The sequence below is a fragment of the Carcharhinus amblyrhynchos genome, chromosome 4 (assembly GCF_965287045.1).
Source record: "Carcharhinus amblyrhynchos chromosome 4, sCarAmb.v2.hapA, whole genome shotgun sequence".
NCBI lineage: Eukaryota > Metazoa > Chordata > Chondrichthyes > Carcharhiniformes > Carcharhinidae > Carcharhinus > Carcharhinus amblyrhynchos.
The window spans coordinates 350,235-494,413 of NC_137327.1; the positions used below are offsets into that span (position 1 = coordinate 350,235).

Here is a 144,179-nt window from a genome sequence, read left to right on the forward strand (position 1 = left end):
GAGAGATACAAAAGGGTCCAGAGTGGCAATTTTTTCACATAGAGGGTGGTGAGGGTCTGGAACAAGCTGCTAGAGGTAGTAGAGGTGAGTACAATTTTGTCTTTTAAAAAGCATTTTGACAGTTATATAGGTAAGATGGGTATGGAGTAATATGGGCCATGCGTGGGCAATTGGCACTAGCTTAATTGATTAAAAAAAGGCAGCATGGACAAGTTGGGCCAAAGGTCCTGTTTCCACGCTGTAAACCTTTATGACTGTATGGATGAGGGGGGAATCTCATAGAGACTTATAAAATTCTAACAGGACTAGGCAGGATAGATGCAGGGAGGATGTTCCCAATGTTGGGGGAATACAGGACCAAGGGTTAGAGTCTGAAGATTCGGGGTAGACCATTTAGGACGGAGATAGGAGACATTTCTTCACCCGGAAAGTGGTTGAGATATTAAGGGGTTAACATCGCATGCAACTAAGAACTTTTGAGTTGATTTCAAAATGACAAGCTTAAGATATCTGTGATTAACGAATTTACCCTTTAACTGTGATTAACGAATTTACCTCTTTCTTTCAACATAACGATATTATGACTTTAGATATGGTTAACCTGACTAGAAACAAAGGGTGTCTTGTGATTAGCTATATGTATCAGATTACACGTGATCTGAAGGATTGTAAAAGCTACATAAAGGAGGATTGTCCCATTGTTTGGCGCACTTTTGCTACCTAATTCCCAGCACTGGGTGGAAGTTATGTAGCAAAGATTTGCCAGCTTGCATATGTAAGAAGAATAAAGAACTTTTGAATCGGACAGCGGTTGGTGTTTGCCTTTGAATCAAGGATGGAAGAGTCTCACGAAAACGAACATAAGAATTGGCGCTGCAGAGCAGGATTCCAACATATACAGATGTCCTCCAAGGTGGACTGAGTAAGTGATTGTCCAGGTATCGGTACCGTGAGATGGACAGGCCCACAAGGTAAGATTAACCTTGGTCTCTCTCACTGAACTAATACCCAGCCAACCCCTCATCCACCGAGGCCCTGTATTGATGGAAACCTGGAGACAGCTTACATCCTTGAAACTGACTAGTCCTAGACATGGATATTTGAGTCCCCCATATGCCCTGTTGGTTAGAGTCCCCAGGTTTATTTGTTAAGACACCAGGTGGTTAGAATCCCCCAAGTGGCCTGGTGGTTAGAGTCCCCAGGTTTATTCAGTAAGAAAGTGGAGGGTTCGAGTCCCCCATATGTACCTGGAGGTTGGAGCCCCCAGGGTTTAGGTATATTAAATCCAGGAGGTTTGAATCCCCTGGTGGACAGGCTTCGAGTCCCCATGTCGGTAGAATTTGAGGTTCGCATCCTCTGAGATGTAGTAACAAGTGGGAATTACTAGGGAAATATTATAAATTAATTGGCAAGATGGAAAATTGATTAGAGAAAATCTAAGGTTGACCTAATAATTTGAGTAGTTTTTGTATTTCGGAGTGTTTGTGTGGTCCGGTTGCTTGTCGAATGTACATAGAACATAGAACATAGAACATTACAGCGCAGAACAGGCCCTTCGGCCCACGATGTTGCGCCGACCAGTTAAAAAAAAAACAACAACAATGACCCACTAACCTAAACCAATCCTTTTTCGTCCATAAACCTATCCACAGACCTCTTAAACGCCCCCAAACTAGGCGCATTTACAACTGCAGCAGGCAGGGCATTCCAATCCCTCACCACCCTCTGGGTAAAGAACCTACCCCTGACATCTGTCCTATAACTACCCCCCCTTAGTTTAAAGCCATGCCCCCTCGTGCTAGATTTTTCCATCAGAGGAAAAAGGCTATCACTATCCACCCTATCTAAACCTCTAATCATCTTATATGTTTCAATAAGATCCCCTCTTAGCCGCCTTCTTTCCACCGAAAACAACCCCAAATCCCTCAGCCTCTCCTCATAGGATCTCCCCTCCATACCAGGCAACATCCTGGTAAACCTCCTCTGCACCCTCTCCAAAGCCTCCACATCCTTCCTGTAATGTGGGGACCAGAACTGCACACAATACTCCAAGTGCGGCCGCACCAGAGTTGTGTACAGTTGCAACATAACGCTACGACTCCTAAATTCAATCCCCCTACCAATAAACGCCAAGACACCGTATGCCTTCTTAACAGCCCTATCTACTTGATTCCCAACTTTCAGGGATCTATGTACACATACACCTAGATCCCTCTGCTCCTCCACACTATTCAAAGTCTTCCCGTTAGCCCTATACTCAACACATCTGTTATTCCTACCAAAGTGAATGTAGGTGGTTGGTGTCTTAGATTAAGAGTAGGAATTGTTAAAGCCTGTTTGTCCTTGTGGAGTATTTATTAAATTGTTTTCAGAAAAAAAAAGTAAAGGTTGGGAATTAGGTGAAGTTGGAGACATGACTACTTGTGCCAATCGAAAGGAAGTAACCGAAAAATCAAAGCTGGCCAGCTGGGTGGATAACGCACATCGGAGAGGGATCAGTGAATGTGATGAGGGAGGGAAACCCAAAACTTGGGAAATGTTGAAGTGGGAATGTGAGAACCATGAGAAGGACAAAAGAGAGAGAGAGCAGTCAGGAAAGTGGCTGGATTAACTGGAGCCAAAGAAAAACTTCGTACTTTGGAACAACAATGGCATGCCAGATATGTCAGGAGGTACCTCTGGTTTTTTATCTTTCCTTTGTTCAGCATGTCGCTCTAGTTCTTTTTCTCGGTCTCGTCTCTCCCTTTGAGAGGTTGGAAAGGGAGAGACGAGACCGAGAAAAAGAACTAGAGCGACATGCTGAACAAAGGAAAGATAAAAAACCAGAGGTACCTCCTGACATATCTGGCATGCCATTGTTGTTCCAAAGTACTAAGTTTTTCTTTGGCTCCAGTTAATCCAGCCACTTTCCTGACTGCTCTCCCGATGACCTCCCACAATCCCCTCATGATTGCTTACTTCGGAACCACTTTTTGACCTCGCCTCGCCCAGACCTTACAGCCATCCCACTCCCTTCTCCAGACTTTATCTTATTTGCTGACGGCAGCTCATCTATGTCCCCCTCGGATACCCTCCTCTCCGGATACATGATTGTCAATGCCGCCTCCACCGTAGAATCAGCGGCGTTTGACGCCCCCCCTCCAGTGTCTGGTCAGAAAGCAGAACTTTTTGTCCTCACCCGTGCATGCATTCTAGCCTCAGGAAAGTCAGCAAATATTTACGCTGACTCTCGGTATGCCTTTGGCGTCTCCTACAACTTCGGCCAACTATGGTCTCAGCGTGGGTTTTTAACGTCCTCGGGCATGCCCATCCAGAATTCTTTGTATGTCCAAAACCTTCTCCAGGCGATCCTCCTCCCTAAACAACTGGCTATTATCAAATGCGCTGACCATGCCTCCGATGACTCTGCAGTTACTCAGGGCAATGCTCAGGCTGCCAAACAGGCTGCCACAGATCAAACTTTCATTGTGCCCTCTACGAGCAAGCAGGCGATAAATCGCTCACCTTCTTCGAACACGACGGGCATGCCAGATACTGTCACTGTTCAGCATTTGCAGGGGCACACCCCTGCCTCGGGAAAGGACATTTGGAAGGCGCATGAATGTTCACATTCTGTGTCATCAGGCGTTTGGGTTACTCCAATCAGCCAAGTGTGTTTACCTGATGTTACATAGAAAGGTTGAATAGGTTCGGACTTTATTCCCTGGAGAGTAGAAGAATGAGGGGAGATTTGATAGGGGTGTATAAAATTATGATGATGATTGAGACGTATAAGATGATGAATGGGATGGATAGGATAGAGGTGGAGAGACTCTTCCCACTCAGAAAGGACAGTAGGACTAGGGGGCACAGCCTCAAGATAAAGGGGGGGTGGTTTAGAATGGAGTTGAGGAAGAACTTCTTCACTCAAAGGGTGGTGAATCTCTGGAATTCTCTGCCCGTTGAAGTGGTGGAGGCTACCTCGCTAAATATTTTTAGGACGCAGGTTGATGGGTTTCTGATAAGAGAGGGGATTAAGGGTTATGGGGAGAGGGCGGGAATGTGGAACTGAGCCACGACAGATCAGCCATGATCTTATTGAATGGCGGGGCAGGCTCGAAGGGCCAGATGGCCTACTCCTGCTCCTATTTCTTATGTTCTTATGTTCTTATGTATAGATAGAGCGAATGCAAGCAGGCTTTTTCCACTGAGGCTACAGGAGAAAAAAACTAGAGGACATGGGTTAAGGGTGAAGGGGGAAAAGTTTAAAGGGAATATTAGGGGGGCCTTCTTCATAAGAACATAAGAAATAGGAGCAGGAGTACGCCATCTAGCCCTTTGACCCTGCCCCACCATTCAATAAGATCATGACAGAGAGTGGTGGGGGTGTGGAATGAGCTGTCAGATGAAGTGGTGAAAGCGGGCTCACTTTTAACTTTTAAGAAGAATTTGGACAGGTACGTGGAATGAGGGGGGTGTGGAGGGATATGGTCCAGGTGCAGCTCAGTGGGACTAGGCAGAAAAATGGTTCAGCACAGCCAAAAGGCCTGTTTCTGAGCTGTAGTGTTCTATGGTTCTATGATGCTTTGTTGCCTTTGCTCATTGATTGTCTTCATTCTGATACCCACCTTGGCAAGGAGGGAATATGTGGTATTATGCTCCATGCCTGGTGGCACCCCCTAACTAGCTGAGACAGCCCAGCTTTGTATAGCATGTTTGACACGCCAGCAAAACAATGTTGATCAAGGGGTGAGATGCTCACCAGGAAGAACACCCTTGCCAGGTGGACCGTTTGAATGTGTTCAGCTAGGTATTATTGAATTGCCGTGTGTACATTGCTATAAGTATTGTCTTGTGATTGTTGATGTATTTAGTAGATGGACAGAGGTTTCTCCAATGACAAACCACAAGGCCTCGACGATTGCAAAATTGTTACTAACTCCAAGGTTTGGGGTGCCTCGACAAATTAGTTCAGATAATGGCCCCCACTTTGTAGGAAAAGTCAATAAGGAATTGTATGATGTGCTACACATTCAACAACAATTCCACTATGCCTACCACCCCTAGTAGCAGGAGCAGTGGAAACAGCTAATGGAATTCTTAAAGCTAAATTGGCCAAAAGCTAAGCCAAGGCCGAAACCGGCCTTAACTGGTTAAAGATTTTGCCCCTAGCTCTGTACCACATGAGAATAACGCCCCACTCTACTACTGGACTCTCAGCAGCAGAGATAAATTACGGCTGACCCAGAAGAACACCCTGGGATGCAAATACAAGCCCGCCCACCTAGATAGATTTACATGTTATGGGAGACGAAATGCAGACGTACTCCCAACAACTAACATTGTTTTTAAAGTTTCTTCATTCACAGGTACAGTGCATCTTTGGATCAATTCCACGGACACCGGATCAAGATTCTGACCCACAGGACGACTTCCCTGGATCACAGGTAGGAAACCTTGTGCTAATAAAGAACTGGGATCAACTCAAACTTGGGCTATGGTGGAAAGGACCATTCCAAGTTCTCCTCCAGACTCCAGCTGCAACCAAGGTTCAAAGACAACCTCGCTGGATACATCTGAGTGACCATAAACAGTGGACACCAACATTCACTAACAAATCATGAAGTTTATCTTCACCTCTTCGGCTGTTCAGCTATTTTCCTGACACCAGGACAACCTGATCAACAGAAAGGAAGCCTAAAAAATGGACTGACTAATGGACAATTTCACTTTAACACCTTTTTGTACAAGTCTTATGAGTATGCTGCAAAGTTTAATGTAAGCAGATGTTGGGTCTGCTCACACATACCACCACAGGCCAAAGAGGGGATCCTCTTGTTCCCTATTCCTCTCAAGCCCCAGGAAACGATAGAATGGATTTTATATTAAAACGGGACTTATCACAGAAGAAGAAAGGGTGCCCAGACCACGGGAGGAAACTGACTAATTGACATCAGCAGTGATGTCTCTACAATAAAGAGGGGGGTGCACTCTATCAACTTTTAAGAAAATTACCAGCTCAACTATAATAGGTCAGACTCTCCACCTCAGTTTGTTGTAAACAAACAAAGGGGATCCATCTGCCTGATAAGAAACGGGACCAAACCGTTGGCCAAAGCTACTGCATTCAGCAGTTTAATGTCACTATTCTCAGTAGTATTATGGTAAAGCTAAGGCCTAAAGTCCATTGCCCTACAGCCAAATCATTTTGGATTACTGTGGGAGCTCCATTCCAACTCAACCCAGTTCTATTAAACGACATGGTAGTGTTCAATGGCACCTATTTTGTCTGTCGAAATAACGCCTATCCTTGGCTTCCCTGGGACTGGTCTGGATTTTGCTATCTAGCGTACGTGGTCTCCTATGTCCGGCATTATGGCTCCCTACATCTCCACCCCAAGATACACCTGTTGAGATCTAAACAGGCCATCACAGAAGCTGAGTGATTTCGGATGATAGCCTTTTCTACCTATGGGACAGCAGGGGTGGCTCGAGAACTGATCGATATGGCACCAGCACTTGAGAAAGTAGCTAATGATACTGCAGATGGATTAGAGGACGTCAGCACCACTATCTCCGAAGTTTCAGCTGAAATCGTAGCTATACGGACAGAGGCACTCCAAAATCGAATGGCTTTAGATTATTTGTTGGTGGCTAACGGAGGCACCTGCGCCTTAATAGGCTCTGAGTGCTGTACATATATTCCAGACTCCTCCGACAATATTACTGATTTAGCTGGGCACATTAAAAAGACAGCTGATAAAATTAGAACCGAGGGACAGAACTTGAAGGACTACAATCCCCCTAGCTGGTGGCCCTTTGGGGACTGGGGAGGAACGATAGTGGATTTGGGACTCATTATTCTGGTGGTTTGCTTATAAACTATTCTTGCTACAATGTGTTTGTCGCTGCCTGGCCTATGACAGAGCACAAACTCCTCTCTAAAGGTTAAAGTTATCATGAAATAATAAAAGGACGGAATGAGATATTAAGGGGTTAACATCGCATACAACTAAGAACTTCTGAGTTGATTTCAAAATGACAAGCTTAAGAAATCTGAGATTAACGAATTTACCCTTTAACAGTTCTCTTTCTTTCAACATAATGACATTATGATCTTAGATATGGTTAACCTGACGAGAACAGAGGGTGTCTTGTGATTAGCTATATTGTATCAGATCGCATGTGATCTGAAGGATTGTAAAAGCTATATAAAGGAGGACTGTCCCATTGTTCAGCACGCCTGTGCTACCTGATTCCCAGCACTGGGTGGAGGTTATGTAACAAAGATTTACCAGCTTGCATATGTAAGAAGAATAAAGAACTTTTGAATCGGACAGTGGTTGGTGTTTGCCTTTGTATCAAGGACAGAAGAGTCTCGCGAGAAATGAACTTAACATGGTGAGCCTGTGGAATTCATTTCCACAAGAAGTAGTTGATGCACAAACATTGAATGGATTCAAGAGGTGGCTGGATGTAGCAGCTGGGGTGAATGGGATCAAAGGTTATGTGGAGAAAGTAGGATTGGGTTGGACGATCAGCCATGATTGTAATGAATGGTAGAGCAGGCTCAAAGGGCCAAATGGCCTCCTCCTGCTCCTATCTTCTGTGTTTTTATGTTCTTCTTTTTAAAGGTACTCAGATTCTTCTTCTCAATGTTCTTCTCCAAGGAAGTTGGTCTTATGTTCTTATGTTATGTCTAGCCTGACAAGCTTCTGCAATGTGACCTGTTTTGCCACAATTCTTGCATTGATCGGGCATGGATAGTCATTCTTTTGCTGAATGATCCATTTTAGCAGATCTGTGACACGCTTGTTGCTGTTTTGACTTCTTGTGGATCCACTTGATCATCCATTTGAGAGCAGGAAGGACCTCAATTTAATATCTTATCCAAAGACAGGTTCAGAGGAAGCAGTTTGGTGAGAGAAGGTTTCAGAATTTGACCTGCCAAATTCAGCCAATCTTATCTAAACTGCTGAAGGTGAGAGGAATTTGCTAAAATCAAATATGGCTCCTCTCTTATCAATGACTAAAGCTGCTCATTACCTAATTCTTGGGGCAACTGTTTAAAAGGAAGAATGTCAGAGAATAAATTGGCTAATTTAAGTAAGATTATTTATTTATTGTCACAGATAGGCTTACACTAATGTTACTGTGAAAATCCCCTAGTTGCCACATTCCAGTGCCTGTTCAGGTACGCTGAGGGAGAATTTAACATGGCCAATCATTTAACCAGCCCATCTTTTAGACTGTGGGAGGAAACAGGAACACTGGAGGAAACCCACACAGACACGTGGAGAATGTGCAGACTTCACACAGACAGTGACCTAAGCTGGGAATCAAACCCACATCCCTCGCGCTGTGAGGCAACAGTGCTAACTACTGAGCCACTGTAATGCATATTACTTGCAACACTGTGAGCCTTTCCCTGGAGATATGATCTCTCAAGTGATACAGGGTTGTGTAATGAGACCTCCAGGCGTTTAACTCTCATTGCATATTGATGCAAGACTGCATCTTTGTGAAAGAGAAATTATGTCTACAGCGGCCTCTTCACGAAAGCAAACTGTAAGTAGGAGAGTGCCATAGGGATGTGTGCTGGAGCATTAATCATTAACTATCTAAATTAATGATCTGGATTAAGGCACTAACTGTGTGGTGGCCAAATATGCTGATGATACAAAGATAGGTGGGAAAGCAAGTTTCGAGGAGGATACAGGGTCCACAAAGGGATATAGTTAGACTAAGTGAGTGGACAAAATTCATTAGATGAAATACAATATGGGAAAATGTAAGGTTGTCCACTTTGGCAGGAAGAATAAAAAAGTAGAAAATTATCCATCTAGGAGGACAAGCTAGCAGATACCTGGGAAGACCAGCAGCTGGAGGTTCCCCTCCCAGTCACTCACCATCCTCATTGGGAAATATATCTCCGTTCCTTCACAGTCACCGGGTCAAAATCCTGGAACTCCCTCGCTAACAGCACTGTGGATTTACCTACACCACAGCGGGTTCAGGAAGCAGCTCACCATCACCCTGAGCGGTCATTAGGGATGGACAATAAATCCAGGCCCAGCCACTGAGGCCCACATCCCAGGATGGAATAACCTGAGGCAAACTGTGCAGGGGATGGAGAGACAGTCAGTCTCTAGGGGGCAGGGACTGGTCCCTACAGGAGGGGTCCGCTTTCTTGGGGCAGGGCTGTATCTGTGAGCGGAGTATGTTGCTAGGGGTGGAGCCCGATCTACAGGAGTGGGTCCTGTCGCTCGCAGCCCGACTTCTAAGGGCGGGGTCTCGGTCTCTGGGGGCGGTGTCTCAGTCTCTAAGGGCGGGGTCTCGGTCTCTGGGGGCGGTGTCTCAGTCTCTAAGGGTGGGGTCTCGGTCTCTGGGGGCGGTGTCTCAGTCTCTAAGGGTGGGGTCTCGGTCTCTGGGGGCGGTGTCTCAGTCTCTAAGGGCGGGGTCTCGGTCTCTGGGGGCGGTGTCTCGGTCTCTAGGGGCGGGGTCTCGGTCTCTGGGGGCGGTGTCTCAGTCTCTAAGGGCGGGGTCTCGGTCTCTGGGGGCGGTGTCTCGGTCTCTAGGGGCGCCAGTCCCGTCTCCGGGGGGGGGTGCGGCCGCAGTCTCTAATAGCGGAGTCTCTAGGGGCGCCGTTTCTGTCTCTAAGGACGGGATCTCTGGCTCTAGGGGCGGGGTCTCGGTCTCTAGGAGCATGGTCTCTGTCTCTAGGGACGGGGTCTCTGTCTCTAGGGGCGGGGTCTATGGCTCTAGGGGCGGGGTCTATGGCTCTAGGGGCGGGGTCTCGGTCTCTAGGGGCGGGGTCTATGTCTCGAGGAGCGGGGCCTGGCTCTAAGGGCGGGGTCTCTGTCTCTAGGGGCGTGGTCTATGGCTCTAGGGGCGGGGGTCTCTGGCTCTAGGGGCGGGGTCTCTGTCTCTAGGGGCGTGGTCTATGGCCCTAGGGGCAGGGTCTATGGCTCTAGGGGCGGGGTCTATGGCTCTAGGGGCGGGGTCTATGTCTCGAGGAGGGGGTCTGGCTCTAAGGGCGGGGTCTATGACTCTAGGGGCGGGGTCTCTGTCTCTAGGGGCGTGGTCTCTGGCCCTAGGGGCGGGGTCTCTGGCTCTAGGGGCGGGGTCTATGGCTCTAGGGGCGGGGTCTCGGTCAGGTCTGGGCATGTCTGCTTCGTCCACCACCCGGTTGCTTAATAATGGCCGCTCGATTCCGCTTCTTGGCCTCGGCACCTGGCAGGTAAGGACGGCGCTCGGTGACTGAGAGTGGGAGAGGCCCCAAAATCTACCAGTGCAGCATCATATACAGTCAAGAACATAAGAAATAGGAGCAGGAGTAGGCCATCTAGCCCTTCGAGCCTGCCCCACCATTCAATAAGATCATGGCTGATCTGTCGTGGCTCAGTTCCACATTCCCGCCCTCTCCCCATAACCCTTAATCCCCTCTCTTATCAAAAACCCATCAACCCACGTCTTAAAAATATTTAGTGAGGCAGCCTCCACCACTTCAACGGGCAGAGAATTCCAGAGATTCACCACCCTTTGAGTGAAGAAGTTCTCCCTCAACTCTGTTCTAAACCGCCCCCCCCCCCCCCCTTTATCTTGAGGCTGTGCCCCCTAATCCTACTGTCCCCAGTGTGAAGCCTTTCGGAGTATTCGGGTTAATAGTATGACAGGAACATCAGGCTGACTGGGTGACTGGAATTCGTTTGAAACAAGTGGAGAAAATGCTGGACAATCTCAGCAGCTCTGGCAGAGTTATCCAGGCTCTAGGTGTTGTCTCTCTTCTCCCGCCACAGATACTGTCAGTCCTGCTGAGATTTTCCAGCATTTTCTGTTTTTATTTCAATTCCAGCATCCACACTGATCTTCTTTTATCTTAGTCTTTTTATAATTCTCCTTAAGGCGGCACAGTGGTTAACACTGCTGCCCCTCAGTGCCAGGGACCCAGGTTCGATTCCCAGCTTGTGTCACTGTCTGTGTGGTGTTTGCATGTTCTCCCCGTGTCTGTGTGGGTTTCCTTCTCCCACAGTTGGAAAGATGTGTTGGTTAGGTGGATTGGCAATGCTAAATTCTCCCTCAGTGTACCCAAACAGGTGACAGAGAATTTTCCACAGTAACTTCACTGCAGTGTCAATGTAAGCCTACTTGTGACTAATAAATAAACTTCTCTTTACTTTGAGACGTGGGCTTCACTGGCTGGGCCTGGATTTATTGCCCATCCCTAATTTATTCCCCATGCCTGATTACCGCTCAGGGTGATGGTGAGCTGCTTCTTAAACCACTGCGGTGTAGGTACAGCCACAGTGCTATTAGGGAGGGAGTTCCAGGATTTTGACCCAGTGACAGTGAAAGAACGGAGATATGTTTCCAAATCAGGATGGTGAGTGACTTGGAGGGGAACCTTTAGATGGTGGTGTTCCCAGGTATCTGCCGCCATTGTCCTTAGAATCAGTGGATGTATTTTATTTGGATTTTCAGAAGGCTTTTGACATTGTCTCACATAAAAGTTAAAGCACATGGGATTGCAAGTAATGTCTTGAGATGGATAGAAAGCTGGTTGACAGATTATTGCAATGGAGAGGGATAAGGCGATACGGCAGGGCAAGGTTTATAATTGGGGAGGGGTAATTATGATGCAATTAGGCAAGAATTAGGAGCATAAGATAGGAACAGAAACTGTCGGGAAAAGGCACAAAATGAAAAGTGCAGCTTGTTCAAGGAACAAATAGTGCGTGTCCTTGATAGGTATGTCATAGAACATATCGAACATAGAACATTACAGCGCAGAACAGGCCCTTTGGCCCTCGATGTTGTGCCGACCAGTGGAACCAATCTAATGAACCTCCACTGATCATTTCAACGCCCTTAAAGTAGGCAAGTCCACGACTGCTGCAGGCAGGGCATTCCACGCCCTTACTACCCTCTGAGTAAAGAACCTACTTCTAACATTCGTCCTATAACTACAACCCCTTAATTTAAATTTATGTCCCCTCGTGTTAGCCATCACCATCTGAGGAAAAAGGCTCTCACTGTCCACCCTATCCAATCCTTTGATCATCTTGTACGCCTCAATTAGGTCACCTCGTAACCTTCTTCTCTCCAATGAAAATAACCTCAAGTCCCTCAGCCTTTCCTCATAAGATCTTCCCACCATACCAGGCCACATCCTGGTAAACCTCCTCTGCACCCTTTCCAATGCTTCCACATCTTTCTTATAATGCGGCGACCAGAACTGTACGCAATACTCCAAGTGCGGCCACACCAGAGTTTTGTACAGTTGCAACATGACCTCACGGCTCTGAAATTCATTCCCTCTACCAATAAAAGCTAACACACCGTATGCCTTCTTAACAACCTTATCAACCTGGGTGCCAACTTTCAGGGATCTATGCACATGTACACTGAGATCTTTCCGCTCGTCAATGCTACTAAGAGTCCTTCCATTAGCCCTATATTCTGTACTCCTGTTACTCTTACCAAAGTGAATCACCTCACACTTTTCCGTATTAAACTCCATCTGCCACCTCTCAGCCCAGCTCTGCAGCTTATCTATGTCCCTCTGCAAACTGTAACATCCATCCTCACTGTCTACAACTCCTCCAACTTTGGTGTCGTCAGCAAATTTACTAATCCGTCCTTCTACACCCTCATCTAGGTCATTTATGAAAATGACAAACAGAAGTGGCCCCAAAACAGATCCCTGAGGTACACCACTTGTAACTGATCTCCAGGTTGAATATTTCCCATCAACCACCACCCTCTGTCTTCTATCAGCTAGCCAATTCCTGATCCAAACTGCTAAATCACCCTCAATCCCACGCATCTGCATTTTCTGCAGTAGCCTACCATGGGGAACCTTATCAAATGCTTTGCTAAAATCCATATACACCACGTCAACTGCCTTACCCGTATTCACCTCTTTGGTCACCTTTTCAAAAATCTCGATAAGGTTTGTGAGGCACGACCTACCCTTCACAAAACCGTGTTGACTATCCCTAATCAATTTATTTCCCTCTAGATGATTATAAATCCTATCCCTTATAATTCTTTCCAAAACTTTGCCCACAACAGAAGTAAGGCTCACCGGTCTATAATTCCCAGGATGGTCTCTACTCCCCTTCTTGAACAAGGGAACAACATTTGCTATCCTCCAGTCTTCCGGCACTATACCTGAAGCTAATGACGACATGAAGATCAAAGCCAAAGGCTCTGCAATCTCCTCCCTAGCCTCCCAGAGAATCCTAGGGTAAATCCCATCTGGCCCAGGGGACTTATCTATTTTCACACTCTTAAGAATTGCCAACACCTCCTCCTCATGTACCTCAATCCCATCTAGTCTACTACCCAGTATCACAGTATTCTCCTCGACTACGCTGACTTTTTCCTGCATGAATACTGACGAAAAATACTCATTCAGTGCCTCTCCTATCTCTTCAGGCTCCACGCACAATTTCCCACTGCTGTCTCTGACTGGCCCTAATCTTGCCCTAACCAATCTTTTATTCTTGACATGCCTGTAGGAAGCTTTAGGATTTTCCTTGATCCTATCCGCCAAAGTCTCCTCATGTCCTCTTCTACCTCCTCTTAACTCTCTCTTTAGCTCCTTCCTGGCTAATTTATAACTCTCCAGTGCCCTAACTGAGCCTTCACGTCTCATCTTTACATAAGCTTCCTTCTTCCTCTTCACCAGAGATTCAACTTCCTTAGTACACCACGGTTCCCTCGCTCGACCACTTCCTCCCTGCCTGACAGGTACATATTTATCAAGGACTCACAGTAGCTGCTCCTTGAACAAGCTCCACATTTCAGATGTTCCCAGCCCCTGCATTTTCCTACTCCACCCTATGTATCCTCAATCTCACCTAATAGCCTCATAATTACCTTTCCCCCAGCTATAACTTCTGCCCTTTGGTATATGCCTATCCCTTTCCATCACTAAGGTAAATGTAACCGAATTGTGGTCACTATCACCAAAGTGCTCACCTGCCTCCAAGTCTAACACCAGGCCTGGTTCATTACCCAGTACCAAATCCAATGTAGCCTCGCCTCTTGTTGGCCTATCTACATACTGTGTCAGGAAACCTTCCTGCACGCATTGGACAAAAATTGACCCCCTCTAACGTGCTTGAACTGTAGCTTTTCCAATCGATATTTGTAAAGTTAAAAATCCCCCATAACAACTACCCTGTTACTTTCACTCCTATCCAGGATCATCTTTGCAATCCTTTCCTCTACATCTCTGGAACTTTTTGGAGGCCTATAAAAAACTCCCAACAGGGTGATCTCTCCTTTCCTGTTTCTAATTTCAGCCCACACTGCCTCAATAGACAGGTCCACATCAAACGTTCTTTCTGCCACCGTAATACTGTCCTTGACTAACAATACCACGCCTCCCCCTCTTCTACCACCTTCTCTGCTCTGACTGAAACATCTGAACCCCGGAACCTGCAACAACCATGTCCCTGTCAGGTAGGGAGGAAATGGCTGAGTGAGGGAATCACAGTTCACAGAAGACGTTGAATGCCTTGTCAAGAGGAAAAAGGAAGCATATGTAAGGAAAACAAGGTTCAGTTGGATTGCTTGAGGGTTACAAGGTAGCAAGGAATGAGTTAAAGAAAGGGCTTAGGAGAGCTAGGAGGGGGCATGAGAAGTCCTTGGTGGTTCGGATCAAGAAAAACCCCAAGGCTTTTTACTCATTTGAGAAATTAAAAAAATGACCAAGTGAGGTTAGGGCCAGTCAAGGATAGTAGTCGGAACTTGTGCATGGAGTCAGAAGAGATAGGAGAAGCGATGAATGAATACTTCATGCTCACCAAGAAGAGGGGCCATGTTTTTGAGGATGTGTGTGTGATACAGGCTGATAGGCTGGAGGAAGTAGATGTTCTAAGGGAAGATGTATTAGCCTTTTTGAAAAACCTGAGGGTTGATAAGTCCCCTGAGCCAGATGGGATATATCTTAGGATACTTTGGGAGGCAAGAGATAAGCTTGTAGAGCCTCTGGCTTTGATCTTTAGGTCCTCACTGTCCACGGGGATAGTACCAGAGGACTGGAGAGTGGCGTATGTTGATCCTCTGTTCAAGAAAGGAAATAGGAATGACCCTGGTACATAGAACATTACAGCACAAACAGGCCCTTTGGCCCACAAGTTGCACTGATCATATCCATACCTACCAGGCCATAGAACTATCTATAACTCCCAATCCTATTAAATCCCATGTACTCATCCAGAAGTCTTTTAAAAGACCCCGGCAAGTTTGCCTCTACCATCACCGATGGCAGCTGATTCCACTCACTCACCACCCTCTGAGTGAAAAATTTACCCCTGACATCTCCTCTGTACCTACTCCCCAGCACCTTAAACCTATGTCCTCTCATAACGACCATTTCAGCCCTGGGAAATAGCCTCTGAGAATCCACCCTATCTTCTTCTCAACATTTTATAAACCTCTATCAGGTTGCCTCTCAACCTTCGTCTCTCCAGGGAGAAGAGACCTAGCTCTCTGAACCTATCTTCATAAGACATGCCTCCCAATCCAGGCAACATCCTTGTAAATCTCCTCTGCACCCTCTCAATAGCTGGCACGTCCTTCCTGTAGTGAGGCGACCAGAACTGTGCACAGTACTCCAAATGCGGCCTGACAAGGGCTTTATAAAGTTGCAGCATTACCTCCTGACTCCTAAACTCAATCCCTCGATTAATGAAGGCCAGTACACCATACGCCTTCTTGACCACATCCTCCACCTGCGAGGCCGATCTAAGAGTCCTATGGACCCGGACCCCAAGATCCTTCTGCTCCTCAACACTGCTAAGACTCCTACCCTTGATATTGTACTCTTTCATCCCATTGGACCTGCCAAAATGGACTACTACACATTTATCCGCGTTGGTAATTATAGAACATAGAACATTACAGCGCAGAACAGGCCCTTCGGCCCACGATGTTGCACCGACTAGTTAAAAAACAATGACCCTCTAACCTAAACCAGTCCCTTTTCATCCATAAACCTATCCACGGATCTCTTAAACGCCCCCAAACTAGGCGCATTTACAACTGCAGCAGGCAGGGCATTCCAATCCCTCACCACCCTCTGGGTAAAGAACTTACCCCTGACATCCGTCCTATAACTACCCCCCCTTAATTTAAAGCCATGCCCCCTCGTGCTAGCTTTCTCCATCCGAGGAAAAAGGCTATCACTATCCACCCTATCTAAACCTCTAATCATCTTATATGTTTCAATAAGATCCCCTCTTAGCCGCCTTCTTTCTAGCGAAAACAACCCCAAATCCCTCAGTCTCTCCTCATAGGACCTCCCCTCCATACCAGGCAACATCCTGGTAAACCTCCTCTGCACCCTCTCCAAAGCCTCCACATCCTTCCTATAATGTGGGGACCAGAACTGCACACAATACTCCAAGTGCGGCCGCACCAGAGTTGTGTACAGTTGCATCATGACGCTGCGACTCCTAAATTCAATCCCCCTACCAATAAACGCCAAGACACCGTATGCCTTCTTAACAACCTTATCTACTTGATTCCCTACTTTCAGGGATCTATGTACACATACACCTAGATCCCTCTGTTCATCCACACTATTCAGAGTCCTCCCGTTAGCCCTATACTCGACACATCTGTTATTCCTACCAAAGTGAATTACCTCACACTTCTCCGCATTAAACTCCATCCGCCACCTCTCGGCCCAGCTCTGCAACCTGTCTAAGTCACCCTGCAAACTATGACACCCTTCCTCACAATCTACCACACCTCCGACTTTGGTGTCATCGGCAAATTTACTAATCCACCCAACTATACCCTCATCCAGATCATTAATAAAAATTACAAACACAGTGGCCCCAAAACAGATCCCTGAGGCACACCACTCGTAACTGAACTCCATGACGAATATTTACCATCAACCACCACCCTCTGTCTCCTATCTGCTAGCCAATTCCTGATCCAATTTCCTAGATTACCCTCAATCCCATACATCCACATTTTCTGCAGAAGCATACCATGGTGAACCTTATCAAACGCCTTACTAAAATCCATATATACCACGTCAACTGCCTTTCCCCCATCCACCTCTTTGGTCACTTTCTCAAAAAACTCAGTAAGGTTAGTAAGGCACGACCTACCCGCTACAAAACCATGCTGACTATCTCCAATCAATTCGTTACTCTCCAAATAACTATAAATCCTATCCCTAATAATTTTTTCTAAAACCTTGCCCACAACAGAAGTAAGACTCACCGGTCTATAATTCCCGGGGAAGTCTCTGTTTCCCTTCTTAAACAACGGGACAACATTCGCTATCCTCCAATCTTCCGGTACTATACCTGAGACCAACGACGACCTGAAGATCAGAGCCAGAGGCTCTGCAATCACCTCTCTTGCCTCCCAGAGAATCCTAGGGTAAATCCCGTCCGGACCAGGGGACTTATCTATTTTCAAACCCTCAAGAATATCCAGCACATCCCCCTTATCAACTGCAATACTGTCTAGTTTACACCCCTGCAACCCAGTGTTCTCGTCAGCTACATTCATGTCCCCCTGCGTGAACACCGAAGAGAAATATTGGTTCAATGCCTCGCCAATCTCTTCCGGTTCCACACACAACTTCCCTCTGCTGTCTGTAACTGGCCCTAATCTTGCCCTAACCAACCTTCTGTTCTTAACATACCTATAGAACGCCTTAGGATTCTCCTTAATCCTATCAGCCAAAGTCTTCTCATGTCCTCTTTTAGCCCTTCTTAATTCACTCTTCAACTCCCTCCTAGCCAATCTAAAGCTTTCTAGTGCACTACCTGAGCCCTCAAGTCTCATCCGGACATAAGCCTCCTTTTTCTTTTTAACCAACGAATCAACTTTTTTAGTGCACCACGGTTCCCTAGCTCTACCAATTCCTCCTTGCCTGACAGGGACATACCTATCAAGGACTCGCAGTAGCTGCTCCTTGAAAAAACTCCACATTTCGGACGTTCCCAGTCCCTGTAGTCTCCTAGTCCAACCTATGCTTCCTAATTCTCTCCTAATAGCCTCATAATTACCCTCCCCCAGCTAAAACTACTGACCCGAGGTTCATGCCTATCCCTTTCCATCACTAAGGTGAACATAACCGAATTGTGGTCACTATCACCAAAATGCACACCAACTTCCAAGTCCAGCACCTGGTCTGGCTCATTTCCCAGCACCAAATCCAATATAGCCTCACCTCTAGTTGGCCTATCAACATACTGAGTCAAAAAACCTTCCTGCACGCTTTGTACAAAAACTGCCCCCTCTATCGAGCTAGAGCTATAGCAATTCTAATCAATATTAGTAAAGTTAAAGTCCCCCATAACAATTACCCTATTACTTTCACTCCTAACCAGGATCGTCTCCGCAATCCTTTCCTCAACCTCTCTAGAACTTTTAGGAGGTCTATAAAAGACTCCCAACAGGGTGACCTCTCCTCTCCTATTTCTAATCTCCGCCCATACTACCTCAACAGACAAGTCCTCATCAAACTTCCTCTCTGACACTGTGACACAGTCCTTGACTAATAATGCTACCCCTCCCCCCCTTCTACCTCCTTCTCTACTCCGACTAAAGCATTTGAACCCCGGAACCTGCAACAACCATTCCTGACCCTGCTCTATCCACGTCTCTGAAATGGCCACAACATCAAAGTCCCAGGTACTGATCCACGCTGCAAGTTCATCTACTTTATTGCGAATACTCCTCGCATTAAAGTATACGCATTTCAAACCCTGCTCCGCCCCACCCCCGCGATGCTGTGCATTGCAGTCCCCATCTATGCTCCCCTCACTTTCACCCCCTCTACTCAGGATCCCACCCCCCCATCTGAATCAGTTTAAACCCCCCTGCATAGCCTTAGCAAATTTTCCCCCCAAGATATTGGTTCCCCTCTGATTCAGGTGTAGACCATCACTCTTATAGAGGTCCCACCTTCCCCAGAATGAGCCCCAATTGCTCAAGTACCTGAACCCCTCCCTCCTGCACCATCCCCTCAGCCACGAGTTCAAACTTTCCCTCTCCCTATTCTTCTCTAAACTATCCCGTGGCACAGGCAAGAGTCCGGAGATAACCACTCTTTCTGACTTGGCCTTTAGTTTCCACCCCAACTCCATGAATCTCTGCTTAATATCCCCTTCCCTAAACCTCCCTATGTCATGCGTCCCCACATGAACTATAACTTGGGGTTGATCTCCCTCTCACCTAAGAGTCCTGAATACCCTGTCCGATACATCCCGGACCCCAGCCCCTGGTAGGCAACACACCAGCCCTGAGTCCCTACCATTACTTCCGATTCTCCTATCCGTCCCTCTAACTGTGGAGTCCCCAATCACTAGGCCCAATCTTTTACATCCCCTAACCACCTGAGCTTTCACACTAGGCTCACCCCCAGAGACCTGCTCCCTTTGGCTATCCCCAGTTGATTCCTCCTCAACTGTAGCCTCCAGGACTGAAAACCTATTTTGGAGGGGAACAGCCCCAGGGGATTGTCCCCCCAATTGCTTCTTTCCCCTCTTCCTGGCATTTACCCAAGACTCATTTCTAGGAGTGACTATCTCCTTATAACTCCTATCGATGTCCGCTTCCGCCTCCCGAATTATGCGGAGTTCCTCTAATTCCACCTCCAGCTCCTTTACACGCTCCTCCAGAAGCTGCAATCGAACACACTTCCTACAAGTAAAATCACCTGAAACACTTCTGGAGTCCCTCACCATATACATCCCACAGGAGATGCAGCTTACTGCCTGAACTGCCATCCCTGAAACAATTACCAGCAGAAAATAAAACAAAAGAAGAAAAAAAAACTTCCCACACACTTATAATGAGGTGGGAGGGTGGGATTCTCTACCAGTGTAGAGGATCGGGTATCCCCTCTGCTCTAATTTATAGGGTCAGGGACCCAAGAAAAAAAAACTACAACTACCGGTAAGCGTCCTCGTGACGACTTCCGGTTTCTAACTAATTTTAAAAAAACCGCCAATACTCGCGACTTTATACTAGAAATAAAAAGTTAAAAAAAATAAACAGAAAATGTACCTTTCGTGCTGCCTCCTCACACGCCCAAAAATCGCTGCCTCTCGATGCTGCTCCTCAGGAACAGTGAGGCCGATACACGGAGGTAGGTGCTTATAAAACCGAGAAAAAAAAACTACAACTACCGGTAAGCATCCTAGTGACGACTTCCGGTTTCTAACTAATTTAAAAAATGCCGCCGATACTCGCGACTTTATATTAGAAATAAAAAGTTAAAAAATATAAACAGAAAATGTACCTTTCGTGCTGCCTCCTCACACGCCCAAAAATCGCTGCCTCTCGATGCTGCTCCTCAGGAACAATGGCCGGTTAGTCTTACTTCGGTGGTCGGTACGTTTGAATCATAAAAACCCTACAATACAGGAAAAGGCCATGTGGCCCCAACGAGTCTGCACTGACCACAATCCCATCCTGGCCCTACCCCCATATCTGTACATATTTATCCATTAATCCTTGGGGGCACGGTGGCACAGTGGTTAGCACTGCTGCCTCACAACGCCAGGGACCCGGGTTCAATTCCAGCCTTGGGTCACTATCTGTGTGGAGTTTGCACATTCTCCCTGTGTCTGCGTGAGTTTCCTCCAGGTGCTCCAGTTTCCTCCCACAGTCCAAAGATGTGCAGGTTAGGTTGACTGGCCATGCTAAATTGACCCTTAGTGTCATGGGGATTAGCAGAGTAAATATGTGGGGTTACAGGATAGGACCTGGGTGGGATTGTGGTTGGTGCAGATTTGATGGGCTGAATGGCCTCCTTCTGCACCGTAAGGATTCAGTGATTCTAGTCCCTCTAACCTACGCATCTCAGGACACTAAGGGCAATTTTAGCATGGCCAGTCAACTTAACCCGCACATCTTTGGACTGTGGGAGGGAACCGGAGCACCTGGAAGAAACCCACGCAGACACAAGGAGAATGTGCAAACTCCACACAGTGACCTAAGCCAGGAATCGAACCCAGGTCCCTGGAGCTGTGAAGCAGCAGCACTACTATGCTACTGTGCCGCCCACTGTGTTAGTGGAAAAGGTCCTGAGGGATAGGATTTATGACCATTTGGAAAGATGCAGCTTAATCCGGGATAGTCAGCACGGTTTCGTGAAGGATAAATCTTGCCTCACAAAGTTGATTAAATTCTTTGAGAAGGTAACGAAGTAGATGAAGTGATGAAGGTAGAGCAGTTGATGTCGTATCCATGGATTTTAGTAAGGCATTTGATAAGCTTCCCCATGGTCGGCTCACGAACAAACGTTATGAGATGAGGGAAATCTGACACCAAGATTGGTGGAGTAGTGGATGAGGTGGAGGGCTGTTGCAGGCTGCAAAGAGACATTGATAGGATGAAGAGCTAGGCTGAAAATGGCAGATGGAGTTTAACCCTGATAAGTGCGAGGTGATTCATTTTGGTAGGACAAATTTGAATGCAGATTACAGAGTCAACTGTGAAAGTGAGGGGGGCATAGAAGGGGACGGCATTGCACGGCATTGTGGGGGTGGGGCGGAGCGAGGTTTGAAATGTATATACTTTAACGCGAGGAGTATTCGCAATAAAGTGGATAAACTTGCAGCGTGGACCAGTACCTGGGACTTTGATGTTGTGGCCATTTCAGAGACGTGGATAGAGCAGGGTCAGGAATGGATGTTGCAGGTGCCGGGGTACAAGTGCTTTAGTCGGAGTAGAGAAGGAGGTAGAAGGGGGGGTGGAGTAGCATTATTGGTCAAGGACTATATCACAGTGTCAGAGAGGAAGTTTAATGAGGACTTGTCTGTTGAGGTAGTATGGGCAGAAATTAGAAATAGGAGAGGAGAGGTCACCCTGTTGGGAGTCTTTTATAGACCTCCAAAAAGTTCTAGAGAGGTTGAGGAAAGGATTGCAGAGACGATCCTGGTTAGGAGTGAAAGTAATAGGGTAATTGTTATGGGGGATTTTAACTTTACTAACATTGATTGGAATTGCTATAGCTCTAGCTCGTTAGAGGGGTCAGTTTTTGTTCAGAGTGTGCAGGAAGGTTTTTTGACTCAATATGTAGATAGGCCAACTAGAGGTGAGGCTATATTGGACTTGGTGCTGGGAAATGAGCCAGACCAGGTGCTAGACTTGGAAGTTGGTGTGCTTTTTGGTGATAGTGACCACAATTCGGTTACGTTCACCTTAGTGATGGAAAGGGATAGGCATGAACCTCGGGTCAGTAGTTTTAGCTGGGGGAAGGGTAATTATGAGGCCATTAGGAGAGAATTAGGAAGCATTGATTGGACTAGGAGATTACAGGGACTAGGAACGTCTGAAATGTGGAGTTTTTTCAAGGAGCAGCTACTGTGGGTCTGTGATAGGTATGTCCCTGTCAGGCAAGGAGGAATTGGTAGGGCTAGAGAACCGTGGTGCACAAAAAAAGTTGATTTGTTGGTTAGGAAGAAGAAGGAGGCTTATGTTCGGATGAGGCTTGAGGGCTCGGGTAGTGCAGTAGAAAGCTTTAGATTGGCTAGGAGGGAGTTGAAGAGGGAGTTAAGAAGGGCTAGAAGAGGGCATGAGATGACTTTGGCTGATAGGATTAAGGAGAATCCTAAGGCGTTCTATAGGTATGTCAAGAACAGAAGGTTGGTTAGGGCAAGATTAGGGCCAGTTACAGACAGTAGGGGGAAGTTGTGTGTGGAACCGGAAGAGATTGGAGAGGCATTGAACCATTATTTCTCTTCGGTGTTCACGCAGGACGATATGAATGTAGCTGAGGAGGTCACTGGGGTGAAGGGGTGTAAAATAGAAAGTATTGTAGTTGATACAGAGGATGTGTTGGATATTCTAGATGGGTTGAAAATAGATAAGTCCCCTGGTCCGGACGGGATTTACCCTAGGATTCTCTGGGAGGCAAGAGAGGTGATTGCAGAGCCACTGGCTCTGATCTTCAGGTCGTCGTTGGTCTCTGGTATAGTACCGGAAGATTGGAGGACAGCGAATGTTGTCCCATTGTTTAAGAAGGGGAGCAGAGACTTCCCTGGGAATTACAGACCAGTGAGTCTTACTTCTGTAGTGGGCAAGGTTTTAGAAAGAATTATTAGGGATAGGATTTATAGTTATTTGGAGAGTAATGAATTGATTAGAGATAGTCAGCATGGTTTTGTAGCGGGAAGGTCGTGCCTTACTAACCTTATTGAGTTCTTTGAGAAGGTGACCAAAGAGGTGGATAGGGGTAAGGCAGTAGATGTGGTATATATGGATTTTAGTAAGGCGTTTGATAAGGTTCACCATGGTATGCTTCTGCAGAAAATGCAGATGTATGGGATTGGTGGTAATTTAGGTACTTGGATCAGGAATTGGTTAGCAGATAGGAGACAGAGGGTGGTGGTTGATGGTAATTATTCATCATGGAGTTCGGTTACGAGTGGTGTGCCTCAGGGATCTGTTTTGGGGCCACTGCTGTTTGTAATCTTTATTAATGATCTGGATGAGGGTATAGTTGGGTGGATTAGTAAGTTTGCTGATGACACCAAAGTCGGAGGTGTGGTAGATTGTGAGGAAGGGTGTCGAAGTTTGCAGGGTGACTTGGACAGGTTGCAGAGCTGGGCCGCGAGGTGGCGGATGGAGTTTAATGCGGAGAAGTGTGAGGTAATCCATTTCGGTAGGAATAACAGATGTGTTGAGTATAGGGCTAACGGGAGGACTTTGAATAGAGTGGAGGAGCAGAGGGATCTAGGTGTATGTGTACATAGATCCCTGAAAGTTGGGAATCAAGTAGATAAGGTTGTTAAGAAGGCGTACGGTGTCTTGGCGTTTATTGGTAGGGGGATTGAATTTAGGAGTCGCAGCGTCATGTTGCAACTGTACACAACTCTGGTTCGGCCGCACTTGGAGTACTGTGTGCAGTTCTGGTCCCCACATTACAGGAAGGATGTGGAGGCTTTGGAGAGGGTGCAGAGGAGGTTTACCAGGATGTTGCCTGGTATGCAGGGGAGGTCCTATGAGGAGAGACTGAGGGATTTGGGGTTGTTTTCACTGGAAAGAAGGCGGCTAAGAGGGGATCTTATAGAAACATATAAGATGATTAGAGGTTTAGATAGGGTGGATGGTGATAGCCTGTTTCCTCGGATGGAGAAATCTAGCACGAGGGGGCATGGCTTTAAATTAAGGGGGGGTAGTTATAGGACGGATGTCAGGGGCAGGTTCTTTACCCAGAGGGTGGTGAGGGACTGGAATGCCCTGCCTGCTGCAGTTGTAAATGCGCCTAGTTTGGGGGTGTTTAAGAGATTGGTGGATAGGTTTATGGACGAAAAGGGATTGGTTTAGATTAGTGGGTCAATGTTTTTTTTTAAAAATAAGACTGGTCGGCGCAACATTGTGGGCCGAAGGGCCTGTTCCGCGCTGTAATGTTCTATGTTCTATGTTCAACGGCAGGATTCCGAAGAATATGGAGGAACAGAGAGATCTGGAGGTTCATATCCACAGATCTCTGAAGGTTGCCACTCAAGTGGATAGAGCTGTGAAGAAGGCCTATAGTCTGTTAGCATTTACTAACAAGGGGTTTGAGTTTAAAAGCAGTGGGGTTCTGCTGCATAGGACCTTGGTGTGATTACAGTTGGAATATTGTGTGCAGTTCTGGTCACCTCACTATAAGAAGGATGTGGAAGCATTGGAGAGAGTGCAGAGGAGATTTACCAGGATGCTGCCTGGTTTGGAGGGTAGGTCTTATGAGGAAAGGTTGAGGGAACTGGGGCTTTTCTCTTTAGAGCAGAGGAGGATGAGAGGCAACTTAATAGAGATTTATAAGGTGATGGCGGGGGGATAGATAGAGTGGACATTCAGAGACAATTTCCTTGGGTGGATGTAGCTGTTACGAGGGGGCATAACTATCAGGTTCATGGTGGGAGATATAGGAGGGATGTCCGAGGTAGGTTCTTCACATAGAGAGTGGTTGGGGTGTGGAATGCACTGCCTGCTGTGATAGTGGAGTCAGACACTTTAGGAACTTTCAAGTGGTTATTGGATAAACACATGGAGCACACCAGAACGATAGGGAGTAGGATAGCTTGATCTTGGTGTTGGACAAAGCTCGGCACAACATCGAGGGCCGAAAGGCCTGTACTGTGCTGTACTGTTCTATGTTCTATGTTCAGACAGTTGGCATAAATGAGTCTTTTTCTGATTGGCAGGCAGTGACTAGTGGGGTTCCGCAGGAGTCTATGCGAGGACTCCAACTGTTCACATTATATATTAACGAGAGGGAACTGAATGTCTTATCTCCAGATCTGCAGATGATACAAAGTTGGGTGGGAGAGTGAGCTGTGGGCAGGATACAGAGATGCTTCAGCATGATTTGGACAGGCTGAGTGTGTGGGCATCTGCATTGCAGATGCAGTCTAATGTGGACAAATGTGAGGTTATCCACTTTGCTAGCAGTAATAGGAAGGCAGGTTATTGCTTGAATGGATGTAAATTGAGAGAAGTGGATACTCAGCGAAACCTTGGTGTCTTATGCATCAATTGCAGAAAGTAAGTGTGCAGGTATAGCAGGCAGTAAAGATGGCAAATGATATGTTGGCCTTCATAGCAAGAGGATTTGAGTATAGGAATGGAGATGTTTGTTGCAATTGTATAGGGCATTGGTGAGTCACACCTCGAGTATTATGTCCAGTTTTGGTGTCCTTATCTGAGGAAGGATGTTCTTGCTATAGAGAGAGTGCAGTGAAGCTTTACCAGGCCGATTCCTGGGATGGCAGGTCTGTCATATGGGAGAGATTAAGTTGGTTAGGATTATATTCAGTGGAGTTTAGAAGAGTGAGAGTGGATCTCAGAAAATTCTAACAGGGTTAGACAGGTTATTATTGGAAAGAATGTTCCTGATGGTGGGGGAGTCCAGAACTTTGAGGACAAGGGATAAACTTCTAGGACTGAGTTGAGGAGAAATTTCTTCACCCAGATGGTGATGAATGTGTGGAATTCACAACCACAGAAAGTAGTTGAGGCCAAAATATTGTCTGATTTCAAGAAGAAATTAGATACAGCTCCTGGGGCTAAAGGAATTAAGCAATATGGAGGGTAGGGGGGGATCAGGTTATTGAATTCGATGATCAGCAATAATCCAATGAATGATGGAAAAGACTCGAAGGGCCGAAGGGCCTACCCCTGCTTCTAGTTTCTATGGTTCTTAAAGTTACAGCACAGAAGGGGGTCATTCAGCCCACCTTGTCCCTGCTGACCCAAAGACACCGAGGTGTCCTTTCTAATCCCATCTCCCTGCACTTGGCACGTCACCCTGGAACTTACAGCACTTAAGGTGCAGATCCAGGTAGTTTCTAAATGAGTTTAGGGTCTCTGCCTCTACCAAACTCAGGCAGTGAATTCCAGACACCCACAGTGCTCTGCATAAAAGATGTTTTTCCTCATGTCCCCTCTAACCCTACTGCCATTTAGCTTGAATCTATGACCCTTGGCTTTTGAACACTCAGCCAAGGGAAACAGGCTCCTCCTGTCTACTCTCTCCCCACTCCTCACAATTTTCTATACTCGATCATGTCACCCCTCAGCCACCTTTGTTCCAAGGAAAATAACCCCAACCTCTCCAATGTCCCCTCATAGCCACAATTCTCCAGCCCGTTTAGTATATCATCCCTTCTCACAACTCGCTAACTGATTCTTTAACCCTCCTTTTTTTTTGTCATGCACTCTATCCTCCCTGGAAAGTCTACATCCAGGGATATTAAGCTGCCACTTTTGCTCCCCCTTTAGCCAGATTTCCATTATAGCAACAACATTGTGCTGCCATCTGTATATCTGTGCCCTTAGCTCATCTGCCTTGTTTGTAATACCTCTTGCATTAAAGTATAAACATCAATTTGCTTTGCTGAATACTTTTTTAACCCTCATTTCATTTGTCTTTCAGAGTCGCTGATTATATCACTAACCAGTGTTCTATCTCTCATTTCCTAATCTGAATCAAACCCATCCAAGCCTACCCTTTGGTTCCCATCCCCCTGCCATACTAGTTTAAAACCTCCCCAACGGAACAAGCAAAAGCCCCCTTCTAAATGGTAGTGGTTGTGGATTTGGGAAGTGCTGACTAAGGGAATCTTGCAGAGTTACTGCAGTGCATCTTGTAGATAGTACAAATTGCTGCCACTGTTTGTTGATAGTGGAGGGATTGAATGTTTGTGGAAGAGGTAGCAATGAAGCAGAATGCTTTGTCCTGGATGATGTTGAGCTTCTTGAGTGTGTTGGAGCTAAACTCATCCAGGCAAGTGGAGAGTATTCCATCACTCTCCTAACCTGTGGATAATGAACAGGCTTTTGGCTGTCAGTCGATGAATTGCTCAGCACTGGATTCGTAGCCTTTGATCTGCTGTTAAACCATTGTGTATATGTGTAGTCCAGTTCGGTCTCTGGTGAATAGCATTTATCAGGATGTTGATGTTCGTCTTTAGTATTTTCCACTGTTTCCTCTTGTATATTAGTTTGAGTCCCTGACAGTGATTATTACCAAGATGTGAAACACATTCTAAGTCCAAGCGCTTTGCCTGTAGTGTTTAGCAAACCTTAATTTAGTTGAACGTTTGTGACTGAAGCAGCTATTTGATTTTGTAGTTGTTTGTGGCAGTACATTGAGTTAAGGCAGCAGTCTCTAATCAGATGGGGCGAGTGCCTATTGTTGTTTGGACAGAAAAAGTCAATGTTTACTGAGTCTTGCAACAGGTCATTGGCCCAAAAAGTGTAGATGGATTTTGCATGTTAGAAATTTGCTGCCTGGGAACAAAAAGTAATCTGTTAAAACATTACCACTCAAACCTGTCAAAGTAACAATTATTGATTGGACTAGTACAAAAACCCTACCTTTATAACCCCTGATATATGCCCTGACTTTACACCTAGGTGAACATATATCTTTCCTCCTAACTCCTTATACTCCCAACTCTACGGTTTGACCTAAACCTGTCCAGGCGGAGAAAGGCTCACAATTCTTTTACAGCAATTTATTGTAATATTGATAAATTTGCAAACAACTCTATTCTGCTCCCCTCACAAATGTCAGCTGACACTGACCAAGAAAGCCAGATACTGTCTAAGGAGATCCATCAAAGATGCCAAAAGGCAATACGGGACCAAGCTAGTGTCCCAGGTTAGCCACACCAACCCCCGCCGACGATGGCAAGATCTGCAAGGCATAACAGCCTTGATGAGCTCAATGCATTCAACGTCCGTCTGAGCAAGAGGTCAGTGAGAGCATGCCCTCCACCCTGGATTAACCTGTATCTGGGGTCACCGTTGCAGATGTCTGGGCAGCTTTCTTGAAGATCAATCCATGAAAAGTAACTGACCCAGATGGGGTTCTTGGACCTGCACTCATCCTGCGTGGATCTGGTAGCTAACGAAAATATTCACAGACATCTTCAACCTCTCTTTACAATAATCCAAGGTTCCTATCTGCTTCAAAAAGACGACTGTCATCCTGGTACCTGAGAAAAACCAAGCAGCGTACCTTAATGACTAAGCAATAAGGGCCAGTGTCACTGATATCCATGTTTATGAAGTGCTTCAAAAGGTTAGTCATGGCACAAATCAATTTCAGCCTCCTGGAATACCTGGATCCACTACAGTTTGCCTAAGCAGATGCCATTTCCCTGGCTCTGCACTCAACCCTGGAACACCTAGATATCAAGGACACCTATGTCAGACTCCTATTTATTGACTATAGCTCAGCCTTCAACACTATTGTTCCCACAAAGCTCATATCCTGGGCCTCTGCGACTGGATCCTGAACTTCCGAACTCACAGTCCACAATCAGTAAAGATAGGCAACAATACCTCCTCCACAATCATCCTCAACACTGGTGCCCACAAGGCTGTGTTCTCAGCCCCCTCACTATACTCCTTATGCACCTATGACGATGTGGCCAAATTCCCGACGACTTCGTATTTCAAGTTTGCTGACAAACTGTAGTGGGTCGGATGTCAAACAATGATGATACAGAGTGCAGGAGTGAGATAGAGAATCTGGTGAACTGGTGCGGCAACAATAATCTCTCCCTTGATGTCAGCAACTTCAGAAGCGTAAAGGACAAATGCCCCTGTCATCAGCGGGGATGAAGTAGAAAGGGTCAAGAGCTTCAACCCTTCTTATCTTATATATAACCCTTGAAAAAACTCAAATTTGTGAGACATAATTTTTTCTCACTAAGTCATGCTGACTGTCCCTAATCAGTCCTTGCATCTCTAAATGCCTGTAGATCCTGTCTTTCAAAAATACCTTCCAACAACTTACCCACCACAGATGTGAGGCTCACTAGCCTGTAATTCCTAGGCTTTTCCCTGCAGTCCTTTGAAACAAAGGCACAGCATTTGTCACCCTCCAATCTTTAGGCACCTCACCTGTGACTATCGATGATTCAAGTATCTCTGCCAGGGGACCTGCAATTTCTTCCCTAGCCTCCCACAATCTCCTGGGATACACTTAGAACATAGAACATTACAGCGCAGAACAGGCCCTTCGGCCCACAATGTTGCGCCGACCAGTTAAAAAACAATGACCCTCTAACCTAAACCAATCCCTTTTCATCCATAAACCTATCCACGGATCTCTTAAACGCCCCCAAACTAGGCGCATTTACAACTGCAGCAGGCAGGGCATTCCAATCCCTCACCACCCTCTGGGTAAAGAACCTACCCCTGGCATCCGTCCTATAACTACCCCCCCTTAATTTAAAGCCATGCCCCCTCGTGCTAGCTTTCTCCATCCGAGGAAAAAGGCTGTCACTATCCACCCTATCTAAACCTCTAATCATCTTATATGTTTCAATAAGATCCCCTCTTAGCCGCCTCCTTTCTAGCGAAAACAACCCCAAATCCCTCAGACTCTCCTCATAGGACCTCCCCTCCATACCAGGCAACATCCTGGTAAACCTCCTCTGCACCCTCTCCAAAGCCTCCACATCCTTCCTATAATGTGGGGACCAGAACTGCACACAATACTCCAAGTGCGGCCGCACCAGAGTTGTGTACAGTTGCATCATGACGCTGCGACTCCTAAATTCAATCCCCCTACCAATAAACGCCAAGACACCGTATGCCTTCTTAACAACCTTATCTACTTGATTCCCAACTTTCAGGGATCTATGTACACATACACCTAGATCCCTCTGTTCATCCACACTATTCAGAGTCCTCCCGTTAGCGCTATACTCGACACACCTGTTATTCCTACCAAAGTGAATTACCTCACACTTCTCCGCATTAAACTCCATCCGCCACCTCTCGGCCCAGCTCTGCAACCTGTCTAAGTCACCCTGCAAACTATGACACCCTTCCTCACAATCTACCACACCTCCGACTTTGGTGTCATCGGCAAATTTACTAATCCACCCAACTATACCCTCATCCAGATCATTAATAAAAATTACAAACACAGTGGCCCCAAAACAGATCCCTGAGGCACACCACTCATAACTGAACTCCATGACGAATATTTACCATCAACCACCACCCTCTGTCTCCTATCTGCTAGCCAATTCCTGATCCAATTTCCTAGATTACCCTCAATCCCATACATCCGCATTTTCTGCAGAAGCCTACCATGGTGAACCTTATCAAACGCCTTACTAAAATCCATATATACCACATCAACTGCCTTTCCCCCATCCACCTCTTTGGTCACTTTCTCAAAAAACTCAATAAGGTTAGTAAGGCACGACCTACCCGCTACAAAACCATGCTGACTATCTCCAATCAATTCGTTACTCTCCAAATAACTATAAATCCTATCCCTAATAATTTTTTCTAAAACCTTGCCCACAACAGAAGTAAGACTCACCGGTCTATAATTCCCGGGGAAGTCTCTGTTTCCCTTCTTAAACAACGGGACAACATTCGCTATCCTCCAATCTTCCGGTACTATACCTGAGACCAACGACGACCTGAAGATCAGAGCCAGAGGCTCTGCAATCACCTCTCTTGCCTCCCAGAGAATCCTAGGGTAAATCCCGTCCGGACCAGGGGACTTATCTATTTTCAAACCCTCAAGAATATCCAGCACATCCCCCTTATCAACTGCAATACTGTCTAGTTTACACCCCTGCAACCCAGTGTTCTCCTCAGCTACATTCATGTCCCCCTGCGTGAACACCGAAGAGAAATATTGGTTCAATGCCTCTCCAATCTCTTCCGGTTCCACACACAACTTCCCTCTGCTGTCTGTAACTGGCCCTAATCTTGCCCTAACCAACCTTCTGTTCTTAACATACCTATAGAACGCCTTAGGATTCTCCTTAATCCTATCAGCCAAAGTCTTCTCATGTCCTCTTTTAGCCCTTCTTAATTCACTCTTCAACTCCCTCCTAGCCAATCTAAAGCTTTCTAGTGCAATACCTGAGCCCTCAAGTCTCATCCGGACATAAGCCTCCTTTTTCTTTTTAACCAACGAATCAACTTTTTTAGTGCACCACGGTTCCCTAGCTCTACCAATTCCTCTTTGCCTGACAGGGACATACCTATCAAGGACATCAGACCCCGGAGATTTATCTACCTTGATGCGCTTTAAGACTTCCAGCACCACCTCCTCTGTAGAGGGAGCTTTACTCTGAGTCTCACCCCATGCTGTACCTGCCCTGGGAGTGTTTGATAGGGGGACAGTGTAGAGGGAGCTTTACTCTGTATCTAACCTTGTGCTGTACCTGTCCTGGGTGTGTTTGATGGGGGACAGTGTAGAGGGAGCTTTACCCTGTATCTAACCCCATGCTGTACTTGTCCTTGCTCCCCTCGCATAATTGTAAGTGGAATGAAATTAGAACGGTTAGAGGTCAGGATCTCTGTCCTCATTCATCTCGAGGAGCTAAGTTCTGCATCAGTCCACCACTTCTTACCACGGTTCTAATTATTCTACATTTTTATTTAAAAACAGAAGCAGGGATAATCCAGGAAATAAAAGATTGGTGACCCTGATGTCAGTGGTGGTGAATCTTTTGGGGAATACTGAAGGACAGGATACATGCACAATTTGGAGGAAAATGGACTAGTAAGCGAGAGGCAGCATGATTTTGTACAGGGAAGGTCATGCCTCACCAACTTGATTGAACTTTTTGAAGAGGTGACAAAAATAATTGAGGGAAGGGCTGTGGACGTAGTTTATATGGATTTTAGTGAGGTGTTTGACAAGATCCCACATGGCAGACTGGCACAGAAACTAAAATCACATGGGATTCAGGGTGGGTTGGATAGATGAATACAGAACTGGCTTGATTATAGAATGATGTGGAGATGCCCGAGAACCCTCTACTTACCTGACAAAGGAACAGCATTCTGGAAGCTTGTGGCATTTACTATCAAATAAACCTTTGGACTTTAACCTAGTGTTGTTAAAGTCACTAGGACCTGACATTGATGAGAGAAGAACATGAGAAATAGAAGCAGGAGTAGGCCATCTAGCCCTTTGAGCCTGCCCCGCCATTCAATAAGATCATGGCTGATCTGAAGTGGATCAGTTCCACTTTCCCGGTCTCTCCCCATAACCCTTAATTCCCTTGTCTACCAAAAACCTATCCACCCGTGTCTTAAATATATTTAGCGAGGCAGCCTCTACCACATCAACGGGCAGAGAATTCCAGAGATTCACCACCCTTTGAGTGAAGAAATTCCTCCTCAACTCTGTTCTAAACTGCCCCCCCCCCCTTATCTTGAGGCTGTGCCCTCTAGTCCTGCTGTCCTTTCTGAGCGGGAAGAATCTCTCTACCTCTACCCTATCCATCCCCTTCATTATCTTATACGTCTCTATAAGATCCTCCCTCTTCCTTCTATTTTCCAACGGGTACAGACCCAGTCTATTCAGCCTCTCTTCATAGTCCAACCCCCTCATCTCTGGTATCAGCCTAGTGAACCTCCTCTGCACTCCCTCCAAGGCCAAAATATCCTTGCGCAAGTGCGGCGACCAAAACTGCACACAGTACTCCAGCTGCGCCTCACCAGTGCCCTGTACAGTTGCAGCAAGACCTCCCTGCTTTTATATTCTATCCCCCTCGCTATAAAGGCCAGCATCCCATTCGCCTTCCTGATCACCTGCTGCACCTGCAGGCTGGGTTTTTGTGACTCATGCACAAGGACCCCGAGGTCCCTCTGCACCGTAGCATGCTGCAGCTTTTCGCCCTTTAAATAGTAGTCCCTCCTACTATTATTCCTGCCAAAGTGGATAACCTCACACTTGCTAACATTGTACTCCATCTGCCAAGTCCTCGCCCACTCGCTTAGCCTATCTAGATCCCTCTGCAGACTTTCCACACCCTCCACACAATTTGCTTTTCCACTCATCTTTGTGTCATCAGCAAATTTCGACACACTACACTCAGCCCCCTCCTCCAGATCATCTATATAAATGGTAAATAGCTGAAGCCCCAGCACCGATCCCTGGGGCACTCCACAAGTCACAAACCGCCAATCCGAATAGCACCCATTGATACCAACTCTCTGCCTCCTATTAGACAGCCAATCCTCTATCCACGCTAACACCTTACCTCCAACTCCATGCTCCCTAACCTTCTGAAGCAACCTTTTGTGTGGCACCTTATCAAACGCCTTCTGAAAATCGAGAAACACCACATCCACCGATTCCCCTCCGTCTACTGCACTAGTCACATCCTCATAGAATTCCAATAAATTTGTGAGACACGACTTCCCCTTAACGAATCCGTGCTGCGTCTGCTGTATCAAACAATTTTTCTCAAGGTGCCTCGCTATTTCTTTGATGACAGATTCAAGCATTTTTCCCACAACAGACGTTAAACTAACCAGCCTATAATTCCCTGCCTTTTGCCTGCTACCCTTTTTAAGCAGCGGCATAACATCAGCCATTTTCCAATCTTCCGGCAATTCTCCGGAATCCAGTGAGGTTTGGAAAATAATCACTAAGGCATCTACTATCACCTCTGCCATTTCCTTCAGAACCCTGGGATGCATTCCATCCGGTCCTGGGGACTTGTCCACCATCAGTCCCGCTAGTCGATCAAGCACTACCTCTTTAGTGACTGTGATCGCATTCAGGCCCTCAACTCCTACCATCCTCCTATCTTTAATACCCGGCAAACTATTCGCATCCTCCTCCGTGAAGACCGAGGCAAAAAACTTATTTAAAGCTTCAGCCATTTCCTCATCCCCCACCACTAAATCCCCCCTCTCATCCTCTAAGGGTCCAACATTCACCCAGCCTCCTCCTCTTTATATATTTTTAAAAACTCTTACTATCCTTTTTTATATTTAGTGCTAGTTTAGCTTCATAGTCTATCCTTCCTTTCTTTATCATCTTCTTCGTCAATCTTTGTTGATTTTTAAACCTCTCCCAATCTTCTACTCGCCCACTGCTTTTAGCCACTCTAACGCATCAGCTTTTAATTTAATACTCTCCTTTATCTCCTTCGTTAACCATGGCTGATTATCCCTTCTCCTACAATCCTTCTTTACCATTGGAATAAATTTCTGCTGAGCACCGAAAAAGATCTCCTTAAAGATCCTCCATTGTTCCTCAGCAGTCTTACCAACCAATCTGCGCCCCCAATCTACATTTGCCAATTCCTCTCTCATCCTTTCATATTCCCCTCTGTTCAAACAGAGGACACAGGTCCGGGATCCTACTTTCTCATCCTCCATCTGCATCAAAAACTCAACCGTACAATGATCACTCTTCCCAAGAGGATCCCTCACAACAAGGTCCCTAATTCTACCTGCCTCGTTACACAACACCAGATCTAAGATAGCTCGCTCCCTCGTTGGTTCCATCACACACTGTTCAAGGAAACTATCCCGGCAGCATTCCAAGAACTCTTCCTCAAGCCCACCGCGTCTGACATAAGTAGTGGTGGAAGGGTGTTTTTCAGAATGGAGATCTGTAGCTAGTGGTGTTCCGCAGGATCAGTGCTGGAACATTTGTTGTTTGTGGTATATATAATAGAAACATAGAAAAAAATTACAGCACAAAACAGGCCCTTCAGCCCACAAGTTATGCTGAACGTGTCCCTACCTACTAGCTTACCTATAACCCTCTATCTTACTAAGTTCCATGTACTTATCTAAAAGTGTCTTAAAAGACCCTATCGAATCCACCTCCCACCACTGCCAGCAGCCGATTCCACGCACCCACCACCCTCTGAGTGAAAAACTTACTCCTGACATCTCCTCTGTACCTACTCCCCAGCACACTAAACCTGTGTCCTCTTGTGGCAACCATTTCAGCCTTGGGAAAAAGCCTCTGAGCATTCACTCGATCAATACCTCTCAACATCTTATATACCTCTATCAGGTCACCTCTCATCCTTTGTCTCTCCAAGGAGAAAAGACCGAGCTCTCTCAACCTATCCTCATAAGGTATGTCACCCAATCCAGGCAACATCCTCATAAATCTCCTCTGCACCCTTTCTATGGCTTCCACATCCTTCCTGTAATGAGGCGACCAGAACTGAGCACAGTACTCCAAGTTGGGTCTGACCAGGGTGTTATACAGCTGCAACATTATCTCCTGACTCCTAAACTCAATTCCTCGATTTATGAATGCCAGTACACCATATGCCTTCTTAACCACAGCCTAAACCTGCGCAGCTGCTTTGAGCATCCTATGAAACCAGACGCCAAGATGCTTCTGATCTTCCACACTGCCAAGACTCTTACCCTTAATATTATATTCTGTCATCCCATTTGACCTGCCAAAATGAACCACCTCATACTTATCTGGGTTGAAGTCTATCTGCCACTTCTCCACCCAGTCTTGCATCCTATCAATGTCTCGTTGCAACTTCTGACATCCCTCCAAACTATCCACAACACTTCCAACCTTTGTGTCATCAGCAAACTTACCAACACATCCCTCCACTTCCTCATCCAAATCATTTATAAAAATCACAAACAGCAAGGGCCCCAGAACAGATCCCTGGGGCATTCCACTGGTGACCGACCTCCATGCAGTATATGACCCATCTACAACCACTCTTTGCCTTTTGTGGGCAAGCCAGTTCTGAATCCACAAAGCAATGTCCCCTTGGATCACTTTCTCAATAAGCCTTGCATGGGGCACCTTATCAAACGCCTTGCTGAAGTCCATAAACCACATCTACTGCTCTTCCTTGATCAGTGTGTTTAGACACATTCTCAAAAATTCAGTCAGGCTCATAAGGCATGATCTGCCTTTGACAAAGCCGTGCTGACTATTCTTAATCATACTATACCTCTCCAAATGTTCATAAATCCTGCCTCTCAGGGTCTTCTCCGTCAACTTACCAACCACTGAGGTTAGACTCACTGGTCTATAATTTCCTGAGCTATCTCTTCTCCCTTTCTTGAATAAAGGAACCACATCCGAAATCCTCCAATCCTCCGGAACCTCTCCCGCCTCCATTGATGATGCAAAGATCATCACCAGAGGCTCAGCAATCTCCTCCCTTGCCTCCCATAGTAACCTGGGGTACTTCCCATCCAGTCCCGGCAACTTATCTAACTTGATGCTATTTAAAAGCACCAACACATCCTCTTTCTTAATATCTACACGCTCAAGCTTTTCAGTCTGCTGCAAGTCTGCACTACAACCACAAAGATCCTTTTCCACTATGAATACTGAAGTAAAGTATTCATCGAGTACCTCTGCTATTTCTTCCTGTTCCATACAAACTTTCCCACTGTCACACCTGATAGGTCCTATTCCTTCATGTCTTATCCTCTTGCTCTTCACATACTTGTAGAATGCCTTAGGGTTTTCCTTAATCTTGCCTATCAAGGCCTTCTCATGACCCCTTCCGGCTCTCCTAATTTCCTTCTTAATGATCTGGAGGAAAATGTGGGTGATCTGATTAGTAAGTTTGCAGATGATATGAACATTGTCATGGTGGAGTTGCTGCTAGTGCCAGGGATTGTCAGAGGATGCAACAGAAATGTATAGATTGGAGACTTGGGCACAAAGATTCCCGGCTCGGGTCACTGTCTGTGTGGAGTTTGCACATTCTCCTCGTGTCTGCGTGGGTTTCCTTTGGGTGCTCCGGTTTCCTTCCACAGTCCAAAAATGTGCGGGTTAAGTTGATTGGCCATGCTAAATTGTCCCTTAGTGTCCTGAAAAGTGTAGGTTAGAGGGACTAGTGGATAAAATATATAGGGATATGGGGGTAGGGGCTGGATGGGATTGTGGACAGTGCAGACTCGATGGGCCGAATGGCCTCCTTCTGTACTGTAGGGATTCTATGACTACAAATGACAGATAGAGTTTAATCCAGACAAATGTGAGGTGATACATTTTGGAGAATCAAACTTACGTGTGAATTGTACTGTAAATAGCAAAACCCTTAGGAACATTCACATACAGAAGGATCTGGGCATGCAGGTCCACAGTTCCTTAAAAATGGCAACACAGCTGGCCACGGTGATTAAGAAGGCATATGGCATGCTTGCCTTCATCAGCCAGGGCATTGAGCACAAGAGTTGGGAAATCATGTTGCAACTATATAAAACCTTGGTCAGGCCCCATTTGGAGTATTGCATGCAGTTCTGGTCACCAGAGGGAGATGGAAGCTTTGGAGAGAGTGCAAAGAATGTTCACCAGGATGTTGCCTGGTCTTGAGAGTGTTGACTATGAGGACAGGTTGAATAAACTAGGATTGTTTTCATTGGGTAGATGGAGGCTGAGGGGAGACCTGATAGTGGTCTACAAAATTATGAGACATAGAACAAAGAACAGTACAGCACAGGAACAGGCCCTTTGGCCCTCCAAGCCTGCGCTGCTCATGTGCCCAACTAGACCATTCGTTTGTATCCTTCCATTCCCAGTCTGTTCATGTGGCTATCTAGATAAGTGTTAAACGATCCCAGCGAGTCCGCCTCAACCACCTTGCTTGGAAGTGCATTCCAGGCCCCCACCACCCTCTGTGTAAAATATGTCCCCCTGACATCTATGTTGAACCTTGCCCCCTTAACCTTGAACTTGTGACCCCTTGTGTTCATCACCTCCGACCTGGGAAAAAGCTTCCCACTGCGTACCCTACCTATGCCCTTCACAATTTTATACACCTCCATTAGGTCACCCCTCTTCCTCTGTCTTTCCAGGGAGAACAACCCCAGTTCCTCCAATCTCTCCTCATAGCTAAGACCCGCCATACCAGACAACACCCTGGTAAACCTTTTCTGTACTCTCTCCAAAGCCTCCACGTCCTTCTGGTAGTGTGGCAACCAGAGCTGTACGCAGCATTCCAAATGTGGCCTAACCAATGTTCTATACAGCTGCAACATCATATGCCAACTTTTATACTCTATGCCCCATCCAATAAAGGCAAGCATGCCATATGCCTTCTTCACCACCCTCTCCACCTGTGCTGCCACCTTTAAGGATCTGTGGACTTGCACACCCAGGTCCCTCTGTGTGTCTGTACTCCTGATGGTTCTGCCATTTACTGTATAGCTCCTCCCTACATTAGATCTACCAAAATGCATCACTTTGCATTTATCTGGATTAAATTCCATCTGCCATTTCTCCGCCCAATTTTCCAGCCTATCTATATCCATCCTGCTGCATTCTCTGACAATGTTCATCACTATCTGCAACTTCAGCAATCTTCGTGTCGTCCGCAAACTTACTGATCACACCAGCTACATCTTCTTCCAAATCATTTACATATATCACAAACAGCAGAGGTCCCAAACACCACTAGTCACAGACCTCCAACCGGAAAAAGACCCCTCCACTGCTACCCTCTGTCTTCTATGGCCAAGCCAGTTCTCTACCCATCTAGCTAGCTCACCTTTTATCCCATGAGATTTAACCTTTTGCACCAGCCTGCCATGAAGGACCTTGTCAAACGCTTTACTAAAATCCATACAGACGACATCCACGACCCTTCCCTCAATCGTTTCTGTCACCTCCTCAAAAAACTCACCCAAGTTTGTGAGGCATGACCTCCCTTGTACAAAACCATGCTGTCTATCACTAATGAGATTATTCCATTCTAAATGCGCATATATCCTACCTCTAAGAATCTTCTCCAACAATTTCCCTACCACGGACGTCAAGCTCACCGGCCTATAATTACCCGGGTTATCCTTGCTACCCTTCTTAAATAACGGGACCACATTTGCTATCCTCCAATCCTCTGGGATCTCACCTGTGTCCAGTGAAGGGACAAAGATTTCTGTCAGAGGCCCAGCAATTTCATCCCTTGTCTCCCTGAGCAGTCTAGGATAGGTGCCATCAGGCCCTGGGGATTTGTCTGTCTTAATGTTTCCTAAAAAACCTAACACTTCCTCCCTTGTAATTGAGATTTTTTCTAACGGGTCAACACATCTCTCCAAGACACTACCAGTCAACATGTCCCTCTCCTTTGTGAATACTGATGCAAAGTATTCATTTAGGATCTTACCTACTTCCTTGGGCTCTAAGCATAATTCCCCTCCTTTGTCCCTGAGAGATCCAATCCTTTCCCTGAGAACCCTTTTGTTCCTAACGTATGTATAAAATGCCTTAGGATTCTGCTTAATCCTGTCTGCCAAGGACATTTCATGACCTCTTTTTGCCCTTCTAACTCCCCGTTTGAGTTCTTTGCTACTTTCTCTGTATTCCTGTAGTGCTCTGTCTGTTTTTAGTTGCCTGGACCTAACGTATGCTTCTCTTTTCTTTTTGATCAGATCCTCAATTTCCCTGGTTATCCACGGTTCTCGAATCCTACCTTTCCTATCTTTCCTTTTTACAGGCACATGCCTGTCCTGCAGCCCCATCAACTGCTCCTTAAAAGACTCCCACATGCCAGATGCGGATTTACCCTCGAACAACCTCTCCCAATCAACAGCCACCAAATCCGGCTATAGTTAGCCTTCCCCCAACACATTTTTTTTCCATTACTGTCCTAAAGGTTACAGAATTGTGGTCACTATTTGCCACATGTTCCCCTACTGAAACTTTGATGACCTGACCGGGTTCATTCCCTAGTACTAGGTCCAGTATAGCCCCCTCTCTAGTTGGACTATCCACATATTGTTCCAAAGAACCTTCCTTACACATTTTATAAATTCCTCCCCCACCAGTCTCCCAGCCCTAAGACAGGGTGGATAGTGAGAGGCTTTTTCCCAGGGTGCAAGTATCAATTACAAGGGGCACAGGTTCAAAGTCAGAGGGGGAAAGTTTCAGGGAGATGTGCGGGGGAAGTTTTCATGCAGAGAGTGGTGGATGCCTGGAACAGCTGCCAGAGGAGGTGGTGGAAACAGGCACATTAGCAATATTTAAGAGGCATCTGGATGGGTACATGAATAGAGAGGTAAGGACTGAGTAAGGGCAGAAGGTTTTTGAGGTTTCGTTAGGGCATCATGATTGGCCCAGGTTTGGAGGGTTGAAGGGCTTGTTCCTGTGTTGTACTTTTCTTTGTTCTTTGTTCTCTGCACATTCTTGTCACAGAAGATTATGAATTCTTGACGCTTTGCCTCTTTTTAGCTAGCCTGTGCTGCCCATAAATATTCTGGAATATTTATTTTATACAGTCAGAGCCTGGAGTGGTGGGTCAGGCCGTTTCAGTCGCTATCGATGCTGGGTACCGGCACATTGATGGAGCTTATTCATACATGAATGAGGCAGAGGTGGGGTCTGCAGTGAAAAAGAAAATTGAAGAAGGAGCAGTTACAAGAGAAGATCTCTTCATAGTCAGTAAAGTAAGTTTTCGTGAAGTACTCATACATTTCAGTTGATTAGCTTCAATAATTCTGCATCTAGCAACACTACCTCAGTGTCTCAGGCACCAGATGTTGTTTCAGCAGTAATGATGGACAATTTTGAGAAACAAATCCATGGATGTGGATCGAGCCTTCTCATGCTGTAAGGATCGGCTAAATACTAGTACCAGTTAAATTGATGTTGGCATGGTAACAGTGATGCTGAATTTACTATAATTGGATATTAGAGATAGTGTTTCAGGTGAGATGTTGGGCTTGTGCAGTAAGATGGAAATCCATCAAGGCATAGCTCCCTTTGGACAGGAAAGTTTACCAAAAAGCTTTGCATGAAATCTGAATTATGAATAGGGTTGTCTTAAAAACTGCTGCAATGAGAACATGAGAACTAGGAGCAGGAGTAGGTCATCTGGCCCCTCAAACCTGCTCCGCCATTCAATAAGATCATGGCTGATCTCTTCGTAGACTCAGATCCTTGCCCGCCCCCTCACCATAACCCTTAATTCCTTTACTGTTCAAAAATTTATCTATCCTTGCCTGAAAAACATTCTATGAGGTAGCCTCAACTGCTTCACTGGGCAGGGAATTCCACAGATTCACAATCCTTTGTGTGAAGAAGTTCCTCCTCAACTCAGTCCGAAATCTCCTCCTTATTTTGAGGCTATGCCCCCTAGTTCTACTTTCACCTGCCAGTGAAAACAACTTCCCTGCTTTTATCTGATTTATTACCTTCATAAGCTTGTATGTTCAATCAGATCTTCCCTCATTCTTCTGAATTCCAATGAGTATAGGCCCAGTCTACTCAGTGTCTCCTCATAAGCCAACCCTCTCAATTCCAGAATCAACCTAGTGAATCTCCTCTGCACCCCCTCCAGTGCCAGTATATCCTTTCTCGAGTAAGGAGACCAAAACTGTACACAGTAACTCTAGGTGTGGCCTCACCAGCACCTTATACAGCTGCAACATAACCTCACTGTTTTTAAACTCCATCCCTCCAGCAATGAAGGACAAAATTCCATTTGCCTTCTTAATCACCTGCTGCACCTGCAAACCAACTCCTTGAGATTCCTGCACAAGGACACCCAGGTCCCTCTGCACAGCAGCGTGCTGCAATTTTTTTTGCCATCTAAATAATTGTCCATTTTGCTCTTATTCCTACCAGAATGGATGACCTCACATTTACCAACATTGTACTCCATCTGCCAGACCCTCACCCACTCTCTTAGCCTATCTATATCCTTTTGCAGACTTTCAGCATCCTCTGCACACTTTGCTGTGCCACTCATCTTAGTGTCATAGAACAGTACAGCACAGTACAGGCCCTTCGGCCCTCTATGTTGTGCCGAACTATGTCCGAACCCAAGATCGAGCTATCCCACTCCCTATCATTCTGGTATGCACCATGTGCTTATCCAATAGCCGCTTGAAAGTTCCTAAAGTGTCCAACTCCACTATCACAGCAGGCAGTGCATTCCACACCCCAACCACTCTCTGAGTAAAGAACTTATCTTGGACATCCCTCCCTTTTCTCCCACCATGAACCTTATAGTTATGCCAAACTATCTGCAAATGTTCTTAAACTTTGAAAAAGGTAGCTAGAATTTAACACGTTCTCTATTACGTTGCTCATGACTTGATGTCCTGTGTGTTCAGATTCTGATATTTCATAAGTCGTGTTCTCTCTTTCAGCTGTGGTGCACATTCCATGCGCCAGAGGATGTGAAACCAAGTTTGATGAAAACACTCAGTGCCTTGCAGCTTACTTACCTAGATCTCTACCTCATCCACTTTCCTGTGGGATTTCAGGCATGTCTGGTTATTGTCAAATCATGGTTATTTATTTTTAACCCATGTTATCTTAACCTTTCAAACAATCTTAAGCCAGAGCATTGTATTATCTGTTGTTTAAAGTAAGGTGTTGAATAAAATAACTGGAGCCTAATCTTTATACAGTTAAGCAATCAGATACAGAACCACATATTACTAATGTGCACCTCCAACACAACAAATACACACAGCAGGATTCACTCCTCCCATCCCCCCATGAAATGGACCTTCACTATGCACACACCCACTCCACCCCCCACTCCCACCACTGGGAAACTCATGGTAGAGGTTCACTGTTGATGGGACCAGAAGACCCTGCTGCCGAGATCAGCCAGAAAAATCCGGCCACAGTTTCAATATGCTTCTATAATACTATATGCTCTTGAGCAACTTGTAGAACAGATTGATGAATTAACAAATTAGGTATGGGGATAGCCCCTCACAAGACAAATCATCAAAATCAAATCAAAATATATTTTGTTAATTAATCAGAACAAATAACAAATAATCAACAATAATTCCATGTTTGTAGCAGCGTGAGTGAATCCTCAGTTAATGTCCACCATCTAAATCCAATTAAATACTCATTTATACATTAACATAGGCGACATATACACAGACAAAATCTGGAAAAGAGGTCATCTGTATTTTGCATGCTTCATATTATGAGATGCCCCTTCTCTAGGACCCTTCAGAATTTCTTTACATATGCACTTCTGTTAGTAAAAGAATCCAGCAGTTGATGGCTTGAATCCACCCATTTGTGGGATGTGCCCCAGGTTACTGTGGGAGGTGAGGGAAGTGATTGCAGAGCCCCTGGCGATGATCTTTGCATTGTCGATGGAGACGGGAGAGGTTCCTGAGGATTGGAGGATTGCGGATGTGGTTTCTATTTTCAAGAAAGGGAACTGGGATAGCCCGGGAAATTACCGACCGGTGAGTCTGACCTCAGTGGTTGGTAAGTTGATGGAGAGGATTCTGAGGGACAGGATTAATGAGCATTTAGAGAAGTTTAGCATGATCAGGAATAGTCAGCACAGCTTTGTCAAGGGCAGGTCATGCCTCATGAGCCTACTTGAGTTCTTTGAAAATGTGACTGAACACATTGACGAAGGGAGAGTGGTGGACGTGGTTTACATGGACTTCAGCAAGGCATTTGATAAGGTCCCCCATGCAAGACTTCTTGAGAAGGTGAGAGGGCATGGTATCCAAGGGGCTTTGGCCTTGTGGATCCAGAACTGGCTTGCCTGCAGAAGGCAGAGAGTGGTTGTGGATGGGTCTTTTTCTGCATGGAGGTCGGTCACCAGTGGGGTGCCCCAGGGATCTGTTCTAGGACCCTTGCTGTTTGTCATTTTCATAAATGACCTGGATGAGGAAGTGGAGGGATGGGTTAGTAAGTTCGCCGACAATACGAAGGTTGGTGGTGTTGTGGATAGTCTGGAGGGATGTCAGAAGTTGCAGTGTGACATAGATAGGATGCAAGACTGGGCAGAGAAGTGGCAGATGGACTTCAACGCAGATAAATGTGTAGTGGTCCATTTTGGCAGGACCAATGGGATGAAGGAGTACAATATCAAGGGTAGGAGTCTTAGCTGGGTTGAAGAGCAGAAGGACCTTGGGGTCCGGGTCCCTAGGACTCTTAAATCGGCCTCGCAGGTGGAGGATGTGGTCAAGAAGGTGTGTGGTGTACTGGCCTTCATTAATCGAGGGATTGAGTTTAGGAGTCGGGAGGTAATGTTGCAACTTTATAAGACTCTTGTCAGACCCCAGTTGGAGTACTGTGCGCAGTTCTGGTCGCCTCACTGCAGGAAGGATGTGGAAGCTATTGAGAGGGTGCAGAGGAGATTTACAAGGATGTTGCCTGGATTGGGAGGCATGCCTTATGAAGATAGGTTGAGGGAGCTGGGTCTCTTCTCCCTGGAGAGACGAAGGTTGAGAGGCAACCTGATAGAGGTTTATAAAGTGTTGAGAGGAATAGATAGGGTGGATTCACGGAGGCTATTTCCCAGGGCTGAAATGGTCGCTACGAGAGGACACAGGTTTAAGGTGCTGGGAAGCAAGTACAGAGGAGATGTTAGGGGTAAGTTTTTCACTCAGAGGGTGGTGAGTGAGTGGAATCAGCTGCCGTCGGTGGTGGTAGAAGCAAACTCGCTGGGGTCTTTTAAAAGACTTCTGGATAAGTATATGGGATCTAATGGGATTGGGAGTTACAGATAGTTCTATGGCCTGGTAGTTATGGATATGATGGGCGCAACTTGTGGGCCAAAGGGCCTGTTTGTGCTGTGGTGTTCTGTGTTCTATTTAAGTTTTGATACGTCTTTTCCCTTCATTTATTTCAAGCCACTAAGGTCAATCCTTAATCTTTTCTTGCTTACGTTGTGTATTATCTTCCGTATTCAGCTCTTACATAAATCCCATATCCACTGGCTGTCAATGAAAGAACTAGCAGCATCAAGAACCAGTGACATAGGAACAGGACGAGGCCATTCAACCCTTCACACCTGCCATTCAGTATGATCATGGCTGATCAGCCAGTTCATGCAGGTTTAAGGTGCTGGGAAGCAGGTACAGAAGAGATGTCAGGGGTAAGTTTTTCACTCAGAGGGTGGTGAGTGAGTGGAATCGGCCGCTGTCGGTGGTGGTAGAGGCGAACTTGCTGGGGTGTTTTAAAAGACTTCTGGATGAGTACATGGGATCTAATGGGATTGGGAGTTACAGATAGTTCTATGGCCTGGTAGTTATGGATATGATCGGTGCAACTTGTGGGCCGAAGGGCCTGTTTGTGCTGTGGTGTTCTATGTTCGTTAAACTGATCTCACCTTCCCCGTATATCTATTGATTCCATTCACCCCAAGTGCTATATCTAACCCCTTCTTGAAAACATACAATGTTTTGGTCTCAATTGCTTTCTGTAGTAGCGAATTCCACAGGTTTGCCACTCCCTGGGTGAAGAAATTTCTCCTCATCTCAGTCCTAAAAGTTTTACCCAGCATGCTACGGTGCAGAGGGACCTGGGGGTCCTTGTGCATGAGTCGCAAAAACCCAGTCTGCAGGTGCAGCAGGTGATCAAGAAGGCGAATGGGATGTTGGCCTTTATAGCAAGGGGGATAGAATATAAAAGCAGGGAGGTCTTGCTGTAACTGTACAGGGCACTGGTGAGGCCGCAGCTGGAGTACTGTGTGCAGTTTTGGTCGCCGCATTTGCGCAAGGATATTTTGGCCTTGGAGGGAGTGCAGAGGGGGTTCATTAGGCTGATACCGGAGATGAGGGGGTTGGACTATGACTAGGTCTGTACTCATTGGAGTTTAGAAGGATGAGGGGGAATCTTATAGATACGTATAAGATAATGAAAGGGATGGATAGGGTAGAGGTAGAGAGATTCTTCCCGCTTAGAAAGGATAGCAGGACTGTAGGGCACAGCCTCAAGAAAAGGGGAGGGCAGTTTAGATCGGAGTTGAGGAGGAACTTCTTCACTCAAAGTGTGGTGAATCTCTGGAATTCTCTGCCCGTTGAAGTGGTGGAGGCTACCTCGCTAAATATATTTAAGTCACGGGTAGATAGGTTTTTGACAGACAAGGGAATTAAGGGTTCTGGGGAGAGAGCGGGAAAGTGGAACTGATCCACTTCAGGTCAGCCATGATCTTATTGAATGGCGAGGCAGGCTCGAGGGGCTAGATGGCCGACTCCTGCTTCCATTTCTTATGTTCTTACGTACCCGTTATCCTTAGACTACTAACCCTGGTTCCAGACACCCCCACCATCAGGAACATCCTTCCTGCGTTTACTTTGTCTAATCCTTTATAGATTAGAATTTAGATAGATTTTAGAATTTTGTAGCTTTCAATGAGATTTCCTTGCATTCTTCTAAAATCAAGTGAATATAATCCCTACCAATTCAATCTTTTTTCATACATCAGTCCCACCATCCCTGGAATCAGTCTGGTAAACTGTTGTTGTATTTTTCTGTAGCAAGCACATCCTTTCTCAGAAAAAAGAGACCAAAGTTGTATATACTATTTCCAGGTGTGGCCTCACCAAGGCCCTGAATAATTACAACAAGATATCCCTGCTCATGTACTCTAATCATCTCACTTTGAACGCTAGCATACTATTTGCCTTTTTTATTGCCTGCTGCATCTGCATGCTTACTTTCAGAGACTGACGCACAAGGACTCCAAGGTCTTGTTACACATTCCTCTTTCCGAATTTATTGCCATTCAGATAGTAATCTGCCTGCCTTTTTTCCTTTTTCCTCTGATGGAGAAATCTAGCACGAGGGGGCATGGCTTTAAATTAAGGGGGGGTAGTTATAGGACGGATGTGTGGGGTAGGTTCTTTACCCAGAGGGTGGTGAGGGATTGGAATGCCCTGCCTGCTGCAGTTGTAAATGCGCCTAGTTTGGGGGCGTTTAAGAGATCCGTGGATAGGTTTATGGACGAAAAGGGATTGGTTTAGGTTAGTGGGTCATTGTTTTGTAACTGGTCGGCGCAACATCGTGGGCCGAAGGGCCTGTTCTGCGCTGTAATGTTCTATGTTCTATGTTCCTGTTTTAGCTACCAGAGTGGATAACCTCATGTTTATCCGCATTATACTGCATTTGCTCGTTCAGCTTGCCCACTCCAAATCACACTGAAGCACCTCTGCATCATCCTCACATCTTGCCCTCCCATCCAGCTTTGTGTCATCTGTAAATTTGGAGATATTGCATTTTAATTCCCTCATCTAAAAACAGTATATATTGTAAATAGCTGGGGTCCCAGCACTGATCCCTGCAATACCCCTCTAGTCACTGCAGGTCATTTGGAAAAAGATGTTTGTTCCTACTCTTTGTTTCCTGTCACAGTAAATAGTCTCTCAACACCAGATTAAAGTCCAACAGGTTTATTTTGGTAGCACGAGCTTTCGGACGTTGCCCCTTCAAAAGGTGAGTGAAGAGTTTGGTTCACAAATGGGGCATATATATATATATACACAAACTCAAGAATAATATAATAGTTGGAATGTGAGTCTTTACAGGTAATCGGGTCTTTTCAGGTGCAGACAATATGAGTGGAAAGAAGGTTAAGCACAGGTTAAAGAGATGTGAATTGTCTCCAGCCAAGAAAGTTAGTGAGATTTTGCAAGCCCAGGCAAGTCGTGGGGGTTACAGATAGTGTGACATGAACCCAAGATTCTGGTTGCAGCCGTCCTCGTATGTGGAACTTGGCTATCAGTTTCTGCTCAGCAATTCTGTGTTGCCGTGTGTCGTGGAGGCCGCCTTGGAGAACGCTTATCCAAAGATCAGAGGCTGAATGCCCGTGACTGCTGAAGTTTTCCCTGACAGGAAGGGAACATTCCTGGTGATGCCCGGTGATTGTCGAGCGATGCCCATTCATCTGTTGTCATAGTGTCTGCATGGTCTCCCCAGTGTACCATGCCTCGGGACATCCCTTCCTGCAGCGTATCAGGTAGACAACAATGGCCGAGTTGCAAGAGTATGTACCTTGCACCTGGTGGATGTTGTTCTCACGTGTGATGATGGTATCCATGTTGATGATCCTGCACGTCTTGCAGAGGCTTCTGTGGCAGGGTTGTGTGGTGTCGTGGTTACTCTTCTCCTGAAGGCTGGGTAGTTTGCTGTGGACAATGGTCTGTTTGAGGTTGTGCAGTTGTTTGAAGGCAAGAAGTGGTGGTGTGGGGATGGCCTTGGCGAGATGTTCGTTTTCATCGATGACATGTTCCAGAGAAGATGTTGTGGCTTCATGTTATTGCATGCTACCAGGGGAACTCATATTCAACCAGCCCCACGGGGGATCAGTCAGTGATTTCCCCACTGACATCGTTGGAGATAATCACAGTTTATTCTCCAGTTTATGCTGCCAGAGCTGCTTAATTTTTCCATCATTGTGTTTTTTTACCTCATTATGTCCTGGCTGCTTTTATTTTGGGCAGCACGGTGGCACGGTGGTCAACACTGCTGCTTTGCAGCTCCAGGGACCTGGGTTTGATTCCCAGCTCAGGTCACTGCCTGTGTGGAGTTTGCACATTCTCTTCGTACCTGCGTGGGTTTCCTCCGGGTGCTCCGGTTTCCTTCCACAGTCCAAAGATGTGTAGATTAGGTTGATTGGCCATGCTAAAAATTGCCCCTCGGTGTCCTGATATGCGTAGGTTAGAGGAATTAGTGGGTAAAAATATGTAGGGATATGGGGATAGGGCCTGGGTGGTGATAGTGGTAGGTGCAGACTCGATGGGCCGAATGGCCTCCTTCTGCACTGTAGGGTTTCTATAATTTCTCTGCTCTGTGAAGTACTGGATGACGAAGGGTACTCTGTCCGCAGTGTCCCATGTTTGTCTTCTGAGGAGATCCGTATGGCACCAGCACTCTACACCAGCATCCCCCACAATGATGGCATTGCTGCAACTGCCTCAGTACTCAATGCAGACAATTGCCAATCTCCAGATGCAATTCTACAACTCATCTGCTTCATCCTGGACCACGATGTCTTCACCTTCAACAACCAGTTCTTCATCCAGACACATGGAACAGCCATGGGGACCAAATTCACACCTCAATATGCCAACATCTTCATGTAGTTTCGAACAAGACTTCTTCAGTGTGCAGGATTTTCAACGGATGTTCTACACTAGATACATTAATGACATTTTCTTCCTTTGGACTCGACGCAAACAATCACTGAAACAATTACACGATGACATCAAGTTCCATCCCACCATCAGATTCACCATGGACTACTAGAACCGTAGAACATTACAGCACAGAAATAGGCCTTTTGGCCCTTCTTGGCTGTGCTGAACCATTTTTTTGCCTAGTCCCGCTGACCTGCACCTGGACCATATCCTTCCACACCCCTCTCATCCATGTACCTGTCCAAGTTTTTCTTAAATGTTAAAAGTGACCCCGCATTTACCACTTCATCTGGCAGCTCATTCCACAATCCCACCACTCTCTGCGTGAAGAAATGCCCAATGATGTTCTTCACTCTGGTTGGTCTGTGGATGGAGGATTTGTTGCCTAGTTTGCAGTTCCTGCAGTCGCTGTTGGACTGCGGTTTGGCTTCGGATATCGGTAGATGTCCAGACCATTCTCCGGTGTGTATGCTCAGAGGCCAGTAAATGGATGATGCCTTTGGGGTTGCAGTTGAGCCACGTCCACGCGTTGGGGTCCTCAAGGTCACTGTGAGGTCGGAGGATTTCTAGACCTGCCATTCATCAGCCCACTGGCCCAATTGATCAAGATCTCTTTGCAATCCTAGATAACCTTCTTCACTGTCCATTATGCCACCAAGCTTGGTGTCATCTGCAAACTTACTAACCATGCCTCCTAAATTCTCATCCAAATCATTAGTATAAATGACAAATAACAATGGACCCAACACCAATCTTTGAATATCACCACGAGTCACAGGCCTCCAGTTTGAAAAAAAACCCTCTACAACCACCATCTGTCTTCTGTCATCATGCCACAGAAAGAAGTCTCACAAGACTAGGTTAGCCCACTCACCTGATGAAGGAGCAGCGCTCCGAAAGCTCATGATTTCAAGTCAACCTGTTGGACTTTAACCTGGTGTTGTGAGACTTCTCACTGTGCCCACCCCAATCCAACGCTGGCATCTTCACATCATGGTCATCAAGCCAATTTTGAATCTATTTAGCTATCTCACCCTGGACCTCGTAAGATTTAATCTTATCCAACAACCTACCATACGGTACCCTTGGGTGGCATGGTGACATGAAGGAAAGGTCATGTTTGACTAATTTGGTGGAATTCTTTGAGAGCATTACATGTGCAGTGGACAGTGGGGAACCTGTGGATGTGGTGTATCTGGATTTCCAGAAGGCATTTGACAAGGTGCCACACCAAAGACTGCTACATAAGATAAAGGTGCACAGTTATACGGGTAATGTATTAGCATGGCTAGACGATTGGTTAACTAGCAGAAGGCAAAGGGTGGGGGTAAATGGGTGTTTCTGTGGTTGGCGATCAGTGACTAGTGATGTGCCTCAGGGATCAGTGTTGGGACTGTAATTGTTTACAATTTACATAGGTGATTTGGAGTTGGGGACCAAGTGTAGTGTGTCAAAATTGGCAGATGACACTAAGATGAGTGGCAGAGCAAAGTGCGCAGAGGATGCTGAAAGTCTGCAAAGGGATTTAATCTAAGTGAGTGGGTGAGAGTCTGGCAGAGGGAGTACAATTTTGGTAAATGTGAGGTCATCCATTTTGATAGGAATAACAACAAAATGGACTATTATTTAATTGGTAAAAAATTGCAACATGCTGCTGTGCAAAGGGACCTGGGTGCAGCAGGTAATTACATAGAACATAGAACATTACAGTGTAATACAGGCCCTTCGGCCCTCGATGTTGCTCCGACCAGTGGAACCAATCTAATGACCCTCTAACCTAAACCATTCTAATGTTATCCATATGCCTATCCTCTGACCATTTGAACGCCCTTAAAGTTGGCGAGTCCACAACTGCTGCAGGCAGGGCATTCCACGCCCTTACTATCCATGAGTAAAGAACCTACCTCTGACATCCGTCCTATAATTACCACCCCTTAATTTAAAGCTATGACCCCTCGTATTAGCCATCACCATCCGAGGTAAAACGCTCTCACTGTCCACCCTATCTAACCCTCTGATCATCTTGTATGCCTCAATTAGGTCACCTCGTAACCTTCTTCTCTCCAATGAAAATAACCTCAAGTCCCTCAGCCTTTCCTCATAAGACCTTCCCACCATACCAGGCAACATCCTGGTAAACCTCCTCTGCACCCTTTCCAGTGCTTCCACATCTTTCTTATAATGCGGAGACCAGAACTGTACGCAATACTCCAAGTGCGGCTGCACCACAGTTTTGTACGGTTGCAACATGACCTCACAGCTCCGAAATTCATTCCCTCTACCAATAAAAGCTAACACACCGTACGCCTTCTTAACAACCTTATCAACCTGGGTGCCAACTTTCAGGGATCTATGCACATGTACACCGAGATCTCTCCACTCGTCAACGCTACAAAGAGTCCTTCCATTAGCCCTATATTCTGTACTCCTGTTACTCTTACCAAAGTGAATCACCTCACACTTTTCTGTATTAAACTCCATTTGCCACCTCTTGGCCCAGCTCTGCAGCTTATCTATGTCCCTCTGTAAACTGTAACATCCATCCTCACTGTCTACAACTCCTCCAACTTTGGTGTCGTCAGCAAATTTACTAACCCATCCTTCTACAACCTCATCTAGGTCATTTATAAAAATGACAAACAGAAGTGGCCCCAAAACAGATCCCTGAGGTACACCACTTGTAACTGAACTCCAGGTTGAATATTTCCCATCAACCACCACCCTCTGTCTTCTATCAGCTAGCCAATTCCTGATCCAAACTGCTAAATCACCCTCAATCCCACGCATCTGCATTTTCTGCAGTAGCCTATCACAGGGAACCTTATCAAACGCTTTGCTAAAATCCATATATACCACGTCAACTGCCTTACCCGTATCCACCTCTTTGGTCACCTTTTCAAAAAACTCGATAAGGTTTGTGAGGCACGACCTACCCTTCACAAAACCGTGTTGACTATCCCTAATCAATTTATTTCCCTCTAGATGATTATAAATCCTATCTCTTATAATCCTTTCCAAAACTTTGCCCACAACAGAAGTAAGGCTCACCGGCCTATAATTCCCAGGATGGTCTCTACTCCCCTTCTTGAACAAGGGGACAACACTTGCTATCCTCCAGTCTTCCAGCACTATACTTGTAGCCAATGACGACATGAAGATCAAAGCCAAAGGCTCTGCAATCTCCTCCTTAGCTTCCCAGAGAATCCTAGGGTAAATCCCATCCGGCCCAGGGGACTTATCTATTTTCACACTCTCAAGAATTGCCAACACCTCCTCCTTATGTACCTCAATCCCATCTAGTCTACAACCCTGTATCGCAGTATTCTCCTCGACTACACTGACTTTTTCCTGCGCCAATACTGACGAAAAATGTTCATTTAGTACCTCTCCTACCTCTTCAGGCTCCACCTGAAGTGAAGGCAAATGGAATTTTGTCCTTTGTTGCTAGGGGGATGGAGTTTAAAAACAGCGAGGTTATGTTGTAGCTGTATAAGGTGCTGGTGAGACTACACCTGGAGTACTGCTTAAAGTTTTGGTCTCCTTACTTGAAACAGATACACTGTCGCTGGAGGAATTGCAGAGGAGATTCACTCGGGCCAGTAAGGCTCAGAGAAAGAGCAGGCAGGGTGTAGTTGTTAATCAAAGAGAGTCTGGTGGACTGAAGTGCATTTGTTTCAATGCAAGAAGTGTAACAATATCAGGTGAACTTAGAGCTTGGATTAGTACTTGGAATTATGATGTTATTGCTATTACAGAGACTAGGTTAAGGGAAGGACAGGATTGGCAGCTTAATGTCCCAGGATACAGATGTTTCAGGTGGGATAGAGGGGGATGTAAAAGGGGTGGGAGAAATTGCACTACAGGTTAAGGAGAATATCACAGCTGTGCTGCAGGAGGACACCTCAGAAGGCTCATACAGTGAGGCAATATGGATAGAACTCAGGAATAGGAAGTCTGTAGTCACAATGTTGGGGATTGACTGTAGGCCACCCAACAGCCAGGGGAGATAGAAGAACAGATATGTAGGCAGATTTTGGCAAGGTGTAGAAGTAACAGGGTGGTGGGAGGTTTTAACTTCTCCTATATTGACTGGAGTATATTCGATACTTCTGCAATCTTTGTTAAAAATATCCTTTCATACGCCTCCATTTCTGAATGTCACTGGACTTCCATGTACCCTATATTCCTCATGTATCCAACCCCCCCATTATAATATTGATATACCTTAATGCTTCACTTTTTCATTCTGATATACCTGTGATATATGCAATTAATTATTTCCTCTTTAACAGAAGGTATTGGGTGAGCTGTTTCCTATGCAAAAGGGTAGGGTGTTGGTGAGCGATACCGACTACGTGGACACATGGAGGGTGAGTCCTGAGTGAAAATGATTGTGGAACAATTTGTTCACAAAAAAACAGGCAAGAGTGCTAGTAATAAGGGAAGGAGGAGATGTGGCAAAGCCATGACAGTGATGTCACTGGACTAGTTATGCAGAGGCCTAGGATATTGTTAGACCATAAAATATAGGAGCAGAATTAGATCATTCAGCTCATCAAGTCTGCTCTGCCATTCAATCATGGCTGATACATTTCTCAACCACATTCTCCTGCCTTTTCCATGAAATCTTTGATCCCCTTACCAATCAAGGACTTGCCAATCTCTGTCTTAAGTACACTCAATTACCTTGCCTCCACAGCCTTCCATAGATTCACCACCCTCTTGCTGAAGAAATTCCTCTTCTTCTTGGTTCTAAAGGGTTGTCCTTTTGCTCTGAGGCTATGCCCTTGGATCCTAGTTTGTCCTACTAATGGAGACATCATTCCCACAATCTAAATGTTAGTTTAAATATTAAACGTTAGTTTGCAACCCACCATGGCTGCTGGAATATAAAATAGTTTCAGTCTGTTGTATGTTTATTGATGTCTCTTTTTTACATCCACAGGCGATTTGGTCCGCCTTGTTGGCTAACAAGGGGTATACACGCGGTGGGTCGTGCAAGGGCTGCTCTTGGATGTTGCTTCAAGAGTTGCCTAGTGCTTCACGTCCATTAGTGTACGCTTACACTGGACCAATTGACGGGCAACATGACAGCTCAGTGACTATCACTGTTTGCTGTGCAGTTACAGGGACCCGGGTCGGATCTCCGGCTTGGGTCAATGTCTGTGGGAGTTTGCACATTCTCCCTGTGGTTGCGTGGGTTTTCTACGGGTGCTCTGGTTTCCTCGTTCACCCCAAAAACGTGCTTTTAGGCTGATTGGTGTCAATAAATTGTCCTTAAATTGGATCTCCCTTAATCTGGCGCACATATAATTCCCTAAATTTGGACCCCTTTATTGTGGAATCCACTAGGTGTAGACAAAAGTCGTAGGTACAAGAAGGACTTGAATAAGGCACTCACTGAGTGATAAAGTGGGCGGCGCGGGCTTGTAGGGTCAAAGGGGCTGTTTCCTGTGCTGTGCTGTTCTTTGTCCTTTGTTATTGGTGACCCTGAAACTATTACTGATTGCCACAAAATCTATCTGGCTCATTAATGTCCTTTAGGGAAGGAAATCTGCTGTCCTATGATTGGGCCTACGTGTGACTCTAGACCCACAACAATATGGTTGACTCTTCATTGCCTTCTGAAATGGCTTAAAAAGCTTCTCAGTTCCAGGACAATTAGGGATAGCCAATAATTGCTGGCATTGCTAAATGTGGCTATATTCCATGAAAAAATAAAGTTCTGTGGGTCTCCAGCTCCTTGCCATTGCTCTTATACCAAGAAAGGTGTACAAACCTGACCGCCTGCATTTTTGGCCAACATGATAACAATGGTTGGTGATTGGCATGCTCAAAAAAATTAGCCCAATATGCCTGAGGAATCTTTTTGTCTATCCTCTCTTCTTTAATCAAATGAAAATGGTAGGAACTATCTGTTGAAATAATTTAGCTTTGTGCGTATGTAATGAAAACGCATTAGCTGTGACTTCACCAATTTGTGGAAAATGTGTTTATGGTGATTTCTTTTTGTATTTGGAAATGTGTGTTAGTTATTTTGAGATAAAGAATTTGTTGCTAGTTATATCTGTTGCTCTCTTGTGTTAATTTAATTACTGTGTTGTTAGAAATTAATGCTTTCTTGTGTTGGGATGATATTGGAGCCAAAGAGCAGAAAGTGGAATCGTTGTGGGTGGAGATTAGGAACAGCAAAGGGAGGAAGACGCTGGTGGGTGTCGTCTATAGGCCCCCGGATAATGACCTGGAGGTGGGGCGGGCTGTTAACGCGCAAATAAGTGCGGCATGCAGGAATGGGACGGCCGTAGTTATGGGGGATTTCAATCTGCATGTTGATTGGTCAACCCATGTTGGACACGGTGGGCTCGAGGAGGAGTTCTTGGAATGCTGCCGGGATAATTTCCTTGAACAGTGTGTGTTGGAGCCGACGAGGGAGCGAGCTATCTTGGATCTGGTGCTATGTAATGAGGCGGGTAGAATTAGGGACCTTGTGGTGAAGGATCCTCTTGGAGAGAGTGATCATTGTATGGTGGAGTTTCTGGTGCAGATGGAGGGAGAAAGTGGGTTCCCGGACACGCGTCCTTTGTTTGAATAGAGGGGAGTACGGTAGGATGAGAGAAGAATTGGCGAATGTTGACGCGGGGAGCGCGTTGGAGGGAGGGTCTGCTGAGGAGCAGTGGCGGATCTTTAAGGAGATCTTTCTTGGTCCTCAGCAGAAATTTATTCCGATGGTCAAAAAGGACCGTAGGAGGAGAGCTAATAAGCCGTGGATAACGAAGGAGGTGAAGGAAAGTGTTAAATTAAAAGCGGAGGAATTTAGAGTAGCTAAGAGTAGTGGGTGAGAAGAGGATTGGGAGAGGTTTAAATGTCAACAAAGATTGACAAAGAAGTTGATAAAGAAGGGTAGGAGAAACTATGAAGCTGGGCTAGCGCTTAATATAAAAAAGGATAGCAAGAGTTTTTATAAATATATAAAAAGGAAGAGGCTGGCTAGGGTGAATGTTGGTCCTTTAGAGGATGATAAAGGGGACCTAGTGGTAGGGGATAGGGATATGGCTAAGGTATTGAATAACTTTTTTGTTTCTGTCTTCACGGAGGAGGACGTGAATAATTTGCCGGGTGTTAGCGATGGAAAGGTGGTAGGACTGGAGGGTCTTAATGACATTACTGTTACTAGAGAGGCGGTGCTCGACAGACTGGAGGGGCTGATTGTGGACAAGTCCCCAGGACCAGATGGAATGCATCCGAGGGTTCTGAAAGAAATGGCGGAGGTGATAGTGGATGCCTTGGTGGTTATTTTCCAGACGTCGCTGGATTCCGGGGAAGTGCCGGATGATTGGAAAACGGCTAATGTTACGCCGTTGTTTAAGAAGGGTGCCAGGCAAAAGGCGGGGAATTATAGGCCGGTTAGTTTAACGTCTGTGGTAGGTAAAATGTTAGAATCCGTCATTAAGGAGGAAATTGCGAGGCATCTTGAAGGGAATTGCTTGATAGAGCAGACGCAGCACGGTTTCATTAAAGGGAAGTCGTGTCTGACAAATTTACTGGAATTCTATGAGGATGTGTCTAGGGCAGTGGATAGAGGAGAGCCGGTGGATGTGGTCTTTCTGGATTTTCAGAAGGCGTTTGACAAAGTGCCTCACAAGAGGTTATTGCAGAAGGTCGAGGGACATGGAGTTGGGGGTAGGGTGTTAGCGTGGATAGACGATTGGTTGTCAAATAGGAGGCAGAGAGTGGGGGTCAACGGGTGCTATTCGGATTGGCGGATGGTGACTAGTGGAGTGCCCCAGGGGTCGGTGCTGGGGCCTCAGCTTTTTACCATTTATATAGATGATCTGGAGGAGGGAACCGGTGTAGGGTGTCGAAATTTGCTGATGACACCAAGATTGGGGGAACGGCAAATTGTGCGGAAGGTGTGGGGAGTCTGCTGAAGGATCTAGATAGGCTGGGCGAATGGGCCAGGAAATGGCAAATGGAATTTAATGTTGGCAAGTGTGAGGTGGTCCACTTTGGTAGGAAGAATGGTAGGAAGGACTATTACTTACGTGGCGAAAAACTGCAGCAGGTGACGGTGCAGAGGGACCTCGGGGTCCTTGTGCATGAGTCGCAAAAACCCAGCCTACAGGTGCAGCAGGTGGTCAGGAAGGCGAATGGGATGCTGGCCTTCATAGCGAGGGGGATTGAATATAAAAGTAGGGAGGTCTTGCTGCAGCTGTATAGGGCATTGGTGAGGCCGCAGCTGGAGTACTGTGTGCAGTTTTAGGTGCCGCACCTGCGCAAAGATATTTTGGCCTTGGAGGGAGTGCAGAGGAGGTTTACTAGGCTGATACCGGAGTTGAGGGGGTTGAGCTATGAGGAGAGGCTGAATAAACTAGGCTTGTACTCGTTAGAGTTTAGAAGAATGAGGGGAGATCTCATTGAGACGTGTAAGATGATGAATGGGATGGATAGGATAGAGGTGGAGAGACTCTTCCCGCTCAAAAAAGACAGTAGGACTAGGGGGCACAGCCTCAAGATAAAAGGGGGGCGGTTTAGAACGGAGTTGAGGAGGAACTTCTTCACTCAAAGGGTGGTGAATCTCTGGAATTCTCTGCCCGTTGAAGTGGTGGAGGCTGCCTCACTAAATATTTTTAAGACGCGGGTTGATAGGTTTTTGATAGGCAAGGGGATTAAGGGTTATGGGGAGAGGGCGGGAATGTGGAACTGAGCCACGACAGATCAGCCATGATCTTATTGAATGGCGGGGCAGGCTTGAAGGGCTAGATGGCCTACTCCTGCTCCTATTTCTTATGTTCTTATTTCTGATCATATGCCCTGTGCTCTTCTCCCAACCTTCCCACACCACCACAGACTGACCAACACCCTCCCCCACCCTTTCCTGCTCCGACAGGTTTTTCAGCGCTCCCCCTTACTCTTTTCCCACTTGCTGTTTATATATTTGCATAAGCTGGGGAAAATTTTGTAATGTGGATGTGCCGGCGTTGGACTGGGGTAAACACGGTAAAAAGTCTGACAACACCTGGTTTTAGTCCAACCGATTTATTTGATAGTAAACGCACAAGCTTTCGGGTTAGTCCCTTTGTCAGGTGAATTTTGTACACATAGCTGCTCAGCTTTGATTTAAAGCTAAATTAATTATTGAATTCAAAGCCATCTTTTGTTATATATAGGTGTAGTAACCTGACGATAGCGTCAACTGATCTGTCAAGCTTGGTAGATTTATTAAAGATATTTTGGACAAAGAGTAAAGAGTCATAGAGGTTTACAGAATGGAAACAGGCCCATCGGCCCAACTTGTCCATGCCGCCTTTTTCTTTAAAACCCCAAGCTAATCCCAATTGTTCGCATTTGGCCCATTGTACCCATGTAACTATCGAAATGCTTTTTAAAAGATAAAATTGTACCCACCTCTATTACTACCTCTGGCTGTTTGTACCAGATACTCACTACCCTCTGTGTGAAAAAATTGCCCCTCAGGACAGTTTAATATCTCTCCTCTCTCATCTTAAGCTTATGCCCTCTAGATTTAGACTCTCCTACCTTTGGGAAAAGATATTAACTATCTACCTTGTCTATGCCCGTCATTATTTTATAGCCCTCTATAAGGTCACCCCTCAGTCTCCTAGAGGCCAGAGAAAAAAGTCCCACTCTATTCAGTCTCTCCTAACTCAATCCATCAAGTCCCAGTGGCATCCTAGTAAATCTTTTCTGCACTCTTTCTAGTTTAATAATATCCTTTCTATAATAGGGTGACCAGAATTGCACACAGTATTCCAAGTGTGGCCTTACCAATGTCTTGTATAACTTCAACAAGACGTCCCAATTCCTGTATTCAGTGTTCTGACTGATGAAACCAAACATGCCGAATGCCTTCTTATAGAACCATAGAACATTTCAGCACAGAAACAGGCCTTTTGGCCCTTCTTGGCTGTGCCAAACCACTTTTCTGCCTAGTCCCACTGCCTAGTTCTTCACCGCTCTGTCTACCTGTGACTCCACTTTCAAGGAGCTATGAACATGTACCCCTAGATCTCTTTGTTCTGTAACTCTCCCCAGTGCCGTACCATTTACTGAGTAAGTCCTGCCCTGGTTCAATCTACCAAAATACATCACCTCGCATCTATCTAAATTAAACTCCATCTGCCATTCGTCAGCCCACTGGCCCAATTGATCAAGATTCCGTTGCAATTGAAGATAACTTTCTCACTGTCCACTATGCTACCAATCTTGGTGTCATCTGCAAACTTACTAATCATGCCCCCATATTCTCATCAAAATTATTAATATAAATGACAAATAACAGTGGACCCAGCACTGATCCCTGAGGCACACCGCTGGTCACAGATCTCCAGTTCCGATGGTCAAAAAGGATAGTAGGAAGAGAGGTAATAAGCCGTGGATAACGAAGGAGGTGAAGGAAAGTGTTAAATTAAAAGCGGAGGAATTTAGAGTAGCTAAGAGTAGTGGGCGAGATGAGGATTGGGAGAGGTTTAAATGTCAACAAAGATTGACAAAGAAGTTGATAAAGAAGGGTAGGAGAAACTATGAAGCTGGGCTAGCGCTTAATATAAAAAAGGATAGCAAGAGTTTTTATAAATATATAAAAAGGAAGAGGCTGGCTAGGGTGAATGTTGGTCCTTTAGAGGATGATAAAGGGGACCTAGTGGTAGGGGATGAGGATTTGGCTAAGGTATTGAATAACTTTTTTGTTTCTGTCTTCACGGAGGAGGACGTGAATAATTTGCCGGGTGTTAGCAATGGAAAGGTGGTGGGACTGGAGGGTCTTAATGACATTACTGTTACTAGAGAGGCGGTGCTCGACAGACTGGAGGGGCTGATTGTGGACAAGTCCCCAGGACCAGATGGAATGCATCCGAGGGTTCTGAAAGAAATGGCGGAGGTGATAGTGGATGCCTTGGTGGTTATTTTCCAGACGTCGCTGGATTCCGGGGAAGTGCCGGATGATTGGAAAACGGCTAATGTTACGCCGTTGTTTAAGAAGGGTGCCAGGCAAAAGGCGGGGAATTATAGGCCGGTTAGTTCAACGTCTGTGGTGGTTAAAATGTTAGAACCTGTCATTAAGGAGGAAATTGCGAGACATCTTGAAGGGAATTGCTTGATAGAGCAGACGCAGCACGGTTTCATTAAAGGGAAGTCGTGTCTGACAAATTTACTGGAGTTCTATGAGGATGTGTCTAGGGCAGTGGATAGAGGAGAGCCGGTGGATGTGGTCTTTCTAGATTTTCAGAAGGCATTTGACAAAGTACCTCACAAGAGGTTATTGCAGAAGGTCGAGGGACATGGAGTTGGGGGTAGGGTGTTAGCGTGGATAGAGGATTGGTTGTCAAATAGGAGGCAGAGAGTGGGGGTCAACGGGTGCTATTCGGATTGGCGGATGGTGACTAGTGGAGTGCCCCAGGGGTCGGTGCTGGGGCCTCAGCTTTTTACCATTTATATAGATGATCTGGAGGAGGGAACCGAGTGTAGGGTGTCGAAATTTGCTGATGACACCAAGATAGGGGGAACAGCAAATTGTGTGGAGGGTGTGGAGAGTCTGCAGAAGGATCTAGATAGGCTGGGCGAATGGGCCAGGAAATGGCAAATGGAATTTAATGTTGGCAAGTGTGAGGTGGTCCACTTTGGTAGGAAGAACTATTACTTACGGGGCGAAAAACTGCAGCAGGCGATGGTGCAGAGGGACCTCGGGGTCCTTGTGCACGAGTCGCAAAAACCCAGCTTGCAGGTGCAGCAGGTGGTCAGGAAGGCGAATGGGATGCTGGCCTTCATAGCGAGGGGGATTGAATATAAAAGTAGGGAGGTCTTGCTGCAGCTGTATAGGGCATTGGTGAGGCTGCAGCTGGAGTACTGTGTGCAGTTTTGGGCACCGCACCTGCGCAAAGATATTTTGGCCTTGGAGGGAGTGCAGAGGAGGTTTACTAGGCTGATACCGGAGTTGAGGGGGTTGAGCTATGAGGAGAGGCTGAATAAACTAGGCTTGTACTCGTTAGAGTTTAGAAGAATGAGGGGAGATCTCATTGAGACGTACAAGATGATGAATGGGATGGATAGGGTAGAGGTAGAGAGACTCTTCCCGCTCAAAAAAGACAGTAGGACGAGGGGGCACAGCCTCAAGATAAAAGGGGGGCGGTTTAGAACGGAGTTGAGGAGGAACTTCTTCACTCAAAGGGTGGTGAATCTCTGGAATTCTCTGCCCGTTGAAGTGGTGGAGGCTGCCTCGCTAAATATTTTTAAGATGCGGGTTGATGGGTTTTTGATAAGAGAGGGGATTAAGGGTTATGGGGAGAAAGCGGGAAAGTGGAACTGAGCAGCGACAGATCAGCCATGATCTTATTGAATGGCGGGGCAGGCTCGAAGGGCTAGATGGCCTACTCCTGCTCCTATTTCTTATGTTCTGATGTTCTTAACTCTCTACAACCACCCTCTGGCTTCTGTCAAGAACAGGTTAAAGTCCAACCAGTTTATTTGATAGTAAACCCACAAGCTTTTGGGCTTTATCCCTTCATCAGGTGAAAGCTTGTGGGTTTACTATCAAATAAACTGGTTGGACTTTAACCAGGTGTTGTGAGACTTCTTACTGTGTTTACCCCAGTCCACATTCTGTCAAGAAGCCAATTTTGTATCCATTTAGATACGTCACCCTGGATCCTGTGAGATATAACCTTATGCAACAACCTACCATGCGGTACCTTGTCAAAGGCCTTGCTAAAGTCCATGTAGACAACATCAACTGTACTGCCCTGTATTCTTCTATCTGGTTCTATAGGAATGTACAGACTGTCAATGTCCATTTCAGAAAACAGTACAGCATTAGAGTTAGTGAGTTAAATGCCTCTACAAAAATGTCTTTAATGTAACTACCCTGCTTTTCTGTTAATGGTTCCAATCTATATCTCATTAAAACACAGTCTCGACAGACTCAAGGGTGGTAAATGTAACCCCACTATTTAAAAAAGGAGGGAGAGAGATTGCCTAACATTAGTAGTAGGGAAAATGCTAGAATCTATTATAAAGGATGTGTTAACAGAACATTTAGAAAATATCAATGGGGTCAATCAAAGTCAACATGGATTTATGAAAGTGAATCATGTTTGACAAACTTACTGGAGTTTTTTCGAGGATGTCATAGAGTCATAATGTCATAGAGGTTTACAGTTTGGAAATGCCCTTTGCCCCAACCTGCCCATGCCACCCCTTTTTTTTTAGCACCTAAGCTAGTCCCAATTGCCCGCATTTGGCCAATATCTCTCTATACCCATGTATATCTTAAGCATGTAACTGTCTGAACGTTTTTTAAAAGACAAATTTGTACCCGCCTCTACTATTATGTCTGTCAGTTTGTTCCAGACACTCACCACCCTCTGCGTCAAAAAATTGCCCCCTGGACTCTTTTGTATCTCTCCCCTCTCACCTTAAACCTATGCCCTCTAATTTTAGATTCCCCTACCTTTGGGAAAAGATATTGACTATCCAGCTGAACTGTGTCCCTTATTATTTTATAGACCTCTATAAGATCACACCAAATCTCCTGTGCTCCAGAGGAAAATGTCCCAGTCTATCCAGCCTTTCCTTATAACTCAAACCATCAAGTTCCGGTAGCATCCTAGTAAGTCTCTTCTGCACCCTTTCTAGTTTAATAATATCCTTTCTATAATAGGGTGACCAGAACTCTGCATAGTATTCCAAATGTGGCCTTAGCAATGTCTTGTACAACTTCAACAAGACGTCCCAACTCCTGTATTCAATGTTCTGACCGATGAAACCAAGCATGCTGAATGCCTTCTTCACCGCTCTGTCCACCTGTGACTCCACTTTCAAGGAGCTATGAACCTGTACCCCGAGATCTCTTTATGCTATAATTGTCCCCAACACTGTATCATTAACTGAGTAAGTCCTGTACTGGTTTGATTGGCCAAAATGCACCACCTCGCATTTATCTAAATTAAACTCCATCTGCCATTCCTCAGCCCACTGGCCCAATTGATCAAGATCCCGTTGCAATCCTAGATAATCTTCTTCACTATCCACTATGCCACCAATCTTGGTGTCATCTGCAAACTTACTAACATGCCTCCTATATTCTCATCCACATCATTAATATAAATGATAAATAACAGTTGACCCAGCACTAATCCCTGAGACACACTGCTGGTCACATGCCTCCAGTTGAAAAACAATCCTCTACAACCACCCTCTGGCTTCCATCATCAAGCCAATTTTGTATTCTTTGGCTACCTCACCCTAGATTCCATGAGATTTAATGCAGATGTAGGTAGTAGAATAGGTAAGGGATTGTGACTGTGGTGTATTTTGATTTTCAGAAAGCTTTTGAAGAATTCCCACATAAGAGGTTAGTGTGCAAAATTAAAGTGCACGTGATTGGAGTAATATATTGGCATGGATTGAGAATTGATTCACAGTCAGGAAACAGAGTAGGGATAAATGGTATTTTTTGAAAAGTTAGATGTTGACTCGGGGGTCTCGTACCCATAGGGTATAACGTGCCCTACCCGTCCATAGGGTATAACGCACCCTCCCCGTCCATAGGGTATAACGCGCCCTCCCCGTCCATAGGGTATAACGCGCCCTCCCCGTCCATAGGGTATAACGCGCCCTCCCCGTCCATAGGGTATAACGCGCCCTCCCCGTCCATAGGGTATAACGCGCCCTCCCCGTCCATAGGGTATAACGCGCCCTCCCCGTCCATAGGGTATAACGCGCCCTCCCCGTCCATAGGGTATAACGCGCCCTCCCCGTCCATAGGGTATAACGCGCCCTCCCCGTCCATAGGGTATAACGCGCCCTCCCCGTCCATAGGGTATAACGCGCCCTCCCCGTCCATAGGGTATAACGCGCCCTCCCCGTCCATAGGGTATAACGCGCCCTCCCCGTCCATAGGGTATAACGCGCCCTCCCCGTCCATAGGGTATAACGCGCCCTCCCCGTCCATAGGGTATAACGCGCCCTCCCCGTCCATAGGGTATAACGCGCCCTCCCCGTCCATAGGGTATAACGCGCCCTCCCCGTCCATAGGGTATAACGCGCCCTCCCCGTCCATAGGGTATAACGCGCCCTCCCCGTCCATAGGGTATAACGCGCCCTCCCCGTCCATAGGGTATAACGCGCCCTCCCCACCTATAGGGTATAACGTGCCTTTCCCATGCTATAGGATGGTGTACAGCTCCCACTCCTTATCCTATAGGATGGGGTAGAGCACATTCCTGCTTGCTGATTGGAGGTTGCATTGTTATTCCATGGGGCATGGTATACATTTTGATTGGTTTGGGATCATTTTCCATGTTCGGCTGTCATGACATAATCCTTTCTTCTTCCCAACAGGCCATGGAAGATTTGGTGGATGAAGGGTTGGTGAAATCGATTGGTGTTTCCAATTTTAACATTTCCCAACTCCAAAGACTCTTGTCAGTAGCCCGTATAATTCCAGTAGTGAATCAGGTATTTATGATCACAAATGGGATGAGACATGAAATCTCTTTTCAACAACACTTAGTGAATTCATGTAAAAGCTCTAATTGATTAACCTACTCAGTCAGCCTGAACTCATTCTGCTTTTTTTGCCTAAAGACCCTAGTCCAAATCGCATATAAATAAATGTCCCAATATTGACCCCGAGGGACATCACTGTTTGATCCGGAACAAAAACGTCAATTTCTATCCATCAAGTCCATACCAGTTCTTTTACAGAGAAAACCTGATGAACCCATTTTTGACCCAAAGCTCTGTAAGTTCCTCAAAGGTAGGGTCTTAAACTAGAAGGCATAGGTTTAAGGTGCGAGGGGAGAGATACAAAAGTGTCCAGAAGGGCAATTTTTTTACACAGAGAGTGATGCATGTCTGGAACAAGCTGCCAGAGGTAGTGGTAGAGACGGGTACAATTTTGCCTTTTAAAAAGCATTTCGACAGTTACATGGTTACAATGGGTATAGAGGGATAAGGGCCAAATACGGGCAATTGGGATTAGCTTAGGCGTTTAAAAAAATGGTCGGCATGGACAAGTTGGGCCGAAGGGCCTGTCTCCATGCTGTAAACCTCTATAACTCTATGTTTATTTCTCTCAAGTCCATTCAATGTCCTTTTGAATTTTTTCCACTTCTCACTTCCACCGTGCTCAAAGGCTGTGAATTTCAGGACACTACCACTCGCTGCGTAAAAAAAAGTCCTCAAAACCCATCATAATCTTGTACACCTCCATCAAATCTTCCCCTAATCTCCTTTGTTCCAAGTGGCAACTAGGGCGTATCACAGTAACTTAATTGTGGTGTTATTGTAAGCCTACTTTATAAGACCCTTGTCAGACCCCACTTCATTAATCGAGGGATTGAGTTTAGGAGTCGGGAGGTAATGCTGCAACTTTATAGGACCCTTGTCAGACCCCACTTGGAGTACTGTGCGCAGTTCTGGTCACCTCACTACAGGAAGGATGTGGAAGCTATTGAGAGGGTGCAGAGGAGATTTACAAGGATGTTGCCTGAATTGGGAGGCATGCCTTATGAAGATAGGTTGAGGGAGCTAGGTCTCTTCTCCCTGGAGAGACAAAGGTTGAGAGGCGACCTGATAGAGGTTTATAAAATGTTAGAACATAAGAAATAGGAGCAGGAGTAGGCCATCTGGCCCTTCGAGCCTGCCCTGCCATTCAATAAGATCATGGCTGATCTGTCGTGGCTCAGTTCCACTTTCCCGCCCTCTCCCCATAACCCTTAATCCCCTCTCTTATCAAAAACCCATCAACCCGCTTCTTAAAAATATTTAGCGAGGCAGCCTCCACCACTTCAACGGGCAGAGAATTCCAGAGATTCACCACCCTTTGAGTGAAGAAGTTCCTCCTCAACTCCGTTCTAAACCGCCCCCCCTTTATCTTGAGGCTGTGCCCCCTCGTCCTACTGTCTTTTTTGAGCGGGAAGAGTCTCTCCACCTCTATCCTATCCATCCCATTCATCATCTTATACGTCTCAATGAGATCTCCCCTCATTCTTCTAAACTCTAACGAGTACAAGCCTAGTTTATTCAGCCTCTCCTCATAGCTCAACCCCCTCAACTCCGGTATCAGCCTAGTAAACCTCCTCTGCACTCCCTCCAAGGCCAAAATATCCTTGCGCAGGTGCGGCGCCCAAAACTGCACACAGTACTCCAGCTGCGGCCTCACCAATGCCCTATACAGCTGCAGCAAGACCTCCCTACTTTTATATTCAATCCCCCTCGCTATGAAGGCCAGCATCCCATTCGCCTTCCTGACCACCTGCTGCACCTGCAGGCTGGGTTTTTGCAACTCATGCACAAGGACCCCGAGGTCCCTCTGCACCGTCGCCTGCTGCAGTTTTTCGCCACGTATGTTGAGAGGAATAGATAGGGTGGATTCTCGGAGGCTATTTCCCAGGGCTGAAATGGTCGCTACGAGAGGACACAGGTTTAAGATGCTGGGAAGCTAGTACAGAGGAGATGTTAGGGGTAACTTTTTCACTCAGAGGATGGTGAGTGAGTGGAATCGGCTGCCGTCGGTGGTGGTAGAGGCGAACTCGCTGTGGTCTTTTAAAAGACTTCTGGATGAGTATATGGGATCTAATGGGATTGGGAGTTACAGATAGTTCTATGGCTTGGTAGGTATAGATGTGATCGGTGCAACTTGTGGGCCGAAGGGCCTGTTTGTGCTGTAGTGTTCTCTGTACTTGTGACACTAATAAATAAACTTTAAATTTTTCTGTTACCTAGGATTGAACCTCCATAATCCCAACTATATCATACCCTTTTACATCTATCTGCACAACTAGTTCATCCATTTTGTTTTAAATGATCTGCATATTCAGGTGAAAGCCTTAAGGCTAGTCCTTTTAATGTTCCTTATCCCGTTTCTTTTTTTTTACTGCACCCTTATCTGATTTGATTTGATTTATTATTGTCACATGTCTTGGGATATAGTGAAAAAATATTCTTTCTTGCATGCTATACAGACAAAACATACCATTCATAGAGTACATAGGGGAGAAAGAAAGGAGAGCATGCAGAATATAATGTTACAGTCATAGCTACGGTGTAGAGAAAAGTCAGCTTAATATATGGTTGGTTCATTCAAAAGTCTTGCGGCAGCAGGGAAAAAGCTGTTCTTGAGTTGGTTGGTATGCATTCTTAGACTTTTGCATCTTTCTTTCAGAAGAAGAAGGTGGAAGAGCATATGTGGGATCCTTGATTATTCTGGCTGTTTCTCCAAGGCAGCGGGAAGTGTACTTGGACTCAATGGGTGGGAGGCTGGTTTGAGTTTCTTGCAGTCATGGTCAGAGCCATACCAAGCTGTGATACATCTGGAAAATATGCCTTCTATTGTGCATCTGTAAAAATTGGTGAGAATTGTAGATGACATATCAAAATTCCTTAGCCTCCTGAGAAAATAGAAGTGTTGATGGGCTTTCTTAACCATACCATCAGTGTGGAAGAACCAGCTCAGGTTGTTGGTAATCTGGACGCCTTGCAGCTCTCAACCATTTTCACTTCATGCAGCGGCATGTCCGCTACTATATTTCCTGAAGATGGTGGCTATCTCCTTTACTGACATTGAGGGAGAGATTATTGTTGTTGCACCAGTTCACCAGATTCTCAACCTCTTTCCGTCTCGTCATTGTTTGAGATCCGACCCACAATTGTGTCTCATCAGCAAACTTGGAAATCGAGTTGGAGGGGAATTTGGCCACACAGTCATAGGTGTATAAGGAGTATAGTAAGGAGCTGAGGACACAGCCTTGTGGGGCACCAGTGCTGAGGCTAATCATGGAGGAGGTGTTGTTGCCTATCCTTGCTGATTGTGGTCTGTGAGTTAAAAAGTTTAGGATCCAGTCGCAGAGGGAGTGGCGAGCCCTAGGCCATGGAATTTGGAGATGAGTTTCATAGGAATAATATGTTGAAGGCTGAGCTGTAGTCAATAAATAGGAATCTGATATAGGTGTCATTGTCCTCTAGATGTTCCAGGCTTGAGTGCAGAGCCAGGGGGATAGCGCCTGCTGTGGACTTGTTGCAGCGGTAGGCAAACTGAAGTGGATCCAGGTAGTCTGGGTGGCTGAACTTGATTTGTGCCATGACTAACTTTTTGAAGCGCTTCATAATGATGGATGTCAGAGCCAGTGGACGATTGTCATTAAGGCACGCTCCCTAGCTTTTCTTTGGTACAAGAATGATGGTCGTCTTTGTGACGCAGATAAGGACCACAGATCAGTGTAAGGAGAGATCTGCAAATACCCCCGCCAGCTGGTCCACACAGGATCTGAGTGCTTGTCCAGGTACTCATCGGAGCCAGTTGTTTTCCATGGATTAAATTTCAAGAAGGCTGATCTGGATGTCTGCAATGATGACCTCGGATACCGGTTCGGCCAAGGCTTCTGGAGCGGATGATGTCATCTCACTGACCTCTTGCTCAAAACAGGTATAGAATGCATTGAGCTCTCGGGATGGGATGCATTGCTGCCTGTAATTCTACACGCCTTAGAACATAGAACAATACAGCGCAGAACAGGCCCTTCGGCCCACGATGTTGCGCCAACCGGTTAAAAAACAATGACCCTCTAACCTAAACCAAACCCTTTCCATCCATAAACCTATCCACGGATCTCTTAAACGCCCCCAAACTAGGCGCATTTACAACTGCAGCAGGCAGGGCATTCCAATCCCTCACCACCCTCTGGGTAAAGAACCTACCCCTGACATCTGTCCTATAACTACCACCCCTTAATTTAAAGCTATGCCTCCTCGTGCTAGCTTTCTCCATCTGAGGAAAAAGGCTATCACTGTCCACCCTATCCAAACCTCTAATCATCTTATATGTTTCAATAAGGTCCCCTCGCAGCTGCCTTCTTTCTAACGAAAACAACCTCAAATCCCTCAGTCTCTCCTCATAGGACCTCCCCTCCATACCAGGTAACATCCTGGTAAACCTCCTCTGCACCCTCTCCAAAGCCTCCACATCCTTCCTGTAATGTGGGGACCAGAACTGCACACAATACTCCAAGTGCGGCCGCACCAGAGTAGTGTACAGTTGCAACATGACGCTGCGGCTCCTAAATTCAATCCCCCTACCAATAAACGCCAAGACACCGTATGCCTTCCTAACAACCCTATCTACTTGATTCCCAACTTTCAGGGATCAATGTACACATACACCTAGATCCCTCTGTTCATCCACACTATTCAGAGTCCTACCGTTAGCCCTATACTCTACACATCCATTATTCCTGCCAAAGTGAATTACCTCACACTTCTCCGCATTAAACTCCATCCTCCACCTCTCGGCCCAGCTCTGCAACTTGTCCAAGTCTCCCTGTAGACTAAGACACCCTTCCTCACTATCAACCACACCTCCGACTTTGGTGTCATCAGCAAATTTACTAATCCACCAGCTATACCCTCATCCAGATCATTTATAAAAATTACAAACAGCAGTGGCCCCAAAACAGATCCTTGAGGCACACCACTCGTAACTGAACTCCATGTTGAATACTTACCATCAACCACCACCCTCTGTCTCCTATCCGCCAGCCAATTCCTAATCCAATTTCCTAAATCACCCTCAATCCCATACATCTGCAATTTCTGCAGAAGGCTTCCATGGTGAACCTTATCAAACGCCTTACTAAAGTCCATATATACCACGTCAACTGCCTTACCCCCATCCACCTCTTTGGTCACTTTCTCAAAAAACTCAATAAGGTTAGTAAGGCATGACCTACCCTCCACAAAACCATGCTGACTATCTCTAATCATTTCATTACTCTCCAAATAACTATAAATCCTATCCCTAATAATTTTTTCTAAAACCTTGCCCACAACAGAAGTAAGACTCACCGGTCTATAATTCCCGGGGAAGTCTCTGTTCCCCTTCTTAAACAATGGGACAACATTCGCTAACCTCCAATCTTCTGGCACTATACCGGTGACCAACGACGACCTGAAGATCAGAGCCAGAGGCTCTGCAATCTCCTCCCTTGCCTCCCAGAGAATCCTAGGGTAAATCCCGTCCGGCCCAGGGGACTTATCTATTTTCAAACCCTCAAGAATAACTAGCACATCCTCCTTACCAACTGCAATACTGTCCAGTTTACAACCCTGTAACCCAGTGTTCTCCACAGCTACATTTATGTCCCCCTGCGTGAACACCGAAGAGAAATATTGGTTCAATGCCTCTCCAATCTCTTCCGGTTCCACACATAAATTCCCACTGCTGTCTCTAACTGGCCCTAATCTTGCCCTAACCAACCTTTTGTTCTTAACATATCTATAGAACGCCTTAGGATTCTCCTTAATCCTGTCAGCCAAAGTCTTCTCGTGTCCTCTTTTAGCCCTTCTTAACTCTCTCTTTAACTCCCTCCTAGCCAATCTAAAGCTCTCTAGTGCACTACCTGAGCCCTCAAGTCTCATCCGGACATAAGCCTCCTTTTTCTTTTTAACCAGCGAATCAACTTTCCTAGTGCACCACGGTTCCCTAGCTCGACCAATTCCTCCTTGCCTGACAGGGACATACATATCAAGGACTTGCAGTAGCTGCTCCTTGAAAAAACTCCACATTTCGGACATTCCGAGACCCTGTAGTCTCCTAGTCTAACCTCTGCTTCCTAATTCTCTCCTAATAGCCTCATTATTACCCTTCCCCCAGCTAAAACTACTGACCCGAGGTTCATGCCTATCCCTTTCCATCACTAAGGTGAACGTAACCGAATTGTGGTCACTATCACCAAAATGCACCCCAACTTCCAAGTCTAGCACCTGGTCTGGCTCATTTCCCGGCACCAAATCCAATATAGCCTCACCTCTAGTTGGCCTATCAACATACTGAGTCAAGAAACCCTCCTGCACGCTTTGTACAAAAACTGACCCCTCTAATGAGCTAGAGCTATAGCAATTCCAATCAATATTAGTAAAGTTAAAATCCCCCATAACAATTACCCTATTACTTTCACTCCTATCCAGGATCGTCTCCGCAATCCTTTCCTCAACCTCTCTAGAACTTTTAGGAGGTCTATAAAAGACTCCCAACAGGGTGACCTCTCCTCTCCTATTTCTAATCTCCGCCCATACTACCTCAACAGACAAGTCCTCATCAAACTTCCTCTCTGACACTGTGATACAGTCCTTGACCAATAATGCTACCCCACCCCCCCTTCTACCTCCTTCTCTACTCCTACTGAAGCATTTGAACCCCGGAACCTGCAACAACCATTCCTGTCCCTGCTCTATCCATGTCTCTGAAATGGCCACAACATCAAAGTCCCAGGTACTGATCCACGCTGCAAGTTCATCCACTTTATTGCGAATACTCCTCGCATTAAAGTATACGCATTTCAAACCCTGCTCCGCTTCACCCCCACGATGCCATGCATTGCAGTCCCCATCTGTGCCCCCCTCACTTTCACCCCTGCTACTCAGGACCCCACCCCCCCTCTGAATCAGTTTAAACCCCCCTGCATAGCCTTAGCAAATTTTCCCCCCAAGATATTGGTTCCCCTCTGATTCAGGTGTAGACCATCACTCCTGTAGAGGTCCCACCTTCCCCAGAATGAGCCCCAATTGCTCAAGAACCTGAACCCCTCCCTCCTGCACCATCCCCTCAGCCATGAGTTCAAACTTTCCCTCTCTCTGTTCCGCTCTACACTATCCCGTGGCACAGGCAAGAGTCCCGAGATAACCACCCTGTCCGACTTGGCCTTAAGTTTCCACCCCAACTTGGCCTTCATCTGATGGAACTCATTACTGGTGAAGGTAGTGCCAATGTCAGACACCAAGACCACTGCTATGAAGTGGTGTGTGTGTTACACGCCTTTATCTGATTCTGGCTCTTGATTTTTTTTGCCAATCACTTATCTCTGGGGATATAATTCTCTGGTGGTTCTGAGTGGTCGTCCTTTATCCAGGACGATGTTTGATGCTTGAGGAGCTACATGGTGGCCACCCTGGAATATTGAAAATGAAAATGGTGGCCTGACCTTGACTCGGATATCGCAGGCTTGATAAGGTGGTTTCATCTATGCCAGGAGAATCAAAAGCTTCCTACTTCAGCCTCTTTGCACCCATGGGAGTGGTCGAGCAGACCACAGATGAGAGTGCACATGGACTTTGCGGGGCCTTTTATGGGCTCTGTTTTTGATCCCGGCAGATGCACACTGAGTTATTAGCAGTGTAAATTGAGAGAAGTGGGTACTCAGCGAGACCTCAGTGTCCTTTTGCATCAATCTGTGAAAGTAAGCGTGCAAGCACAGCAGGCAGTAAAGATGGCTAATGGTATGTTGGCCTTCACAGCAAGAGCATTTAGGTATAGGGATAGAAATGTTTTGCTGCAATTATATACGGCATTGTTGAGGCCACACCTGGAGTATTGTGCGCAGTTTTGGTGTCCTTATCTGAGAAAGAATATTAGAGGAATTAAGTGAAGGTTTACCAGGTTGATTCCTGGGATGGCAGGTGTGTCATATGAGGAGAGACAAAGTTCATTAGGATTATATTTGCTGAAGTTTAGAAGAGTGAGAGGGGATTTCATAGAAACTTATAAAACTCTTACAGGACCAGACAGGGCAGATTCAGAAAGAATGTTCCCAATGATAATGCTGCAACTTTATAAGACCCTTGTCAGACCCCACTTGGAGTACTGTGCGCAGTTCCGGTCGCCTCACTACAAGAAGGATGTGGAAGTTATTGAAAGGGGGCAGAAGAGATTTACAAGATTTGCCTGGATTGGGTGGCATGCCTTATGAGGATAGGTTGAGGGAGTTGGGTCTCTTCTCCCTGGAGAGACGATGAGAGGCGACCTGATAGAGGTTTTTAAGATGTTGAGGGGTATAGATCGGGTGGCTATTTCCCAGGGCTGAAATGGTCGCTATGAGAGGACACAGGTTTAAGGTGCTGGGGAGTAAGTACAGAGGAGATGTCAGGGGTAAGTTTTTCACTCAGAGGGTGGTGAGTGAGTGGAATCAGCTGCCATCAGTGTTGGTGGAGGCGAACTCGCTGGGGTCTTTTAAGAGACTTCTGGATGAGTACATGGGATTTAATGGGATTGAGAGTTATAGATAGGCCTGGTAGTTAGGGATATGATCGGCACAACTTGTGGGCCGAAGGGCCTGTTTGTACTGTAGTGTTCTATGTTCTATGATGGGGAAATCCAGAACTAGGGGCCATAGTTTGAGGATAAGGGTAAATCTTTTAGAACTGAGGTGAGGAGAAATTTCTTCACCCAAGAGTGGTGAATGTGTGGAATTCACTATCACAGAAAGGAGTCTATATGGATTTCAGTAAGGCGTTTGAACAGGTTCCCTCATGGCAGGTTGGTGAAAAAGGTTAAGGCTCATGGGATACAAGGACAGTTGGGTAGATGGATTGAGAGCTGGCTTGGCAACAGGAGACAGAGGGTAGCAGTGGAAGGGTCTTTTTCTAGCTGGAGGTCTGTGACTAATGGTGTTCCACAGGGCCCAGTACTGGGACCTCTGCTATTTGTAATATATATAAACAATTTGGAAGAGGGAGTAACTGGTGTGATCAGCAAGTTTGCAGATGACACGAAGATGGCTGGACTTGCTGATAGTGATGAACGGTGTCGGACAATACAGCAGGATATAGATAGGCTGGTAAATTGGGCAGAGAAATGGCAGATGGAATTTATAGAACATAGAACACTACAGCACAACAGGCCCTTCAGCCCACAAGTTGCACCGATCACATCTATACCTACCAAGCCATAGAACTATCTGTAACTTCCAATGCCATTAGATCCCATATACTCATCCAGAAGTCTTTTAAAAGACCCCAGCAAGTTCGCCTCTACCACCACTGACGGCAGCCGATTCCACTCACTCACCACCCTCTGACTGAAAAACTTACCCCTGACATCTCCTCTGTACTAGCTTCCCAGCACCTTAAACCTGTGTCCTCTCGTAGCGACCATTTCAGCCCTGGGAAATAGCCTCCGAGAATCCACCCTATCTATTCCTCTCAACATTTTATAAACCTCTATCAGGTCGCCTCTCAACCTTCGTCTCTCCAGGGAGAAGAGACCTAGCTCCCTCAACCTATCTTCATAAGACATGCCTCCCAATCCAGGCATCATCCTTGTAAATCTCCTCTGCACCCTCTCAATAGCTTCCACATCCTTCCTGTAATGAGGTGACCAGAACTGCGCACAGTACTCCAAGTGGGGTCTGACAAGAGTCTTATAAAGTTGCAGCATTACCTCCCGACTCCTAAACTCAATCCCTCGATTAATGAAGGCCAGTACACCATACGCCTTCTTGACCACATTCTCCACCTGCGAGGCCGATTTAAGAGTCCTATGGACCGGGACCTCAAGATCCTTCTGCTCTTCAACCCAGCTAAGACTCCTACCCTTGATATTGTACTCCTGCATCCCGTTCGTCCTGCCAAAGTGGACCACTACACATTTATCCGCATTGAAGTCCATCTGCCACTTCTCCGCCCAGTCTGGCATCCTATCTATGTCACACTGCAACTTCTGACGTCCCTCCAGACTATCCACAACACCACCATCTGAATTTAATCCAGATAAATGTGAGGTGATGCATTTTGGAAGAAATAATGTAGGGGGGAGTTATACAATAAATGGTAGGACTATTAAGAGTATAGAAACACAGAGGGACCTAGGTGTGCAAGTTCACAAGTCTGAGAAGGTGGCAGTACAGGTGGAGAAGGTGGTGAAGAAGGCTTATGGTATGCTTGCCTTTATAGGAAGGGGTAAAGAGTATAAAAGCTGGTGTCTAATGTTGCAGTTGTATAGAACGTTGGTTAGGCCACATTTGGAGTACTGCGTCCAGTTCTGGTCGCCGCACTACCGGAAGGACGTGGAGACCTTGGAGAGAGTGCAGAGGAGGTTTACCAGGATGCTACCTGGTATGGAAGGTCTTAGCTATGAGGAAAGATTGGGCAAATTGGGGTTGTTCTCCCTGGAAAGACAGAGGATGAGGGGAGACCTAATAGAGGTGTATAAGATTATGAAGGGTATAGATAGAGTGAACAGTGGGAAGCTTTTTCCCAGCCTGATATGAAAATCACAAGGGGTCACAGGCTTAGGGTTAGACGGGCGAGGTATAATTCAGATGTTAGAGGGAGATTTTTCACACAGAGGGTTGTGGGGGCCTGGAATGCACTGCCAAGTAGGGTGGTGGATGCAGGCACGCTAGAGTTGTTTAAGGCTTACCTTGATAGGCATGTGAGCAGACTAGAGATGGAGGGATACAAAAGAATGTTTTAGTTAAGGATCAAGAGCCTCAGGATGTTCCTGGGAATCAATAGATTCCTAGGGGTCGTCCAACATATTTTATGGCTCACCTGTGTCTTACGTTGGAGCTATTAGGGATCTTCCGTGAATGTCTGTACAGGCTGCATATGTTTATTGATGTCTGTTTTTTTACATCCACAGGTGATTCGGTCCACCTTGTTGGCCAACAAGGGGTATACACGCAGTGGGCCGTTCGAGGGCTGCTCTTGGATGTTGCTTTGAGAGTTGCCTAGTGCTTCACGTCGTTAGTGTACGCTTAAACTGGACCAGGACTAGAGGATACAGCCTCAAGATAAGGGGGGCGCGGGGGTGCAGTTTAGATCGGAGTTGAGGAGGAACTTCTTCACTCAAAGGGTGGTGAATCTCTGGAATTCGCTGCTCGTTGAAGTGGTGGAGGCTGCCTCACTAAATATATTTAAGTCACGGGTAGATAGGTTTTTGACAGACAAGGGAATTGAGGGTTATGGGGAGAGAGCGGGAAAGTGGAACTGATCCACTTCAGATCAGCCATGATCTTACTGAATGGCGGGGCAGGCTCGAAGGGCTAGATGGCCTACTCTTGCTCCTATTTCTTATGTTCTTAGTTGACGGGCAACACAACAGCTCAGTGACTATCACTGTTTGCTGTGCAGATACAGGGACCCGGGTCGGATCTCCAACTTGGGTCGGTGTCTGTGGGAGTTTGCACATTCTCCTTGTGCTTGTGTGGGTTTTCTCCGGGTGCTCCGGTTTCCTCCCACACCCCAAAAACGTGCTTTTAGGCTGATTGGTGTTAATACATTGTCCCTAAATTAACCCTCCCTTAATCTGGCGCACAAGTAATTCTCTAAATTTGCAACCCTTTATTGTGGGGTCCAAGAGGCATAGACAAAAGTCGTGGGTAGAAGAAGGATTGGAATGAGGCACTCACTGGGTGTTAAAATGGGTGGCACAGGCTTGTAGGGTCTGTTTCCTGTGCTGTGTTGTTCTTTGTTCTTTGAGTTGAGGCCAAAATATTTTCTGATTTCAAGAAGAAATTAGATGTAGCTCTTGGGGTTAAAGGGATCAAGGAATATTGGGGGGAGGAGGATATCAGGATATTTAATTTGATGATCAGCCATGATCATAATGAATGGCGCAGCAGGCTCAAAGGGCAGAATGGCCTACTCCTGCTTCTAGTTTCTATATTTCTATTTTGCATGCCACAATTGAGAAACTAAGACAGAACTTCAGACCAGAGTTCCAAGACTTCAAGCTATCACATAGCTTCAAACATATTAAAACAGCACCTTACCACCCATCCTCAAATGGGCTGGCATAACAAGCTTTTAAAGTTGGCAACACCTCTAAAGACCAAATTGGCACACCTCTTATTTGAATACAGAACCACCCACGTGCTACGACAGGAATCACTCCAGCTGAACTAATAATGGGAGGTCGGTTTCGTATAAGACTAAGCCTACTATTTCAAAACATAGCAAGAAGGGTGGAGTCTAGACAAGAGACCCAGAAATTAAACTACAATATTACAAGAGCAGAGATGTTTGAAACAAGTGATCACATCTTTGTCTTGAACTTCACAGATGGTCCTGATTGGTTCCATGATTCATGATAGAAAAGACAGTGTCCTGCAGTGTGAAGGTCCTAGACAAGGTCGGTGGCACAGTGGTTAGCACTGCTGCCTCACAGCGCCAGGGACCCGGGTTCAAATCTGGCCTTGGGTGACTGTGTATCTGGAGTTTGCACATTCTCTTTGTGTCTGCATGGACTTCCTTCGGGTGCTCTGGTTTCCTCCCACAGTCCAAAGACGTTCAGGTTCGGTGGATTGTCCACGGTAAATTGCCTCTTAGTGCCAGAGGATTAGCAGGGTAGATATGGGGATAGGGTCTGTGTGGGATTGTTGTCGGTGCAGGCTCGATGGACTGAATGGCCCCCTATACTGTAGAGGTTCTATGTTTCTATGATTCTAAGGTCATGAAAAAAGTGCATAGACCACCTTAAGAGCAGGGAGTCTGCCCCAGGCTTTGCTTCCATCTGTAGGAACGACCGCTACCAGTACAAGAAAACAGATCGAGACTAACCCAGAGCCCAGTACAGGACAACAGCTCAAGACTAAGTTGGAACCTGCTCCTCCAGAGGATGAAGAAATCGACTCTGAGATGAAAGCTGAGAAAGCAGCACCATGAGCAAAATAATCCCTGAAGTAGAATCTTCATCAGTGACACTTTGGCATTCTGCCCAAAAATAGAAGCCTGTGATTAGGTTTCTGCTTCCAGACCTGGCATCACCTTTGGCTGTCTTTAAACTCATTGCAAATGGTGGCGAAAATGGGTTCTGGGGAAGTGTGGACCTGTGGAAGGTTGGGAGCTAGGGCTGTGTTGTAATATTGAGCAAAAAGGACATGGTGTGCCATTAATAGATCTCCCCGTGCGTTTAATGAAGTATGAGCTTCCTACCGAGCGAGCAGGAGCGAGTCTCAAAAGTTATACGTCCAGAGCACAGGCTGCAGTCACAGCCTTTCCTTTGTTTTAATAAAGCAGTGTTGTATGGGAGGACTGGCCTTGGTGAAGTTATTACACTTATCCTAATTAAAATTTAATAATAATGCTAAGCTATAAATTGTGTATTATTATGTATTAACTGTCAATTATATACTTAATTGTACGCAGGTGCTGAGCATTAACTGAGGTTTCACTTGTAACCCAAAAAAAGAGAGGGACTGAAACTATTTGAGGGGTGTTTGCTTCTAATTTGTAGCTGTATAGTTGTGAATGTCTAACAATTGGCTCCCTGATATCCTCCACCGTCTAGTTTTCTGGGATGTAACATTAACCACTGTTCTTTGTTTCTAACTTTTAATCAACTTCCTATCCTCAATGCCACACACTCATCCCTCCACAAATATGAGCGGTACTGACTAGGCTAGCATTTATTGTCCATCCTTAATTGTCCTTGAGAAAGTGTGGGAAGCCACCTTGAACTGCTGCGGTAGGATACTAACCTGCAGTGATGAAAGAGCAGCTGATACATATTTAATAAGAACATAAGAAATAGGAGCAGGAGTAGGCCATCTAGCCCTTCAAGCCTGCCCCGCCATTCAATAAGATCATGGCTGATTTGTCGTGGCTCAGTTCCACTTTCCCGCCCTCTCCCCATAACCCTTAATTCCCTATATTTAATAATTTCAATACATTTTCATATTAAGGGGAGACGATGTCATAGTGGTATTGTCACTGGACTAGAAATCCAGTGTCCCAGGCTAATTCTGTGGGGACCCGGGTTCAAATTCCACCATGGCAAACAGTGAAATTTGAATTCATTAAAAATCTAATGACCATGGAACCATTTTCAATTGTCGTAAAAATCCATCTGGTTCACTAATGTCCTTCAGGGAAGGAAATCTGCCATTCTTTCCTAGTCTGACCTACATGGGACTCCAGACCCACAGCAATGTGGCTGACTTTTGAAATGCCCTCAGGGATGGGCAATAAATACTGGCCCAATCAGCGACACCCACATCCCATGAATGAATAAATTCATAAGTTTATGACCATGAGCCCTAATTTTAACAAGTCTCTTGTAGAACATCTGTATAACACCCTTTGAAAACCCATATAGACAACACATTGCGTTTCCTTTCCCATTATTGGTTGCTCCAATCATTTGTTTCAGCATTATTTTCTCAGATTTACTCTATTCATTTGCTATATCTCAACAGCTACGAATGTATGGCTGTCAATGTGTGTATGTGACTGAATCTGCCAGTACATATGTGCTGCTTCTATGTGTATGTTGCTGGCACTTTGTGTGGGTGCAGGAAATTACAAAGATATATAGAAGTGGACTCGATTTAAACCCCCCCCTTCCCCCACAACCCCCTAACCCCAGATTCTCTCTCTCCTGGTCTCCTCACTATCACTCACCAGGGCCAAGCTGGCAGGCTCCGATGAAACCCACTATACTCACCTTGGAAGGACTAGCGTAGCTTGCCTGCTTCTTCCAGAATGCAGTACTGGCAGTGGCCACTCTTGGATAGCACAGGCAGTACTGGAGAGTTGCTGGCACCTGGTTGGCTGCTCTGTCAGGCAGGACTTCCTGTTTCCAAGGAGCCGCAGTCCAGTCTCCAGACCATTAACAGCAATTGACTATTAACTGGCTGCAGGGCCTTAAAAATAAAGTTAAGGTTTATTTATTAGTCACAAGTAGGCTTACATTAACACTGCAATGAAGTGAAAATCCCCTAGTCTCCACACTTCGGCAGCTGTTCGGGTACACTGAGGGACAATTTTGCATGGCCAATGCAGCTAACCAACACATCTTTTTGTACTGCGGGAGGAAACCCACGCAGGCATGGGGAGAACGTGCAAACTCCACAGACAGTGACCCAAGCCAGGAATTGAACCTAGGTCTCTGGTGCTGTGAGGCAGCAGGGCTAACCATTGTGCCATGCCGCCCCTGGTTGGGCTTGCTCTTAATGCTTTGGCTAGTGAGTGTGGAGCACGGAGTCCGATGCCTCGTTAAATCTAATCCAGAGAGTGGACAAAGCCATGGAAGATGGAGTTTAGTGTGAGATTGTCCACTTTCGATCTGAAAAGACAAATCATCATATTTTCTTAATAGCAGGAAATTAGAAATTGAAAAAGCAGAGAGATTTTGGGGTCCAAGTACAAAAACCATCAAGTACAAGTGTTCAGTCATGCAATGTTGGGGCCTAACTGATCATTATTTGACTTTGTTCTTTATGCCAATTGTGATTACAGGTGGAACTTCATCCATATCTGACTCAGCCTGAGCTGGTGGATTTCTGTACATCCAGAGACATTGCACTGACAGCATTTAGTCCACTTGGGTCTCCAGGTCGTACTCTGTAAGTAGAATGACATAATTCGACAGGAATAAAGTTCACTGCTGATTTTGTCCTCTATGAAATTCTATTGCAGTTGCTAGATTTGATAATCTAGCACTGATAATCTTGACAGCACTGATGTGATTTCCAGAGAAGATATGTGGGTACTATATACTATGTCAATTTAGAATCATTACAGCACAGAAGGAGCCCACTGATTCAATGTTGGCTTTTGTTCAGCAATCTAATCAGTCCCTTTCCCCCGCCTTAGTTCTGTAGCCTTGTCAGATAATTTTACTCAATTTCCATCCAGTTTCCTTTTGAAATCATTCATCATCTCCATTTCCACCACTTTTGTAAGCAGAGGTCATTACCACTGAACGTAAAGAAAGAAGTTCTCATGACCCCCTGTATCTCTTGCCCAAAGTCATAAATCTGTGTCCCCTAATCCTTATCCTGCTATCAAATGGGAACAGCTTTAGTTAGTCCACTTCATCTAAATTTGTCATAATCTCATACACCCTTATCAAATCTTCCTTTAATCTCAATCATTTATGGGGTGTGTGCATTGTTGGCTAGGCTAGCATTCATGCCCACCCCTAATTGCCCTTGAGAATGATGTGGTGAGCTGCTTCTTGAACCGCTGTAGTCTGTGGTGTGTGTACATTCACAGTGCTGATAGGGAGAGAGTTCCATGATTCTGACCCAGTGACAATGAAGGAATGGAGATATATTTCCAAGTCAAGATGGCAAGTAACTTGGAGGGGAACTAGCAGGTTGTGTTCCCAGTATCTGTTGTCTTTGTCCTTCTAGATGGTGGTGGTTGTAGGTTTGGAAGGTGCTGTCTAAGGAATCTTGGTGAGTTCCTGCAGTACATCTTGTAGATAGTACAAACAACTGCTGCTTTTCATCAGTAGTGGAGGGATTGAGTGTTTGTGGATTCAATGTTTGCTTCAAGGAGAACAAATCCAGTTTCTCTGACCTAAACTTATACCAAAATTGCTCATTCGTGGAACCATTCTAGTCATTCGCCCCTGCATCCTCTCAAAAACTTTTGCATTCTTCCTAAAGAATAGTAACCAGAATTAGACATAGTATTCTTAATTGTTGCCTCACTATAAGAAGGATGTGGCAGCATTGGAGAGAGTGCAGAGGAGATTTACCAGGATGCTGCCTGGTTTGGAGGGTAGGTCTTATGAGGAAAGGTTGAGGGAGCTGGGGTTTTTCTCTTTAGAGCGGAGGAGGATGAGAGGTAACTTAATAGAGGTTTATAAGATGATGAGAGGGATAGATAGAGTGGACGTGCAGAGACTATTTCCTCGGGTGGATGTAGCTGTTACTAGGGGGCATAAAAATAAGGTTCATGGTGGGAGATATAGGAGGGATGTCCGAGGTAGATTCTTTATTCAGAGAGTGGTTGGGGTGTGGAATGCACTGACTTTTAATTCCCATTGACATTTTACTAGCTAAAGTTAAGTCTATATTTGCTTTTCTATTTCTTCTTATAACTTGAGGTCATGTGACTTGATCAAATTAGTCCAGAAGTGAGCACAGTTTCATTTCAGTTTACAGCTGCCAGTGGCTGGAATGAAGTACAACTAAAGCTGATTGTAACTCATTTATCACTATGGATGTCTTTTGCCAAAAGATTAAGGCTTTGTTGACTGATTCTTGCTAAACTGTCAATTCTCCGTTGTTAATTTGTATTTTACAGTTTTTGGTGTTTAAATTAATTGTATTTAATTCCTGGTGGCACGTGGTTAGCACTGCTGCTTCACAGCACCAGGAACTTGGGTTCGATTCCCAACTTGGACCACTGTATGCAGTTTGCACGTTCTCCACGTTCTTCTCTCTAACGAAAACAACCTCAAGTCCCTCAGCCTTTCCTCATAAGACCTTCCCACCATACTAGGCAACATCCTGGTAAACCTCCTCTGCACCCTTTCCAATGCTTCCACATCTTTCTTATAATGCAGCGACCAGAACTCTACACAATACTCCAAGTGCGGCCACGCCAGAGTTTTGTACAGTTGCAACATGACCTCACGGCTCCGAAATTCAATCCCTCTACCAATAAAAGCTAACACACTGTATGCCTTCTTAACAACCTTATCAACCTGGGTGCCAACTTTCAGGGATCTGTGCACATGTACCCCGAGATCTCTCTGCTCGTCAACACTACCAAGAGTCCTTCCATTAGCCCTATATTCTGTATTCCTGTTACTCTTACCAAAGTGAATCACCTCACACTTTTCCGTATTAAACTCCATTTGCCACCTCTCGGCCCAGCTCTGCAGCTTATCTATGTCCCTCTGCAAACTGTAACATCCAACCTCACTGTCTACAACTCCTCCGACTTTGGTGTCATCAGCAAATTTACTAACCCATCCTTCTACACCCTCACCTAGGTCATTTATAAAAATGACAAACAGCAGTGGCCCCAAAACAGATCCTTGAGGTACACCACTTGTAACTGATCTCCAGGTTGAATATTTCCCATCAACCACCACCCTCTGTCTTCTATCAGCTAGCCAATTCCTGATCCAAACTGCTAAATCACCCTCAATCCCACGCATCTGCATTTTCTGCAGTAGCCTATCACGGGGAACCTTATCAAACGCTTTGCTAACATCCATATACACCACGTCAGCTGCTTTACCCTTATGCACCTCTTTGGTCACCTTCTCAAAGAACTCGATAAGGTTTGTGAGGCACGACCTACCCTTCACAAAACCGTATTGACTATCCCTAATCAAATTATTTCTCTCTAGATGATTATAAATCCTATCTCTTATAATCCTTTCCAAAACATTGCCCACAACAGAAGTAAGGCTCACTGGTCTATAATTCCCAGGATGGTCTCTATTTCCCTTCTTGAACAAGGGAACAACATTTGCTATCCTCCAGTCTTCCGGCACTATACCTGTAGCCAATGATGACATGAAGGTCAGCCAAAGGCTGTGCAATCTCCTCCCTCTCCTCCCAGAGAATCCTAGGATAAATCCCATCCAGCCCAGGGAACTTATCTATTTTCACACTGTCAAGAATTGCTAACACCTCCTCCTTACGTACCTCAATCCCATCTAATCTAAAAGCCTGTATCACAGTATTCTCCTCGACTACATTGACTTTTTCCTGCGTGAATACTGACGAAAAATACTCATTTAGTGCCTCTCCTATCTCTTCAGGCTCCACGCATAACTTCCCACTGCTGTCTCTGACTGGCCTTAATCTTGCCCTAATCAATCTTTTATTCTTGACATACCTGTAGAAAGCTTTAGGATTTTCCTTGATCCTATCTGCCAAAGTCTTTTCATGTCCTCTTCTAGCTCCTCTTAACTCTTTCTTTAGTTCCTTTCTGGCTAATTTATAACTCTCCAGCGCCTTAACTGAGCCTTCACGTCTCATCTTTACATAAGCCTCCTTCTTCCTCTTCACCAGAGATTCAACTTCAGCCTGAAAATTTTCCTTCCACCACCCTCTGTCTTCTATGAGACAGCCAGTTAATTATCCAATCAGCCAAATTTTCTTCTATCTCACACCTCCTTATCTTCTTCATGAGCCTACCATGGGGAACCTTACCAAACGCCTTACTAAAATCCATGTATATGACATCAACTGCTCTACCTTCGTCTACACACTTAGTTACCTCCTCAAAGAATTCAATCAAATTTGTGAGGCAGGACTTACCCCTCACGAAACCGTGCTGACTACCCTGGATTAAACTGCATCTTTCCAAATGGTCATAAATCCTATCCCTCAGGACCCTTTCCATTAACTGACCGACCACCGAAGTAAGACTAACTGGCCTATAATTACCAGGGTCATTCCTATTTCCTTTCTTGAAGAGGAACAACATTCGCCACTCTCCAGTCCTCTGGCACTATCCCCGTGGACAGTGAGGACCCAAAGATTAAAGCCAGAGGCTCCACAATCTCATCCCTTGCCTCCCAAAGTATCCTAGGATGTATCCCATCTGGCCCAGGGGACTATCAACCCTCAGGTTTTTCAAAATTGCTAATACATCTTCCCTCAGAACATCTACCTCCTCCATCTTATCAGCCTGTATCATGCACTCATCCTCAAAAACATGGCCCCCTCCTTAGTGAACACTGAAGAAAAGTATTCATTCAACGCCTCACCTATCTCTTCTGACTCCATACACAAGTTCCTACTACTATCCTTGACTGGCCCTAACCTCACCTTGGTCATTCTTTTTTTCTCACATAAGAGTAAAAAGCCTTGGGGTTTTCCTTTATCCGACTCGCCAAGGACTTCTCATGACCCCTCCTAGCTCTCCTAAGCCCTTTCTTTAACTCATTCCTTGCTACTTGTAACCCTCAAGTGACCCAACTGAACCTTGTTTTTTTCATCCTTACATACGCTTCCTTTCTCCTGTTGACAAGACATTCAACCTCCTGTTGTAAAAGGCTTGATAATTTCTGCAGTGCATTTTATATATGTGTACGATATGTGATCAGAGCTCGTCCTAGGTCAAATACAACACCGAGGTTACAAAGTTTGGTAGAGCCTCAGATAGTTGCCACACTCTGGGCACCATAGTATCTGAATCAAAAGTCACAACTTGTCGCATGTCTGTAATCAGGATTTTTAAAATTCTCCAAGAGTAAAAGGTTCTGATTTTTGGCAGATTGATGAATTTATGAAGAATTTCCTGTTACAGATTGAATGATTCTGCTGATCCAAAGGACCTTCTGAAAGACCCAGTGGTAAAAGTAATAGCGGAGAAATACAGGAAGAGCCCAGCCCAGGTGCGATGGATGTGGGGCTTATTTAGAAGCCCAGTAGATGCCGTATCCAATTGTTTATCAACTCCAAGCTAATCTCACTGCTGTACCCATCCCATTGCCCTGTATCAATCCCTCTGACCTGCTCTCCTCATAGCTTTGTATTTCCTCTGTTTCAAATAATTATCCCACTTTTCTCGAATAACATTCCTGTCTGTATCATTCCATTGAGCCATGTGATTCCATGTAAATGTGAGGTAATTCATTTTGGTAGCAAAATGGACTATTATTTAAATGGTAAAATATTGCAGCATGCTGCTGTGCAGAGGGACCTGGGTGTCCTTGTACAGGAATCTCAAGCAGTTGGTTTGCAGGTACAGCAGGTAATTAAGAAGGCAAATGGAATTTTGTCCTTCATTGCGAGAGGGATGGAGTTTAAAAACAGTGAGATTATGTTGCAGCTGTATAAGGTGCTGGTGAGACCACATGTGGAGTATTGTGTACAGTTTGTGTACTCCTTACTCGAGAAAGGATATACTGGCACTGGAGGGGGTGCAGGGGAGATTCACTAGGTTGATTCTAGAGTTGAGAGGGTTGGCTTATGAGGAGAGACTGAGTAGACTGGGACTATACTCATTGGAATTCAGAAGAATGAGGAGAGATCTTATAGGAACATACAAGATTATGAAGAGAATAGACAAGATAGAAGCAGGGAAGTTGTTTCCACCGGCGGATGAAACTAGAACGGGGCGGCATAGTCTCAAAATAAGGGGAAGCAGATTTAGGACTGAGTTGAGGAGGAACTTCTTCACACAAAGGGTGAGGTATTTGTGGAGGAGGAGGTATTGGGGTTCTTGAGAATCATTAAGGTAGACAAGTCCCCAGGGCCTGATGGGATATACCCCAGAATACTGAGAGAGGCAAGGGAGGAAACTGCTAGGGTCTTGAGAGAAATCTTTGTTTCCTCACTGGCTACAGGGGAGGTCCCAGAGGATTGGAGAATAGCCAAAGTTGTTCCTTTGTTTAAGAAGGGTAGCAAGAATACAGGATAAAGGAAGTGAATGGGTGGCTCAGAGATTGGTGTGGGAGGAATGGGATCGAATTTATGGGGCATTGGCACCAGTATTGGGGTAGGTGGGACTTGTTCGGGCGGGATGGGGTGGGTCTGAATCGTGCTGGGACCAGAGTGCTGGCGAATCGAGTAAAGAGGACTGTAGACAGGGCTTTAAACTAATTAGGGGGGGGGAGGGTGCGAGGGTAGGTGATGTTAGGAGGTCTACAGTTAAGGATAGGGTACAGGTAAGGGAAGAGGCTGAGGATGTCCCAAGTGGTGGCGTTACGGCAAATAGGGTCCAGAAGAAGGCTGGGATGAAAGCGCTTTATCTGAATGCACGAAGCATTCGGAATAAAGTGGATGAGCTGGTGGCGCAGATCGACACAAATGGATACGATCTGGTGGCCATTACAGAGACGTGGCTGCAAGGTGAGATGAATGTACAGGGCTATCAAGTGTTTAGGAAGGATAGGCAGGAGGAAAGAGGGGGTGGCGTAGCTCTGCTGATTAAGGACAGCATCAAGGTGGTAGCAAGGGATGATATCGGAGCCAAAGAGCAGAAAGTGGAATCGTTGTGGGTGGAGATTAGGAACAGCAAAGGGAGGAAGACGCTGGTGGGTGTCGTCTATAGGCCCCCGAATAATGATCTGGAGGTGGGGCGGGCTGTTAACGCGCAAATAAGTGCGGCGTGCAGGAATGGGACGGCAGTAGTTATGGGGGATTTCAATCTGCATATTGATTGGTCGACCCATGTTGGACGAGGTGGGCTCGAGGAGGAGTTCTTGGAATGCTGCCGGGATAGTTTCCTGGAACAGTGTGTGTTGGAGCCGACGAGGGAGCGAGCTATCTTGGATCTGGTGCTATGTAATGAGGCGGGTAGAATTAGGGACCTTGAGGTGAAGGATCCTCTTGGAGAGAGTGATCATTGTATGGTGGAGTTTCTGTTGCAGATGGAGGAGGAGAAAGTGGGTTCCCGGACACGTGTCCTTTGTTTGAATAGAGGGGAGTATGGTAGGATGAGAGAAGAATTGGCGAATGTGGACTGGGGGAGCGCGTTGGAAGGTAGGTCTGCTGAGGAGCAGTGGAGGATCTTTAAGGAGATCTTTCTTGGTGCTCAGCAGAAATTTATTCCGATGGTTAAAAAGGACAGTAGGAAGAGAGGTAATAAGCCGTGGATAACGAAGGAGGTGAAGGAAAGTGTTAAATTAAAAGCGGAGGAATTTAGAGTAGCTAAGAGCAGTGGGCGAGAAGAGGATTGGGAAAGGTTTAAATGTCAACAAAGATTGACAAAAAAGTTGATAAAGGAGGGTAGAAGAAGCTATGAAGCTGGGCTAGCGCTTAATATAAAAAAGGATAGCAAGAGTTTTTATAAATATATAAAAAGGAAGAGGCTGGCTAGGGTGAACGTTGGTCCCTTAGCGGATGAGAAAGGGGACCTAGTGGTAGGGGATGGGGATATGGCTAAGGTCTTGAATAACTTTTTTGTTTCTGTCTTCACGGAGGAGGACGTGAATAATTTGCCGGGTGTTAGCGATGGAAAGGTGGTAGGACTGGAGGGTCTTAATGACATTACTGTTACTAGAGAGGTGGTGCGCGACAGACTGGAGGGGCTGATTGTGGACAAGTCCCCAGGACCGGATGGAATGCATCCGAGGGTTCTGAAAGAAATGGCGGAGGTGATAGTGGATGCCTTGGTGGTTATTTTCCAGACGTCGCTGGATTCCGGGGAAGTGCCGGAGGATTGGAAAACGGCTAATGTTACGCCGTTGTTTAAGAAGGGTGCCAGGCAAAAGGCGGGGAATTACAGGCCGGTTAGTTTAACGTCTGTGGTAGGTAAAATGTTAGAATCCGTCATTAAGGAGGAAATTGCGAGGCATCTTGAAGGGAATTGCTTGATAGGGCAGACGCAACACGGTTTCATTAAAGGGAAGTCGTGTCTGACAAATTTACTGGAGTTCTATGAGGATGTGTCTAGGGCGGTGGATAGAGGAGAGCCGGTGGATGTGGTCTTTCTGGATTTTCAGAAGGCGTTTGATAAGGTACCTCACAAGAGGTTACTGCAGAAGGTCAGAGGACATGGAGTTGGGGGTAGGGTGTTAGCGTGGATAGAGGATTGGTTGTCAAATAGGAGGCAGAGAGTGGGGGTCAATGGGTGCTATTCGGATTGGCGGTTGGTGACTAGTGGGGTGCCCCAGGGGTCGGTGCTGGGGCCTCAGCTATTTACCATTTATATAGATGATCTGGAGGAGGGAACCGAGTGTAGGGTGTCGAAATTTGCTGATGACACCAAGATTGGGGGAAAGGCAAATTGTGCGGAGGGTGTGGAGAGTCTGCAGAAGGATCTAGATAGGCTGGGCGAATGGGCCAGGAAATGGCAAATGGAATTTAATGTTGGCAAGTGTGAGGTGGTCCACTTTGGTAGGAAGAATGGTAGGAAGGACTATTACTTACGTGGCGAAAAACTGCAGCAGGCGACGGTGCAGAGGGACCTCGGGGTCCTTGTGCATGAGTCGCAAAAACCCAGCCTGCAGGTGCAGCAGGTGGTCAGGAAGGCGAATGGGATGCTGGCCTTCATAGCGAGGGGGATTGAATATAAAAGTAGGGAGGTCTTGCTGCAGCTGTATAGGGCATTGGTGAGGCCGCAGCTGGAGTACTGTGTGCAGTTTTGGGCGCCGCACCTGCGCAAGGATATTTTGGCCTTGGAGGGAGTGCAGAGGAGGTTTACTAGGCTGATACCGGAGTTGAGGGGGTTGAGCTATGAGGAGAGGCTGAATAAACTAGGCTTGTACTCGTTAGAGTTTAGAAGAATGAGGGGAGATCTCATTGAGACGTATAAGATGATGAATGGGATGGATAGGATAGAGGTGGAAAGACTCTTCCCGCTCAAAAAAGACAGTAGGACTAGGGGGCACAGCCTCAAGATAAAGGGGGGGCGGTTCAGAACGGAGTTGAGGAGGAACTTCTTCACTCAAAGGGTGGTGAATCTCTGGAATTCTCTGCCCGTTGAAGTGGTGGAGGCTGCCTCGCTAAATATTTTTAAGAAGCGGGTTGATGGGTTTTTGATAAGAGAGGGGATTAAGGGTTATGGGGAGAGGGCGGGAAAGTGGAACTGAGCCACGACAGATCAGCCACGACAGATCAGCCATGATCTTATTGAATGGCGGGGCAGGCTCAAAGGGCCAGATGGCCTACTCCTGCTCCTATTTCTTATGTTCTTATGTTCTTAATAATCCAGGTAATTATAGGCTGGTGAGCCTTACATCAGTGGCAGGGAAATTATTCGAGAGGATTCTTCGAGACAGGATTTATTCCCACTTGGAAATAAGTGGATGTATTAGCAAGAGTCAACATGGTTTAGTGAAGGGGAGGTTGTGTCTTATGAACTTGATTGGGTTTTTCAAGGAAGTGACGAAGATGATTGGTGAGGGTAGGGCAGTGAATGTTGTCTGCATGGACTTCAGTAAGGCCTTTGACAAGGTCCCTCACGGCAGACTGGTGCAGAAGGTAAAGTCGCATGGGATCAGAGGTGAGCTGGCAAGGTGGATACAAAACTGGCTCAGTCAAAGAGGACCTTCAACCGATGCTATACACTCGATACATCGATGACATTTTCTTCCTTTGGACTCATGGTGAACAATCACTGAAACAACTATATGATGACATCAACAAGTTCCATCCCACCATCAGACTCAAAGTGGACTGCTCTCCAGAATCAGTTACATTCTTGGACACACGCATCTCCATTAAGGACGATCACCTCAGCACCTCACTGTATCATAAGCCCAAGGATAACCTCACGATGCTCCACTTCTCCAGCTTCCACCCTAAACACATTAAAGAAGCCATCCCCTATGGACGAGCCTTCCGTATACACAGCATCTGCTCAGATGAGGAGGATTGCACAGACACCTCCAAACACTGAAAGATGCCCTCATAACAACAGGATATGATGCTCGACTCATCGATCGACAGTTCCGACATGCCACAGCCAAAAACCGCACCGACCTCAGAAGACAAACACGGGATACGGTGGACAGAGTAACCTTCGTCATCCAGTACTTCCCCGGAGTGGAGAGGCTACGACATCTTCTCTGGAGCCTTCAACATGTCGTTGATGAAGACGAACATCTCGCCAAGGCCATCCCCACTTCTTGCCTTAAAACAACCGCACAACCTGAAACAGACCATTGTTCGCAGCAAACTACCCAGCCTTCAGGAGAACAGTAACCACGACACCACACAACCCTGCCACAGCAACCTCCGCAAGACATGCTGGATCATCGACACGGATGCCATCATCTCACGTGAGAACACTATCTACCAGGGACTCGGCAGATACTCTTGCAACTCGGCCAGCGTTGTCTACCTGATACGCTGCAGGAAAGGATGTCCCGAAGGTCGGTACACTGGGGAGACCATGCAAATGCTACAACAACAGATGAATGAACACCGCTCGACAATCACCAGGCAAGAGTGTTCTCTTCCTGTTGGGGAACAATTCAGCAGTCACGGGCATTCGGCCTCTGATCTTCGGGTAAGCGTTCTCCAAGGCGGCCTTCACAACATATAACAGCACGGAGTCGCTGAGCAGAGACTGATAGCCAAGTTCCGCATTGGGATCTTGGGTTCATGTCACACTATCTGTAACCCCCACAACTTGCCTGGAATTGCAAAATCTCACTAACTTTCCTGCCTGGAAACAGTACACATCCTTTTAACCTGTGCTTAATGCTCTCTCCACTCACATTGTCTGTATCTTTAAGATTTGATTAGTTGTAAAGACTCACATTCCAATCATTATTCATGTAAATTGAGATTGTGTCTTTGTGCCATTTGTGATCAGAACTCCCACCCACCTGATGAAGGGACAGCCTGTTCAAAAGCTTATGGCGTTTGTTAAAAATAAGCCTGTTGGACTTTAAGCTGGTGTTGTGAGATTTCTTTTGGACAAAGAAGACAGAGGGTAGCAGTGGAAGGGTGTGTTTCTGAATGGAGGGCTGTGATAAGTTCCTCAGGATCAGTGCTGGGACCTTTGCTGTTTGTAATATATATAAATGATTTGGAGGAAAATGTAACTGAATTGATTAGTAAGTTTGTGAAGGACACAAAGATTGGTGAATTTGTGGATAGCGATGAGGATCATCAGAGGATACAGCAGGATATAGATCAGTTGGAGACTTGGACTGGCAGATGAAGTTTAATCTGGACAAATGTGAGGTAATGCGTTTTGGAAGGTCTAATACAGATAGGAAGTATACAGTAAATGGCAGAACCCTTAAGAGTATTGATAGGCAAAGGGATCTGGGTGTACAGGTACACAGGTCACTGGAAGTGGCAATGCAGGTGGAGAAGGTAGTCAAGAAGGCATACGGCATGCTTGCCTTCATCAGGCAGGGCATTGAGTTTAAAAATTGGCAAGTCATGTTGCAGCTTAAAAGAACCTTAGGCTGCACTCGGAATATAGTGTTCGATTCTGGTTGCCACACTACCAGAAGGATGTGGAGGCTTTGGAGAGGGTACAGAAAAGTTTTACCAGTATGTTGCCTAGTGTGGAGGGCATTAGCTATGAGAAGAGGTTGGAGAAACTTGGTTTGTTCTCACTGGAGCAACGGAGGTTGAGGGGAGACCTGATAGAAGTCTGCAAGATTATGAGAGGTATGAACAGAGTAGATAGAGCTTTTTCTCAGGGTGGAAGAGTCAGTTACTAGGGGACACAGGTTTAAGGTGCGAGGGGCAAGGTTTAAAGGAGATGTATGAGGCAGATTTTTTTATATAGAGAGTGGTGGATGCCTGGAACTCGTTGCCAGGGGAGGTAGTGGAAGCGGATACGGCGGTGACTTTTAAGGGGTGTCTTGACAAGTACATGAATAGAATGAGAATAGAGGGATATGATCTCCAGGAGGGTAGGGGGTTTTAGTTCAGTTGGGCAGCATGGTTGGACGGCCAAAGGGCCTGTTCCTGTGCTGTAATTTTCTTTGTCCTTTGCTGTGAATCTATAGAATTCCCTGATCAGTGAAGCAGTTGAGGCTACCTCATTGAATGTTTTTAAGGCAAGGATAGATAAATTTTCGAACAGTAAAGGAATTAAGGGTTGTGGTGAGCGGCGGGTAAGTAGAGCTGAGTCCACAAAAAGATCAGCCATCATCTTATTGAATGGCGGAGCAGGCGCGAGGATCCAGTTGGTCTACTCCTGCTCCTAGTTCTTATGTTGCAACATCCCTTTCTGAAAAGAAATTTCTCCTCAGCCGCTCCTCACTATGGTTTTAATGTTTTTATCTATAATGTGACTCACAATCTCTAACATTGACTCCAATATCATTGATTCGTTATCTTTGTATTCTACCGCTATTTGCAAAAGCTACATTGCCTTGGTCTTTCCATGACTTTATTCATCGGCACTCCCAACTTCAGGGCATTCTGTTTTAGTTCAGGAGGCTCTCTCTTCATTCTACCCTTCAGTGTATTCCCATTGGGTGTCTACTCCAAAAATCTATTACCTGGCATTTCTCCACGTTAAATTGTGTCTGTTCACCTGCTTTTAAGAACATAAGAACATAAGAAATAGGAGCAGGAGTAGGCCATCTGGCCCTTCGAGCCTGCCCCGCCATTCAATAAGATCATGGCTGATCTGTCGTGGCTCAGTTCCACTTTCCCGCCCTCTCCCCATAACCCTTAATCCCCTCTCTTATCAAAAACCCATCAACCCGCTTCTTAAAAATATTTAGCGAGGCAGCCTCCACCACTTCAACGGGCAGAGAATTCCAGAGATTCACCACCCTTTGAGTGAAGAAGTTCCTCCTCAACTCCGTTCTGAACTGCCCCCCCTTTATCTTGAGGCTGTGCCCCCTAGTCCTACTGTCTTTTTTGAGCGGGAAGAGTCTTTCCACCTCTATCCTATCCATCCCATTCATCATCTTATACGTCTCAATGAGATCTCCCCTCATTCTTCTAAACTCCAACGAGTACAAGCCTAGTTTATTCAGCCTCTCCTCATAGCTCAACCCCCTCAACTCCGGTATCAGCCTAGTAAACCTCCTCTGCACTCCCTCCAAGGCCAAAATATCCTTGCGCAGGCTGTTAGCCAGACTTGCTTTGTTTTGCTCCATTTTTCTACCCAGTGCTTGAGAAAGAAAGATGCTGCACCTTGTGTCTGAGCATGATTCATACCCAATCCCAGGTTCTCTTACATATGCACTTTTTGCACCCATTATACATCTGTTCTTTGGAACTAATTGTCCTTTGTTATACTTAGATCTTGTTGCGTTTCCATGTCCAAAGAAACATTGCAACCATTCCAAAGAGCATATCACCTGCAAGGATCCAGGAGAATGCTGAGGTAAATTTCTTGCAGTCTGCCCAGCTGATCGTCCAATCAGCAGATAGGAATCATGAAAAATGCTTTCCTCCACTTGTGATGAGAGTGAAATGTGTAAATGTGCAAAGGCCCTTTTGGAGTTTGATGTTTTTGGAGTATATGGGGTGGTCTCTTGGCGAAAGGAAGCCTGGACCCAAAGGGACTGATAGACAAAACACATGTAGCAAAGAGGCAACACTTTTCCGATTCTCCTCTCTGTTGTGATTCTGAAGAATATGTAATCAACACAGAACATAAAAAGAAGCAGGATAGGCTCCTCAAACCTCTATCACCATTCAGTAAGATGGTGACTGATCTGATCAAAAATCTCATCAAAAATCTGTCTAGCTAAGCCCTGATTACGTTCGATGAACCAGGATTCACTACTTTCTGGGGAAAGGAATTTCAAAGACTAATAACCCTCTAACAAAACAAATTTCTCCCCATCTCCATCTGAAATGGAAGACCTCTTATTCTGAAACTGTGCCCCCTTGTATGCTTCTCGAAAAGGGAAAACTTGCTCTCAGCAGCTACCCTCTCAAGCTCCCTCAGAATCTTAGATACGGTCACGTTGCGAAGTTGGGGAGAGTAATTGTAGCTTGGGAGATAGGAGGTTGGAATTTGGTGTTTGTAAAATTGTACAATGCTCAGGGGAGGGAGAGGGGAAAGTATTGCATGGTCCCTTTAAAAGGTGGTGCTTTTTCTGTGCTGAGAGATTTAAAATGCAAGTATACAAAGAGTCCATATTGAAACATTGATATCATAAGATCATAACATAAGAAGTAGGAGCATCTAGCCCCTTCGAGCCTGCTCCACCATTCAATAAGATCATGGCTGATCTGAAGTGGATCAGTTCCACTTTTCCGCCTTCTCCCCATAACCCTTAATTCCCCTGTCTGTCAAAAACCTATCTACCCATGACTTAAATATATTTAGCGAGGTAGCTCCCACCACTTCAACGGGCAGAGAACTCCAGAGATTCACCACCCTTTGAGTGAAGAAGTTCCTCCTCAACTCCATTCTAAACTGCCCCCCCCTTATCTTGAGACTGTGCCCTCTAGACCTGCTGTCCTTTCTGAGGGGGAAGAATCTCTCTACCTCTACCCTATCCATCCCATTCATTATCTTATACATCTCTATAAGATCCCCCCTCATCCTTCTAAACTCCAACGAGTACAGACCCAGTCTATTTAATCTCTCTTCATAGTCTAACCCCCTCATCTCCGGTATCAGCCTAGTGAACCTCCTCTGCACTCCCTCCAAGGCCAAAATATCCTTGCGTAAGTGCGATGACCAAAACTGCACACAGTACTCCAGCTGCGGCCTCACCAGTGCCCTGTACAGTTGCAGCAAGACCTCCCTGCTTTTATATTCTATCCCCCTCGCTATAAAGGCCAGCATCCCATTCGCCTTCCTGATCACCTGCTGCACCTGTAGACTGGGTTTTTGTGACTCGTGCACAAGGACCCCCAGGTCCCTCTACACCATAGCATGCTGCAGCTTTTCGCCCTTTAAATAGTAATCCCTCCTACCATTATTTCTGCCAAAGTGAATAACCTCACACTTGCTAACATTGTATTCCATCTGCCAGGTCCTTGCCCACTCGCTCAGCCTATCCAGATCCCTCTGCAGTCTTTCCACACCCTCCGCACAATTTGCTTTTCCACTCATCTTCGTGTTGTCAGCAAATTTCGTCACCCTACACTCAGCCCCCTCCTCCAGATCATCTATATAAATGGTAAATAGCTGAGGCCCCAGCACTGATCCCTGCGGCACTCCACTAGTCACCAAGGCCAAGCCTTGAAAATATCGAAAGGCCAAGCAGCAGGGTTACCAAGACAACAGAATAAATGAATATTTCTCATCAGTATTTACTGTTATGGATGTTAGGGAACTTGGGGAAATAAATAGTGATGTCTTGAGGACTATTACTTACGTGGCGAAAAACTGCAGCAGGCGACGGTGCAGAGGGACCTCGGGGTCCTTGTGCATGAGTCGCAAAAACCCAGCCTGCAGGTGCAGCAGGTGGTCAGGAAGGCGAATGGGATGCTGGCCTTCATAGCGAGGGGGATTGAATATAAGAGTAGGGAGGTCTTGCTGCAGCTGTATAGGGCATTGGTGAGGCCGCAGCTGGAGTACTGTGTGCAGTTTTGGGCGCCGCACCTGCGCAAGGATATTTTGGCCTTGGAGGGAGTGCAGAGGAGGTTTACTAGGCTGATACCGGAGTTGAGGGGGTTGAGCTATGAGGAGAGGCTGAATAAACTAGGCTTGTACTCGTTAGAGTTTAGAAGAATGAGGGGAGATCTCATTGAGACGTATAAGATGATGAATGGGATGGATAGGATAGAGGTGGAAAGACTCTTCCCGCTCAAAAAAGACAGTAGGACTAGGGGGCACAGCCTCAAGATAAAGGGGGGGCAGTTCAGAACGGAGTTGAGGAGGAACTTCTTCACTCAAAGGGTGGTGAATCTCTGGAATTCTCTGCCCGTTGAAGTGGTGGAGGCTGCCTCGCTAAATATTTTTAAGAAGCGGGTTGATGGGTTTTTGATAAGAGAGGGGATTAAGGGTTATGGGGAGAGGGCGGGAAAGTGGAACTGAGCCACGACAGATCAGCCATGATCTTATTGAATGGCGGGGCAGGCTCGAAGGGCCAGATGGCCTACTCCTGCTCCTATTTCTTATGTTCTTATGTTCTTATGAATGTACATATTACAGAGAAGGAGGTGCTGGAAATCTTAAAGCACAACAAGGTAGACAAATCCTCGGGACCTGATGAAGTGTATCCCAAGATGTTGTGAGAAGCTAGGGAGGAAATTGCGGGTCCCCTAGCCGAGATATTTGAATCATCGATAATCACAAGTAAGGTGCCTGAAGATTGGAGGGTGACAAATGTTGTGCCTTTGTTTAAAACAGGCTGCAGGAAAAAGCCTGGGAACTACAGGCCAGTGAGCCTCACATCTGTGGTGGGTAAATTGTTGGAAGGTATTTTGAGAGACAGGATCTACAGGCATTTAGAGACACAAGGACTGATTAGGGACAGTCAGCATGGCTTTGTGAGTGGAAAATCATGTCTCACAAAATTAATTGAGCTTTTTGAAGGGGTAACCAAGAAGGTCGATGAGGGCAGTGCAGTTGGTGTTCTCTACATGGACTTTAGCAAGGCTTTTGATCAGGTACTGCATGGTAGGTTGTTGCACAAAGTTAAATCTTGCAGGATCCAGGATGAAGTACCTAAATGGATACAAAATTGGTTTCTTGACAGAAGTCAGAGATTGGTTGTAGAGATTTGTTTGGTTGTAGAGAGGTGATCAAGAAGGCAAATGGAATGTTGGCCTTTATCGCGAGAGGAATGGAATATAAAAGCAGGGAGGTCATGCTGCAACTGTACAGGGTACTGGTGAGGCCGCACCTAGAGTACTGTGTACAATTTTGGTCCCCTTTTTAAGAAAGGATATATTGGCTTTGGAGGAAGTACAGAGAAGGTTCACCAGGTTGATTCCAGAGATGAAAGGGTTAGCTCATGAGGAGAGACGGTGAAGAAAGTTACTGTACTCATTGGAGTTTAGAAGGTTGGGGGGAGATCTTCTAGGGACATATAAGATAATAAAGGGGCTAGACAGGGAAGAAGCAGTGAGGTTATTTCCACTTACAATGGAAACAAGAACTAAAGGGCATAGCCTCAAAATACAGGGGAGTCAATTTAGAACAGAGTTGAGGAGGAACTTCTTCTCCCAGAGGGTAGTGAATCTTTGGAATTCTCTGCCCAATGAAGCAGTAAAGGCTACCTCGTTAAAAGTGTTCAAGTCACAGATAGATAGATTTTTAACCAATAAGGGAATTAAGGTTATGGGGAGCGGGTGGGCAAGTGGAACTGAACCCACTATCAGATCAGTCATGATCTTATTGAATGGTGGAGCAGACTCAAGGGGCTAGATGGCCTACTCCTGCTCCTATTATGTTTGTTATGTTTTTCAAACTGGAAGCTTGTGACCAGCGGTGTGTCTCAGGGATCAGTGCTGGGCCCACTGTTATTTGTCATGTGTATTAATGATTTGGATGAGAATATAGAGGGCATGGTTAGTAAGTTTGCAGATGACACCAAGATTGGTGGCATAGTGGACAGTGAAGAAAGTTATCTCCAATTGCAACGAATCTTGATCGATTGGGCCAGTGCGCTGACGAATGGCAGATGGAGTTTAATGTAGATAAATGTGAGAGTATGCATTTTGGTAGATTGAACCAGGGCAGGACTTACTCAGTTAATGGTAGAGCATTGCAGAGAGTTAGAACAAAGAGATCTAGGGGTACATGTTCATAGTTCCTTGAAAGTGGAGTCACAGGTGGACAGAGTGGTGAAGAAGGCATTCAGCATGCTTGGTTTCATTGGTCAGAACACTGAATACAGGAGTTGGGACATCTTGTTAAAGTTGTACAAGACATTGGTAAGGCTACACTTGGAATACTATGCAATTCTGGTCATCCTATTATAGAAAGGATATTATTAAACTAGAAAGAGTGCAAAAAAGATTTACTAGGATGCTACCGGGACTTGATGGATTGAGTTATAAGGAGAGGCTGACTAGAACATAGAACACTACAGCACAAACAGGCCCGTCGGCCCACAAGTTGCACCGATCATATCCATACCTACCAAGCCCTAGAACTATCTGTAACTTCCAATCCCATGTACTCATCCAGAAGTCTTTTAAAAGACCCCAGCAAGTTCGCCTCTACCACCAGCCGATTCCACTCACTCACCACCCTCTGAGTGAAAAACTTACCCCTAACATCTCCTCTGTACTTGCTTCCCAGCACCTTAAACCTGTGTCCTCTCGTAGTGACCATTTCAGCCCTGGGAAATAGCCTCCGAGAATCCACCCTATCTATACCTCTCAACATTTTATAAACCTCTATTAGGTCGCCTCTCAACCTTCGTCTCTCAGGGAGAAGAGACCTAGTTCCCTCAACCTATCTTCATAAGGCATGCCTCCCAATCCAGGCAACATCCTTGTAAATCTCCTCTGCACCCTCTGAATAGCTTCCACATCCTTCCTGTAGTGAGGCAACCAGAACTGCGCACAGTACTCCAAGTGGGGTCTGACAAGGGTCTTATAAATTAATTATTTACATTAATTAATTATAAATTATGAAAAGACTGGGACTTTTTTCTCTGGAATGTAGGAGGCTGAGGGGTGACCTTATAGAGGTCTATAAAATAATGAGGGGAAGAGATCAGCTAAATAGTCAATATCTTTTCCCAAAGGTAGGGGAGTCTAAAACTAGAGGGCATAAGTTTAAGGTGAGAGAGGAGAGATAAAGTGTCCAGGGGGCAATTTTTTCACACAGAGGGTGCTGGGTGTCTGGAACAAGCTGCCAGAGGTAGTAGTAGAGGCAGGTACAATTTTATCTTTTAAAAAGCATTTAGATAGTTACATGGGTACAATGGGTATAAAGGAATATGGGCCAAATGCAGGCAATTGGGATTAGCTTAGGGGTTTATATAAAAAAAAGTGCAGCATGGACAAGTTGGGCTGAAGGGCCTGTTTCCATGCTGTAAACCTCTATGATTCTATAACACTTTTTTGAATTTAGCCAATCAATTTGAATCAGGCTCTTAGATATCGAAAACCTATTAAATTTAAATCTGATGGTTTTGACAATCCAGAACCAATCCTATTGTGGGAAATATTGACATGTCATCACAGGTATAAAAGAGGGGGGCAGTGGTATAAAGAGAATAGAGCACCAGACTAACTCGTCAACTCAACACTTTGATCAAGACCTTTGATCCAGACCCTCAGAGCACCCTCCATGCTCTCATCCCACATACTCCCCACGTTGGAGATCTCTAGTGCCTCCCAAAGATACACAAGGCAAACACACCCGGCCATCCCATCGTACCAGGGAATGGGACCCTGTGTGAGAATCTCTCCGGCTACATCGAGGGCATCCTGAAACCCATTGTACAATGAACCCCCAGCTTTTGTCGCGACACTACGAACTTCCTACAGAAACACAGCACACGTGGAGCAGTTGAACCAGGGACATGCCTCATCACAATGGATGTCTCAGCGCTCTACACCAGCATCCCCCACGATGATGGCATTGCTGCAACTGCCTCAGTACTCAGTGCTGACAACTGCCAGTTTCCAGATGCAATTTTACAATTCATCCACTTCATCCTGGACCACAATGTCTTCACCTTCAACTAGTTCTTCATCCAGACACACGGAACAGCCATGTGGACCAAATTTGCACCTCAATATACCAACACATTCATGCAGAGGCTCGAGCAAGACTTCTTCACCGCTCAGGACCTTCAACCGATGCTATACACTAGATACATCGATGACATTTTCTTCCTTTGGACTCATGGTGAACAATCACTGAAACAACTATAGGATGACATCAACAAGTTCCATCCCACCATCAGACTCACCATGGACTATTCTCCAGAATCGGTTGCATTCTTGGACACACGCATCTCCATTAAGGACAGTCACCTCAGCACCTCACTGTACCGCAAGCCCACAGACAATCTCACAATGCTCCACTTTGCCAGGGTCCACCCTAAACACGTTAAAGAAGCCATCCCCTACGGACAAGTCCTCCATATACACAGGATCTGCTCAGATGAGGAGGATCGCAACAGTAACCTCCAAACGCTAAAGATGCTCTCATAAGAACAGGATATGATGCTCAAATCGTCAACCGATAGTTCTGACATGCCACAGCAAAAAACCACACCGACCTCCTCAGAAGACGACACGGGACACGGTGGACAGAGTACCCTTCGTCGTCCAGTACTTCCTGGAGCGGAGAAGCTACGACATCTTCTCCGGAGTCTTCAACATGTCATTGATGAAGACGAATATCTCACCAAGGCGATCCCCACACCCCCACTTCTTGCCTTCAAACAACCGCACAACCTCAAACAGACCATTGTCCACAGCAAACTACCCAGTCTTCAGGAGAACAGTGACCACGACACCACACAACCCTGCCACAGCAACCTCTGCAAGACATGCCAGATCATCGACATGGATGCCATCATCTCACGTGAGAACATCATCCACCAGGTACACGGTAAATACTTTTGCAACTCGGCCATCGTTGTCTACCTGATACGCTGCAGGAAGGATGTCCCGAGGCATGGTACACTGGGGAGACCATGCAGACGCTACGACAACAGATGAATGACCATCGCTCGACAATCACCAGGCAAGACTGTTCCCTTCCTGTTGGGGAACACTTCAGTGGTCGCAGGTATTCGGCCTCTGATCTCCGGGTAAACGTTCTCCAATGTGGCCTTCACGACATACGACAGCACAGAGTCACTGAGCAGAAACTGATAGCCCAGTTCCCCACACGAGGACAGCCTCAACCGGAATCTTAGGCTCATGTCACAGTATCTGTAACCGCCATGACTTGCCTGGGCTTGCAAAATCTTACTGGCCTGTCTGGAGACAATACTCATCTCTCTAACCTATGCTTAATGCTATCTGCACTCACATTGTCTGCACCTTTAAAACTTCATTCGGTGTAAAGACTCACATTCTAATCTGTATTCTGTAAACAGTGTGTGCCTTTATATGCTCTGTTTGTGATCAGAACTCCCACTCACCTGACAAAGGAGCAGTGCTCTGAAAACAAGTGGCGTTTACAACCACATAAACCTGTTGGACTTTAACCTGGTGTTGTGAGACTTCTTACTGTGTTTACCCCAGTCCAACGCTGGCATCTCTACATCATCATAATCGGCACAGGCTTGAGAGCCAAAGGGCCTGTTATATCGTCTCCAACACCATGAACTCTTAGACTGTGCAGTAACCTTTTGTGTGGCATCTGATTGAATGCCTTTTGGAATCCATATACGTCTATACATCTATATCCATATACATTTGGAGAGGTTTGACATGATCAGGAATAGTCAGCATGGATTTGTCAAGGGCAGGTCGTGCCTTACGAGCCTTGTTGAGTTCTTCGATAATGTGACTGAACACATTGACGAAGGAAGTGCCGTGGACGTGGTGTACATGGACTTCAGCAAGGCGTTTGATAAGGTCCCCCATGCAAGACTTCTTGAGAAGGTGAGAGGGCATGGGATCCGAGGGCCTTTGGCCTTGTGGATCAAGAACTGGCTTGCCTGCAGAAGGCAGAGAGTGGTTGTGGATGGGTCTTTTTCTGAATGGAGGTCAGTCACCAGTGGAGTGCCCCAGGGATCTGTTCTAGGACCCTTGCTGTTTGTCATTTTCATAAATGACCTGGATGGGTAAGTAAGTTCGCTGATGACACGAAGGTCGGTGGTGTTGTGGATGGTCTGGAAGGATGGCAAAAGTTGCAGCAGGACATAAATAGGATGCAGGACTGGGCGGAGAAGTGGCAGATGGACTTCAACGCGGATAAATGCGTAGTCGTCCATTTTGGCAGAACCAACAGGATGAATGAGTACACTATCAAGGGCAGGAGTCTTGGTAGTGTTGAGGAGCAGAAGGACCTTGGGGTCCGGGTCCACAGGACTCTTAAATCGGCCTCGCAGGTGGAAGATGTGGTCAAGAAGGCGTATGGTGTACTGGCCTTCATAAATCGAGGGATTGAGTTTAGGAGTCGGGAGGTAATGCTGCAACTTTATAAGACCCTTGTCAGGCCTCATTTGGAGTACTGTGCGCAGTTCTGGTCGCCTCACTATAGGAAAGACGTAGAAGCTGTTGAAAGAGTACAGAGGAGATTTACAAGGATGTTGCCTGGACTGGGAGGCATGCCTTATGAAGTTAGGTTGAGGGAACTGGGTCTCTTTTCCCTGGAGAGACGTAGGTTGAGAGGCGACCTGATAGAGGTTTATAAAATGTTGAGAGGAATAGATAGGGTGGATTCTCAGAGGCTATTTCCCCGGGTTGAAATGGTCGCTACGAGAGGACACAGGTTTAAGGTGCGGGGAGGAAAGTACAGAAGTGATGTTAGGGGTAAGTTTTTCACTGAGAGGGTGGTGAGTGAATGGAATCGGCTGCCGTCAGTGGTGGTGGAGGCGAACTCGCTGGGGTCTTTTAAAAGACTTCTGGATGAGTATATGGGGTTTTATGGGATTGGGGGTTATAGATAGGAGTTGATGTGATCGGCGCAACTTGTGGGCCGAAGGGCCTGTTTGTGCTGTAGTGTTCTATGTTCTATGTTCTACCTGTTTCCCTTTATATGGAATTTTCTACCACAGAAAGCAGTTGAAGCCAAAACATTGTATGTTTTCAAGAAGGGGTTAGATTGGGGTAACAGGGGGAAGGCAGGATCAGGCTATTGAGTTGAACAATCTCCAGTAAATTTGTCAGACACGACTTCCCTTTAATGAAACCGTGTTGCGTCTGCCCTATCAAGCAATTCCCTTCAAGATGCCTCGCAATTTCCTCCTTAATGACGGATTCTAACATTTTACCTACCACAGACGTTAAACTAACCGGCCTATAATTCCCCGCCTTTTGCCTGGCACCCTTCTTAAACAACGGCGTAACATTAGCCGTTTTCCAATCTTCCGGCACTTCCCCGGAATCCAGCGACGTCTGGAAAATAACCACCAAGGCATCCACTATCACCTCCGCCATTTCTTTCAGAACCCTCGGATGCATTCCATCCGGTCCTGGGGACTTGTCCACAATCAGCCCCTCCAGTCTGTCGAGCACCACCTCTCTAGTAACAGTAATGTCATTAAGACCCTCCAGTCCTACCACCTTTCCATTGCTAACACCCGGCAAATTATTCACGTCCTCCTCCGTGAAGACAGAAACAAAAAAGTTATTCAAGACCTTAGCCATATCCCCATCCCCTACCACTAGGTCCCCTTTCTCATCCTCTAAAGGACCAACGTTCACCCTAGCCAGCCTCTTCCTTTTTATATATTTATAAAAACTCTTGCTATCCTTTTTTATATTAAGCGCTAGCCCAGCTTCATAGCTTCTCCTACCCTCCTTTATCAACTTCTTTGTCAATCTTTGTTGACATTTAAACCTTTCCCAATCCTCTTCTCGCCCACTGCTCTTAGCTACTCTAAATTCCTCCGCTTTTAATTTAACACTTTCCTTCACCTCCTTCGTTATCCACGGCTTATTGCCTCTCCTCCTACGGTCCTTTTTGACCATCGGAATAAATTTCTGCTGAGCACCAAGAAAGATCTCCTTAAAGATCCTCCACTGCTCCTCAGCAGACCTACCTTCCAACGCGCTCCCCCAGTCCACATTCGCCAATTCTTCTGTCATCCTACCATACTCCCCTCTATTCAAACAAAGGACGCGTGTCCGGGAACCCACTTTCTCCTCCTCCATCTGCAACAGAAACTCCACCATGCAATGATCACTCTCTCCAAGAGGATCCTTCACCGCAAGGTCCCTAATTCTACCCGCCTCATTACATAGCACCAGATCCAAGATAGCTCGCTCCCTCGTCGGCTCCAACACACACTGTTCAAGGAAATTATCCCGGCAGCATTCCAAGAACTCCTCCTCGAGCCCACCTCGTCCAACATGGGTCGATCAATCAATATGCAGATTGAAATCTCCCATAACTACTGCCGTCCCATTCCTGCACGCCGCACTTATTTGCGCGTTAACAGCCCGCCCCACCTCCAGATCATTATTTGGGGGCCTATAGACGACACCCACCAGCGTCTTCCTCCCTTTGCTGTTCCTAATCTCCACCCACAACGATTCCACTTTCTGCTCTTTGGCTCCGATATCATCCCTTGCTACCACCGTGATGCTATCCTTAATCAGCAGAGCTACGCCACCCCCTCTTTCCTCCTGCCTATCCTTCCTAAACACTTGATAGCCCTGTACATTCATCTCCCAGTCCCTGTCACCTTGCAGCCACGTCTCTGTAATGGCCACCAGATCGTATCCATTTGTGTCGATCTGGGCCACCAGCTCATCCACTTTATTCCGAATGCTTCGTGCATTCAGATAAAGTGCTTTCATCCCAGCCTTCACCTGGACCCTATTTGCCGTAACGCCACCAATTGGGACATCCTTGGCCTCTTCCCTTACCTGTACCCTATCCTTAACTTTAGACCTCGTAGTGTCACCTACCCTCGCACCCTCCCCCCCCTAATTAGTTTAAAGCCCTGTCTACAGTCCTCTTTACTCGATTCGCCAACACTCTGGTCCCAGCATGGTTCAGACCAACCCCATCCCGCCCGAACAAGTCCCACCTACTCCAATACTGGTGCCAATGCCCCATAAATTCGAACCCATTCCTCCCACACCAATCCCTGAGCCACCCATTCACTTCCTTAATCCTGTCAACCCTACGCCCGTCTGCACTCAGTTCAGGCAGTAGCCCAGAGATAACCACCTTGTCGGTTCTACTTTTTAATTCCATTCCCAGCTTTTCATACTCCCTCCCCAGATCCTCAGTCCGCACTTTGCCTAAGTCGCCGGCACCCACATGTACCACAACGACCGGATTCTCACCCTCCCACTCCAGATTCCTCTGCAGCCCAGCTGCGACATCCCGTACCCGAGCACCAGGCAGACAACACACCCTTCTGTGCACTTTGTCATTGTGACAAAGGACAGTGTCAATACCCTTCACCCCACTATCCCCAGTCACTACTACGTTCCTTTTCGCCTTCTCTTTGCCTATGTCCTGCTGCATCACTGTACCGTGTGCAGTTTGCTCACCAACCTCACCTGCCTCGTCCTCTTCCAGACTGGAAGCAAGAACCTCAAACCTGTTATGCAGATTAAGAGGCTGAGGCCTCCGCTCCTCACCCCCCTTCCTCCTCCCAGCAGCCCCCTTTTGTCCCTGACCCTTAGAGTTAGCCAGTCTAGGGGGGGGGGTGGATGTCACTTGCACCCCATTGACAATGGCACCCTCTCTCCCCCTGATGAGCCTCAGTGTCTGTAGCTCAGAGGCCAGCTCATTTACCCTGAGCTGGAGCTCCTCCAGCAACCTGCACTTACTGCAGACATGGTCACTGGGAAGGACCCTGGGGTCCACCAGTTCCCACATCATACAGAAACCACACATCACATGCCCCTCCATTATTCACTGTAATTTTTTATGGGGAAAAAAATTTTTTTCCTTGTTTCCTGCTGTAGTAGTTTTGAAAAAATTTTTTTTCCTTGTTTTTTCAAACAAACTCACCTGGCCTTTTTCCTTCAAGCCCTTTTTGATATTAAGCCCTATTAACTCACTCTGCTTCCCACTCACTCCACTGCCCGCTCAGACGCTGCCCGCTGTCTACACCAGGACTAGGGGGCACAGCCTCAAGATAAAGGGGAGGCGGTTTAGAACGGAGTTGAGGAGGAACTTCTTCACTCAAAGGGTGGTGAATCTCTGGAATTCTCTGCCCGTTGAAGTGGTGGAGGCTGCCTCGCTAAATATTTTTAAGAAGCGGGTTGATGGGTTCTTGATAAGAGAGGGGATTAAGGGTTATGGGGAGAGGGCGGGAAAGTGGAACTGAGCCACGACAGATCAGCCATGATCTTATTGAATGGCGGGGCAGGCTCGAAGGGCTAGATGGCCTACTCCTGCTCCTATTTCTTATGTTCTTATGATCACAATGAATGCCGGAGCAGGCTCAATGGACTGAATGGCCTACTCCTGTTCCTATTTTCTATGTGTCGTTACAATCTGGTAGTTACATCCTCAAAGATTTCATATAAATTTGTCAGTCACAATTTCCCTTTCATAAAGATGCAATCTTGTATCAATATACAATGAGAATTAAACACCTAGAAGTCTCATTACACAATCCTGTATCACCTGAGAGAGATCATACCTTCAGGGAAAGGTTGCAATGTTGCATATAAGATGCATTAAAGTAGCCAATTTATTCTCTGACCTTCTTCCTTTTAAACAGTTGCCCCAAGAATTAGGTAATGAGCAGCTTTAGTCATTGATAAGAGAGGAGCCATATTTGATTTTAGCAAATTCCTCTCACCTTCAGCATTTTAGATAAGATTGGCTGAATTTGGCAGGTCAAATTCTGAAACCTTCTCTCACCAAACTGCTTCCTCTGAACCTGTCTTTGGATAAGATATTATACTGAGGTCCTGTCTGCTCTCAAATGGATGTAAAATACCATCACTAATTTTCCTTGAGAAGGTGGTGATGAGGTGGCTTCTTGAACCATTGCAATCTATGAGCTGTAGGTACACCCACAGTGCTGTTGGGGTGGGCGTTTTGGGATTTTGACCCAGCAACAGTGAATGGATGGCAATGTAGTTCCAAGTCAGGATAGTGTGTGGCTTGGAGAGGAACTTGCAGGTGGATGAGTTCCCATGCATCTGCTCAAGGGCAATAAATGCTGGCCTTGCCAGTGATGTCCTCATCCCATGAAAGTATTAATCATATTTAAAATTAATTGGCCTTGTCCTTCCAAGTGGTAATGGTCACATGTTTGGAGAGTAAAACAGAGGGAGCCTGGGCAAGTTGCTGCAGTCTATCTTATAGATGGTGGGCAGCAACAGTGAAGAAGGGAGTGAATGTTTATGAATGTGGCCAGTATGTTGATTAAGCAGGCTGCTTTGTCCTGGATGGTATAAAGTTTCTTGAGCATTGTTGGAGCTGCACACAGCCAGGCAAGTGGGGAGTATTCTATTACATTGCTGACTTATGGTTTGTTGTGGTGAGTTACACGTTGCACGATTCCAGCCTCTGACCTGCCCTTGTCATCACAGTATTTATATAGTTGGTCCAGCTCAGTTTCTGGTCAGTGGTAACCTCCGGATTGTTGATGGTATGGGGATTCAGTGATGGTAATAAAACTAAAGTTTATTTATTAGTCACAAGTAAGGCTTACATTAACACTGCAATGAAGTTACTGTGAAATTCCCCTAGTTGCCACACTCCAGCGCCTGTTCAGGTCAATGCATTTAACCAGCATGACTTTCAGACTATGGGAGAAACTGGATCACCTGGAGAAAACCCATGCAGACACGGAGAGAACATGCAAACTCCACACAGACAGTGACCCAAGCCGTGTATTGAACCTGGGTCCCCAGAGCTGTGAGGCAGCAGTGTTAACCACTGTACCATCGTGCCACCCCATGCCATTGAATGTCAAGGTGGAGATGGTTGGATTCTCCATTATTGGAGATGGCCATTGATTTGCACTTGTGTGGCCTGATTGTTGTACGGCACGAACTGCGTCAGTATCTAAGGAGTTGTAAATGGTGTTGAATTTTGTGTAATCATTAGTGGATCTTGCAGATCTGTCCTTACGATGGAAGAAAGATAATTGATGAAACATCTGAGGATGTTTGGGCCGAGGGTACTATCTTGAGGGACTCATGCAGCAATTTACTGCGTCTGAGATGTTTCGCCACCAGCAATCACAACCATCTTCCTTTGTGCTGGATTTCATTTCAACCAGCAGAGAGATTTCCCCAATTTTCATTGACTTCACTTTTACAACATTCCCTGATGCTGCACTTGACAAAATGCTACCTTGATGTCAAAGATGGACACTCTCATCTTACCGCTTGAATTCAGTTATTATGGCCATAATTGGCTTAAAGGTGTGGGATGCCCTTTGGTTGTGAAAAGTGCCATATAAATGATTTATTTTTTTGGGGCCCTGGTACAAAACCCTGCTTCAGGGGAGGGTGAACAAAGAATTTCCAGAAGGCGTTCGATATGGTGCCTCACAAAAGGTTGCTGTAGAAGGTTAGGGTACACGGAGTTGGGGGTGAAGTGTTAGCGTGGATTGAGGATGGGCTGTCTAACAGGAAGCAGAGAGTTGGAATAAATGGGTGCTTTTCTGGTTGGCAGTTGGTGACTCGTGGAGTATCGCAGGGATCAGTGCTGGGGCCTCAACTGTTTACTATTTACATAGACGATCTGGAGGAGGGGGCTGAGTGTAGGGTAACAAAGTTTGCTGATGACATGAAGATGAGTGGAAAAGCGAATTGCGTGGAAGGCGCGGAAAGTCTGCAGAGAGATCTGGATAGGCTGAGTGAGTGGGCGAGGACTTGACCGATGGAGTATAAAGTTGGCAAATGTGAGGTTATCCACTTTGGAAGGAATAATAGTAGGATGGAATATTATTTAAATGGTGAAAAGTTGCAGCATGCTACGGTGCAGAGGGACCTGGGGGTCCTTGTGCATGAATCGCAAAAACCCAGTCTGCAGGTGCAGCAGGTGATCAAGAAGGCGAATGGGATGCTGGCCTTTATAGCGAGGGGGATAGAATATAAAAGCAGGGGGGTCTTGCTGCAACTGTACAGGGCACTGGTGAGGCCGCAACTGGAGTACTGGGTGCAGTTTTGATCCCCTTGTGAAAGGATATGTTAGCCTTGGAGGGAGTACAGAGAAGGTTCACCAGGTTGATACAGGAGATGAGGGGGTTAGCTTATGAGGATAGTTTGGGTCTGTACTCAATGGAGTTTAGAAGGCTGAGGGGAGATCTTATAGAGACATATAAGATAATGAAGGGGCTAGATAGCGTAGACGTAGAGAGATTCTTTCCACTTAGAAAGGAAACCAGAACTAGAGGGCAACGCCTCAAAATAAGTGGGGGGGTGTTCAGTTTAGAACAGAGTTGAGGAGGAACTTCTCTCAGAGGGTAGTGAATCTTTGGAATTCTTTCTGATCGATAAGGGAATTAAGGGTTATGGAGAGCAGGTGGGTAAGTGGAACTGATCCACTTCAGATCAGCCATGATCTTATTGAATGGCGGGGCAGGCTCGAAGGGCTAGATGGCCTACTCCTGCTCCTATTTCTTATGTTCTTATGTTCTAACTGTACAGCACAGGAACAAGCCCTTGGGCTCTCCAAGCCTGCACCAATCATGATGCCTGCCTAAACTAAAACCATATGCCCTTATAGAGTCCGTATCCTTCCATTCCCATCCTATTCATGTATTCATCTAGGTGCCCCTTAAATGCTGTTACCAAACTTGCTCCCACCACCTTCCCAGGCAGCGTGTTCCAGACATTCACCACCCTCTGTGTGTAAAAAAATGTGACTCGCATATCTCCTCTAAACTTTTCCCCACACACCTTAATCCTATGTCCCCTAGTACTTGACTTTTCTACCCTAGGAAAGAGCATCTGACTGTCTGCCCTATCTATGCCACTCATAATCTTGTAAACCTCTATCAGGTAACCCCTCAACCTCTGTCGTTCCAGTGAGAACAAACCAAGTTTATCCAAAATAGTAATACCTTCCAGACCAGGCAACATCCTGGTAAACTTTTCCAAAGCATCCACATCCTCCTGGTAGTGGCGACCAGAATTGTACGCAATATTCCAAATAAGGCCTAACTAAGGTTCTGTACAGCTGCAGTATGACCTGCCAATTTTTAAACTCAATGCCCTGACCGACAAAGGCAAGGATGCCGTATGCCTTCTTGACTACCTTATCCACCTGCGTTGCCACTTGCAGTGATCGTTGGACATGTACACTCAGATCTCTCTGCCTGTCAATACTCCTAAGGGTTCTACCATTTACTGTATAGTTCCTACCTGCATTGGACCTTCCAAAATGCATTACCTCACATTTGTCTGGATTAAACTCCATTTGCCATTTCTCCACCCAAGGTCTATATCTTGCTGTATCCTCTGACAATCCTCTTTACTATCTGCAACTCCACCAATTTTTGTGTCATCAGCAAACTTATTAATCAGACCAGCTACATTTTTCTCCAAGTCATTTATATATACTATGAAAACAAAGGTCCCAGAACTGATCCCTGTGAAAAACCACTAGTCACAGCCTTTCATTCACCCATCTACTGCTATCCTCTCTTTTATGGCCAAGCCAGTTCTGTGTCCATCTTGCCAGCTCTCCTCAGATCCTGTGTGACTTCACCTTTCATACCAGTCTACCATGAGGTGCCCATTTCAAAGAACAAAGAACAACACAGCACGGGAAACAGGCCCTTCGGCCCAACGAGCCCGCGCCGCCGTCCCATTGTCTCAGTGACCTATTCATGATTTTAGCCTACGCCTAATGTGCGAGGATCAGGGAGGTCCAATATAGGGACAATTTGTTACCCAATCAATCAGCCTAAAAGCACATCTTTGGGATGTGGGAGGAAACCGGAGCACCCGGAGGAAACCCACGCAACCACGGGGAGAACGTGCAAACTCCCACAGACACAGGCCCAAATCCATGTGTCCGCACAGCAACAGAGATAGTCTCTGAGCTGTCATGTTGCCCTCGAGATGGTCCAGTTTAAGCACACTAACGACATGAAGCAATAGGCAACTCCCGAAGCAACATCCAAGAGCAGCCCACTACAACCTGCCGCATGCATGCCCCTTGCTGGACTTAAATGCCTGTGGAGACAAAAAAATTCATTATTAAACAGGCAAAGACTGTAACATCCCTGAGGCAAAAACGTAATCCCAAGCCTACAATGTTTAGTAAGGCCTGCTATATCCCTCTATATGTAGACCGCTCATGTGGCTGTCTAAGTGACTCTTAAACAACCCTAGCGTGCCTGCTTCCACCACCTTACTCGGCAGTGCATTCCACACCCCCACTACCCTTTGCGTGAAAAACTGCCCTCTAATATTTGTCTTATACCTAGCCCCCCTCACCCTAAGCCCGTGACCCCTCGTTCTATCCATTTCTAATAGCGGAAAAAGCTTACCACCATTTACTCTATCTATCCCCTTCATAATCTTATAAACCTCTATTAGATCCCCCCTCAGCCGACGTCTCTCAAGGGAAAACAGCCCAAGTTCGTTCAATCTTTCCTCGTAAGACAGCCCTTCCATACCAGGCAGCATCCTGGTAAATCTCCTCTGCACTCTCTCCAGGATCTCTACATCCTTCCGGTAGTACGGCGACCAGAACTGGACGCAGTACTCCAAGTGAGGCCTAACCAACGTTCTATACAACTGCAACATCAGACTCCTACTCTTATATTCTATACCCCTTCCTATGAAGGCTAACATACCATACGCTTTCCTCATCACATTCTGCACCTGCACCGACACCTTCAGGGACTTGTGCACTTGCACCCCCAGGTCTCTCTGCGTATCTATACTTCGGATAGTTCTACCTTTTATCGTATAACTCCCCTCCACATTATTCCGGCCAAAGTGCATCACCTCGCATTTCTCCGGATTAAATTCCATTTGCCATCTATCTGCCCAATCTACCAGCCTGTCTATGTCCTGTTGCATTACCAGGCACTGCTCCTCAGTACCCGCCAATCCAACCATCTTAGTGTCATCAGCAAATTTGCTGATCACACCACCTACCCCCTCTTCCAAGTCATTAATATATACCACAAATAGAAGAGGTCCTAGTACCGAGCCCTGCGGCACACCACTGGTGACAGACCTCCAATTGGAAAAGGAGCCTTCCACTACTACCCGCTGTCTCCTCCTCCCAAGCCAGTTCTCCACCCATCTACATACCTGGCCTTGTATCCCATGAGCCTTCACCTTTTCTATCAGCCTACCATGAGGGACCTTGTCAAACGCCTTACTGAAATCCATATAGACGACATCAACGGCTTGTCCTTCGTCAACCGTTTTTGTCACCTCTTCAAAAAATTCCACTAGATTCGTAAGGCACGACCTCCCTGTAACGAAGCCATGCTGCGTATCCCTGATCAGATTGCAGCGCTCCAGATGTTCATACATCCTGTCCTTGAGGATCCTCTCCATTAGCTTGCCTATAACTGAAGTCAAGCTCACCAGCCGATAATTCCCTGGGTTATCCCTCTGACCCGTTTTAAAAAACGGTACTACATTTGCAATCCGCCAATCCTCTGGGACCTCACCTGTGTCCAAAGAAGAGACAAAGATTTGCGTTAGAGGCCCAGCAATTTCATCCCTCACCTCCCTTAGCAGCCTGGGATTTCCTCTGGTTTTATGCATAGATTCTGTCCACTATCCTTGAAAGTTGGCAGCAGCTGACACAGTTGATGAAGAGACAGAATATCTGCTAGTGGTTAATGGTTCTACTGGCTCAGGAACTGTGAGGCTCCATTTTCATATTGACTTGTATTTGATGCAGATTTTTGACTTTGAACTGATGGACGAGGATCTTCAGTCACTGCTCACATTAAACAAAAACTGGAGAGTTTGTCAGCTAACTGTGTAAGTTGGTTGAATGTGGTTTTATCTTCACCGCCGGTGGGACATAGAGGCATAGGATGGAATTAAATGGGGAGGGGGGGTGGATTTTAAAGGGTAAGGGGAATGAACAGGAGACTGTCAAAATAAATGGGGCACGGAAGGATATGGAGAATGAAGGGGAAAGTGGAATTAGAACATAGAACATTACAGCGCAGAACAATCCCTCACCACCCTCTGGGTAAAGAACCTACCCCTGACATCCGTCCTATAACTACCCCCCCTTAATTTAAAGCCATGCCCCCTCGTGCTAGCATTCTCCATCCGAGGAAAAAGGCTATCACTATCCACCCTATCTAAACCTCTAATCATCTTATATGTTTCAATAGGATCCCCTCTTAGCCGCCTTCTTTCCAGCGAAAACAACCCCAAATCCCTCAGTCTCTCCTCATAGGACCTCCCCTCCATACCAGGCAACATCCTGGTAAACCTCCTCTGCACCCTCTCCAAAGCCTCCACATCCTTCCTGTAATGTGGGGACCAGAACTGCACACAGTACTCCAAGTGCGGCCGCACCAGAGTTGTGTACAGTTGCAACATGACGCTGCGACTCCTAAATTCAATCCCCCTACCAATAAACGCCAAGACACCGTATGCCTTCTTAACAACCTTATCTACTTGATTCCCAACTTTCAGGGATCTATGTAGAACATAGAACATTACAGCGCGGAACAGGCCCTTCGGCCCACAATGTTGCGCCGACCAGTCTTATTTTTAAAAAAAACATTGACCCACTAATCTAAACCAATCCCTTTTCGTCCATAAACCTATCCACCAATCTCTTAAACGCCCCCAAACTAGGCGCATTTACAACTGCAGCAGGCAGGGCATTCCAGTCCCTCACCACCCTCTGGGTAAAGAACCTGCCCCTGACATCCGTCCTATAACAACCCCCCCTTAATTTAAAGCCATGCCCCCTCGTGCTAGCTTTCTCCATCCGAGGAAACAGGCTATCACCATCCACCCTATCTAAACCTCTAATCATCTTATATGTTTCTATAAGATCCCCTCTTAGCCGCCTTCTTTCCAGCGAAAACAACCCCAAATCCCTCAGTCTCTCCTCATAGGACCTCCCCTGCATACCAGGCAACATCCTGGTAAACCTCCTCTGCACCCTCTCCAAAGCCTCCACATCCTTCCTGTAATGTGGGGACCAGAATGTGTGTTAATGTGTAGTTAATGTGGTGTACACATACACCTAGATCCCTCTGTTCATCCACACTATTCAAAGTCCTCCCGTTAGCCCTATACTCAACACATCTGTTATTCCTACCAAAGTGAATTACCTCACACTTCTCCGCATTAAACTCCATCCGCCACCTCTCGGCCCAGCTCTGCAACCTGTCCAAGTCTTCCTGCAAACTATGACACCCTTCCTCACAATCTACCACACCTCCGAGTTTGGCGTCATCAGCAAATTTACTAATCCACCCAACTATACCTTCATCCAGATGATTAATAAAAATTACAAACAGCAGTGGCCCCAAAACAGATCCCTGAGGCACACCACTCGTAACCGAACTCCATGACGAATATTTACCATCAACCACCACCCTCTGTCTCCTATCTGCTAGCCAATTCCTGATCCAATTTCCTAGATTACCCTCAATCCCATACATCTGCATTTTCTGCAGAAGCCTACCATGGTGAACCTTATCAAACGCCTTACTAAAATCCATATACACCACGTCAACTGCCTTATCCCCATCCACCTCTTTGGTCACTTTCTCAAAAAACTCAATAAGGTTATTAAGGCACAACCTACCCGCTACAAAACCATGCTGACTATCCCCAATCAATTCATTACTCTCCAAATAACTATAAATCCTATCCCTAATAATTTTTTCTAAAACCTTGCCCACAACAGAAGTGAGACTCACCGGTCTATAATTCCCGGGGAAGTCTCTGTTCCCCTTCTTAAACAATGGGACAACATTCGCTAACCTCCAATCTTCCAGTGCTATACCAGAGGCCAACGACGACCTGAAGATTAGAGCCAGAGGCTCTGCAATCACTTCTCTTGCCTCCCAGAGAGTCCTAGGGTAAATCCCATCCGGACCAGGGGACTTATCTATTTTCAAACCCTCAAGAATATCCAGCACATCCTCCTTATCAACTGTAATACTGTCTATTCTACTCCCCTGCAACCCAGTGTCCTCCTCAGCTATATTCTTGTCCTCCTGCGTGAACACCGAAGAGAAATATTGGTTCAATGCCTCTCCAATCTCTTCCGGTTCCACACATAACTTCCCTCTGCTGTCTATAACTGGCCCTAATCTTGCCCTAACCAACCTTCTGTTCTTAACATACCTATAGAACGCCTTAGGATTCTCCTTAATCCTATCAGCCAAAGTCTTCTCATGTCCTCTTTTAGCCCTTCTTAACTCACTCTTCAACTCCCTCCTAGCCAATCTAAAGTTTTCTAGTGCATTACCCGAGCCCTCAAGTCTCATCCGAACATAAGCCTCCTTTTTCTTTTTAACCAACGAATCAACTTTTTTAGTGCACCACGGTTCCCTAGCTCTACCAATTCCTCCTTGCCTGACAGGGACATACCTATCACGGACTCGCAGTAGCTGCTCCTTGAAAAAACTCCACATTTCGGACGTTCCCAGTCCCTGTAATCTCCTAGTCCAACCTATGCTTCCTAATTCTCTCCTAATAGCCTCATAATTACCCTTCCCCCAGCTGAAACTACTGGCCCGAGGTTCATGCCTATCCCTTTCCATCACTAAGGTGAACGTAACCGAATTGTGGTCACTATCACCAAAATGCACACCAACTTCCAAGTCTAGCACCTGGTCTGGCTCATTTCCCAGCACCAAATCCAATATAGCCTCACCTCTAGTTGGCCTATCTACATACTGACTCAAAAAACCCTCCTGCACGCTTTGTACAAAAACTGACCCCTCTAACGAGCTAGAGCTATAGCAATTCCAATCAATATTAGTAAAGTTAAAGTCCCCCATAACAATTACCCTATTACTTTCACTCCTATCCAGGATCGTCTCCGCAATCCTTTCCTCAACCTCTCTAGAACTTTTTGGAGGTCTATAAAAGACTCCCAACAGGGTGACCTCTCCTCTCCTATTTCTAATCTCTGCCCATACTACCTCAACAGACAAGTCCTCATCAAACTTCCTCTCTGACACCGTGATACAATCCTTGACCAATAATGCTACCCCTCCCCCCCTTCTACCTCCTTCTCTACTCCGACTAAAGCATTTGAACCCCGGGACCTGCAACAACCATTCCTGACCCTGCTCTATCCATGTCTCTGAAATGGCTACAACATCAAAGTCCCAGGTACTGATCCACGCTGCAAGTTCATCTACTTTATTGCGAATACTCCTCGCATTAAAGTATACGCATTTCAAACCCTGCTCCGCCCCACCCCCACGATGCCGTGCATTGCAGTCCCCATCTATGCCCCCCTCACTTTCACCCCCTCTACTCAGGACCCCACCCCCCCTCTGAATCAGTTTAAACCCCCCTGCATAGCCTTAGCAAATTTTCCCCCCAGGATATTGGTTCCCCTCTGATTCAGGTGTAGACCATCACTCCTGTAGAGGTCCCACCTTCCCCAGAATGAGCCCCAATTGCTCAAGAACCTGAACCCCTCCCTCCTGCACCATCCCCTCAGCCACGAGTTCAAACTTTCCCTCTCTCTGTTCCGCTCTACACTATCCCGAATTAGATTACATCAGGTGTTAAAGGTGATGGGGAGTAACCAGGAGAATGGGATTATGGAATGGAATGGGTGGGATATGGAAAGATACAGAAGTGAGCAAGAAAATGAATTAAAGTTGTTAGGATATTAAAGGGCATAGAGAATGAGAAGAGTGAGAAGAGATTGAGTTCCTTTGAGTTTGGAGGGGTTTCTGTCAACACAATGTAAAGGATTTCCTTTCCTATTAACACAACATAGGTAGAGCAGTTGCTGTCGTATACATGGATTTCAGTAAGGCATTTGATGAGGTTCCCCATGGTAGGCCCATGAAGAAAATAAGGAGGTGTGGGATAGAAGGAAATTTGGCTGATTGGATAATTAACTGGTTCTCTCATAGAAGACAGAGGGTGGTGGAAGGTAAATTTTCAGACTGGAGGCCAGTTACCAGCGGTGTACCAGAGGGGTCAGTGCTGGGTCCTCTGCTGTTTGTGATTTTTATCAATGACTTGGAAGAGGGGGCTGAAGGGTGGGTTAGTAAATTTTCTGATGACACCAAGATTGGTGGAGTAGTGGATGAGGTGGAGGGCTCTTGCAGGCTGCAAATAGACATTGATAGGATGCAGAGCTGGGCTGAAAAGTGGCAGATGAAGTTTAACCCTGATATATGTGAGGTGATTCATTTTGGTAGGACAAACTTGAATACAGATTACAGGGTCAATGGCAGGGTTCTGAGGAATGTGGAGGAACAGAGAGATCTTGGGGTTCATATCCACAGATCTCTGAAGGTTGCTACTCAAGTGGATAGAGCCGTGAAGAAGGCTTATAGTGTGTTAGTGTTTATTAACAGGGGGTTTGAGTTTAAGAGCCGTGGGGTTATGCTGCAACTATTACAGGACCTTGGTGAGACCACATTTGGAATATTGTGTTCAGTTCTGGTCACCTCACTATAAGAAGGATGTGGAAGCATTGGAGAGAGTGCAGAGGAGATTTACCAGGATGCTGCCTGATTTGGAGGGTAGGTCTTATGAGGAAAGGTTGAGGGAGCTGGAGCTTTTCTCTTTAGAGCGGAGGAGAATGAGAGGTGACTTAATAGAGGTTTATAAGATGATGAGGGGGATAGATAGTGTGGAACATGCAGAGACTATCTCCTCAGATGAATGTAGCTGTTACCGGGGGGCATAACTATAAGGTTTATGGTGGGAGATATAAGAGGAATGTCTGAGAAAAATGTTTTACTCAGAGAGTGGTTGGGGTGTGGAATGCACTGCCTGCTGTGATAGTGGAGTCGGACACTTTAGGAACTTTCAAGCGGTTATTGGATAGGCACATGGAGCACACCAGAATGATAGGGAGTGGGATAGCTTGATCTTGGGTTTGGACACAGCTCGGCACAACATCAAGGGCCGAAGGGCCTGTACTGTACTTTTCTATGTTTCTATAAAAAGAATGAATGAAGACACTTAATCTGATGTTTTATTTGTTTCCTCCAGGTTACAGGATCATCAGTTTTACCCATTTAAGGAATCCTGATCAGCCCAACTGGAAATATCTTGTTGCGACCCAGACTCCCACAGATTTTGCCTTCTGTGCAAAGTCATAGTAATTTACAAAGGAGGCCAGATCTCTGTGATCAATTCAATCAATCTCATTCCCCCCTGTCCAGGTCTATTTCCTTAAAGTACCCATTTAACTTCCATTTGAAATCATTGTTAAAGCTTCCACGACCTATGTGGACAGTGTGTTCCAGCTCATTACTACTCACTGCATTAAAACAGTTCATTTTCACATCCCCCTGCATCACTTGCCCAAAATCTTTACACCTGCATCCTCTAATCCTTGTACTATCAATTAATTGTCTATCTTATCCAAACTCAACATAATCTAATGCACTTCTGTCAAATTTCTCTTTAGCAACTCCAGCTATCCCAACTTAACTTTGTAACTAAAGCCCCTCTTCCCTGAAACTATTCTTGTAAATGACTGCACCCTTTCAAGTACCTTCAATTCAACCTATATTGCCTCTTTAAAATGCATAATTTCATACTTTTTATTCCATTTGCTACTCGACAGCTCATTTTGCTAGCCTGTCGACATCAAGTTTCAGGTGATCTGTGTCACCCTCACTGTTTGTCAAGTTTTGAAGTTCTACCCTGTTATAAAATTCAAGTCATTTATATATAACCAAAGAAGCAATAGTCCTAGTATTGACAATTGAGGAACACCACTCTCTACCATTATCCAGACTGAAAAACAACCATTTACCACAATACACTATTTTCACTAATTTTTTATCCAATTGGATACTGGCCCTCTTCCATCAATGTCAGTTTTGTAAACCAACTTTTTATGTGGTACTTATAGATAATAGAATTCATATAGACAATATCAACCACATTTCCTTCATCAAACTTCTGTTTCAATTCAATTTGATCAGTTAAGCACAATCTGTCTTTACAGATTTAGAATGGATCTCCTTAATGAACTCAAAACTTTCCAAGTGTTGATATTTATTACCTGATTTTTCTCGGTTCTGTTCCCTGGCTTTGGTGGCCCCTTTGTAAAAAGAGAATGGCTGTGAAGTTTTACTGAGCTTTATGCCATCATAATTTGATGATTTAATTTGGAAAATAAATTGTCAGAATTTCACATATGATTTAATGTGAACCCATCTCGTTAATTCCACACCCAACCTTCCAGTAAATAGGAACAGAAAGAGGTCATTCAGCCCCACAAACCTGTTCTGCCGTTTGATGAGATCATGTCTGATTGATTGGTATCCACCTACATTAGCTTAAGATCTATTTATCTTGTTGAGATAGAATCTAAACAAAATTCTATGTCAGATTTCCTATTATTGAGCTACTTTGTGTGGTGCAGATTTCCATTCTTCCACCACCATTTGCTAACTTTTATAGAATCATACCACGTACACAGAGTCAGACCTGTTGTACCTGCTGCACAGTCTGTTTTAATCCTTACACAGTGGACAAATAACTGCGAATAGACGTTAGGACAACCAATATTTATTTAAGACACACAATAATCACCCATCCAGCCAACAAGTTATCTTTACAGAGAATACGAGAGTTCAAGTCCAATACAAGACCTTGATTTAACTTTGTGTGACTGGCCAGTACCCAAGCAGATGTCGGCCTTTATCTGTGCACTGGTCTCGGTCATCCTCTGCATAGTTTGGTCCTTTGGTCTGGTCTGGCACTCTGGCTCTGGTCTTCCTTCCTTCTCAGGTGTGGTGGCTCTCCTCATGCTGGTCATCGCTGGTGATGGTCACCGATGTCGTAGCTCACTTGTGGAGTCAGAGAGAGACATTCTTGGTTGCGCAGCACCCTTTATACCCTGTTGGGTTTTGTGCTCCTTTTGGCCATTACCAATCAATCGATCAGGACTTGATTACCCTGATCAATAAAGTCCAATGGGATGCTGCCACACCAATCTCTGGATGTGTCCCCAATGGCCATGTCTGCAGCCGATGGGGGCACGTAGAGTACACACCTCCCTCCCAAATAAGGGGTTACGGCGCCCCCACATCTGGTAAACAACCCAGTTTGACCAGAAAGTCTTTTTTGTCCTGGAGATGACCCATATCCTGTGTATTCACCCATCTGGGTTGCAACCTGTTTATAAACAAAGAACAACCCAGCACGGGAAACAGGCCCTTCAGCCCAACGAGCCCGCGCCGCCATCTTAACAAAGCATTTTCCTACACCTACCTTGACCCGTGTGTATGCGTATGGTACCCCCATTGGAAACCAGATTCAGGGGAGAATAGTTTAGGGATAATTTGTTACACCAATCAGCCTAACAGCACATCTTTGGGGTGTGGGAGGAAACCGGAGCACCCGGAGGAAACCCACGCAACCACAGGGAGAATGCACAAACTCCCACAGACACCGGCCCAAATCCATGTATCTGCACAGCTAGCAGTGACAGTCACTGAGCTGTTGTGGTGCCCATCTGCTGGTCCAGTTTTAAGCACACACAACGACGCAAAGTACTAGGCCACTCTCGAAACATCCAAGAGCAGCCCACGCACCACCCACCGTGTGCATCCCCCTCGTTAGACAACAAGGTAATCTCTTTTTTTTAGGCTGCAGCCTGTCATTTTACTTCTTGCCAATTGCCCCAGCGTGCTTTATAAATCGCCATTTTAGGTGGCCCGTTTGGCCACAGACCCATCAAATCTTTGCCACTCTAAAAGTAGTCCCATCCTTAATGACTAGCATTGATTTCCATGTTATGCCGTCTTATCCAACACAATATAAAATTGTAGAATGATCAAGCACAAATGGAGGCTGTTGGTTTGGGTCAGCTGTTGGGTAGAACGTTCCAATTAATGCCAGTTTCCCAGGAAACATCACTGAATTTATCTCTAGTGGCACAGTGGTTAGCACTGCTGCCTCTCACGGTGCCAGGGACCCAGGTTCAATTCCTGGTTTGGGTCACTGTCTGTGTGGAGTTTGCACATTCTCCTCATGTCTGCATGGGTTTCCTCTGGTTGCTCCATTTTCCTCCCACAAGCCAAAAGACATGGTTAGATGCATTGGCCATGCTAAGTTCTCGCCGCAGTGTGGTGACTCGGTCATTTTCACAGTAAATTGATTGCAGTGTTAATGTAAGCCTACTTGTGATTAATAAGTAAACTTTAAATCACTTGACTGCAGAATTTCAATTTCATATATTGGTTGTGGAATCATTTAGCTCTGCCTATTACAAGCTGCTTCTGCTGTTTAGCATGCAATAGTCTTATAGCTTCAGTAGATCGGCACCTCATTTTTGGGTGCGTCTGGTGCTGCCCCAGACACATTTTTAATGCTTTTGCAGGATCTGAATGTCAATGACAAGACCCGTCCCTAACCATTCTTGAAAAGGTAGTGGTGAGCTGTCTTCTTGAACTATACTCATTGGAATTCAGAAAAATGAAGGGAGATCTTATAGAAACATGATTATGAAGGGAATAGATAGGAAAGAAGCAGGGAAGTTGTTTTTACTGGCGGATGGAACTAGAACTGGGGAACATGGCCTCAAGATAAAGGAGAGCAGATTTAGGACTGAGTTGAGGAGAAACTTCTTCACTCAAAGGGTTGTGGATCTGTTGAATTCTCTGCCCAGTAAAGCAGTTGAGGCTACCTCATTGAATGTTTTTAAGGCAAGGATAGATAAATTTTTGAACAGTAAAGGAATTAAGAGTTACGTGAGCAGGTGGGTAAGTGATCAGCCATGATCTTACTGAATGGTGGACCAGGCTCGAGGGGCCAGATGGCCTACTCCTACTCCTACTTCTAGTGTTCTTAACCTTGATTGGGGGGGATGAATGGGTTCCTGTTCAAGATGTTTCAACTTTAAGTGACCAGACTGCTATGTTGGCCAAATACTGGTTGACACTTAGGCTACATCAAGAGATATAGGCTGGAATTTTATTGCCTCACAAAAGGGAATTCCGTGTTGGCCTCGGGCAGGATTTTATGAGCCTTGCCTGAGCGAGGTCGTAAAGCCCCAACCCATAGTTTGAGCAGGAGCACTGTCCTAGTGTCTGAGACAATGTGCATAACTGGCTTTTAAAAAAAACTAACATTATTGACAAGTTATAGACTAATTGGCGATGTACCAACAATTGATTAAGTGGGCATTCAATATTTTTAGAGTATATAAAAAATAAAAAAAAGGCCTTGTGTGGCCATATTAGGAGAGAGAGCTGTTGAGAGAAGACTGTTGGCAGAGGAGGAGAGAGCAATGTTGCATAACGGTGTAGAGTATTATTAGTTTCATTCAACATGTTCTCAACCATTTTGAAGCCTTCACTTTACATCCTGGTCTGAGAAGGGTGATGAAAAGTCTGTGCAACTGTTAAAGAAACTACAGCACAGGAAAGGTCCTTCGGCTCACCAAGTCTGTGCCAACACAGATGCCTCTCTAATATTTTCTTGCCTCTACATGGTCCATATCTCTCTATTCCATGTCTATCCATGTATCTTTCCAATTGCTTCCTGAATCTGCTTCCACCACCTCCTCTGGCATCACGTTGCAGGCATTCACTGTCCTCTGTGTGAAAAACTTGTCCCTTACATTTCTTTTAAACTTTACCCCTCTCATTTTCAACCTATGCCCTGAGTAACTGACCCTTCAACCCTGGGAAAAAGACTCTGACTATCCGCTCTATCCAAGCCTGTCATAATTTTGTAAACCTCTATCAGGTCCCCCCTCATCCTCCAATGCTTCAATGAAAACAATCCAAGTTTGTTCAATCTTTCTTCATAATCCAAATCTTCCAAACCAGGCAACATCCTGGTAAATATCTTAGAGTCATAGAGATTTACAGCATGGAAGCAGGCCTTTCAGCTCAACTTGTCTATGTCTTCCTTTTTTTTAATGACTAAGCTAGGCCCAATTGTCCGCACTTGGCCTATAATCCCTTGATAGCCATCTTCTTCATGTAACTGTCTAAACGCTTTTAAAAGACAAAATTGTACCCACCTCTAGCAGCTTATTCCAGACACTCTCCACCCTCTGTGTGAAGCAATTGCCCCTCTGGACCCTTTTGTATCACTTCCTTCTCAACATAAACCTATGCCCTATAGTTTTATACTCCCCTACCTTTGAGAAACAATATTACTATCTGGCTGATCTGTGCCCCTCATTATTTTATAGATCTCAATAAGATCACCCCCTAAACCTTCTGGGCTGCAAAGAAAAAAGTCCCAATCTATCCAGCCTGTCATAATTCAAACCATCAAGTCCTCGTAGTATCCTAGTCAATCGTTTCTGCACTCTTTCTAGTTTAATAATATCCATTGTATAATAAGGTGACCAGAACTGCACACAGTATTCCAAGTGTGGCCTTACCAATGTCTTGTACAACTTCAACAAGATGTCCCAACTCCTGTATTCAATGTTCTGAACAATAAAACCAAGCATGCACCCTTTCCAATGTGGTAGCCATTTCTTTCAGTAATGTGGTAGCCAGAATTGTACACAATCCTCAAAACGTGGCCTAACCAAAGTCTTTTACAGCTGCAACATGATTTTCCAATTCCGATACTCAACACCCTGACCAATGAAGGCCAGCATACCATATGCCTTCTTGACACGTTGTCAATTTTAGGGAACTGTGGATCTATATGCCTAGATCCCTCTGCATACTAATATTTCTCAGAGCTCTACCATTTCCTGTATACTTTCCTTCTGTAGTAGACCTTCCAAATCGCATCACCTCACATTTGTCTGGCTTAAATTCCATCTGCCATCTTTCGGCCCAAATTTAAGCTTCCTCCTCTTACTGCTAATTACTGTTAATGACATTTTGCTTTTTAATCTTTCATTTTGAGACCTCAGCCCACAGCAGGAATGGCTGTTTTAATTCCCAGCAAACCATGTCTGAAAGGAAAGCCAGCTTGAACAACAGTTGTTCTGTCCTACATCAGAAGCAACCCCAAAAGATATAACTGTGACTGGATTTGTTTATAGTTTCTAAACAAAACTTATAAGATATGTGTGTGTGTGTGTGTGTGTGTGGGGCAGGGGGGGATTAGCTCTGAAGATAGGAAAATAAAGATATTTGGAACTGTGTGAGGGATAGCCATTGATCTAATTGCGTATATTTCTAGTTGGCTCTATTGTTCTTTATCTTACTGTTTAATAAACATTTATTTTAGTTGAGATTATCACAAAATATTGGGGATATTATTCTCTGGTTTTCAAATCCTTCATCATATTATATCAAATTGCAAAATACAGTCAAGAATCAGATCATTCAATGCAAAAGAGGCCCTTCAGCCCATCGAGTCTGCACTGACACATAAGAAAAACCCAAACTCCCTCCTAATTCCATCTGCCAGCCCTTGGCCCATAGCCCTGAATGTTATGATGTGCCAAGTGCTCATCTAGATACTTTTTAAAGAATGTGAGGCAGTTCACCTCCAACACCTTCCCAGGCAGCACATTGCAGACCATCACCACCCTCTGGGTTAAAAAGGTTTTTCCCTCACATCTGTTATAAATGGGTTGATTCCCCTCTCTGAGAACTAACAGTTAACCACGCAAAGAGGAGTACCTCACCTCATAATGTTAAAAGTATGTGAGGAGCAGTACAATCTGCTCTTCAGCACCTTTTAGTGGTTAAATCAAAATAACTACCTGAGACTCTGTAGACTCAACAAGTAACACTATTGATCTAACAGTGACCAGGTTAGCTATTAACAAATGGAATAAAACATTATTCTAATGAAATGCTATTTAGATAAATGCAATTCCCACTTATTAACAATTGAGAAAGATTTTTAGTCATTCTTTAAATTACAACAAGGTTTGTCATTGTCCAGAATCTTCTTTCTTCCGTCTGGAACCTCTGTCGTCTTTTCACTATTGAGATGAGGCTTGCTTTTAAGACAAAATGAGCTGTGGCAGAGACAGTAGCTGTCTCTCTGAAGCTGTGAGTTTTGGCAGGTGCTGTTCTCCCATTTTGTGCACTGCCCCCATTATTATACTCCTAATGACATGCCAACATCCCCACAATAGGATTGGTTCTCAGGTTACCAAAACATCACATTTAAATCTAATAGGCTGCTGTTATTCAAGTGCCCAAATTGATTAGGCAAAATTCAAAACTAGCCTGTTGTCTTGACAACATTACCATTTGGTCTTTAATATAATGTTTTCGTCTGTGTACTGCATCTGCTTTTTAAAAACTCTACAGAAAAAAGTTCAACCTTTTTAACAACTTTATCAACACCAACTTTGCAACACACCGCCCAAACTTCCTGCCCCTCATTTTGAACCTAAGTCCTCTCATGACTGACCTTCAGTTCCTTAGCCACTCTGTCCATGTCCCTCATAATTTTGTGCACCTCAATCAGATCACCCCCCTCAGTCTTCGCTGCACCAACAAAAACAACCCAAGTCTCTTCAAACCTCTTTTCATAATTTAAATGTTTCATCCCAGGCAGTATCCAGAATTGTACACAATACTCTAAATGTGGCCTAACTGGGTGTCTTGGGTTACAAGCAGATATATATGGAAGGATCAAATGGAATTTAACCCAGAAAAGTATGAGGTAATACACTTTGGAGGGAGTAATTGGACAAGAAAATACTCAATGAATGGTAGGGCACTAGGAAGTTCTGTGGAACAAAGGGACCTTGGCATGTTTGTCCACTTTGATCTCTGAAGGCAGAAGGACATGGTAGGATGGTGAAAAAGGTCACATGGGACACTTACTTTTATCAATCAAGGCATAGCTTACAAAAGCAGGGAAATCATTTTGGAATTGTATCGAGCTTTGGTGAGGCCACAGTTAGAATCCCATGTGCAGTTCTGGTTGCCACATTATTGGAAGGATGTGATTGTGCTGGAAGAGGTGCAAAGGAAATTCATTTGAACAGCAGATTAGCTGTAAAGACTTGCATTCTAATTAGTATTCTGTAAACTGTGTATGCCCTTCTCTGATCAGAACTTTCCACACACCTGATGAAGAAACAGCGTTCCGAAAGCTTGTGGCGTTTACTATCAAATAAACTTGTTGGACTTTAACCTGGTGTTGTGAGACTGCTTACTGTGTTTACCTCCCCATGGCCAGAGAGGAGCTGAAAATTTGGGTCAGAGCCCCTGCAATCTCCTCCCTTGCCTCTCACAGCAGCCTGGGACACAATTCATTCAGACTTGGAGCTTGATCCCCTTTTAAGGCTGCCAGACTATAAGAGAACACCAGCATTGCAAGTATCATAGATGAGGTCAGATACTGGTGAAAAGCAAGTTAAAACCACTGAGCAGACTTCACAAAATGCATTTCAGAGACCTTGCCTACTCTGTAATGGGGACCACAGAACACAGGCCTGTAGATGCCTCAGCGATAAGCCTCATGAAGATTCTGCTTCTAATCACAGAGAATTTGCTTGAGTGTTCGGCCTATGGTCATATGAATAAAGAATGCAGCAGAAGCAACACATAGAACATAGAACATTACAGCGCGGAACAGGCCCTTCGGCCCACAATGTTGCGCCGACCAGTCTTATTTTTAAAAAAAAACATTGACCCACTAATCTAAACCAATCCCTTTTCGTCCATAAACCTATCCACCAATCTCTTAAACGCCCCCAAACTAGGCGCATTTGCAACTGCAGCATGCAGGGCATTCCAGTCCCTCACCACCCTCTGGGTAAAGAACCTGCCCCTGACATCCGTCCTATAACTACCCCCCCTTAATTTAAAGCCATGCCCCCTCGTGCTAGATTTCTCCATCCGAGGAAACAGGCTATCACCATCCACCCTATCTAAACCTCTAATCATCTTATATGTTTCTATAAGATCCCCTCTTAGCCGCCTTCTTTCCAGCGAAAACAACCCCAAATCCCTCAGTCTCTCCTCATAGGACCTCCCCTGCATACCAGGCAACATCCTGGTAAACCTCCTCTGCACCCTCTCCAAAGCCTCCACATCCTTCCTGTAATGTGGGGACCAGAACTGCACACAGTACTCCAAGTGCGGCCGCACCAGAGTTGTGTACAGTTGCAACATGATGCTGCGACTCCTAAATTCAATCCCCCTACCAATAAACGCCAAGACACCGTACGCCTTCTTAACAGCCTTATCTACTTGATTCCCAACTTTCAGGGATCTATGTACACATACACCTAGATCCCTCTGCTCCTCCACTCTATTCAAAGTCCTCCCGTTAGCCCTATACTCAACACATCTGTTATTCCTACCGAAATGGATTACCTCACACTTCTCCGCATTAAACTCCATCCGCCACCTCGCGGCCCAGCTCTGCAACCTGTCCAAGTCACCCTGCAAACTTCGACACCCTTCCTCACAATCTACCACACCTCCGACTTTGGTGTCATCAGCAAACTTACTAATCCACCCAACTATACCCTCATCCAGATCATTAATAAAGATTACAAACAGCAGTGGCCCCAAAACAGATCCCTGAGGCACACCACTCGTAACCGCACTCCATGATGAATAATTACCATCAACCACCACCCTCTGTCTCCTATCTGCTAACCAATTCCTGATCCAAGTACCTAAATTACCACCAATCCCATACATCTGCATTTTCTGCAGAAGCATACCATGGTGAACCTTATCAAACGCCTTACTAAAATCCATATATACCACATCTACTGCCTTACCCCTATCCACCTCTTTGGTCACCTTCTCAAAGAACTCAATAAGGTTAGTAAGGCACGACCTTCCCGCTACAAAACCATGCTGACTATCTCTAATCAATTCATTACTCTCCAAATAACTATAAATCCTATCCCTAATAATTCTTTCTAAAACCTTGCCCACTACAGAAGTAAGACTCACTGGTCTGTAATTCCCAGGGAAGTCTCTGCTCCCCTTCTTAAACAATGGGACAACATTCACTGTCCTCCAATCTTCCGGTACGATACCAGAGACCAACGACGACCTGAAGATCAGAGCCAGTGGCTCTGCAATCACCTCTCTTGCCTCCCAGAGAATCCTAGGGTAAATCCCGTCCGGACCAGGGGACTTATCTATTTTCAACCCATCTAGAATATCCAACACATCCTCTGTATCAACTACAATACTTTCTATTTTACACCCCTTCACCCCAGTGACCTCCTCAGCTACATTCATATCGTCCTGCGTGAACACCAAAGAGAAATAATGGTTCAATGCCTCTCCAATCTCTTCCGGTTCCACACACAACTTCCCCCTACTGTCTGTAACTGGCCCTAATCTTGCCCTAACCAACCTTCTGTTCTTGACATACCTATAGAACGCCTTAGGATTCTCCTTAATCCTATCAGCCAAAGTCATCTCATGCCCTCTTCTAGCCCTTCTTAACTCCCTCTTCAACTCCCTCCTAGCCAATCTAAAGCTTTCTACTGCACTACCCGAGCCCTCAAGCCTCATCCGAACATAGGCCTCCTTCTTCTTCCTAACCAACAAATCAACTTTTTTTGTGCACCACGGTTCCCTGGCCCTACCAATTCCTCCTTGCCTGACAGGGACATACCTATCACAGACCCACAGTAGCTGCTCCTTGAAAAAACTCCACATTTCAGACGTTCCTAGTCCCTGTAATCTCCTAGTCCAATCAATGCTTCCTAATTCTCTCCTAATGGCCTCATAATTACCCTTCCCCCAGCTAAAACTACTGACCCGAGGTTCATGCATATCCCTTTCCATCACTAAGGTGAACGTAACCGAATTGTGGTCACTATCACCAAAAAGCACACCAACTTCCAAGTCTAGCACCTGGTCCGGCTCATTTCCCAGCACCAAGTCCAATATAGCCTCACCTCTAGTTGGCCTATCTACATATTGAGTCAAAAAGCCTTCCTGCACACTCTGAACAAAAACTGACCCCTCTAACGAGCTAGAGCTATAGCAATTCCAATCAATGTTAGTAAAGTTAAAATCCCCCATAACAATTACCCTATTACTTTCACTCCTAACCAGGATCGTCTCCGCAATCCTTTCCTCAACCTCTCTAGAACTTTTTGGAGGTCTATAAAAGACTCCCAACAGGGTGACCTCTCCTCTCCTATTTCTAATTTCTGCCCATACTACCTCAACAGACAAGTCCTCATCAAACTTCCTCTCTGACGCTGTGATATAGTCCTTGACCAATAATGCTACTCCACCCCCCCTTCTACCTCCTTCTCTACTCCGACTAAAGCACTTGTACCCCGGCACCTGCAACATCCATTCCTGACCCTGCTCTATCCACGTCTCTGAAATGGCCACAACATCAAAGTCCCAGGTACTGGTCCACGCTGCAAGTTCATCCACTTTATTGCGAATACTCCTCGCGTTAAAGTATATACATTTCAAACCTCGCTCCGCCCCACCCCCACAATGCCGTGCAATGCCATCCCCTTCTATGCCCCCCTCACTTTCACCCCCTCTACCCAGGATCCCACCCCCCCTCTGAATCAGTTTAAACCACTCCGCATAGCCTTCACAAATTTACCCCCCAGGATATTTGTTCCCCTCTGGTTCAGATGTATACCATCACTCTTATAGAGATCCCATCTTCCCCAGAATGAGCCCCAATTGCTCAAGTAATTAAACCCCTCCCTCCTGCACCATCCCCTCAGCCACAAGTTCAAACTTTCCCTCTCCCTATTCCTCTCTAAACTATCCCGTGGCACAGGCAAGAGTCCAGAGATAACCACTCTGTTTGACTTGGCCTTTAGTTTCCATCCCAACTCCATGAAACTCTGCTTAATATCCCCTTCCCTTAGCCTCCCTATGTCATGTGTCCCCACATGAATTATAACTTGGGGTTGATCACCCTCTCCCCTAAGAGTCTTGAATATCCTCTCTGACACATCCCGGACCCCAGCCCCTGGTAGGCAACACACCAGCCCTGAGTCCCTACCCTTACTACCAACTCTCCTATCCGTCCCTTTAACTGTAGAGTCCCCAATCACGAGGCCCAATCTCTTGCATCCCCTAGACACCTGAGCTTTTACAATAGGCTCACCCCCAGAGTCCTGCTCCCTTTGGCTATCCCCAGTTGATGCTTCCTCAACTGTAGCCTCCAGGACCGAAAACCTATTTTGGAGGGGAACAGCCCCAGGGGATTCTCCTCCCACATGCTTCTTTCCCCTCCTCTTGACATTGACCCAAGACTGATTACTAGGAGTGACTATTTCCTTAAAACTCCTATCAATGTCTCTCTCTGCCTCACGAATTATGCGGAGCTCATCTAATACCTCCTCCAGCTCCTTAACACGCTCCTCCAGAAGCTTCAATCTAAGACACTTCCTACAAGTAAAATCCCCTGAAACACTACTGGATTCCCTCACCACATACATCCCACAGGAGATGCAGCACACTGCCCGAACTGCCATCCTTGAGACAGGTAACAGCAAAAAAAGTAAAAAAAATAAAAAAAAACTTCCCCACACTTATAATTAGGTTAGAGGAGGTGGGAGGGTGGGATTCTCTACTAGTGTAGAGAATCGGGTATCCTCTCTGGACTAATTTATAGGGTTAGAGGCCAGAGAAAAAAAAACTACAACTACCGGTCGACGCCCTAGTGACGACTTCCGGTTTCTAACTAAATTTAAAAAAAAACCGCCGAAAAAACTCGCAACTGAAACTAGAATTGAACAGTTAAGAAAAATAAACAGAAAAAAAAAACGCACCTTTTTACTGCCTCCTTACTCGCCAAGCATGCTTGCAAAAACACATTTATAGTGTGCAAGAAACAAAACTTTTTGCTGCACACTAATACATGACAATAATAAATCAAACATTTCAATAAAGATGGGATTTTTTGTGAGAAAGCAGACAGAAAAGATCAGAATGCTAAAAGGGAACAATTCTGTTAAGGAAGAGATGACTGGGTTTGTAGATGAGGTTAGTACAGTTTATATTGTTTCCATGGACTTCAGTAAGGCATTTGCAGCATGGGAGGGTGAAGAATGGAAGAGCCCATGGGATCCAGGACAATTTGACAAACTGGATCCACAATTGGCTTAGTAGCAGGAAGAGTGATGGTCAAGGGTTTTCTTTGTAACTGGAAGCCTTTTTCCAGTAGTGTACTGCAGGATCAGTGCTGGGTCCCTTGATGTTTGTAGTGTACATTCATGATCTATATGTGAAAATAGGAGACGTAGAACATAGAACATTACAGCGCAGAACAGGCCCTTCGGCCCACGATGTTGCGCCGACCAGTTAAAAAACAATGACCCACTAACCTAAACCAATCCCTTTTCATCCATAAACCTATCCACGGATCTCTTAAACGCCCCCAAACTAGGCGCATTTACAACCGCAGCAGGCAGGGCATTCCAATCCCTCACCACCCTCTGGGTAAAGAACCTACCCCTGACATCCGTCCTATAACTACCCCCCCTTAATTTAAAGCCATGCCCCCTCGTGCTAGCTTTCTCCATCAGAGGAAAAAGGCTATCACTATCCACCCTATCTAAACCTCTAATCATCTTATATGTTTCAATAAGGTCCCCTCTTAGCCGCCTTCTTTCCAGCGAAAACAACCCCAAATCCCTCAGTCTCTCCTCATAAGACCTCCCCTCCATACCAGGCAACATCCTGGTAAACCTCCTCTGCACCCTCTCCAAAGCCTCCACATCCTTCCTGTAATGTGGGGACCAGAACTGCACACAGTACTCCAAGTGCGGCCGCACCAGAGTAGTGTACAGTTGCAACATGACGCTGCGACTCCTAAGTTCAATCCCCCTACCAATAAACACCAAGACACCGTATGCCTTCTTAACAACCTTATCTACTTGATTCCCAACTTTCAGGGATCTATGTACACATACACCTAGATCCCTCTGTTCATCCACACTATTCAAAGTCCTCCCGTTAGCCCTATACTCAACACATCTGTTATTCCTACCAAAGTGAATTACCTCACACTTCTCCGCATTAAACTCCATCCGCCACCTCTCGGCCCAGCTCTGCAACCTGTCTAAGTCTCCCTGCAAACTATGACACCCTTCCTCACAATCTACCACACCTCCGACTTTGGTGTCATCAGCAAATTTACTAATCCACCCAACTATACCCTCATCCAGATCATTAATAAAAATTACAAACAGCAGTGGCCCCAAAACAGATCCCTGAGGCACACCACTTGTAACCGAACTCCATGACGAATATTTACCATCAACCACCACCCTCTGTCTCCTATCTGCTAGCCAATTCCTGATCCAATTTCCTAGATTACCACCAATCCCATACATCTGCATTTTCTGCAGAAGCCTACCATGGTGAACCTTATCAAACGCCTTACTAAAATCCATATATACCACATCAACTGCCTTACCCCCATCCACCTCTTTGGTCACTTTCTCAAAAAACTCAATAAGGTTAGTAAGGCACGACCTACCCGCTACAAAACCATGCTGACTATCTCCAATCATTTCATTACTCTCCAAATAACTATAAATCCTATCCCTAATAATTTTTTCTAAAACCTTGCCCACAACAGAAGAAAGACTCACCGGTCTATAATTCCCGGGGAAGTCTCTGTTCCCCTTCTTAAACAATGGGACAACATTCGCTATCCTCCAATCTTCCGGTACTATACCAGAGGCCAACGGCGACCTGAAGATCAGAGCCAGAGGCTCTGCAATCACTTCTCTTGCCTCCCAGAGAATCCTAGGGTAAATCCCATCCGGACCAGGGGACTTATCTATTTTCAAACCCTATTTTCAAACCCTACATGATCAGTAAGTTTGCAAATGACAGGAAAGATAGACTATGAAGCTAAATTAGCACTAAATATAAAAAAGGACAGTAAAAGTTTTTACAAATATATAAAGGCTGGCTAGAGTGAATGTTGGACCCTTAGAGGATGAGAGGGGGGATTTAGCAGTGGGAGATGAGGAAATGGCTGAGGCTTTAAATAAGTTTTTTGCCTCGGATGGTAGGAGTTGAGGGCCTGAATGCAATTACTGTCACTGGAGAGGTAGTGCTTGATAGACTAATGGGACTGAAGGTGGACAAGTCCCCAGGACAGGATGGAATGCATCCCAGGGTTCTGAAAGGAACGGCAAAGGTGATAGTGGATGCCTTAGTAATTATTTATCAAAATTCGCTGGATTCTGGGGAAGTGCCGGAAGATTGGAAAATGGTTAATTTTACACCGCTGTTTAAAAAAGGTAGCAGGCAAAAGGTAGGGAATTATAAGCCGGTTTGTTTAACATATGTAGTTGGAAAAATGCTAGAATCCGTCATCAAACAAGAAATGGTTTGATAGAGCAGACGCAGCACGGATTCGTTAAGGGGAAGTCGTGTTTGACGAATTTATTGGATTTCTATGAGGATGTGACTAGTGCGGTAGACAGAGGGGAACCGGTGGATGTGGTGTTTCTAGATTTCCAAAAGGTGTTTGATAAGGTGCCTCACAAAAGGTTGTTACAGAAGGTTAGGGTGCACGGAGTTGGGGGTAAGGTGTTAGCGTGGATAGAGGATTGGCTGTCTAATAGGAGGCAAAGAGTTGGTATCAGTGGGTGCTATTCGGATTGGCGGTTGGTGACTAGTGGAGTGCCGCAGGGATCGGTGCTGGGGCCTCAGCTATTTATCATTTATATAGATGATCTGGAGGAGAGGGCTGAGTGTAGGGTGATGAAATTTGCTGATGACACGAAGATGAGTGGAAATGCAAATTGCGTGGAGGGTGTGGAAAGTCTGCAGAGGGATCTAGATAGGCTAAGCGAGTGGGCGAGGACTTGGCAGATGGAGTATAATGTTAGCAAGTGTGAGGTTATCCACTTTGGCAGAAATAATAGTAGGAGGAATATTATTTAAAAGCCAAAAAGCTGCAGCATGCTACGGTGCAGAGGGACCTGGGGGTCCTTGTGCATGAGTCGCAAAAACCCAGCCTGCAGGTGCAGCAGGTGATCAAGAAGGCGAATGGGATGCTGGCCTTCATAGCGAGGGGGATAGAATATAAAAGCAGGGAGGTCTTGCTGCAACTGTACAGGGCACTGGTGAGGCCGCAGCTGGAGTACTGTGTGCAGTTTTGGTCGCCACATTTGCGGAAGGATATATTGGCCTTGGAGGGAGTGCAGAGGTGGTTCACTAGGCTGATACCGGAGATGAGGGGGTTGGCCTGTGAAGAGAGACTAAATAGACTGGGTCTGTACTTGTTGGGAGTTTAGAAGGATGAGGGGGGATGTTATAGAGACGTATAAGATAATGAAGGGGATGGATAGGGTAGAGGTAGAGAGATTCTTCCTGCTTAGAAAGGATAGCAGGACTCGAGGGCACAGCCTCTAGATAAGCGGGGGGGGGGGGGGGAGCGCAGTTTAGATCGGGGTTGAGGAGGAACTTCTTCACTCAAAGGGTGGTGAATCTCTGGAATTCTCTGCCCGTTGAAGTGGTGGAGGCTACCTCGCTAAATATATTTAAGTCACGGGTAGATAGGTTTTTGGTAGGCAAGGGAATTAAGGGTTATGGGGAGAAAGCGGGAAAGTGGAACTGAGCCACGACAGATCAGCCATGATCTTATTGAATGGCGGGGCAGGCTTGAAGGGCTAGATGGCCTACTCCTGCTCCTATTTCTTATGTTCTTATGACATGAAAATTGGTGGTGTGGTAAATAGTGTGGACAAAAGCTTAGATGAAAAGATGATATAGATGGGCTAGTCAGTTACAGAACATTCACAAATGGAATTTAGCCCTGAAAAGTGTGAGGTGATGCATTTTGGGAGAATAAGGCAAGGGATACACAATGAATGATAGGGCACTGGAAGTGTGGAGGACCAGAAGGGTCTTGGGGTGCATGGCAGGGAGATGGTTAAGAAGGGATACTTGTTTCATTCACTGAGGCACAGAACATAACAGCAGGGAAGTTATGATGGAGCTGTATAAAATGCTCGTTAGGCCACAGCCACTGTGTACAGTTCTGGTCTCCACTGTATAGGAAGGATGTGATTGCACTAAAAAAGGTGCAGAGGAGATTCACCAGGATGGTGCCTGGGCTGGAGCGTTTCAGCTATGAAGAGAGGCTGTTTAGCCTGGAGTTGTTTTCCTTAGAACAGAAAAGGCTGCGGGAGGACCTGATGGAGGTGTATAAAATTATGAGGGACATAGATAGGAAGGAATCTTTTCCCATGAGCAGGGGGGTTAATGACCAAGGGACATAGATTGATGGTAAAGGCAGGAGACTTTGAGAGGATTTGAGATGTTTTCACCCAAAGGGTGGAAGGAATTTGCAACTCATTGCCTGAAAGGGACAGGCAGGAATCCTCACAATATTTACTAAGTTATTTACTATTAATATTTACTATTACTTACGTGGCGAAAAACTGCAGCAGGCGACGGTGCAGAGGGACCTCGGGGTCCTTGTGCATGAGTCGCAAAAACCCAGCTTGCAGGTGCAGCAGGTGGTCAGGAAGGCGAATGGGATGCTGGCCTTCATAGCGAGGGGGATTGAATATAAAAGTAGGGAGGTCTTGCTGCAGCTGTATAGGGCATTGGTGAGGCCGCAGCTGGAGTACTGTGTGCAGTTTTGGGCGCTGTACTTACGCAAGGATATTTTGGCCCTGGAGGGAGTGCAGAGGAGGTTTACTAGGCTGATACCGGAGTTGAGGGGGTTGAGCTATGAGGAGAGGCTGAATAAACTAGGCTTGTACTCGCTAGAGTTTAGAAGAATGAGGGGAGATCTCATTGAGACGTATAAGATGATGAATGGGATGGATAGGATAGAGGTGGAGAGACTCTTCCCGCTCAAAAAAGACAGTAGGACTAGGGGGCACAGCCTCAAGATAAAGGGGAGGCGGTTTAGAACGGAGTTGAGGAGGAACTTCTTCACTCAAAGGGTGGTGAATCTCTGGAATTCTCTGCCCGTTGAAGTGGTGGAGGCTGCCTCGCTAAATATTTTTAAGAAGCGGGTTGATGGGTTTTTGATAAGAGAGGGGATTAAGGGTTATGGGGAGAGGGCGGGAAAGTGGAACTGAGCCACAACAGATCAGCCATGATCTTATTGAATGGCGGGGCAGGCTCGAAGGGCTAGATGGCCTACTCTTGCTCCTATTTCTTATGTTCTTAAGTTCTTAGATGAGCACTTGCAACGCCACAACATACAAGGCTACAGATCAAGTGCTGTTAGATGGGATCAGAATAAATTCTATTTAATGGCCATCAAAGACATGATGGGACGAAATCCTTTTTTGTGCTGTATAACCCAGAGCTTTGATTTATTTCACAGGTCTAGGATACAATGAAAACTAATACTTATATATACACCAATGTAGAAAGAGGGGCGCATACTGGAGTCAAAGGCAAAGACTGTATTCTGATTTGATTGTCACATGTATTAATATACAGTGAAAAGTATTGTTTCTTGCACACTATACAAAGCATACCATTCATAGGGAAGGAGAAAGTGTAGAACGTAGTATAGCTAGACTGTAGAGAAAGGTCAACTTAATGCGAGGTAGGTCCATTCAAAAGACTGACAACAGGGAAGAAGTCATTTCTGAGTCAGTTAGTACATATCCTCAGACTTTTCTATCTTTTTCCGGACAGAAGAAGGTGGAAGAAAGAATGTCTGGGTTGTGTGAAGTCTTTGATGATGCTGGCTGCTTTTCTGAGGCAGTGGGAAGTGTAGACACTGTCAATGGATGGGAAGCTGATTTGCATGATGGACTGGACTTCATTCACAATTTTTTGTAGTTTCTTGCAGTGTTAGACAGAGCAGTGATACAACTGGAAAGAATGCTTTCTGTGGTGCATCTGTAGAAGTTAGTGAGAGTTGTAGTGAACATGCCATATTTCCTTAGTCTGCTGAGAAAGTAAGAGGTGTTGTGGGCTTTCTTAACTATAGTAAGCAGTCTCACAACACCAGGTTAAAGTCTAACAGGTTTATTTGCTACCAGATAAACCTGTTGGATTTTAACCTGGTGTTGAGAGACTTCTTACATGCCTATCCCAGTCCAACGCTGGCATCTCTACATCATTTCTTAACTATAGTGTCCACATGGACAGGCTGTTGGCAATCTGGACACCTAACAACTTGAAGATCTCGACCTACTTCGTCCCCATTGATGTAGGCAAGGGTATGCCTTCCACTACGCTTCCTCAAGTCGATCACTATCTTTGTTTTGTTGAGAGAGATTATTGTCACTGCACCAGTTCACCAGATTCTGTATCTCTTTTCTGTACTGTGTCTCGTCATTGTTTGAGATCACTATGGTGGTGTCATCAACAAATCATGAAGTCGAGTTGGAGGGGAATTTGGCCATAGACTCAAAGGTGTGTAAGGATTATAATAAGGAGCCGAGGACACAACCTTGCAGAGCACTGGTGTTGAGGATGATCATGAAGGAGGTGTTGTTGCCTATCCTTACTGACTGAAGTTTGTGGGTAAGGAAGTCTAGGATCTAGTTGCAGCGGAAGGAGCCAAGCCCGGGCCACAAAGTTTGGAGATTCGTAGGAATAAAGGTGTTAAAGGCTGAGCTGTAGTCTATGAATAGGAGTCTGGCATATGTGTCCTTGTTATTTAGCCGTTCCAGGGTTGAGTGCAGGGCCAGGGAGATGGTGTCTGCTGTGGACCTGTTGCGGCAGTAGGCGAACTGTGAATCCAGGCATTCTAGGAGGCTGGAATTGATTTGTTCCTTGACTAACCTTTTGGAGTACTTCATAATGATGGATGTCAAAGACACCAAGGGATAGTTATTAAGGCACACTGTTTGATTTTTCTTTGGTACCTGGGTGATCACATCTTTAAGGTCATGGAGATTTTGCATTGTTTCTGCTGAATGGTGTTAGAGATGAATATAAAATGTGGTTAACACAAAATTATGACTCAAGAAACAGAACTAGGTCAACAGCAAACAGACATAGTTTAAACAACACAGAATGGGGCAAGGATGAGGGGAGAATGAATGTTATCTCATGAGAACAAACAGAGCAGGACAGAAACCTACAATTTGGCATATTGCCAATCCACATTATGGGAACAACTGTGGTTTTAATCACTAATACAGGGTATGAAAATTGCTGAGGCTAGGCAGAACTATAGTCAAGGACAGTGAAGAAACTGCCTATTGTGTAGGGACAACACCAGATGGGTGGTGGGCAGGAAGGCATGTACACCACCTCCTGTAGGAATGTATGGGGGCCCGGACTGTGAAACAAATGGTAAGCAAGATGCGTGGTTCCTGTAGCTGAACATATTTTCTAACTACAGGAGGATGAAGGCCACTAAGATAGTCAGAACATCAGTGATTAAGTTAGCAGAAGAATGATTACAGCCAGTCTGAACTGGACATGTTGAATGATTCTAGATAAGACGGATGGGTTCCCACGAGAATTGATCAAGTAGGGATGATGAATAAACACTATATGTACTCTTGTGATAACAAGAAACGTGGTTAGAAGGAGTAGAGGGGACAGAACATGAGCCAATGGTGGAATGACAACAAGCTATTAGGACAAAGACCACCAAATTAGGGGAGAACAATGTATTGTGTAATTGTAGAAATAGTATCAAAACCCTTGCCTAAACTCGGTGTAAGGTGTGCCTATCTTTTGGACACCCGTTCTTGCAAGAACGTTAAATAAAATATCTTGCTCCTTCGGAACTTGACGACTAAATTGTTTGACTGTGAGCTGTGTTTCTCACTATGGTAAAGTGCGGTATGTTGGTGCTGCTGAAGGGGAGATGATGAGGTGGCCAGTCCTTTTTTGGATAACCACATCAAATAAATTGATGAACTGAAGAGTGAAGGAAAAGGGGGGCATCGCATCAAAGTGAACAGAATCTCAAAGGAAACCAAGAGAAAATGTGGTTAAAAGGGTCAATGGGCACCAAGCGCCTGGGACAGGCGGCGCTGAAGGGCAGAGACTGGAGGGGAGTGAGGGACAGCTCCGGCTCCCGGAACCAGAGCCCAAAGCCGGGGGGTTTCACCGACACCCTCTCCCCGTCCCCGCGATGCTCTCTCTCGGCCTCCGGCTCCTCCGCCTCCCGCGGGCTGGTAGTTGGGAGCTGGCGGCCGGCGGAGCTGCGGCCTCGGCGCTCGGGCTGTGCGGCCCCGGGCGGCGGTACAGCGAGAAGCGGCGGAGTTATTGGGCAGCGCTGTGGCGGTGGCTCCGGGGCCCGCCAGTGCCGCCTTTCCCTCGGCCTTGCCTGGCGGGGGATCCGGTGCTGAGGGCGGAGGCGGCGGCCGTGCCGCTGTCCGAGGTGCGAGGCCCCGAGGTGCAGCGGCTGGTGGCGGCCCTGGTGCGGGCCATGCGCCGGGCCGGGGCGGTGGGTCTGAGCGCCCCGCAGCTCGGGGTCCCGCTGCAGGTGCTGGTGCTGGAGGTGAGCGAGCGGCTACTCGAGGCCCAGGCTCCGGAGGCCCGCCAGGCCCGCGAGATGGAGGCCGTCCCGCTCCGGGTCTTCATCAACCCGCGGCTTCGGGTCCTGGACTCGCGGACAGTGGTGTGGCCCGAGGCCTGTCAGAGCATCCCCGGCTTCGCGGCCTGTGTGGCCCGGTACCGCCGCGTGGAAATCAGCGGTAAGTCCGGGGGGAGAGAGCCGGACCCGGGGCTCCGGCGGGGCGGGGGGAGGCCCAGGGCTCCGGCGGGGCGGGGGGAGGCCCGGGGCCCCGGCGGGGCGGGGGGAGGCCCGGAGCCGGGGCTGTGCCGCCTCTCTGAGCCTCTTCTCCCTCCTGTGTCTCCAGGTCTGGATGAAGCCGGGCGGCCGGTTCGATGGGAAGCCTCGGGCTGGGCGGCGCGGATCGTCCAGCACGAAATGGACCATTTAAAGGGGCAGCTTTATGTGGACAAAATGGAGAGCAGAACCTTCGAGAACCTGCACTGGAGGCAAGAGAATGACTGAGGGGAAACTGCATTGCTGAGGCGCCGGTCACATCCCTGGGGCTGACAGCACAGCAAGATCCCACAAGCAGACTGATGGATCCCGTTTTCAGTGAACGTTGGGGAACCTGGGATCAGCGCCATTTGTTCTTAATTGTAAACCAGACACATTAAAGCTGCAATTAAATATTCACTGGAAAACCCTGGTAAATTCACACCAAATCCTCACTGTCCTTTCTGTGGAGGTTGCAACTGGAACTGAACCTGTTTCAGGAAACGGTGCAAATCCTATAAAACCATGACACGCAGACCATTCAGCCCATCGAGATCATAACTCATTTGATAGTCCTCAACTCCACTTTCCCCCATTATCCCCATAACCCTTTATTCTCTTAAAATATTGAACGACCCAGCCTCTACAGGCCGCTGTGGGTAATAAATATGTGGAATTCTTTACAGCAGAGAAGAAATTCTTCCTCGTCTCCATCTTAAATGGATGACCCCTTACTTTATGGGTCAGGACTGGGGGCACAGCCTCAAGATAAAGGGGAGGCGGTTTAGAACGGAGTTGAGGAGGAACTTCTTCACTCAAAGGGTGGTGAATCTCTGGAATTCTCTGCCCGTTGAAGTGGTGGAGGTTGCCTCGCTAAATATTTTTAAGACGTGGGTTGATGGGTTTTTGATAAGCGAGGGGATTAAGGGTTATGGGGAGAGGGTGGGAATGTGGAACTGAGCCACGACAGATCAGCCATGATCTTATTGAATGGCGGGGCAGGCTCGAGGGGCTAGATGGCCTACTCCTGCTCCTATTTCTTATGATCTGATTAAATTGCAGAGCAGGCTCAAAGGGCTGACTTTGCCAAATTCTGCACCTAATTCCAGTGTTACTCAGATTATGCCGTCTGCCCCTAGATTCTCCCACAAGCAGAAACTACTTTTCAGCATCTACAGAGGACACTGGAGAAAAACTCAGCAGGTTTGGCAGCATCAGTTAGGAGAGAAATAGGGAGAACGTGTTAGAGATGTGGAAATTACAATAAAAAGTAGCAAAAGTAGCCACTTTAAATTGAGGGCTGCAACTCAATATTGATTTCATTGAATTTAGATTTTGACCTTTCCCCAATATTTTAAACATCTTTCTTTTAATATCCCATACATTAATTGCCTTAATGCAAACCCCATCCTCTCTTACACAAGGCCATTTGTGTTTAGTTTTTAAAGTTGCTACTTTTTGTCACAGTTTCCACAGATCTAACACTTTAAATGTTAACTCTGTTTCTTTGCTAATAGACGCTGAGTTTTTCTGGCATTCTTTGCTCTCTTTTCAGATTCCAGCATCTGCAGTATTTTGCTTTTCTCAGCATCTATTGCAATATTATGATTCTGCACCAGGATATATCTATCTAGATTGGGTGACCAGGCAAGAACCTGGTAAATTAACATAGAACATTACAGCACAGTACAGGCCCTTTGGCCCTCAATGTTGTGCCGAGCAATGTCCAATATATTAAGTGAGGTCATGCACTTCAGTAGGAGAAATCAAAAAGCAGATTATCATCTAAATGGAGAGATTGCAGGTTAGTTATCTGGGTGTTCTAGTGCATCAATCAGAAAAGGCTAGCTGACAGATCTGACAAGTAGTTAAGAAGCCTTTATTAAAAATGGGGAGGTTTTGTTGTAATTGTACAGGGTGTTGGTGAGACCTTGCCTGGAATACTGCCAAAGTTTTGGTCCCCTTACCTAAGAAAGGATATAGTAACACTGGAGGCAGTCCAAAGGAGATTCACCAGGTTAATTCCTGGGATGAGAGGAGATGAAATAGTCTGTATCTGTATTCCTTGGAATTTAGAACAGTGAGGGGTGACCTTCAAATAGGAGGCAGAGAGTGGGGGTCAATGGGTGCTATTCGGATTGGCGGTTGGTGACTAGTGGGGTGCCCCAGGGGTCGGTGCTGGGGCCTCAGCTATTTACCATTTATATAGATGATCTGGAGGAGGGAACCGAGTGCAGGGTGTCGAAATTTGCTGATGACACCAAGATTGGTGGAACGGCAAATTGTGCGGAGGGTGTGGAGAGTCTGCAGAAGGATCTAGATAGGCTGGGCGAATGGGCCAGGAAATGGCAAATGGAATTTAACGTTGGCAAGTGTGAGGTGGTCCACTTTGGTAGGAAGAATGGTAGGAAGGACTATTACTTACGTGGCAAAAAACTGCAGCAGGCGACGGTGCAGAGGGACCTCGGGGTCCTTGTGCATGAGTCGCAAAAACCCAGCTTGCAGGTGCAGCAGGTGGTCAGGAAGGCGAATGGGATGCTGGCCTTCATAGCGAGGGGGATTGAATATAAAAGTAGGGAGGTCTTGCTGCAGCTGTATAGGGCATTAGTGAGGCCGCAGCTGGAGTACTGTGTGCAGTTTTGGGCGCCGCACCTGCGCAAGGATATTTTGGCCCTGGAGGGAGTGCAGAGGAGGTTTACTAGGCTGATACCGGAGTTGAGGGGATTGAGCTATGAGGAGAGGCTGAATAAACTAGGCTTGTACTCGTTAGAGTTTAGAAGAATGAGGGGAGATCTCATTGAGACGTATAAGATGATGAATGGGATGGATAGGATAGAGGTGGAGAGACTCTTCCCGCTCAAAAAAGACAGTAGGACTAGGGGGCACAGCCTCAAGATAAAGGGGAGGCGGTTTAGAACGGAGTTGAGGAGGAACTTCTTCACTCAAAGGGTGGTGAATCTCTGGAATTCTCTACCCGTTGAAGTGGTGGAGGCTGCCTCGCTAAATATTTTTAAGAAGCGGGTTGATGGGTTCTTGATAAGAGAGGGGATTAAGGGTTATGGGGAGACGGCGGGAAAGTGGAACTGAGCCACAACAGATCAGCCATGATCTTATTGAATGGCGGGGCAGGCTCGAAGGGCTAGATGGCCTACTCCTGCTCCTATTTCTTATGTTCTTATGTTCTTATTCAAACATAAGATCCTGAGGGGGCTTGACAGGGTAGATGTTTCCACTAATGGGAGAGTCCTAGATGAGGGTGTAGAACATAGAACACTAAAGCACAAACGGGGCCTTCGGCCCACAAGTTGCACCAATCACATCTATACCTACCAGGCCATAGAACTATCTGTAACTCCCAACCCCATTAGATCCCATATACTCATCCAGAAGTCTTTTAAAAGACCCCAGCGAGTTCGCCTCTACCACCACCGACAGCAGCCGATTCCACTCACTCACCACCCTCTGAGTGAAAAACTTACCCCTGACATCTCCTCTGTACTTGCTTCCCAGCACCTTAAACCTGTGTCCTCTCGTAGCGACCATTTCAGCCCTGGGAAATAGCCTCCGAGAATCTACCCTATCTATTCCTCTCAACATTTTATAAACCTCTATCAGGTCGCCTCTCAACCTTCGTCTCTCCAGGGAGAAGAGACCTAGCTCCCTCAACCTGTCTTCATAAGGCATGCCTCCCAATTCAGGCAACATCCTTGTAAATCTCCTCTGCACCCTCTCAATAGCTTCCACATCCTTCCTGTAGTGAGGTGACCAGAACTGCGCACAGTACTCCAAGTGGGGTCTGACAAGAGTCTTATAAAGTTGCAGCATTACCTCCTGACTCCTAAACTCAATCCCTCGATTAATGAAGGCTAGTACACCATATGCCTCCTTAACCACATCCTCTATCTGCGAGGCTGATTTAAAAGTCTTATGAACCCAGTCCCCAAGGTCCTTCTGATTGTCTACACTGCTAAGAGTCCTACCCTTGATATTGTATTCCTTCATCCCGTTTGACCTGCCAAAATGGACCACTACACATTTATCTGGGTTGAAATCGATCTGCCACCCAGTTTTGCATCCTATCTATGTCACGCTGCAACTTCTGACATCCCTCTAGACTATCCACAACAGCAACCTTTGTGTCTTCAGCAAACTTACCAACCCATCCCTCCACTTCCTCATCCAGGTCATTTATGAAAATTACAAACAGTAAGGGTCCCAGAACAGACCCCTGGGGCACTCCACTGGTGACCGACCTCCATGCAGAAAAAGACGCATTTACAACCACTCCCTGCCTTCTGTGGGTTTAGGGGACCAAAAATGCTCACAGTACGCCAGGTGCGGCTTACCCAAGCTTCTATATTACTAAAGCAAGTCTTCACTACTGTACTCAAATCCTCTTGTGATAAAGACTAACAGTCCATTAGGCTTCTTAATAGGTTGCTGCAGCTACATGTTAACCTTCAGTGACTTATGGACAAGGACACCCAGCTCCCTTTGTACACTGACACTTTCTAATCTCTTACCATTTAGGAAATACTCTGCAAATCTGTTCCTCTCACCAAAATGGATAACCGCATAATTTTTCCTCTTTATATTCCATCTGCCATGTTCTTGCCCACTCACTATGTCAGTCCAAATTCTCTTGTAGCTGCTTTACATCTTCCAACAACACATTCCCACCTAGCTTTGTATCATCCACAAACTTGGAAATATTACTTTTGGTCCCCACATCCAAATCATTGATACATATTGTGAACAGTTGGGGGCCCCACTAGCCACAACCAGTCAATGCAAGAATAACCTGTTTATTCCCAATCTGTTTTCTGCCTCTTAGCCAATCCTTAATCCCTGCCAGTATATTTCCCACTATCCCATGTGCTTTATACCACAAAACTTCATTTTATATTAAGTGGCAAAAATTTCCTACTGGGCCTTTTGCAAGACACCTTATAAAACACCTGAATTCCACAGCTGCCACACCTACTGCACTCC

General features: G+C 45.9%; 2 protein-coding genes across 4 annotated transcripts; both read left to right on the forward strand.

The window, feature by feature from the left end:
• The first annotated feature begins 10,126 nt into the window (after window positions 1–10,126).
• Window positions 10,127–119,984, forward strand: LOC145341736 (aldo-keto reductase family 1 member B1). Of its 3 annotated transcripts, XM_080186598.1 has the most exons (10): window positions 10,127–10,219; window positions 40,480–40,647; window positions 42,355–42,471; window positions 53,412–53,489; window positions 64,474–64,590; window positions 80,146–80,252; window positions 84,916–85,003; window positions 93,286–93,369; window positions 112,351–112,433; window positions 117,630–119,984. In XM_080186598.1, the coding sequence occupies exons 1-10, from the start codon at window positions 10,145–10,147 to the stop codon at window positions 117,667–117,669; spliced, it is 957 nt and encodes a 318-aa protein (XP_080042724.1). In that variant the 5' UTR covers window positions 10,127–10,144; the 3' UTR covers window positions 117,670–119,984. The 3 variants fall into 3 exon arrangements, with proteins under 3 accessions (XP_080042724.1, XP_080042725.1, XP_080042726.1); XM_080186599.1 differs by lacking the exon at window positions 93,286–93,369; XM_080186600.1 differs by lacking the exon at window positions 40,480–40,647.
• An 18,130-nt stretch (window positions 119,985–138,114) lies between these two features.
• On the forward strand, window positions 138,115–139,854 carry pdf (peptide deformylase, mitochondrial). Its single transcript, XM_080188047.1, has 2 exons — window positions 138,115–139,113; window positions 139,279–139,854. Exons 1-2 carry the CDS (start codon window positions 138,549–138,551, stop codon window positions 139,434–139,436), a joined length of 723 nt encoding a protein of 240 aa, XP_080044173.1. The 5' UTR covers window positions 138,115–138,548; the 3' UTR covers window positions 139,437–139,854.
• The last annotated feature ends 4,325 nt before the right edge of the window (window positions 139,855–144,179 follow it).

Excerpts from the sequence above, each read along its gene's own strand:
- LOC145341736 (XM_080186598.1), top strand. The coding sequence starts at position 10,145 with ATGTCTGCTTCGTCCACCACCCGGTTGCTTAATAATGGCCGCTCGATT. Across the intron at positions 10,220-40,479 it reads TTGGCCTCGGCACCTGGCAG|TCAGAGCCTGGAGTGGTGGG; the intron begins GTAAGGACGGCG and ends TATTTTATACAG. Across the intron at positions 93,370-112,350 it reads GGATCCAGGAGAATGCTGAG|ATTTTTGACTTTGAACTGAT; the intron begins GTAAATTTCTTG and ends TATTTGATGCAG.
- pdf (XM_080188047.1), top strand. The coding sequence starts at position 138,549 with ATGCTCTCTCTCGGCCTCCGGCTCCTCCGCCTCCCGCGGGCTGGTAGT. Across the intron at positions 139,114-139,278 it reads CCGCCGCGTGGAAATCAGCG|GTCTGGATGAAGCCGGGCGG; the intron begins GTAAGTCCGGGG and ends CTGTGTCTCCAG.